Below are 144,179 nucleotides of genomic sequence, written 5' to 3' on the forward strand. Positions count from 1 at the left end.
GGTCTTATATCTCTTTGGGAATTCCTACAATGGACAAGAATCGCGTTTATAGTCACCCTTGGTCTCAGCCGAGTCTCTCCTCAGCTCTTGGCTGCCCTCTTCTGGGATCAGGTCCCTCAGCCACTGCTGTGGACCAGCAAGCCCAGCTTCTTTTTGAACTGGGACTGGGGGGGTAATCACAGATGTATATTTGGACCCTACTGCTGCCATAGAATCTTAGCAATGTTATTTTACCTATAGATACCTCTTTTTTCATCTCTCAAATGTTGTAGTTATTTTACCAACAAGGAAGATTTTGTGGAAGGAAAAAAAAGAAGAAGAAAAAAGAAGAAGAAATCTCTCAAATAATAAACCATTAAGTGAATTCAATAAAAACAGATATCCTGGTACTATCTGTTATCTCTTCTAAAAATGTCACATGTAGGTTGCACATCATCACCATTAATAAATATCTGAAAATTTTTAATAAAGTAATTTCTTACATTATTCTTGGATGGCGAATTTTTTAAGATTAAATTGAAATATGAGGAGTAAGGGAATATGTTCAATGCTCCTAAAGTTCCCAGCTGGGTGGGAACTTCAGGAACATTGGTTCCTAATTTGGCTGGCCCATGGATTATCTAAGAATATATGAAGAACATACATTCCCTACACGCACACACACGATATACACACACATAAGTTTACTTTGAGATATTACTAAGAATTAAATTGCTAAGGACCCTCAGACTTTCAATTCCTTCTCTTCTTTAGCCATGAACATAGTTTGCTCCTAAATTAAGAGCTCTCCTCTCAATTATATGGAAACGAACATGAGGTTGGGGAAGCAAGGAGGCAAAACAAAAAGAAAAAGGAGGAAGTAATAGAAAAGAGAATTCGCATAGATTGCTGGTGAGAGTGTAAAATTATATAACCACTTAGGCAAACTCTGTGGCAGTTTCTACTCAAGTAAAATATATGCCACTCTATGACCCAGTGTTTTCGCTCTTAAATACTTACCCAAGACAAATGAATACAAATGTCCACATAAAGATTTTTACACAAATGTTCAGAGCAGCTTAATTTACAGTAGCCCCAACCTAGAAACAGCCCAAATGTCCATTAACACTGGAATGGATAAACAAATTCTACCTGCAACAGCACAGATGAATCTCAAAAAACATTATGCAGAACAGACACAAAAGAATATTGGGCTCCGTTGTTGTTTTTTTTTAATTCTTCTGTTTTTTGTTTTTTAAATTATTTTTTGTTTCTTCCGTTTTTATAAAGTTTTAGAAGAGACAAATAGGCAAAACTATTCTAGGGTACTAGAAATCAGAATAGTGGCAAACTTTAGCGAGTGATTGGTGATTACTCCCTCGCAATGGGCACAAGAGGACTTTCTGGGGTGATGGAAATATTCCACATCATGCCTAGGAAGTAGTTACATAGGTGTATACATAGGTAAAATGTCAGTGAGCTATATGTTTAAAATCTGTGCCTTGTACTAAATGTCGATTATATTTCAATTTAAACTAGAGAGATAGAATAGATAAAGGAAAGGAAATTAGAAAAATCAAACCATGACAGGGCTAGAGAAGAGAGCTGCAAGTTAGAGAATGTCTAAGTTCTCAACCCATAATGTTATTAAATTCTCCATCCCATTTTCAAATAAAATAATTTTTTAAAATCTATTTTGATTCCAAATGAGGTCACCAAATATCGCAGTAGTTTCCCAGGCTCTGCCTTTTGCTAAGGACTTGGTAAACATCCTGAGAAGGCTGAATTTGTGCCCTGAAACCATAATGTGCTTCACTGACATACAACCTGTGCAGTAGCACAGGACTCTGAGCTCAGAAAGGGTTTAATGCTCTGCTGTCGGAGTCTTAAAATTCTTAAAAATTGTATCTTTGAACTTCTGTTTTGCAAGTGAAGTTTGTTAGGACAGTGAAGCCCCTGCATCAAGAGAGGAGATATGCACAATATATGTGTCTACTACTTGTTGCTGTTCTATTTGCCACATACCATTCGTGAGGCCCATGGGCACAGAATTTCTGTGGATTAACAATGTGTGGGAGCTCTATAAGACTCAAAGCAAGTGCAAGGTAGCATACTGCATCTATGACTGAGTAAAGAGTAAGGCCCTGACAGCCCCCAGAGGCTATGTTATCTGCTCGAACCAGAACTTGTTTCCTAAACAGGGGGAGGGAAAAGGCAGTGGTGTCCTAAGAAACAACAATCACCAAGGAACCTTATCATATCCTTTCTTACCTATGTTAATCCCTTGTATTAACCAAGTGAAAATGATGACATAAAGGGAAAGGGAAATATAATATAAGGCAACTCATTTTTTCTTTTTTCTTTCCTTTTTCGTGATTCCTTATTCATCAGAAAGCTGAAGGTAGAATGTGTTAGTAGAATGTATGTATATCAAGAAGTGAAATAACTGTTCAGCCATCACCTCTGTCTAGTTCCAAGATATTTCTATCACTCCAAAAGAACCCCTGTACCCAGAGTAGTAGTCATTTGAAACTCTTTTCACATTTACCTTCTAATTTCTCTTTGGAAATGAATAAAAGAATCTGGGTTTTAATTATAGCATTAAAAAAAAAAGTAAAATAAAAACAGTTGAGTTAGTTTTGTTCAGGGTTTCACTGTCTCGCTGTTCTCGCTGTCTGGTGAGAGCAAAATACAAAATGCAAATACAAATTATGAAATATGAATTGTGTAATTTCGGTGACTCTGCATGCAAGTAAATGCTCTGATATTTGCATTTAAAACTAACATTGCATTGCATACATGAATGGTAAAATTCATGCCAATAATTTTTTGTTTTAATTTTTCTTTACTTAGAACAATAAATCACCATTACAAGTCAGGAGAGACGGAAGAAGAAAAGAAAAATCTTTATATTTTGGTGTCTTTAAGGGCATTTTTGTTTTTGCTTTTTGATCAAGATGTCCCACCTTTTCATTTTGCACTGGGCCTCAAAAATTATGCAGCGTTAGCACAGGGAGATCAGCTTGGTGCTTTGTGACCAGCCAGAAGGGTGGGATAGGGAGGGTGGGAGGGAGGGAGACGCAAGAGGGAAGAGATATGGGGATATATGTATATGTATAACTGATTCACTTTGTTATAAAGCAGAAAGTAACACACCATTGTAAAGAAATTATACTCCAATAAAAACGTTAAAAAAAAAAACCAACAACAACAAAAAAAGAAAATTATGCAGCCTGTGTTGCCTGGAGCTGAAGCTCTCAAAAAAGATGTGTATTGGGTAAAGATGGGAACAGTGAGAATAATAGGGAGATGAGTGGGGCGGATACCTAGGGGCCCCTCTTAACCTCATAGACTCAGTTCCTGGGCTGCAGAAGGAATTCATCCTGAAGTAGGACAGTCAGAGAACACAGGCAGAGGCAGGGAAGACTGGTAATAGAAAGCAGTCTGATTTCGAGAGTAGTATTGTGTGCTGTTTCTTCCAGTGTCTTTTTTTTTTTTTTTTTACTTTTTATTTTATATTGGAGTACAGGTGATTAACAATGCTGTGATACTGTCAGGTGCACAGCAACGGGACTCAGCGGTACATATACGTGTATCCATTCTCCCCCAAACTCCCTTCGCATCCAGGCTGCCACATAACATTGAGCAGAGTTTCCTGTGCTCTACAGTAGGTCCTTGTCTTCCTTGTCTTCTGACCCAGGCTTACAAGATGATGGCTCCAGGTGGGATATTGTGAGAAACTAACAGAGCACTTCAGAGAAGTCCTACAACAAGAGAACTGTTGTAAGTGGCAGGAGGCTTGGTTTAAGGTTTGAGGACTAATACCACTGTCAACACTGGTGGAGCATGGGGGCTGGTGGATCTTTCTCCTTCCTAGAGTGGGGTGTTACTTATTAGGTCTTTCGGGGTGTGGATGAGAGGAGTAAATTTGGTATGGAGGCTACAACAGAGCCTGAAGTCAGTTCAGTTCATTGGAGCCAAAGGGTCAATAAAAGCTGAGGAATCCCAGCCATACAAACTTGGAGATGAACTCTAACAGGGACTGTGGAGGTTTTAAAACATGGTCCCAAATGCTTTGGCTCTCCTCCCATTGAGAGGTAGCTCTGTGTTTGTTTGACCAATGGAATATGGCAGAATTGATGCTATGATAGTTTCCAGCTCCAGGCAGACTCCACTTCCCATCTCTTTGGGATACTGGCTCTAGGAACCCATTCATTATGCCATGAGGAAGTTGAAACAGCTTGTGGAGAGGTTTACATGGGAAGGAATCATATCCCCCAGTTGTCATCACTGGCGGATTCTCAGCATCGTCAGCACCAACTAACCAGCCGTGAGGGTGAGCCATCTTGGAAGTGAATCTTCCAGCTTCCAAATGACCTGCTCCAGTTGACACTGCATGGAGCAGAGACAAGCCTTCCTTGTTAAATCCTACTCAAATTGCAGACTTGTGAGCTAAATAAGATTGTTGTTGCTTAAAACTACTGAGTTTTGGCATGGCTTTTTGTGAGGCAATGGATAACTGGTATAAAACTTGGGTTCTACTGGGAGAAAGGTGGACTTGGTTTAAGTCTGAAGTTCTAACATTTCCACCTGTGAGAAGTCTGCAGAGTATAGAGGTTAATCATATAGACCCTGGAGTTAGAACTTCTTGGTTAAAATTCCCAGTTCTGCCATTTACCCGTTGTGTGACTGTAGGCAAGTCTCATACTCTCTATACCTCAGTTTCCTCACCCATAAAATAGGACAATAATGATAACAATGATAAACCTACCCCATTGTTGTCAAGGTTAAATGAGCACTTAAACAGTATCTGGCACATAGTAAGCTTTATATCATTATTTTCAGAGCAAAGGCAGCTTCACAATCTTTTAAAATTATTCCTTACCTGTGATTTCACTCTCTAGAGTAGATGGGCTTGAGAAAATACAATTTAACTTTTTACACATTTAGTAATGACCTCTATATTCAGATTCCACTGTCAGTCTGCTTTTATTTATTTATTTATTTTTAAGTATACACATTTCTTCTATTTCTTTTTCTTTTTGGCTGCACTGGGTCTTTGTTGCTGCACGCTGGATCTTCGTTGCGGTGTGCGGCCTTCTCTCTAGTTGTGGCACGCAGGCTCTGTAGTTGTGGTGCACAGGCTCTGTAATTGTGGCGTGCGGGTACCAGAAAGCGTGGGCTCTGTAGTTTGCAGCACGTGGGCTCTCTAGTTGAGGTGCACAGGCTCAGTAGTTGCGGCTTAGTTGCCCTGTGGCATGTGGGCTCTTAGTTCCCCTACCAGGGATCGAACCTGTGTCCCCTGCATTGGAAGGTGGATTCTTTACCACTGGACCACCAGGGAAGTCCCTTTCAGTCTGCCTTTTTACGTTTTACAAGATAATGTTTTATTTATATTTAGAAAAAAAAATCAGCAGCACAAAGGTGATAGGGATGGAGTGAGTTCATGCTGAAAGCCCACCTGGTGGATTTCAGGCTTTCAGGTAAGCACATCATCTCTTGCCTCCATTCTGTAACCTCTACTAAGTTTGTATTACTTTCTTGATTATAAACGTTATAGATGAGCTCTGGATTATGGGAACACAGGTATTAGTTATGTTTTTCTCTGCACTTTTCTGTATTTTAACATTTCTCAAAGTTAAAAAAGAAAAAAACACAATACATGTTTATTATTTAAAATCTGGAAAATACAAAATAGTAAAATAATTACTCATAATTTAACCACCTGGAGGTTACTCTTAGATGTCAGTACCCATTTCTTAGTGAAGGGAAAATGGACCAACCATCTAAGAGTTTTATGAAGGTTAGGGAGGTGGCATCTGAAAGCAGAGGAAGGTACTGCACTTGAAAACAAGTGATAGCAGATCCTTAAAAATAAGTCAGGGGCCATAAAGGCGAACTTGACGCAGATGAAGAACAGTAAAATTTTAAGACAATCAGAACATTACAACGCAATGGTAATAATTTATGCAACACTTTTAATTCCATATGAACACGTTTCAGAACTTTGCCATTCTAATTCACAAAACCATTTACTCCAAAAAATATCCACTCTCTAATAACCATCAAGGACCTACTGTGTAGCACAGGGAACTATACTCAATATTTTGTAATAAGCTATAAGGGAAAAGAACCTGAAAAAGAATATATATATATATGGCTGAATCACCTTGCTATATACCTGAAGCTAACACAACATTGTAAACCAACTATACTTCAATTTAAAAAAATCCTCTCTCAGGCTTCCCTGGTGGTGCAGTGGTTGAGAGTCCGCCTGCCGATGCAGGGGACACGGGTTCGTGCACCAGTCTGGGAAGATCCCACGTGCCGCGGAGTGGCTGGGCCCGTGAGCCATGGCCGTTGAGCGTAGGCGTCCAGAGCCTGTGCTCCGCAACGGGAGAGGCCCCAACAGTGAGAGGGCCCGTGTACCGCAAAAAAAAAAAAAAAAAATCCTCTCTCTAAAACTTATATATATTAAAAAAACACTCTCATAAAACAATTTTCCTTTGGTTCTGTAAGTAGCAGAATGCTTTTTGCAAATTTATTTCTTCACCCAATTTATGAATGATAAAGTTATCTCTATAGGAATTTCTGCCAGTTGGTTTCCTCTGACCCAAGTGGACCTCTTAGGTGATTAAAATTATACTCCTGGTTCCTTCTAGATGGAGGCGATGGCATGGAGATTGCGCCAAAAGGAAGGTGGTTTCAAATCGTGATTTGGCCACCTAGCTTGAAGCAGAGGCAGCTGAAAGTTCTGCTCCTGAGACAGGAACCCCACAAATGCAGAGGATGTCCTCCAGCCCCACCCAGTGCTTGCTCACAGCAACACTGTCCTAATACAGGATAGAGGCAGTTTGTGGGTTTTGGCTTTAAAATACTACACCACTTCTCTCTCCCTAAACCTCATCCCCTAGAGACCAGACTCAACTGGATTGGGACCCTCCTGTTGGCAGTAAAAACTTTCTTCAGCTCTCCTCCATAACAGGGTGCCAGGATGCATGCTGCTGTAGAAAGTTGTTGTTTTGGCAACTTTGGAAAGTTGTTGTGAGAGAAGCAAGGAAATGGAAGAGTTATATAACTTTATCTCAGTGAGGCAGGAACTAAGGTTCAGCTGGAGTGATGGATTGGTTAGAAGGCTTGAAGAAAGGGGTAAGGGCTGGGGATCAGTGCTGAGGGCAATGGGAGAAGCTGATCACGCAGCTCCAGAAGACCTGAAATGGAGACTTGTAAATTTGTAATGGGGTCAGTCAGCATGGTTCTGGGATTTTCAGCAGGAGAGTCCCCAAATACAGACAGAGAACCCTCTGAAAACAAAATCACTGCAAAGGAAGGGTTGAGAACATGAGTGATTTGGGGAGTTTTAGAGCATCCAAAATACAATCAAGATTTAGCTTTATTAGATAATGAGATCTAGCAGATCTCAATTTTTCTAAAAGAAAAATACTACAAAGAGGTTTCTCTTTAATCCAGAAATTCTCCTTTAGCTGAGGGAGAAGTGGGAGTAGATGCCCTTCACAGACCCTCCCAGTACCACAACAGCCAAGGGCAGGATAGCCCCTGAGGGTGAGCTGGGAATTTGTGAGGGTGTTTTCTTGATTGTTACAAAGATAGCATTTAGTAAAGCTAAATCTAATCGACCACTTCTCTTGCTTGGCTTTAAGGTACGCTGAATTTTCTAGGAAGGCAACTACTGAATAAACTGAAGGAAAACTGTACCTCCTTTTATGGAGAACTTTACCAAGAAGCATTCAGATCTTTCCAAATAATCCCACTAGTAACATGTCAGCTAATGTTATTGAAATCAATATAATACACTTGTTTTAGTCTGCACTTGTAGCTTTCGCAGTCAATAATTCCACATATGGGAACTGTTAGGAGATAAACAGAGGTATATTAAAAATTTTAAGAGTTTAGGCAAAAATTGATTAGAATTGGGCAGCATCCAATCTAGCAGGTAGAAAGGAGCTCTGAGGAGCTGTACAACATGAAACACTTATCTGTAGAAGGGTGTAGGAACAAGGAAGTTACAGGAGGCAAAAAAGCCTTTTGTTATTGCAAAGTTACTTTCCTTCAGGGGGTGGCAGGAATCTATCAGGAAGAGTACCTAACTAGTGCTGATCAGATGATTCCTGATTAACTGGTTTAAGATTCCATTTCTGTGAGAACAGAAACTGTAACTAAGTCTTGGTTTGGCAACATGGGCCTTAGCATAAGTGATTCATTTGGGGCCTGTTATCTTATTTTTTAACACTACAGACATATGAGTATCCCATTATTCATTCCTTTTAGTAAAACTGTGACTAAGCATTTACACACTGAACTGTGTTTTATGATAAATGACTTCCAGTTTATTAGAGTAACGGGGGCAACACAAAACATTTATTATTAAAAAAAGGGAGGGAGGAGGGAGTAGATTCGTAGAGCTAAGACCCACTGGGCCTAGTGTAAGACCTTTTTACTTTGGGATCAATAGACCCTTTCAGAACATCATGAAAACCAGGAGACTTCTTATAAGTTCTATATAGAAGCATAAACATTTGCATAAGCACCCTATGTTTTGTATATGCAAATAGAGTCATTTTTAAGGGATATTTGGAAGATTAGGTACTGGAGGAGGGTGTGTGAATAGTTTCATAAATAAGGTAGACTTGCTAGGGTGTAAACAGAAAACAACCTTTATCTTTTGCAGCCTTGTGTTTAAACTGTCTAGAATGGTTTTTGTCTGTCTCAGCACAAAATCTTGGGCATGTTGCATAGTATTTTCACTGTCACTTTCAGATAATAAATAGGCCAATTCGGTCCAATAATCTATATTTCAAGCTCCCACCAAGTCAAGCTCCCTCCTTAGGCTCTAATCTTTTCAGATTTTAAACCTTTAGTGGGGGGAGGGGTGTGGTCAGTTTCTTCCCTGTTTTCTACTCCCCTACCCCCAATGTCAAGGTTGCATTGCCTCTTGTTTTATTGAGAGAGGAATGGGAAGAGGAAACTGGGACAAGGGGCTGAAAGGTGTTACACAGTTGTAATCTGGTGTTGGTGCCTTGTGGATTGGACAGATTCCAAATGCTGATTCTCTCCCACAGAGTGCTCTTCTAAAAACTTAGTAAACCCTTCCTACTTTGAGAATATCTAACCTTAAAAACTATATTCGTAGGCTCCTACTGGCTCCTCTGCTGGCCATGTGTGATCCTCCCTTGGCCCCTGGTTTTGACAACGATTCTCTCCTTGACTGCATTCTAGCGAGGCACCTCTGAGCCCTCTCTCTCAACCTTGGCCTATAAAGATTAGAACAAATGCAAACATAGTTTCTAACAGCTCAAGGCCGCATCCCTAGGATGAGCCTCACTCCCTTAAAGTGCCTCCCTAGAAACCTCAAGGCTGCCAAAAGAATTGACTGTTCCAGCCAACACCTGCAGATAGAGCCTTGCCTCCTAGTCTCTGCGGAAACAGGAAACATAGACGTCTAGCTTTGATAAGGGCCAGTTAACAAACACAGATGGGTTTCACAGGCACCAACTTGCTCTCCCAGCTTTTTATAATTTTTCACCTCCCTGACTGTACTGAACCCCTGCTCTCCCCTCTTCCACTATTCTCCTTTTAAACTGCCCAGCCACCTCTGAAGAAACTCAACTCAAAGTTGGGTTCAGTTCACACTGGACTCTTTTTCCTATTGCAGTAGTATAGTACTGATTAAAATTTGTCCTTACCACTTTAGAGTCCGGCTTTGCTTTACTTTGATCGTTTTCAGGGATTTCCAGTGACCCACCTCTCTGCTGAAGTCACCACACCCTTTCAGGTGGTCATCTTGGGTCAAGTCCAGCTCCCTTCCCTGAGTCCACATCTGGTTTGTGGGTCACTCATGCATGCCCTACCCCACCAAGCTTCAGGTGCAGGCCATTCCCAACACAGTTCTCTGCTTAGCTTTGTTGTGGGAAAAGCAGGTCATCACAACTTTGAGACTTTCAGGCCTCAGTCAGGTGTCCCGTCTTCCAAGCTTCCCTCTTCATTGGTTTGAGGATGGTCTAAGCACCCTCCTCCCTTTGCCCAGTACCCAGAGCATTTGGGGGCAGGGAGAATATCACCGCAACAATATAGTAGATTCTTGCTATTCATTTCTCTTTTCTTCCTACAATCAAATTTTTTTTACTCATCCTGTCTTTATTTAAATTTTTTCTTCCAGTTTTATTGATATGTAATTGATACATGGTGCTGTGTAAGTTTAAGGTGTACAGCATAATGATTTGACTTACATACATCATGAAATGATTACCACAATAAGTTTAGTGGATGTTCATCATCTCATATAGATACAAAATTAAAGAAATAGAAAAAAATACAGATATGTATAGATACATAGATATATTTTTTTCCTTGGGATGAGAACTCTCAGGATTTACTCTCTTAACAGCTTTCATATATAACATACTGTTACTGACCCCCAATGGATCAATGACCCGTCGATGGGTCCTTTGCCCGGAGTTGCAAATGCCAATCGAAGATTTGATGTAGCAGAGCAGAAACTTTATTCATTGACCAAGGAATGGGTTTTTAGAGCATGTTTTTAGAGCATGAGCTCTCCCTTCTCCCACAGGGGAGGGGACTAAGGGAATCTTAAGGGGTAGGAGGCAGACTTGTCATCAGGGCTCTAGGAAAGGGGCAGAGATTTCCTGGAGCAGCCAGAGGCAGCTGGGGCTTGCGCAGTCTTCCACGATTCTTTGCACGTGGCACAAATTGTGCCTAGCAGCGTACACATCCCCCCTTGGGCGGAGACCTTAGCATGGTAATGAAGCAAGGTAACTTTTGGGGCTTCCCTGGTGGAGCAGTGGTTGAGAGTCCGCCTGCCGATGCAGGGGACACGGGTTCGTGCCCCAGTCCAGGAAGATCCCACATGCCATGGAGCGGCTGGGCCTGTGAGCCATGGCCGCTGAGCCTGTGTATCCGGAGCCTGTGCTCTGCAATGGGAGAGGCCACAACAGTGAGAGGCCCGCATACCGAAAAAAAAAAAAAAAAGGTAACTTTTGGACACCTCCAGGTCTCATCTGCTCAGGCATGTTCCTGTGGTCAGGTCAGAGCTGGCCGGTTCAGAGCAGTTGACCACGGCATTCCTCTTAAAGCACAGCTGCAAAACATCTCTGTCAAATACCAGGTGCTTTAGAAACAAACACAGGGATAAATTAAGGCAAGGATCCTTTAGCTCTCAGGGGCTGGTATGGATGACAGTACAGCAGTGTTAATTATGTTTATCATGTTGTATGTTACATCCCTAGGATTTACTTACTTTATAACTAGAAGTTTGTTCCCTTTAACCACCTTCATCCAAGTACCCCTCCCCCTACCTCCCCCACCTCCGGCCTCTGGCAACCACAAATCTGATCTGTTTGTTTGGTTTGTTTCTGAAATTTCATTGACCTACAACACTATGTTAGTCCCTGGTACACAACATAGTGATTCTATATCTCTATACATTTCAAAATGATCACAATGACCCTTCTACAATGTGAGGACACAGTGAACCAGGAAGCAGGCTCTAACCAGACACTGAATCTGCTGGTGCCTTGATCTTGGACTTTTCAGCCTCTAGAATTTGAGAAATAAATTGCTGTTGTTCATAGACCACCCAGTTTATGGTATTTTGTTATAATGACCCAAACAAACTTAAGACCGGGATTTCAGTTTTTTTGTAATTTGTTGAAAATTTCCTTGATAATTTTTACTTGATGATACTTGATGATTTTTAGTGATGTTCATTATATGCAGGAATGTGTAATACTGCTTTTTTTGGTACAAAATTATATATAAAGATTCATACACATATAATCTATTATATATAATAGATCACATAATTATGTATCATTATACTAGATTACATTATTATACAACGCATGTTTTATGTAATATATGTTACATATATATTACATATAATATGCTAAAAAATGATCACCATGTTAAATTTAGTTAACTATCTGTTACAATACACAGATATTACATACTTATCAACTGTATTTCATACCCATGATTTATTTTGTAACTGGAAATTTGTACCTCTTAATCTCCCTCAACTATTTCTCTCTTCTCCTCAATCCTGCCTACAATCAAACTTTGACTTTTATTAATATAGATGGGGTCATGGGTATCTTATTCCTTGTTGCGTCCTCAGCATTCAGCCTGTGCCTAGGTCAGAGTAGGCTTTACGTGACTTTGTTTTTTTTAATGGATGAATGATTATGGCATCGATAAATAAATTTTTTGCATGTAAGTCAAAGCAAAGAACAACAAAGAAAATTCTAAATCAGGTTATTTTTCTGTTTCAGTTTTCTTTCTCTCTTATCCAATTTATTTTCTCATTCCAATTCTGCTTTTCTCTCACTCTTTGAGTCACCAACTTTTTCCCCTCAAAGTGATTGCCTTCCTTCACCTATTCATTTTACACTTCTGGAAGTCTGGTTGAATTCATCCTTTGCAGTAGAAAAGAATGCTAACTGTAGGGCGACTTCCCAGAGTCTTCCTCACATTCCCTTTTCATTCTGTTGAAGTGAAAAGAGCTTCTGCCCTGGATGATGGAGGACAATTGGATAGGATAAATTGCCTCTTTGTCAATTTATTTTCCACAAAAGAAATCCTCCTTTAAAGGGAAACTTATTTATAGATAGAATAAGTAAAGTTGATTTTTCTTTGGGCTAGCCGCAGTGTTGACACAAGAAGGGAGAAAAACACTAGAATTGTTACATTTATCCCATTGGTTGTTTCAGATGGCCAGTTCCTTTACCAGAAACCAAAGGTCTTTCACAATTGACTCTGGATATCATGGATGAAAGAAAACATTGCATAGTATCAGCCAGCCTAAAGGACAAAGATCCTGAATTCATAGACACTCCTAGACTGAAAGTGACAGAAACGTAACACAAACTAGTAAAGCAGTAAAGGAAATTTATTTGCTTGCATTACTATGAAGTCCAGAGATGGTCATTACTTCAGGAAGGACTAGATCCAAGGACTAAAATGATGTTAGGGCTCTGATTATGTTTGCCTCTGAGAGCTACATGGTAGGCAGGATGGAAATTCCAGAGTTTCTCCACTGGAAATCCTAGATTTACACCCCGTCAGTTTTTAGTAACCCCAGTAGAAAGAGAATGCTTTCCTGATAGAATCTGTAGAAAAGTCTCAGAGAAGGTTCTGATGGATCTAGCTTGAGTCAGGTGCTCCAAATCAACACTGTAGCCATGGAGATAGTATTCCAATTAGGCAGGAATAGGACACAGATCCACACTTGGAACTGAGGAATAGGGAGGGAAATGGCTGATGGGGTGGGATCAGTCCCACTCATACCACACAGAATGGGTTCTCTTAAGAAACTGGCATTTTCTCTTAAGAAACTGGTGTTTTCAAATGGAAGGAGTGCTGACTAGGTGCCCCACCACCATTTTTAAAATATTTATTTATTTACTTATTTTTGGCTCGGTCTTAGTTGCTGCACGCAGGCTTTCTCTAGTTGCAGCGAGCGGGGGCTACTCTTCGTTGTGGGGCGCGGGCTTCTCGTTGCTGTGGCTTCTCTTGGTGCAGAGCATGGGCTCTAGGCCCGCGGGCTTCAGTAGTTGTGGCACGTGGGCTCAGTAGTTGTGGCTCGTGGGCTTAGTTGCTCTGCAGCATGTGGGATCTTCCTGGACCAGGACTTGAACCTGTGTCCCCTGCATTGGCAGGCAGATTCTTAACCACCGCACCACCAGGGAAGTCCTCCCCCACCGTTTTTTTTTTAAAGTCTCCACTTTAAACTTCTATTAAGTCTGAAACTTAAAAGATGGCGATTCTTCAAACTACTCTGTTATCCATTCTAATAGTAAATTTCTACCAGAAATCATCTCTTTATTTCCAATCAAGATCACTCATGCTCTAATTTATAAGCACACGTACTTTTGTTGGAATCTTGACAGAGATGTCAAACAACTGTGACAACTTTGCTTTAATGATTTAATGGCTTGGAAAGAGAGAAAACTAGGAAGAAAAAGAAAAAAAAAATGAGGAAAAGACGCAAATAAAATAGATGCAAAATAACTCCAAGAGTGAAGCAGGATAGTTATGACTGAGACAATCAGTAGCCTTAGTTATCATTGGAGTCAGCGCTGGAGGTTACTGAAATTAACACTGAGATATAGGGCTTATTATGGAAACCTATTTCTTGCCCACTTGAGTTTGTGATCTGAGATTCATACTCACTACATGTCCCAATCTGAATTGTGATTTCCATCTTCCACCTAATTTGTTTCTCTGCTTTGATTTCATAGCTCAGAAAATGCCACCAGCATCAACACAGGTGACCAAATTAGAAACTAGTTTTTTCTTGCCTTACCTTCACAAACATTTAAACATAACATTTTCTGTAGCCACTCTTGAATCTGTTCATATCTTTCTCTGTCCATTCACCTATTCACTCACTCAATTCCTCATGAAATCCAGAGTCCAGTGGGTAAGGCATATATCAAACAAATAACCATAAAAGTAACTGTTGAACTTACAGTTACGATCAGTGCTATAAGGGAGAGTACAAGGGGAACTAGGGAGTCAGGGACGACTACCTAAGGAAGTGACATTTAGGCTGAAACTTGAAAGCTCGTAAGAACTGGTGGCAGAAAGTGGGAGATCACGTGTGTTCCAGCCAAAAGGAACAGTTTGTGTGATGACCCTTTACACAATCGTGGTGTGTTAGAAGAATCATGGAGGAGAATTATGGTGTGTAGGAGAAACTGAAAGATGGCCACAGCAGTCTTAAGGCATCATCATCTTTCACCTGGATTACTGCCATAGCATTTTAGCTTTTCCCTGTGTGGAGTTTCATTTTCCTAATCTCTTCTTCAGAGGATTACAAGGAGGCTCTTTGTAAAACATGAATCCAACATGTCTCTTTCTTACTTAAAATAAAGATTCTCCAAAGCCTTCAAGATAAATATGTAATCTCCCTAGCACAGGGTCAAGGCTCTTGGGATGTGTCCTCTGTGTTGTTCTCTGGTCCTCCCTCATGGCTCCTAGCGGTCTGTGGTGGCAGTCACTTCTTTCACATCTTTGGAAATGCCTTGCTCTGGTTTATTTTCATCTTTGCACCTCTGGCTCTGCAACAGATTTTAACTGGAAGGCCCTTGCCTCCCGGAATTCTGTTCAACTCCTCAGACTCAAGTTTTTAAAGGCTTCTTTGGAAGCCACCTCACAGCACTCTGCATACCTCTAACATAGCACTTGGGATAAAGTCTTGAGATCCATACACTTGACAAATGTTGAGTGGTTACTATTGCTAGCACTGTTCTAGGCACTGGAGGATACAGCAGTGAACAAAACAGATATTATGTCAGCTTCATCCCTCAGATTGTAAGAATCTGGAGGACAGATTTTGTTTTAATTATTTCTGTATCCTCAACAGCACAACAACAGTGCCTCATATAATTAAATCTGAATTGAATTGAGCTAATATTCAAGCCAAGGTCTGCCTAACTCCAAAGCCCCATGATCTTTCCATTACTATGTGGAATCCAGGTGAATCTGAGTCTATTAAAGTAAAAGTAGTAACACTATTAATGAAAAATGGCAGCATGGATCGCATCTATCTAGGACCTGGTTCATCATAAATGCTCAATAAATAATGTTATTTTGCCAAATCTTCCTTTTAAACTACCATCCTTGGCTCAATGGGTCACCCTCTGGCATATTACCATAATTTTTCCACCACTTCCCTCTCCTTCCTCTCCAAACACACTCTCTAAATTCAGAAACATTTATTACTCTACAGTTTATAGAAGAAAAAATTAGATACAATCTAAATGTTCTTCCATAAGACACTGGTTAAATAAGGTGAATTCTTCCAATGGATTATTACACAGTTCTTAAAAATAAGTTAGCAGTAAGTGTACTGACATAGAAAGATGTCCATACATTACTAAGTTGAAAAAACAAATTGCAGAATAGTATGTATAGACCAATTTGTTAAAATATATATATGTACATGTATGCATAGGAAAAAATCTACAAAGATCACAACAAACCGTTCACAAAAGCTTAACTCTGGAGGTATAGTAGGATTTTACTTCTAATTTATTATTTTTTTAATTTATTTTTTTAAACCAGATGTCCACTCATAAAGGAGTGCTTTTTTTATTAATTTATTTTTATTTATTTATTATTTTTGGCTGTGTTGGGTCTTCGTTGCTGTGCGCAGCCTTTCTCTAGTTGCGGCGAGCGGGGTCTACTCTTCATTGCGGTGCGCAGGCTTCTCTTGTTGCGGAGCACGGGCTCTAGAGCGCACGGGCTTCAGTAGTTGTGGTGCATGGGCTTAGTTGCTCCGCGGCATGTGGGATCTTCCCGGAGCAGGGCTCGAACCCATGTCCCTTGCATTGGCAGGCAGATTTTTAACCACTGTGCCACCAGGGAAGCCCACTTCTAATTTATATAGTCTTTTTTTTCAAAACAAACAACTTTTTACTAAAGTATAGCTGATTTACAATGTTGTGTTAGTTTCAGGGGTACAGCAAAGTGATTCCGTTATGCATATTTATATATCTGTTCTCTTTCAGATTCTTTTCCATTATAGGTTATTACAAGATATTGAATATAAGTTCCCTGTGCCATACAGTAGGCCCTTATTGCTTATCTTTTTTTTTTTTTTTTTTTGCTTATCTTCTATTTTATATATAGTAGTGTGTATATGTTAATTCCAAACTCCTAATTCATCCCTCCCCCCTCCTTTCCCTTTTGGTAACAAGTTTGTTTTCTATGTCTGTGAGTCGGACAGTGGTTCTTAATTTAGAGACAACCCTGACTCTCCTAGATCATTGTCAGATGGGCTACAGGGGGCTGTGCACCCTCTGACAGAGCATGTACCTTTTGTATGTATGTAGAAATGTACTTTTTCTCCCCCTGGGGATGGTGTACATTATTACCATTAGATTTTCACAATGATCCTTGACCTAAAATAAATTGAGCCATCTATGCAGAGTACTGATGCTTAGGATGTCCTCAATGAATGTTATTTATCTCCAATAGGTTTTTTTTTTAATGTTTAAATGTTTTATGGAAGTATAGTTGATTTACAATGTTGTATTAGTTTCTGGTATACAGCAAAGTTATTCAGTTGTATATTTGTATACAACTGAAAAAGATATATAGTCTTTTTCAGATTCTTTTTCATTATAGTTTATTACAAGATATCGAATATAGTTCCCTGAGCTATACAGTAGGACCCTGTTGTTTAATTTATACACTTTTGTATTATTTGATTTTATAATAAACTTGTATCACTTTCATAATTAAAAAGGAAGAAAAAGGTGAAAATTTAAAAGATGCTCTGGTAACATAAACTATTACCATATTAATTCCTATGAATTTTTTAAAAGCCAGTTAGTGTGAACACAGTTTCTGGTCTTAGTAAAGTTGAAGTGATCTATGATTGTTTAATTCTGAAACTTAAAGGCTTAATACTAGGTATCAAAATGAGAAATCTTTAGTTTTACTTCCATATCTGATATCCTTTGACTGGCTTTTGATCATGCCATTTAGCCTCCAGTTTGTATCCCTATAGGCTCTTTAGGCAATTAGACTCAGTGTTACAAGAGGCATTAATGCATTTAAGTAGTATTATTTGGAGGGGCAGGGGTTTCCACTGAATTGCACTGGGAAGCTATTGATTCAATAAAGTTTCTAAAGTACATGATGGATTTCCTTTCACAAAATGGGTATTCCGAACCAAAAGTTTTGGAGGGTGCTACCCCAAAATGAATTTGGAAAGCTAAGAGGATAAATACCAGGGAAATGCCATCACAGAGAATATTCCTAAGCAGTGTCCCCCATATTTATTGTACCTAGAATCAAGAGGTAGCAGAGTAGCCCAGCTCTTGACTGAATTTCTCTCATGTCACTCGGTCAGTAACAAGGTGCAGGGGTTGGTGGCAATTACACCTCCAGGGTTCCTCGTATTCCATTTCTAGAGATGACAGAGGAAACAACATATTGAAATAGATCACAAATCTTTTAAAAACTCTACAAAACGTTTTCTTCACTTTATGTACAACGATTTACATGCATTTATTCCTGCTGTAGCTTTAAAATTATAGATACCATGCAAGAAGAGTCTGTGTTTTGGAAGTCACATATTGGAGAGAACATTTAAAAATTTTGTTGATAATTGTGTTCATGCTAATAGTGTTCCTCCATACCTTCTAGGACAGAGGGAGGAATACAGACGTGGAAGTGCCAATTAGGAAAACTGGGCCACCCATAACTGGACCCGGGAGGAATAATTGTCAACCCACTTATCAGCTTTGATTAAGGAGTAAGTGGTCAATTCTCCAGTAATTAATTCTATGTACAATTGAAAAACTCATCAAAAGGAGAAAATGCTTGGTAAATTTAGATTTATAATCATGAATTAAATTGAGTGAAACAATAGGATCAGGAACCTTTTCTAGTGGAAGCCAGGTTAGAAAAGTGGCTCAAAAATAGTAAGCATGCTTACTGTGTTAAAATAAAGAGATCATAAAGACTAGTACAAAATTTTTAAATTTAGAAATCAAATGTTATGTTAATCCTTAAAATGGAACATAGAAAAAAGGAATAATTTTTTAAATATGGGAAATTTTGAACACATGGATCAAAAAAAATGGATATAAAGGTTTATTAAAAATTTTTTTAAATAAATGTGTTTTCTTTTTTTTAAGATTTATTTATTTATTTTATTTTATTTTTAGTTGCACTGGGTCTTAGTTGTGGCACGGGGGATCTTTGTTGTGGTGCGCGGACTTCTCTCTAGTTGTGGCGTGCGGGTTTTCTCTTCTCTAGTTGTGGCCTGCAGGCTCCGGGGCACGGGGCTCTATCATTTGCGGCACACAGGCTCTCTAGTTGAGGTGCGCGAGCTCAGTAGCTGTGGTGCACAGGGCTCAGTTCCCTGACCAGGGATCTAACCTGCATCCCTTGCATTGGGAGGCGGATTCTTTACCACTGGATCACCAGGGAAGTCCTGGATATAAAGCTTTGTATACACTATGATACAAAGATATACAAAGAACAAATACTTAAAAGGAATACATTAATATTTAAGAGCCGTTATTTCTGGGTGGTGGATTATAGGTAATTTTCATTTGTTTATACTCTTCTGTGTCTGTCAAACTTTCTACGCGTACAACTTCTGTACTTAAAAATTTTATTAATGAACCCCAAATTTATCAATCAAATTTATCTTTAAATGTCATCAAGATTAAGGACAAAACAGATCTTTTCAAAGTTAGAATTATACTCTATCATTTTTTCATTTGTTACATAACTTGAAAAAAAACTTTTTATTTCTTGTAGAGCAGGGTTGTTCCTGAAACATTTCTCTTCAAAATGTTTTTATTTTCATTAACCAATCCTTCATTCATCCAGGAAATATTTATGGCGTGCCTACTCTGTGCCCAGCATCGTGCCAGGTGCTGGGGACACAGCAATGAACAAAACGGGAATGGGCTCTCCACTTATCAAACCCACTGAGGAGAGGGACCCATTAATCAGATCAGCACAAAGTTTTGAAACTTGCCAAGAAAAAAGAGAAGCATGCAAATATTTTTGATGATAGCAAGGAGAAAACCTGTGTGAGTCTCTGATTTTCTTCAAGCGAGATATTTGAGCCTTAACTCAGATTGTCAATAGTAGGACCACAATCGGCAGTAAACAGAGAATATGAGAGGACCTCTGTACCTCGGCAGTGACCTCAGAGACTGGTCAGTGTTGTGCTGGTGCATAGGAACGGAGCTGAGTGGGTTCTGGACCCTTCATTCAACCACCCAGCCAGTCATATTCACTGAGGATGTTCTATGGGCTGAGCATTGATTTAGGGGCAGAGGATGAATCGAACACTGTCCCTGACCACAGTCTCACAGTCTAGAAAGGGGGGGACACAAAGTGATAAAAGTGAGTGTAAATCCATGTGAGAGTCCAGAGAAGGACGTTCCAACCTTTATCTGATTATTTACCTCAGTGCCATTTGAACAGGGTCTCTAGGGATAAGAAATAAGAATTTGCAAAGTAGAGAGAGGAGAGGAGAATGGTAATCTAGTAAAAGGGAATAACATCTGCACAGAATGTTCAAGAACAAGGGAAATTCTGGGAACTGCGAGTAGTGTGTGGCTAAAACAAAGACTAAAGGTAGGGAAGGCATGCATTTAGCAAATATTTATGCTGTGGCTGAAACTATACTAGTTGCTATGAATAAGTATGAATAAGACATAGTTGTTGCTTTCAGGGATCTTTGAGTTCCATGGTAGAGACAAGTAAGAAAATCAGCAACTATAATCTAGTATAATAAATGTGGGGGATGATAAGGAAGCTCCTGGACACTTTCCAGGATAAAGGTAGAGGTAAAAATGGGTAGATAATCATAGAGGTAAAGACAGGGTTGTACAATGGGAACACAGAAAAGGAACACTGGATATAGTTACATGGTTTCCTACAGAAATATTTTATTTTGCTCCCCAGTTGCTGAAGATTTTGGGGCAATAAAGTTTTAAATATTAAATTATTATAAAATAGTATATTCAAATAGTACACCAGTGAAGAAAACAAAAAAGAATCCTGATTTAATGATATTAAAGTTATTCTTTAGTTACTTCTATATAAATATACCTACTTTGAAAAAATAATAGATTCTGATGCTATATATACTGTTTTTCCACATACTTTTATCTCTTAACATATTGAACATCTTTGCATATGTTGGCCTACCTTATTCTTAACAGCTGTACAGCATTCTACTATATGGATGTACCTTAGTTTTTTAACCAGTACTCGGTTGGTAGACATTTAGGTTCTCTGGTTTTCACTATTACAAATAAGTTGGAAATGAATACCTTCATTTACACATCATATATACTTGGGCTAACATTATTTTGGAGCAAGCTACTTAATCTCTTTGTGACTAATATTTATAAAATCATTGAAAAAATTACCAAATTTATTCAATATTTCTTATATAGGGCTTGGTTAAAAAAGTGTTCTTTCAAACTACTATAATGTATGTTCTTTAATAAATTAAAATCCTCTACTATGTGATAAATCCTTTGTTTAGATTTCACTAAATGAATAAAATAATGGAGAACATGTTACTGGTTGGAGACAAGTTCTTGTATTTAATTTTTTAGTTAGCTTTTTCCTAATGATTAGAAAAGTAACATAGGCCCTTAACAGGTATGAAGAATAAAGATCCTCTATTATTCTGCTACCTGGAAATAAGCATTGGTAACATTTTGGTATCTATTCAGTCAGACTTTATCCTTTGATATATACTTTTTTTAGATGACAAAAAGTGGACAGTCCTGTAATCTACCTCTTCTTTTTCTTTTTTTTTTTTTTGCGGTACGTGGGCCTCTCACTCTTGTGGCCTCTCCCGTTGCGGAGCACAGGCTCTGGACGTGCAGGCTCAGCGGCCATGGCTCACGCGCCCAGCCACTCCGCGGCATGTGGGGTCTTCCCGGACCGGGGCACGAACCCGTGTCCCCTGCATCGGCAGGTGGACTCTCAACCACTGCGCCACCAGGGAAGCCCTATATCCTCATTTTTAACGGCTTCATATTCCATCTATGGATGTACCATTATTTACTCACTGTATTTATATGCATTTGGGTTGTTTCAATTTTTTTTTGTACTTTTAAGCAACTTATCAATGAGTATCTTTATAAATTATTGGACACCTTTCCTATTTTTTACAAATAAAAATTCTAAGATGTAGAAGAGCAGCTGATACGGGTTAATGCAAATGCCTATTCCTTATACCTTCATCTAGGTTTTACTCTTAAATCTTTGCCAATCTGCTAGGAGAAAGTAGTACATCACTATTAGTTTTATTTTCGTTTTTTCTGATTTTAGTGAGGTAGAGCATCTTTCCATATAATTACTGACACATACATGATTAGCTTGTTCATGTCCTTTGACTTTTTAAGAGTCAGTATGGTTATCTGTTCCTTAATTTCTAAGAGCTCTTGATATATTTACTATGTAAATTAAACATTGTTAGATATTAAGGATAGCAGCCAAGTGTCTATAATTAAATATTAACCTTTTTGTCATCCATGTTACAACTGTTTCTCTACTTCATTATTTGGTTTTCAACTTTACAATGTCTTTCGCCACAGGAAAGGCACAATTAGTGTTTTTAAATTATCAATACTTTTCCTTTGTTTATTGAATTGACATCATGCTTAGAAACAGAAGGAGAAGCAGGTCTTGTCCCAATACATAAGTTACTTCTACAGAAGCAATGTGGTGTGGTGGAAAGAAGGTGAATTAAGACCCAAACGGACTTGCGATAAAGTCTGGTACAGGCAAGTTGTGGCACCCAACTTCCATGTCGTGTAAACTGAACCAGTTTCCTCATCTACAAAATGGGGAAAGTAACACCCACTTCAGAGACTGGAATAAGGATTAAGTGCTTGGCACAGACAAGGAATCTAGCAAGTGTTAATTTCTTTGCACTCAGCGAGGCATTATTAATTGCCAAGTGTCCACCTCCCCTACGAAGACTAAAAGATTGGGAGGTGTAATTTTTGGTGAGTTTACATTCAAATATTCTTTCAGGGAGCTTTTAGAAGCAGTCCATTAAACTACAAACCCCATAATGCATATAAAAGAACCATAAAGTTTCCGTGTATGAAGTCTTTGTGGCTTGGAGGAGGGCGAAGAGCCAAGTACTTTATATTCTCTGGATTTTCCCTCGTTAAGACACCTTCCCCCCACATAATCCGTAAACAAACATTGTTACTTTTCTTCCTCTTGGAAGGCTAATTTCACAGGTTTCAAAGTGAGCCTTCAGTTACAACGCGAAAAGGTATCGCAACTAGAAAATGGTGACGCCCACAGAATTCTACACAAAATCGTCTGAACTGTGTGGGACCGAGACACTTGAAATAATTCTCCCCTGCTGTAGATTTAATAAAGACAGAAACGATAATTAGCACGATTATATCCAGTAGCCATTTTTATCCCTTGAGAATCTGGGCTTCGTTTCCAAAGAGCGAGTCTCGCCTCTTCAGTCACCAGCCTCCCATACGTATATTATTTATGTCCGACACCCTCTAATATTTGCACACGGTAGTGGATCCACTGCTTCAGGGCGCCCAATTAGCCCTGCGCCAACCCTGCCGGCGCTCCGCCCGCGGAGGGGCAGTGTACAGGCGAGCATGTGATCTCGCAGCCGCCCAGGCCCCAGCGCGGTACTCCGCGTATCGCGCGCGCCGCGGCACCTCCGAACATCTAGCAGTGGAAGACGCCGCGGCGCGCGCCACTCGAGCGCGCTCGGCCGCCTCCCGAAGCAGCGTTCCCCTCTGGCCCCCACCCCCGGCGGCCCCACCATCCCGGGCTCCGGGTTGGCCCCGGATTGGGGGAAGGGGGGGGCTCCTCAGGGAGCAGCGGGGAATTCCCCCTTCCACCGAACCTTCCCGATTGTTCACCGTCCTCACGTCAGCAGCAGGGGGTAATCCCCAACTCCAGCTGCTCCTGACGTCACCGCACGGAGCCACCGCCCCCTGCGCGCCCCTGCCTCCGGGACCTCCTCGAAGCCCCGCCCCTAGGCATAACCACGCCCTCCACCCCTCCCCCCAGCCGCCCGACGTAGAGGGCGGAGCTTCTTTGGCCGGGGCGTGAGCGGTTGCTTGGGCCAGAAGGTTCTTTGGTGGAGGCGCTCCTCCTGCTGCCCCGCCCAGTAGGTTCGTTCGCACCGATTCTTCCACACCCTATCTCCCTCCTCCTTCTCCTCGCCCCGCCTTTCCTCTCCCGTCTCCTCAGCTCCTCTAGTTCCTTCCCCGCCTCGCCACCTTCCACGATCTCGCGAGACTTGGCCCAGAACATTGCGGATCGGGTCGGCGCCATTTTGGGACTGAGACTGGTTGTGGGGGAGGGAAAAGCGGCAAAAGGGGATTATTCAAAGTACCGAAAACCTCCTCCCGGGATCGAGCGCAGCGGCACCCCCAGGCCAGGGGCACCTCTGGTGTCGCAGAAGGTAACAGCGTCCTCTGGGCTCGGCGCCGGGGTCTGGGGAGGGGAGGGGGGGTGCCCGTGTCGGCGTTAAGGTTTGAGGGGTCGGGAGCGGCGTTGGCTGCGCGAGGTGTGAGGCTGTCCGCGGGCGGCGGCGGGGGGGAGGTGGCGGGAGAGCAAGGAGAGAGAGGGAAGGACAGCGCGGGGAGGCCCCTCTAGGTGTTGGTCCTGGTGGAGCGGAGGTGGCAGTTGTGGGGAGGGGGTGGGTGGCTTAGCCTGGGCGGCTGGTGGGGGGGGGTTGTTTGGCGGAGGCTGGGAACGAGTCCGGCGCCGTCCGTGCTTGGTCTTCCCCGCTCCGGCCTCTCGCACGCTCCCGCCTCCTTCCGCACCGCTGCCGCTCTCGGAGGGCTGAGGGAGTCGAGGCCGAGTTGTGGCCTTCGGTGGTTTCTCAGCGCGCCCGGTCAGCCCGCCTCTCGAGGTCCGTGGCCCGAGCTATGGACTGAGGCGAGCGCTGTCTAGTCCCTCTGAGTCCCGTGGGGTCTGAGGGGACTGGTCTGTTTGGGAGAGAGAACCACTCTGAACGCGGTTTACGAGAAGGGCTAGGTTCTTCCACCCCCTCAGTGCTGTGAGAAAGAAACCTGTTTCCTTAATTCAAGGAAATTGGGAAGCCTCACATTTCCTTGCTGCCCTTAGAAGCCGGGTAAGTCTCACGTTCGGGCGAATTTAAGGAATGTTCTCGCCCCACTTCTCAGGCACTAACCTTCCTACTCTGAGCGGGGAAAACATGCCTCTTCTTTTGGACATTCTGATTTGGAGGGAGCGTCTTTCTCTTTATATCTCTCATTCTCTAAGTTGCATTTAGTAATAATGCTCGGTGGCAGCACACCTGTCTATTCGTTTTCCTTTGGTAGATTGAATAGAAAATACAGAAGGTTTTTTGTAAGATTGTTTGCTTGTTTCATAGTTTGTAATATTTACTCAACGTATAAGGAGGTTTGCTTATATAATCCTGTTAGCTTATATCCGCACCCCCTTCCCACTTGAAATCAGCGCTTGCCCTCCATAATACCATCTCCCATCGTTTTTCCCTTGTCTCTACATATCCTGAAGTCCTTTTCATACTCTTGACTTTTTTTGGGGTGCTTGCTTGGTATAGAAGTGCATTTCTGTCCAGAGGTTGACTGTTTAGGTTGGGGATTAATTTTTAGCTCAAAATTAAAGCTCACTGTGTAATTTAAATTGTTTTTTATAACTTTTACAGGTGATTGAATTACTCAGATATGAAGATCATCTTCTAGGTTTTGTGTAAAAGGCCCCGGATATTTCAAGTGGCCATTTTGGAATTACAATGTTTCTGGATAATTTTGCCCCAGAAGTTTATTAAAATTGGCAAGAATCATCTCTGAAGTGAATTGGTAGTAGTGAACAATTCTACAAGCTTTAAAGAGACCCAGGCATTTCTTCAGTATTTTGGTTCAAACGGATTATATAACTGGTTAAAGTATTTCAGCTGGTAGTATTTTTGCCCTCCCCCACCCCCCAATCCCTCCCCTCTTGTTGGTGTTCTTCAGTCAGAACTGTAAGATATGTTTGATTTGTGTACTGAGTAATTTCTCTGCAGTTTCAAATTACTGTTTAAATATTGCTGAAGTTTCATGGCAGTTTATTTTTACCTTTATTTAAAGTTTTAGGAATTTTTGACCTCAGCCCTTTTCATGTCACAATGGGACAGCTTCTCTAAATGAAGACATTGAACGAATACAGTTTTTTTGCTTTTATCTTTTATTTACATGGAAATTTAAGATGTTGCAGTTTCCCAGCAGCACGGTAGTATTGAGATAGCTGTGTGTCTCTGTTTATGCTGATGTTTAGGAATGCTCTTCAGATGTGAAATTTTCTTTTTGTTTTTGCTTTTTGGCTCGTAAATTGGATATTTCATCTGGAGTGGATAAGTACAACAGTGACAAGTACATGGAATAATAAAGAAGACTTTAAAATCTTAAATCCAAGGAACTTGGCTAATTCTGGAGATAACCATATGAAAACTTTAAAACAGAAGTATGGGTAGCTGACTGAAGTAACTCTATGTCAAGTAGCCATAGGTTAAGTATCTTCAAAGAACTTGGATTTTATTTCAGAGGATACAAAATAAAAAAACAAACTGGAAAACATAAAGATTACAGAGAAAAACCCAACACCTTCCTGTGCAGTCCTGTTGGAATTTGTAAGTACCGTATGGTGAGCAAATCAAATGTCTGTTTGTAAACTGTAATGAGAGTCAACTTTATCCCTGTGTTATTCTTGGAAGCCTTTCAGTTTCTTGCAATAAGATTGCTTGGCTTCAGTTTCCTGAGCAGTCTGAAAACAACTATTAAGTAAATTGAAATGCAGAAAGAATTAAAAGTTAAGAATATTTCAGATGGAACAGTCCAAATTTGAAGTTTTTGTGCTTCTAAAGTAAAAGACAAAATCCATATGGTCAGTATGGCTTTATGGATTGGTAGAAAGGTAGGAAAAAAACACAACAAATAGCCAGTTTACTTTTCTAAATATGAGTGTAAATTGTGTTCTAAATACAGTTTAGTGTTCCAATTTAGAGTTAGGTAGTTGTTTAAAACAAATTATAGGGCTTGACTTTTAATCTGGTATTTCATGAAGTAAATTGTTTTAAGGGGTAACAGTTCCTAACTTTTTAATCCATTATAGAAATTTCTTGAAACAATTTTTGACGTGGTTTTGTATTTCAAATTATTCCTTAAGATCTGACTTCCAAGAAGTCAGTTCATTACTAGGAACAGAAACTGAGAGGAAGTGAGCAAGGTGCACTAAGAACCTTTCAAATAACTTAAAAAAAAAAACAACCAAAAAAACCCACAAAAAACGAGTATGTTTTCTCCCTTGGAAGGTTATGCTGCCTTAAGTTTATAAACAAAGCTTGTTAAAAAAGTTGTGAATGTTAATTGCTGTAATAGAAATCTTTTGACAAATAAGAGTATCATCTTTTAATAATATTTGTATATTTGAGGATTGAGTGGTGTTACGATTTGTTACTGCATTTAGTTTTTCACTGAATCATAGGCATTGAGTAGAAGTGTTTGTTTTTAAAAAGTTAAGTTTATTTTTAAACAATTTATATTAACAGATCAATGTAGCTAAAATTAGAGTTTATTTCATTTAATTATTTTTCTGAGATTAAAAAATTGTAATTTTTGAACACTTTGCCAAGATGGCCTAATAACTGGTCAGTTGCTCATTTATTTTGAACACAGAACTTTTTTTTGTTGTTATACTGTTGTATCTTGTTAGCTCACTTAGAGCAGAAGAGGTAGGCGAGTCCGAAAGATTGTAGGTATTTAGATATACATATATGGTATTTACTTTCTGATGTAAAATTGAGATTAGAGTTCAATAAATCTCTCTGTTAGAATAGAATAAGATATTTGTGTTTTCTGGGTCAGAGCTGTGTGTAGTACTGGTAATTGAGTTTCCACCTTGATTTATGTAAAATTATGATGAGAACAACCCCTCTTTCCCCCCCCCCTTATTTTTTTATGCTTCAGAGGGCTTGTATTTTATGTTCCTTAACTCAGTGGATTTTCAAGTTACTTGTCTAAGAACATTCATTTTAAACGTGATTGAGAAGTTGAACTGGAAGTGAATAGCCTTTATAGAAAAGAACCACATAACATTTACTATTTGTGATTATTTTTCTTTAAATTTCTCCTATTGATGATGTTACTCCAAGCAGTAGTATCAGGATAATGATTATTCAGTGACCAGGGTTTTTTTTTAAATATAAATTTATCTATCTATCTATCTATCTATCTGTTTATTTATTTATGGCTATGTTGGGTCTTTGTTGCTGTGTGCAGGCGTTCTCTAGTTGCGGTGAGCAGGGGCTACTCCTCGTTGCGGTGTGTGGGCTTCTCATTGTGGCTTCTCTTGTTGCAGAGCATGGGCTCTAGGCGTGCAGGCTTCAGTAGTTGTGGCACGTAGGCTTCAGTAGTTGTGGCACGTGGGCTCAGTAGTTGTGGCTTGCAGGCTCCAGAGCTCAGGCTCAGTAGTTGCGGCGCAGGGGCTTAGCTACTCCGCGGCATGTGGGATCTTCCCGGACCAGGAATGGAATCTGTGTCCCCTGCATTGGCAGGCAGGTTCTTAACCACTGTGCGACCAGGGAAGCCCGACCAGGTTCAGTTAGCTCTAATCCTTGGATAGTCTGACATTCGTGAAATTTGCTTACAGTAGTTGTTCAAGGACAGATTCACTCAACTTGAGTTTTTGATAAATATTTAATTATTTTCTTTGCATTGAAATATACAGTACCAGTAGTAACTGGAACAATTGCTAGGTTGCTTCTTTTTCCCCCCTTAAGTACCTGTCTCCCCTACTCCCATTTTTTCCCCCTTTTTTTCCCCTCCTGTGCCTGAAAAATATATAGGTCTAAAATGACAATTATAATGACTAACGTTTATAGATGATGATAGTGTCATGTATTTTGCTGTGTACATAGTATATCTTAGAGGAAAGTACTATTGTTACAGCGGTATAGGTGAGAAATTTAAGATTTTAGGGAGACTGAGACTGGGAGAGAGTTACTTGGTTATGACCAAGGTTAGGTTGGAGTCTTGACCAAATTTCTAAGTCGGACTCCAGAGTCCCAAATGCTTAATCACTAGTCATATTTAATACTGCCTTCATGTGGATTTTACTTTATTAACTCATTCTTTTTGAGCATAATCACTGATGTTTTTGTTTTTCTTCTTATTTACTGCTTCTCTTTGGTTAATATTGATTACTAGTGGAGCTTGGAGACCAGCTGAAAGAAGATAAACTACTGTTAGTTTTGCTGTTTGTTAGTATCTATTTGAGGGATAACTCTGGTTAGCTAAAAATAAAAATGTTGTTTCAGGTTATGGAGTGAACATAAGAGAGAAGAAAATAAAATTTAAAGTTAGCAAGAGAAGGGAATAAGGATGGGAACCTCTAATCTGAAAGTAAAATTACAAGTGAGGATAGAACCTAAACCCAGGCCAGATTATCTTTGAGTCAACCACTTTTTCTGCTTAATTTTTGATGAAAATGTTTTGATAACAGTTTAGTTCCAGGTAAGGATAGTGATGTAGAAAAAGGGTAATTTCTGGGAGTTAGGAGATTTTTGGTCTTGGATTTGGAATATCTAGAAAAGGGCCTGTATGACCTTGTATATTTACTTAACCTCTCTTGGCCTTAGTTTCTTCATAAAACTGATGGCTTTGTTAATTGTGAGGTGTGATATAGAGGTAAAGTTTTATTCTAATTGTAACATTTTAAAATTTTGCTTAATGTATTTTACATGTCAAACCAGTATTTTAGTTTCTGAAGTTATTCTCTTGTTTCTGTTAATGGCATTACCTGCATGCCAGTCAGCCCTGCCTACTCATTTCCAGTTCCATTTATTGTGCTAGTTTGGTCCTTGACTAAGGAAATAACCTCCTAACTCATGTGTTAGCCTTTAGTTACATTCAGTCTCCACAAAGTCTCCTGTGGCCAGAGAAATCTAGCTAAATTATAGTTCTTGTTGTTGTTGCTTTAGCAGCCTTTAGGGTCATGTATTTGGAATATTTAGGGAAGAGTAGGTTGGAAAGAAATGTATTCCCTGCCCTCCCTGCTTTTAATGATGTATGTGTGAGGGGCTCCTAACATGAATTCTTTTTGGCTGTGTGGTTCGAGAAGTCTCCAAAATTGATAATTTTGGTGGTGCTTCCATGTATTTTCTTGGATAGCAGGTTCATTTCTTTCAACAGTAGCATTGTGAAAAACAAAATGTTAAAATTGTTGAAGACCCTTTGTGGTTGGGTCTGTCTTTTTCAGTTTTACCTGCTTGCTTTTTCCCTTTTTGTTAGCTGCCTCACCTAGCAGAGTAGTTATAGGCTTTTGCTCTGTATCTTTTCAAGTAGTTGCTGGTTTCTGCATCATTTTATATATGATATCCTACTCAGTTTCTTGTTCTTTAGTCATCTTTCTGTTCACAGCTTGAGGAGTGCAGTGTTTCTGATCTTCATTTTCTACCCTTTAATCCAGTTTTCAGGTTATATATTTTTAAAACTACATTTAAAAGTTTTTTCCATACTTAAAACAATTTTTTTAAGCAAGAATAAGAAAAAAATTCTAGTTACATAGGTTTTTTTCTTTTGAAACTCAACTTGCAGATATGTTAAAAAACATTCTTCAACTGAAAAAGTGTCATTTTTGTCTTTACATACGTATACTAGTAAAAACAAGTTAGCTTTTCAGTGAACATAAATTACGCAGTTGACTTTCGAATGACGCGGGGATTATGGGCACCTACCCTTGAAGTGGAAAATTCACACATAACTTATAGTCGACCTTCCATTTCTGAGGTTTCTCGGTATCTGCAGTTCTGCATCCACGAATTCAACCAGTTGTGGATAGTGTAGTATTTACTGTTGATAAAAATCCACATATAAGTTGGCCTGCACAGTTCTAACCTGTGTTGTTTAAGCGTCAACTGTATATTCTTTTAACGAATGAGTTTAAAGAAAAATGGTATCGCACATGGATTTTCTGTGGGTCAGAAGTTTGGTAGCAGTTTAGCTGAGTGGTTCTGGCTCCCTCCATGTCTTTTCATGAAAATCTCAAGGGTTGCACTCATTTGAAGGCTTGATTGGGGCTGGAGGATCTCCTTCCAAGAAGGTGTACTCATTGGGCTGGCAGGTTGATGCTGGTTGTTGTCTGGAGAACTCAATTTCCTTACCATATGCCTTACCATATACAGACCTGTAGCTGTTTGAGTTTCTTTACATGGCAGCTGCATCTCCCAGAGGAAGTGATCTGAGAAGAGAGGTAGATAGAAGCGTGATGCCTTTTATGACATATTCTCAGAAGTCAATTCAGCCACACTTACTTCATGAGAAGCAAGTCGTTAAGTCTAACCCACAATCAAGGGGTGAGGAGTTAGGCTCCACCTTTTGTCAAAAGAATTTGTGGACATAGTTAAAAAGCACAATAGGGGTAATTCTTTACAACCAGTAGTTGTGTCAGTATAACTAGCTAAAAGTCTTTGCCCCACAAATAGGAGGTTTGAGTTGTTATAAATTTAGAGGAGAAAGTGTATTCTAAATTTGTATCACTTTAGAAGATTTAAGTCTTTCTACCTTTTGAACCAGTGTGAGATATGTAAGTAAGGTTTTCCACTCCTTGCACTCACTAATCTCCCAATATTTGTAATGAGGGAACTTTTTTATTATGGTAAAATAAACATAAAGTTTACCATTTTAGCCATTTTTGAGTGTGCAGTTCAGTGACCTTGAGTACATTTCCATTATTGTGCAATTATCATCACCATCCATCTCCAGAACCATTTTTATCTTCTCAAATTGAAACTTTGTGTACCTATTAAACATTAACTCCCCATTTCCCTTTCTCTCCAGCCCCTGGCAATCACCATTTGACTTTCTATGAGTTTGACTATTCTAGGTACCTCATACCTATTGATATTGTACTCTTCAAAACACTTCTTAAATGTTTTGAGTGAAATCTTTGAGGAAATTAGTTATGTTTACTTCATAATAAAATAGACTTCATTGTCCTAATTAAAAATTTGTGGCAGAATATGCATGACATATTATGCATAAATACAACAATAAAATTTACCAATTCAACCATTTTTAAATGTACAGTTCTGTGGCATTAGGTACATTGACATTGTTATGCAGCCATTACCACCACTCAGCTCCAGAGCTCTTTTCATTTCGTAAAAGTGAAACTCTGTACCCATTAAACCATAACTCTTCATTCCCTGCTCCCCTCAACCCTTGGAAACCACCACTCTACTTTTTGTCTTTATGAATTTGACTAGGTACCTCATATATAAGTGGAATCATGAAGTATTTGTCTTTTTGTGACTGGCTTATTTCACTCAGCAGAATGTCTTCGAGGTTCATCCATGTTGTAGCATGGGTCAATCAGAATATCCTTTTTTTAAGACACAATAACCCATTATATGTGTGTGTACCACATTTTGCTTATCCATTCATCCATTGATGGACACATGGGTTGCCTTTACCTTTTGGTTATTTAAATAATGTTGCTGTGAACATGGGTGTACAAATATATGTTTGAAGATTTGCTTTTAATTCTTTTGGATAGATACCTAGAAGTGGAATTGTTGGATCATATGGTAATTCTATTTTTAATTGTTTGAGGAACCACCATATTGTATTCCATAGTGGCTGCACCACTTCTTATTCCTATCAGCAGTTCACAGGGGTCCCAATTTCTCCCTATTTTTTCCCAACATTTGTTGTTTTCCATGTTTTGTGTTCTAATGGGTGTGAAGTGGTATCATTATGGTTTTGATTTGAATTTCACTAATGATTAGTGATGTCTGATGTGCTTATTGGCCATTTGTATGTCTTTGGAGAAATATTTATTCAAGTCTTCTGCCCATTTTTAAACCAGATTTTTTTTTTTTTTTTCCTTGCAGTACGCGGGCCTCTCACTGCCGTGGCCTCTCCCGCTGCGGAGCACAGGCTCCGGACGCGCAGGCCCAGCGGCCGTGGCTCACGGGCCCAGCCGCTCCGTGGCATGCGGGATCCTCCCGGACCGGGGCACGAACCCGTGTCCCCTGCACCGGCAGGCGGATTCCCAGCCACTGCACCACCAGGGAAGCCCCAAACCAGATTGTTTTTGTTGTTGAGTTATAGTTCTTTATTCTTGATACCAACATTTACCATAATGAGTGGATTTTAATAACTAATATTAATGCTTACCATGTTGCAGGCAGTGTTCTAAGCTTTTTAACTGTATTAACTAATTTAATTTTCATAGACACAGTGTGTGGGAAGGTTCTATTGTCCTAATTTTATAGATGAGAAAATGAAGTCACATTTTAAATTGCTTGCTAAGGTTACACAGCCAGTAAGCGAGTGGTATTTCTGAATCCGTACATTCTGTATCCAGAACTTAGACTCCCACCCATTATGGCTCATAGTTAGAGTTGTAGGGTGACAATATAAAGAAAGTCAAATACTATTTTGTTTCAGGAACTTAGAAGATATTTTATTCTTAGCCAGCAACTAAATTTTATTTTCCTTAATGTGATACAGTTGTGAGTTGTTTATAATAAAATGTTCAAATGAGTTCTTTTTCAGGAATATTCTCCTTTAGGATCACTTCATAAATAATGTTATATAATATTTTAATTTAGAACGTGCTTTTCCCAGTTATCATATAGAAGAAATGCTATTTCCATTCAGTGGTTTAAGAAACTCAGTTTGAAATTAGTTTACCCAGGCTTCACAGTAGGTGACAGAACCATAATTTGAATTCTGTTTATCTTCATTTTTGTTACAGTTAACTTCCTTAGTGTTCTAAGTAATAGGTTGTATTGTAAGAGCAGTGCTGTCCAATAGAACTTTGTGAAAAGATGGAAGCATTTCTTTGTCTGTACTGTTCAGTATAATAGTCACTAGCTGTATGTCATTATGGAGTTTTGAAATGTGTCTAGTGCAGATGTGGATCTGAATTTTAAGATTTATTTAATGTTAGTTTAAATATAAATTGCAATATATGGCTACTAGCTGCCGTATTGGAAAGCACAGCTCTAGAGCAGTGGTACAGAATCCAGTCAGATCCCTAACGTTTTTAAAGTGCACTTTTTAAAGTGTGTATACTATCCTGAAATAAAATATCCTATGCATATAATAAGATCACAATGATATATAGCTATAAAAAAAAGACATTTATAATAATGTATTGCAATATGTAATAGCACAGGTGTGATCAGACACCCACCTCCCTGCCTTCCAATTTCCAAAACACTGTGTACAGGTTATTTGCCCTTCTTAAAAGAAGCAGATGATCTATTGTTCTTAAGTATTCTTGGAAGAAAAGTACCTCAAGTTGATTAATAATACAGTGATTAATTGGAGTACATTCCTTTATTTTTATAGTATTTACTGCCAGGGTAGTTGAGTGGGTAGTTAGCAAACATTAAAGGTATCATATGGTGTAGTGACGTGATGAGCATCTTTTTATGTGCTTTGGTGAAGTGTCTATTAAAGTCTTTGGTCCATTAAAAAAAATTGGCTTGTTTTATTAAATAGTAAGAATTCTTTATATATTTTGGCTACAAGTGTATTAGATACACGTTTTGCAAATTTCTCCCATCTATGGTTTGTCTTCATTTTCTTAACTGTGTTTCGAAGATCAGGCAGTTCAAAATTTATAGTAAAATTGGTTACTTTTTTCTTCGTGATATGTGCTTTTTAAAAAAAAATATTCATGCATGTATGCATGCTGTGCCAGGTCTTAGTTGCGGCATGTGGGATCTTTATTTGCGGCACGTGGCTTCTTAGTTGCGGCATGCATGTGGGATCTAGTTCCCCGACCAGGGATCGAATCTGGGCCCCCTGTATTGTGAGCGCAGAGTTTTACCCACTGGACCACCAGGGTAGTCCCTGATTTGTGCTTTTCTGTGTCATAAGAAATCTCTGCCTAACCCCAAGTCACAGGATTTTCTTCTGCTTTTTAGCTTTCTTCTAAAAGGTTTGTAGTTTAGCTTATATTTTTATGTCTGTGATCCATTTTGAATGATTTTTTGGCCTGTGAAAGGGTTTCGTTTCATTTCTCTATTATTATTATTTTTAATTTAGATGTTCTACTCTCCCAGTTCAATTTGTTGAAAAGACTTTGTTTCCCATTGAATCATGTTGGAATACCTCTGTTGAATATCAATTGACCTTAAGTATGTGGAACTATTTGGCCTCTTCCTTGATATGTATGTATTATGTCAGTTCCACAAAATAGTAGTCGATAAATACAAATGGTAGTTTTTGATCTTTTTTTCTGCTCTATTGTAAAGCCTGTTTGACATCTTTTCTTTCCTAAAATCTTTTATAGGAAATTCGGAATAAAAGGGGAAATTTTTTTTATGGATATGTGAAATAAGACTGGTTGCAAAATAATGCCATCCTGAATTCATAGAGCAATCTTCTTTTGAGTAGCTTGAAATATTAGATATTATCTAATTTATACTTGAGCATACTTGGAAAATAAATGACAACATTTCTGTATTGGAAATGAGAAAGTAGGATACAAACATACCACCTTATTTACTGTAAAACATTGGCTCAACAGTGGATCTGGGATTTTTATTTCTTGAGTACTAGTCTATGCTAGAGATGTTCATTGCCTGTAGATATTTGAGTGTCTACTATGTGCCTGTACTTTCACTGGTTCTTGTTTAGTAACAAACAAGGCAAAAATGTAGTTCTTGAACTCATGTAGTTTGTCTGCTCTGAAGTTCTGTGAATACAGAGTAAACAGAGTCCTTAAATATGAACACTGATTTCATCCCATCTAGTAAATAATAGCTATTTGTTGTTGGCCCGGCCAGCCTTTGTAAGACTTTTATTTCCTGCCATAGTAAAACTGGTTCTTTTCCTGTTTCACAAAGTTATCGTTAGAATCAAGTGAAATAATGAATGCTAAATGCTTTGAAATTGTAAGATGATAACCAACAGTAGTAGTAGTATTGTTATGGCTGGGTCAGATAGATAGTAGTGTGTGAGGATCATATGACCAGGAGGAAGATTGTGGATAAGGGAAAATAGATAAATGTAAGTTGAAGGGACAGAACTGAGCAGAAACCAGGTATCTTTAGGTTGCATTTATGACCAGTTTAAAAGTGTTGAAGCATAATGCATTATGAGGTAATTGTTTAACCTGCAGTATGGTACCATAGTTTTAAATGGGATCTTTATGCAAAAGATCTTCCCCGTATTCTACTGTTGTAATTTAACTAACCTTGACTTCTCCATTTAGTTTACAAATTTAACATATCCAAAACTGAACTTTTTTGAGTGTTTCACAGCCCCATACTTTCTCCATTCTTCCCTAGCTCAATAAATGGATACAGTATCCACCTACTCAAGCTAAATAACCAGGGCTCACTTTTGATTCCTTCTTTTCCTCCCATCTAATCAATTAGCAAATCTATTTGCTCTCCCAAATATGTCCATTTCTGTTCCACTGTCACTGGGCTTATACAAGCTGCCATCTGTCTCTTATTTGAACTACTTGCTGTATAGCCTTGTAACTTTGTTATTGTGCTATTCTTACACCCGTGTAGTTTATGATTCGTAGAGCAGAGTGTCTTTCCATTGGACCCTAAGAATAACATGCAGACTCTATAGCCTACCAGCGTCTTTATTGTTTGTCCCCTTCCTTTCTCTGCAGCCTTGTTTACTGTCTTCCTAGACCATTGACCTTTGGCCTTCTTTCTCTTCCTTGACTACACTAAGCATTTTCCTTCCTGTCTTTGGGCCTTTATGTTCTGCCTCTTTTTTTTTCCTTGTTAGCTCAGTTTTGACTCATGTTACATTCTGAGTGACTTTCTCTAACCATTCTATCTATGTAAAGTGGTCATCCCCCTTCCTGTATCCTTTGATTTGTCTTGTTACTCTATATTATCCTGTTTATTTCATTCAGATCAGTCTCTTAGTTATCTTATTTACTCTCACCCATGTTTATTGCATAAACTTCTGAGGGCAGGTACCTTGTCTTATTTGTTTATTGTTATATGCTCAGTGCAGTTATTTGCAGAGCAGTTACTTGCAGAGCAAAAGAATTGTTAACAGCAAAATAATTGTTAACATCTTAGATAATGTAACTTCACTTTTTCCCCCCAAATTGAGTATATATAATTGTTATTTTTATTATAGAACTGCTGTTTAACTGCGTGGGGACTAGGTAAAATTTGTTAGGAGATTATTTACAGCCGAGTTTCTTTGCTGTCTGATCATTTAGAAGCGGTTTTATCTGCCTAGACTTAAATTGTTACATGAGCTTCTAGTCTGTTTGCTAGATTCAAGGCTGGCTTTGGATTTGCTGTTGCCTTTCTGAGGGGACTGCCTGATAAAGAGTTCTTTATTATGACCCTGGCCTTTCAAAAAATGTCCCCAGTTTTGAAGTGTTGAGTCAGAGGGATTGAAATCTAGTGAAATTGCCCTCTCAGGTTTAAAAAGATAAAACACATTTTAGAGTTCAAGGAGTGACTTTAAAATATGTGGGTGGCTAATTCAGGCTCCTCATTTTTGGAAATCAGGGAGGCTATAATTGTTCATTTATATTAACTAATGTCTTTATTTGAGAAAACGTAATCCTTTTACATTGTCTCCTCAAAGATGGAAATGCAGATTTATGTCCGTAGAGCTTTAATTATTTTTGGTATTATTACAAATTTTCTCAGTTTGGTCTAGCTTTGGATCTTATAGATCCCTTGCAGGGGACCTTATTTACTAAAGCTCTAGCAGGATGCTAAACTTGAGGCTACTGCAGCAAGTATCATTAGGTGAATAATGAAATCATTGCTTCATGCACGCTAGCTAGGTTGAAAACTACCTGATAATCAAGATGTCTTAAGGACTTTTCCTGTGCAAGCTTAGTTGCCTCATGTTTTTTTAACTCAACTGATAGTTTTAGATTTGTAGTCTCTGGTCTTTCTTCATTTAAAATGAGTACCTTTTATATGCACATTGTGGAAATGGGGAAAAGTGAGTAAAAATGTTGTCACCTTAGTCCTTAAAATTAGGGCCTTCCAAGGACTGAATTCGATGAGAGGACAAGAGTCTTATTTGGAGACAAAGTTGGCTAGGTTAGTGGAAAGCAAGTTGTGACTGCTGCGGTAGTTCAAATTACTCCTCGTCTTTTTTTTTTTGTTTTTTTTTTTTGCCACGTAAGAGACTTTTTGTCTAGCAGATTGAGATCTGTATTTTGTATGGTTTGATATAAAGCTATGGCTGAAGACAGTGCCTGACAGGTAAGATTAAAACTTAAACTCAGAGTTTAGAGACTGACCTAGGTGCTTGTTAAACTTAAAGCTAATATTTTATATAACGCATGGTCTCTACCTAATGTATCCTGGGTTATTTACAGCATGTGTAGGGTGTAAGAATTTGAGCTGCCACTGACTGTACTGTGACCCTGGGAACTTTAAAATGTGCTTCACATCTATATAAAAACCAGTTTTTCTTGTTTTGTAGAAAAGACAATATCAACTTCCTGGGGATGTAGTGAGGACTAAATGAGATAGTACTTGTAAAGCCCTAAAGCAGATCGCTTAGCAGATTGTGTGTGCGTCGTCTGTGTGTGCGTGTGTGAGAGAGAATATATATATTCAGTGTATATTTTTGTCTTCATAACCATTTATGTCCTTAAGTTAAGGTACCTGAATTTCCAAGTCTTTTTCATTTTCTAAAAATTTGTTTTTAGCCACACCGCGAGGCATGTGGGATCTTAGTTCCCTGAGACCAGGGATTGAACCCATGCCCCCTGCAGTGGACGTGCAGAGTCCTAACCACTGGACGGCCAGGGAATTCCCCAAATCTTTTCATTTCATATCAAGGGTCCTGTATCTCTTAGCCCTTGGTGAACTTATTCATAGGGTTAGGCTTTATAAATTCATTTGTTGAAACTTGTTTGCTGCTCTTGGGATCCTGCTCTTCAGCCTAACTTGGCTTCAGAAAAAGGTGGATTATGTTAAAGAGTTTGAGGATTCAAGAAGTGGTAAAGCTGAATCAGACTAAAGAGGATTTAAAATTATTTTGGATACATGCACCTCGTGCAAATTACAAATAGTACAAGGGTTTTTAATGGAAAAGTCACCCTCTCTGTCCTTTTGTCCAGCAATAGTTCTTGTCTGAAGAAACTGTTTTTTATGAATTTTTCTAGGGAGACCTTATGTATATATAAGCACATTATATTTTTCTTTCTTATACAAGTAGTAGCATGATGTCCGCTTTGCTCTGTAACCTTTTTTACTAAGGAACTATCTTAGAAGTTTATTCCATATTAACACCACTAGACCACCAGGGAACTCCCGAGAATGAAAATTTTATATATAAGATCTTTTTCTGTGAACTCTTTATATTCTTTCCTCATTTTTCTATTGAGTTCTTTTTCTGTTGATTTATAGCAACATTTTATGTAGGAAGGGAAAAGCCCCTTTATATGTGCTTTATGTGACAAGTATGCCCCCCCCCGCAGTGTGATGTTTTCTTTGATCTTGGTTGTGAATTTTATCATATAGAATGCTTTTTGAGTTTATATGTAAATATATTTTTATTACTTCTGTTTTTGTGTGTCATACTTAGAAAGGCCTTCCTTCCCCTTTCTGAGATAATAAAAGTTTCCTCTACTTTTTATATAATGACTGCTTTTTTCTCCTTTAAGTCTTTGATCCATTTGATGATTATTTTGAGTAAGCTTTGAGGCAGGGTTGTCCCAGCTTTACTCACATACTAAATTCTGTATGTGTCAGGTGTATTTTGTCTACCAATGATGTTTCTTTCAATTTGCATATTAATGTTATGGTGAAATTGTGGCTTTTAAAGTGGACTCGTTAGATAAAAAGGAGTTAAAGAACTGTTTAATCTGGAATTAAGAAAACTGTATTCTTAAATTCATGGTTTCCTAATTCTAGAAAATTGATTTGAAATGCAAATTATCAAGCCCATTATTTTGTAAATAGGACAGTTGTGTTTTAAAAAATGAATTCTGTGCCATAATTTAGATGAAAAGACTGAGTAAGATTTTTGTGTTTTTAACTCCAAACAGCTAGTTTGGAACTAGCTGTGACACCATGGGTACAAGTTGTTTTTTTTTTTTTAAATTTGTAAAATGGGGATTAAAATACTTTTTCTTATTAAGAAGATTGAGATGTAAAGTGTTAACATGGTATCTGCATGTAGATGCTCAGTAAGTATTCTCTTTCCCTTTTCTGTAATGTTTACTTTTGTCAGTAATTTTCTATCTCTACCTGCTTCTCTTCTTAAAGATTTTTACTGTTCTTTGTTAATAAATCTACTTATGTGGAGTTTCAGCACAAAGTAACCAATTATGGAATTAAATTGATACCACATTCATTGTAATTTAGTGTGGTGGATTTCACATTTCGGTAGTTTGTGGATAATCATTACTAGTATCGCGCCTCTGTTTTTTTACGTGTAATTGCCATTCCTGATACCTGGGAAGAATGAGCTGATCTCCCTCCTTCCCTCCCTCCCTGCCTCCCTCCCTCCCTGCCTCCCTCCTGTTCTTCATTCATTCCATACTAGTATGTGTTCTTGTGGAGAAAGTTGTTTAATGTGATGTTTTGGAGTATCTGCTCCATAAATGTCATTTTTGTTGATGAATTGTGTTATTCAGAAAACAAATATGTCAAATATTTTTTTATGGGGAGCTTAATTGTGTTTAATGGAATAGCATATATGTATATATGCTGAATGTTTTGATAAGTAATGTGTAGTGAAATGGTTGAGGGTTTTCTTTAAAATTTTTTTATGCCTTGGATCTTTTTTCAGTTTTATTGAGATATAATTGACATATATGATTGTGTAAGTTTGTGTACAACATAATATTTTGACTTCACGTATATCCTGAAATGATTACCACAGTAAGTTTAGTTACCATCCATTATCTCATGCTGTACATTCCACCCTTAGTGGGATTCCACCCTGGGAATCTTGTAACTGGAAGTTTGTACCTTTTGGCCACGCTTATCCATTGGCCTCCTCAGTCCACTTCTGTAACCACAAATCTGATCTCTTTCTGTGAGTTTGGTGGTTTTTTTTTTGGATTCCACATATAAGTAAGATCATACAGTATTTGTCTTTCTTTGACTTATTTTACTTAGCATAATGCCTTCAAAGTCTACCCATGTTTTCGCAAATGGCAGCGTTTCCTTGTTTTTTTTGTTTTTAGCGTGTACCACAACTTCTTTATCCATTCATCCATGGATGGAAGAGTTTTAAAAGTGATAGTTGTTTTATCGCATTGAATTAAATTTTGAATACTTGATATTTAAAGTAGAATTTAAATTCTAAACCAGTCTTAATGTATATTTACCCTACAGTACTGCACAAGTTCATACTGATACTTCCAATTCAATTTTAGGACCACAGGGCTTTTATTTATTGCTTTCTGTCTTACCATGTGTATTTCCTTCCTTCAGTGCTTAGAATCTTGGTTCTCAAGGACACTTTTGGACTGTTTTTTTTTTTTTTGTAATGGAACGCTTTCATGGTAATTTGTTTAGGTTTTCTCTTTACTGGGGATATTTTTAGTAAATTGTATTTTTCTAAAAATTGTCCATTTCTATATTTTCAACCTTACATAGAGTCGTTCAGATGATTTCTTACGGTTTTTTGTCATTTTTGATTTTATATTCTAGTAGCTTCTCTATTGATCTCCACCCCCCCCAAAACAGTTTTGGGATTTATTTGTAGTTCTTCAGCTTTTCCAGTTTGTTAACTATTGGTTTTGTGAATTTGCTTCTTTTCACTTACTTTATTTTAAAATTACGTGTAGAAGAGTCTTTTTGTTGTTTTGTTATTTTTAGTTTCATTGAATTGTGGTCAAATAATGCTGTTTGTAGGTATGTTTGAAATTTATTAAAGATTTTTTGGTGGCCTAAGATGGGTGCTTGAAGAAGATACTTTCTGTATTTGGGGGTTTAGTATTTGATATATAAAATCTGTGAACACCTAAATGAGTATGGCTTAAATATTCTATACTCTTACTAATTTTTTATCCATTAGATTTTTATTGGACTGAGCAAGGTGTGTTCAAGTCTTCTATGTTTTTCTTGTATCACCTGTATTTTCTGGTTTATAAAAGTGTTTCATTGTTATTGGGTGCATAAATATTAGAATTATCTTGCTAAACGTACATTTCAGTTATAAAGTGTCTGTCTTTGTCTCCTTTAATGCTTTTTAGTTTGAACGCTACTGTAGCAGTACACTTACTGATCATTTTCTTCTGCATTGTCTAATCTGCTGTTAATCCTATTCAATGTTTTTCATTTCAGATATTACTTTTTTTTAATCTTTAGGAGTATCTTCTATATCTTCTGTTTTTCCTTTGTGTTCCTATTTTCCCTTTCCTTAAACATATAGTTGGTTTAATGTCCTTGTCTGCTAATTCCATCATATCCATCATTTCTGGATATCTTTCTATAAAGATAGATTTTTTTTCTTGTTATTGGTAGCATTTTCCTGCAGGCCCCCCCCTTTTTTGCATGACTGATAATTTTTGATTGAATGCTGAAAATTATGAATTTCATTTTGTTGAGTGCTAGATTTTGTTGTTGGACTTTGCTTTGGGAAACAGTTAAATTGGAATTAGTTGAATCCTTTCAAGAAAAACTCCATGAGAAAATTTATACAAGTAAAACATTCAATTTAGTGAAAATCCTGTAGTGTTAAAATGGAGTTGGCAGGGACTTCCCTGGTGGTCCAGTGGTTAAGACTCCGTGCTCCTAATGCAGGGGGCCTGGGTTTTGATCCCTGATCAGGGAACTAGATCCCGCATGCCACAACGAAGACCCGGCGCAGCCAAATAAATAAATATTAAAAATAAAATAAAATAGACACGTTTCTGGTAAAAAAAATTAAAAAAACATTTAATTGGCATGCAGACTTTTACTTCTGGCTGTGATGGACTAACAGGCAACCAGATAACCAGATTTACCCACTCATCTGAGAAATCTAAAATGTATGAAACAGGCTTTTAGATATTGGTTGACAGGAGGTGGTCAGTGTTATAAATGCCCCAGCTCATTGCTTGAAGAAAATTAATAGGCTACAGCACAGGGAGGGTGAATTCAAACATAGTCTCGTGGTCTTAACTAAAAGTTAAGGAGACAACTGAAAATTTGAAAAGGTCAAAGTAGGTAGAATTTGTGGGGCAAAGTATTGTAATAGGAAACTTGGCAGGAGAGATAACTCAAAAGGGTCCACTCAAGGCTTTGACTTAGGACTGACCTGTACATGCGCGTTTGGAAGTGACTGAAGCCAGGGAATAGAACCACCAGAAAGGAGTAGGTGAAACAATTCCAAAGATTTACATAGGACCAGGAAAAGTCTTTGTTTCCATCAGCCTCAGTGGAAAGACCACCTAATAGATGGAGCACAGGCAGTAAATGGAGTATAGGCAAAGTCTTAAAAAGGATGAGCTCCAATTAGTGGGACAAAAATTAACTCTAGACTACAAGCTTTTCTGGACCCACCCTAACAAAGATTTTTGCAAGTTTGGTAGGTGAGTAGTTCCAGTATTTTAATTTGTACTTCTCTTGTTATGAGAATAGCAGGGCATCTTTTCCTGTTTAATAGTTAATTTTTTTATGGACTCACAGAAAATGTTGGTCACTGGTCTTTTTCTTTCTTTCTTTTTTCTTTTGGCCACACCATGCAGCATGTGGGATCTTAGTTCCCTGACCGGGGGTTGAACCTACAATCCCTGCAGTGGAAGCGTGGAGTCTTAACAGCTGGGCTGCCAGGGAAGTCCCATTGGTCTTTCTCTTTCCTCCTGGCTGTTAGGAACTGTTTGAGAACGTATTTATCTGCCTCACACTTCATATTTTGGGTATAGCTTTCACGATTCAAAATACTTTTTCCCTCAGCACTTTGATTGCTATTTTGTTGTGTTATAGCAGGAGATCTTTAAGAATTTTGATGCATTCTGATTTTTTTCCTTCCTTTACAGGAGAGTTCTCTTTTTATCTGTCCCGAAGTTGCTCTTTATCTTTGGGGTTCTGAAAATTCCATTTTGCTAGTTATTTCTTGAATTATTTTTTTCCTTTGTGTTCGTGGTTTTTAGTGGTCCTTTCCTATTGCCACTTTCCTTAAAATGTTTGATTATTATTTCATATTCAAGAATGAGGTGATAAAAAGCTGTTTGGGACTTTTGTGTATGTGAGCATTGTTTATTGAATGACCGTTATGTTGAAAGACTCTGAAAAGCCAAATATCTTCGTGGCGTCAGCACTCATGTTAGCTCTTTATTTGGAGAATCTACCCCGACTCCTTATTTTTTATTTTTATTTTTTGAATGATAGTTAGATACTCTTGTGTGCATTCATATACCAGGCAGCAAGCAGTTCTCCAATTTTTTGTGGACACACTTAACTGGGTGTTCTACAGTTGAATTCAGTTAGGATTTTCTGACACCAATTACCTGGAGTTACTATAGACTCTTTAGTATAGACCCTGCAGATTAAGGGCTCAGTCCCATAGGACTGCCCTTCTGCCCCCAATTCAGATACCAACCTCAAGTAGTAGATTCCCAGGTTACCCACACTTCTGTCTGATCTGGCTGCAAATGGGAGATTCCCATGCCTGCAAAACCCTCCTCCATCCTTAGGTTCCATATTTTGCTGTAATGGTTTACAGAATGCAAGGAAACACCACTGTTACTGGTTTATTCTAAAGGATATGCTAGAGGGCACGACTGAACAGCCAAATGAAGAGGTACGTAGGGTGAGGTCTGGAAGGGTCCCTGTGGAGTTTGGGGTGTACCACAACCTGGAAGCTCTCTGTACCCCTTCCTTTTGGGTTTTTTACAGAGGTTCTAGTACCTAGGCATGAATGGTTAAATCACTGACCTTCAGTGATTCACTCCAAGTTACCAAATAGTTCTTGGGAACTTTGTTCCTGTTTTTCTGTTCAAAAAAAGTTTGTATTTGAATGTTTCATTAATTGTAACGCACATGCACTAATGTGCACAAATTTTAAGTATACAACTTGATAAATTCTCACAAAATGAATACACAATGTTAACACCATTTACTAGCATCCCCAAATCTTCTTTGTGTCCCCCTCATTTCCTAACTTTGAAATGTTTTTCATCTTTGGTTTCTCAGCCTCCTTAGCTCTCCACATCCAGTCATCTACTATCACCCACCTGTAGATTGTTTCTGCAGTCTTCCTCTCTCTGCCATTTTTTCCCCACTCCATATCCATTGTTACTACCCCCTTATTTATATTTTTATTTTTTTGAATTTTTTCTTTAATTGAAGTGTAGTTGTTTACATCCTTGTTGTTTATCTATTTTATATATGGTGTTGTGCATCTGTTAATCCCATACTCCCAATTTATCCCTCCCCACCTGCCTTTGGTAACCGTTTTCTATGTGAGTCTGTTATGTAATAAGTTCATTTATACTGTTTTTTTAGATTCTACATTTAAGTGATAAAAGATCATATTTGTCATTCTCTGACTTATATCACTTAGTGTGATAATCTCCAGGTCCAACCATGTTGCTGCAAATGGCATTATTTCATTCTTTCTTACGGCTGAATAATATTCCATTGTGTGTGTGTGCGCGCGCACGCATCTCCTTTATCCTTTCATCTGTTGATGGCCATTTAGGTTGCTTCCATGTCCTGACTATTGTGAATAGTGCTCCTATGAGCATTGGGGTGCATGTACCTTTTTGAATTAGAGTGTTCGTGTTTTCTGGATATATGCCCAGGAGAGGGATTGCTGGATCATATGGTAACTCTTTTTAGTTTTTAAAGGAACCTCCATACTGTTTCCACAGTGGCTGCACCAATTTACATTCCCAGCATCAGTGTTGGAGGGTTCACTTTTCTCCGTACCCTCTCCAACATTTATTATTTGTAGACACTCTCTCTGATGATGGCCATTCTGATCAGGTGAGGTGATACCTCATTGTAGTTTTCATTTGCATTTCTCCTGACACTTAATGATGTTGAACATCTTTTCATGTGCCTGTTGGCTGTCCGTATGTCTTCTTTGGAGAAAAACCTATTTAGGTCTTCTGCCCGTTTTTTGTTTGGGTTGTTTTTTTTTTTGTTATTGAGTTGTGTGAGCTATTTGTATATTTTGGAAATTAAGCTCTTGTTGGTCACATTGTTTGCAAATATTTTCTCCCAGTCCGTAGGTTGTCTTTATGGTTTCCTTTGCTGTGCAGAAGCTTATAAGTTTGATTAGGTCCCATTTTTTTATTTTTGCTTTTATTTCTATTGTCTTGGGAGACTGATCTAAGAAAATATTGGTACAATTTATGTCAATGTTTTGCCGATGTTCTCTTCTAGGAGTTGTATGGTGTTATGTCTTACATTTAAGTCTGTAAGCCATTTTGAGTTTATTTTTGTGTATGGTGTGAGGGAGTGTTACAACTTTATTGAATTGCCTGTACTACTCCCTTACTCTTGCTCTCTTTACTTCCATTTTTTATAAGAGAGCTTTGAGTTTGGCTTTTATATTGTAGTTTTTAGGAAGTTGAGGGAAGCTCTTTTCCATTGGAATTGAACTCATGAATAGTCCTTTAAAGAAATTAATGAAACTTTTGAAAACATTTGTTATGAATGGGTGGTAATGGGAACTAAAGTTCTAGATTTTAATATTTTCCTCTCCAAGTGATTTACTGAATCCTCCCCACCCCCTTTATTTTACAACAAGCTACCAGATTTATTTTCTGAAAGCACATTTCCAGACATGTAATTGCAACTTTAAAACTTCTGAGTACTCCCCTTGCCTGCTAAATGTAGTTCAGATTTCTTATTCCTGTGTGCTGTTCAAAGCACGCTGCTTACTGTCCCCAGAGTATTTTCTCTACTTGGTTTTAGATATACCTGGCGTATTAAGTGGTGTTTGGTTGACCTGTTCATTACTGGCTTGATGTGTTGAGAGTATAGTGACTAGATTCATTAGTTCAGATATATTTGTAGCAGAATGGTTTAGTACCATTTAGAAAGGAAGCCCCCAGTAGTTTTAAGAGACCTGTTTAGAGATATTCCATGCTTACTCTAAATTCTTCACCAGAGTGACTGATTGCTTCAGATTTTTTTTTTTTTTTTTTTTTTTTTTTGCGGTACGCGAGCCTCTCACCGTTGTGGCCTCTCCCATTGCGGAGCACAGGCTCTGGATGCGCAGGCCCAGCGGCCATGGCTCACGGGTGCAGCCGCTCCGCGGCATGTGGGATCTTCCTGGACCGGGGCATGAACCCGTGTCCCCTGCATCGGCAGGCGGACTCTCAACCACTGCGCCACCAGGGAAGCCCCAGATTTTTTATTTTTTAGAATTATGTTACTGGCCAAGGTGCCAGGGGCAGGTGGGGAGAAACAGTGATAAATTCCATTTCCTTCCTGCATCAGTGCTGGAGAGGGTAGTTTTGTTTTCTGCTTAATTGAAATAAAACATTAAGCATTATGGTTTTGTGTCTTGGGCTAAATAAAATAAGTTTGAACATATTAAATAAGAAGGACTATCTTTGACTCTTAAGGGATGGTAATTTAGAAGTTTCTTGATAGTAGTATATAATATCCTGGTTTTTAAAAAAATCCAATTCTGCATTATATGAGACATTGTCAGTTGTATCCAAGATATTTTTTTTTTAACCATAGTCATATGTACTTACATTCTTTTTTGTTCATGTTGATATTCCAGCTGAACTAAGTCATCGCTGGGATTTTACATTGTTATAGCAGTGTTTTCTCAAACACATAGTTTAAGAAACACATAGGGTAAACCAGTCATCTCTTGCTGCAAGGTTATTTTACTTGATAGTAACTTAAAATTTTTTATATTAGAACATACATGGATATATTATAGTATAATGCAGAAATTTCATGAGTTTGTAAAAAAATAGGACTTGAGGATGAGTTATTTTGATTACTTTCTGAAAATACATTTTGGTGGGGCAGGCGAATGGATTAATTATTAGCTTTAAGTAATTTCTGTGGGAAAGTTTGAGAACTATACTGGTAGTGAACAAAGAACATGGCTTTTGAGGCAGAAGAATCTGAATTCATATTACTGGCTGTGTAGCTTAGCGGTAAATTATTTATCTCTTCTGATTCTGCCCACTTTTCAGAGAACATATCTAAGCTGATCCCAGCATATATATATTTTTAAGTGTATATGTTTACTCTGTTTGAACCCTGATAATGTTGGCACTTTTCTGATGGTTAAATACTTCAGATAAATAATTTGCTTATACCTTTTCTGATAAAGGAGTTGAGGCAGCAACCTTGTTTTCCAGTTGTTAACTTGTTAGCTGTTAGAAGCAAAACTGCCCTTGATATTCAGTGTTTAGTACTTGTTTTTGCTTACATTGGCTGTTTAGTAAATGAGTTGATTTGAATTAAATTTTATGCCATTTAGTCCATATTGTTTGCAGTATAATTCTGAATTAAAGTTTACCTTTACCAACCTTTAAAAAAAATCTTATTCAGGGGTGACTTAAACTGTTTAGTTTTGTTAGGGAAAGAGAAGCTCAGTGAGTAAAAATTTGTTTATAGAGTAAGGCTTATTTTTTTGTAGTGGTGCATTTTATATGAAAATTAGGTCAGCTCATTATAAGTTTTGGAGTACTTCAGTTACATTTTGTGTATTATACCTAAAAACTTGAGAATTGAAAGCATGCTGTTTCCAGTAATGTGTTTTACTCCTTAAATAAAATTCTTTTTTGTAGGGGTGAAAGTAGCAGTTTTCATATGTAGCAATTTAACAAGTAATAACAATTCTCATAACATTCCTCTTCTTTTTTTTATGATTTTTTTTTTCATGTAAGTAAAGCATAGAAAGTTTCTGAACAACTTAATGAGGTAAGCTGAGGGGGATAGGGGGTCTAACAAAATTCCAGGTTAAAGCAAGCATTAATAATATGAAACTTCTTAAAGGATGGAAATTTCTAGTAGTCTAGATTTCTTGTGAAATTTGCTAATGCTGTTTTATATTTGAGTGTGTAATCTGTAATTTTGAGTTTGATAACAGAAGATATTGGACACTGTGTCATGACCAAAACTGGAAAAAAATAGTAAAGTAATAGATTATTTTGCTTCCTTTAGAGGTCATGTTCCATAGGCAAGGATTTTGTTTCTTCTTGGTATATATTTATTACAGTATTTACCATCTTTTCCTGATTATCATTACTTTAAGTGCTTGTTTAAGAACAGAATTCTAGGCCTTGCTTAAGACCTGTTGAATCAGACTCCATAGGGGAGGGGCCTCTTGCTTTTTATTAGGGAAGTCTGGAAATTACCTAGTGCTTACTAAATATTAATAAAATTTTATTAATGGTATTGCAGTAGTGAAGCAAACAAAACTGAATGGAATAAAATGTCTAAGTATACTTTTCAAAAGTTAAAAACATGACTCATAAAATTATAGAATAAACATGTTACAGCGTCATCATTTTTAAAAAATGATTTTTCTTGACTTGTATAACGTGATTCTTGAAGATTATGGGCCAGTTGTTTTAGTACATGTAATGTCTCTAAGGTTAGCTTTTCTCGTGTTGAGACAGGCTGTGCTTCTTTATCTTTGGTTAGGATATTATAAAAGTGAAGTGGTGCTCTGTTTTGCTCATTGGCACGCAATTTCAGTTTGTTTTGTTACTGATGATTCACTTTGATCTGTTGATTAAGGATTTCCCAGGCTATTTGCCAGGCCATTTCACTGCAAAACTGTAGTAACTTTTCTTTTTTGAGGTTCTTAGAAATTGTATAAATAACCTCTTCCTCCTAAAATTTTTCAGTGTATGTATTCATCTCTCTGGATTCATGGTTTATTCAAGGGGTTGTAATACAGCACTTTTATTTATTTTTATTGAGGCAAAAGTCACATTACATGAAATTGACCATTTTAAAACGTATAATTCACTGACATTTAGTACATTCACAATGATGTGAAACCACCAGCTTCACCAAGTTCCAGAACATTTTCATCACCCCAAAAGAAAAATCTGTATCCATCTAGCAACCAGTGCCCATTCGTTCCTCCCTCCCAACAGTCCCTGGTTGTCTCTGCTTCTTGTCTCTATGGATTTGTCTATCCTGGATATTTCATAAAAACAGGGGTTTTGCAACATGTGATCTGGCTTCTGGATGTGTCTGGCTTCTTTTTCTTAGCATGTTTTCATGGTTAATCCTAACAGAATGTGTCTTTTTCCATTGAATACATACACAAGTTGTGTTGAGTATGATGTTAGCTCTGGTTTTTTCATAGATGTTCTTTATCAGGTTGAGTGTTTTTATCATGAAAGGTTGTTAGATTGTGTCCAGTGCCTGTCTGCAGCAGCTGAGATGATCATATGGTATTTTTCATTCATTTTGTTAATGTGGCATATTATTATTATTTAAAAATTAAAAAAAATTGAAGTACAGTTGATATACAGTGTCATGTTAGTTTCAGGTGTACAGCATAGTTATTCAGTATACATACATATAAATATCCCTTTTCAGATTCTTTCCCTTATAGGTTATTACAAAATATTGAGTATAGTTCCCTGTGCTATATATAGTAGGTCTTTGTTCATTACAATGTGGCCTATTATTGATTGAGGATCCCCTTTTTTTTTTTTTTTTGCGGTACACGGGCCTCTCACTGTTGTGGCCTCTCCCATTGCGGAGCACAGGCTCCGGACGCACAGGCTCAGCGGCCGTGGCTCAGGGGCCCAGCCGCTCCGTGGCATGTGGGATCTTCCCGGACCGGGGCACGAACCCGTGTCCCCTGTATCGGCAGGTGGACTCTCAACCACTGCGCCACCAGGGAAGCTCGAGGATCCCTTTTATGCCACCAGTTGGCTTTGGCCTTTGGCTCCCTGCTTTGCAGATTCTCTGCTTTTGACAGTTTGGTTATGTGTCTTGGTGTGAATCTTTTTGTGTTTATCTTTCTTGGAGTTTGGTTAGCTTCTTGGATATGTATATTCTGTGTCTTTAGTTAATTTGATAAGTGTTTAGGCATTATTTCTTCAGAGACTCTTTCTACCCCCTCCTTTTCTCTGCTTCTGAAACTTTCATTATGTGTATGTTGGTATGCTTGATGGTGTCCCACAGGTCTTTTCGGCTTTGTTCAGTTTTCTTTTTTTTCTTCCAGCTCCTTAGACTGATAATTTTAATTGACCTCTTCAAGTTTTCTGATTCTTCTTTCTGCTGGCTCAGATCTGCTGTTGAAACTCTCTAGTGAAATTTTCATTTCAGTTATTGTATTTTTTGGCTCCAGAATTTGTTTGGTTCTTTGCTGTAATTCCTGTCGCTTTATTGATATTCTGTTTGTTGAGACATTGTTCTGGTTTCCTTTAGCTCTTTGTATTTAAGACAATTGATGTCTGTTCATCATCAGGGACAGTGTCTGCTAATATCACAACCTCCCCTCCACGTTCCCCCCCCCCCCACAGTGGGCCATACTTTATTCTTTGCACGCTTTGTAATTTTTGTTAGAAAATCGAACATTTTGAATATTGTAATTTGGAGACTTTAGGAATCAAATGTTTTTTCTCCCTATCCTTGGGGGTTGCTTGCTGTGGGTTTGGTTTTGTGTTCATTTAGTGACTTTTCTAAACTATTTCTGAAAGTCTGTATTCTTTGTGTTGGTTAGTTTCTGAAGTCTCTGTCCCTTAGATTGCGATCACCTAGTGTTTTGTTGTTGTTTGAGATAAATAACATTTTAATGAAATTTAAATTAATGCAAAAAATCCATGATGAACAAAATATAAAAGTTATCAGGGTCAATATAGTATCTTGTCTCAAGGTTGCAAATCCTTCACACATGGGCCAAGCCAGAAACCATCTTGGCGCTCACAACACATCTGAGACAGGTTGCAGCCTTTAGTAAGGCTTTACTAAAGGTTCAGTGGTTACAAAAAGTAGTTTCAGTGCAATACAATAACAGTTTTATTTCAGCTGTCCACGGATACTGCTGTTCTCCGAGCTCTTCAAACAAGAGCCATCTTTACCTTGTCAGCTAGTGTTTTGTTGCAGATGCATGCCTGGAGCCAAAAGGGAATAAAAATAAAGGGAAAGGAAAAAAATAAGAACTCTCCCACTTTTTTCTTATTGGATCTGTGTTAGGGCATTTCTTTACACACTGTTTATAACTGTCTTAGCCTTCATGTACTAGTTTTGCTGAACCTAATGATCAGCCAGGGGTGAAAGCTTAGGACCTTCTCAGGTGTTTTTTTTTCTGAGCATGCATCTTGCTCTGAGCGTTGGTGTGGTTTTCTCATTTCCCTTATAGGGCATGAGGGAGTTTGTTGCAATGCCATAACTCTCCCCCACCCTCCACCCAATTCCCTCTCAGCCTTTTCTCCCAGGCTTTGGGTGTGCTATTGTTCACTGAATTGTAAATCTCTGTCCTTGGCAGGGGGCTCTTCATTTGCCTTACAGTGTTTTGGAGGATTGCTCTCTGCTTGACACATTTTCCTTTCCTGTTAGGCAAAACAAAGGCAAGTGCCTCTCGGTCCTCACGTAGACCCCAGACAGGTTTACACAGACAAACGTAATTCTGTGAGAATAAGGTCTACTCTGCTCACTCTGGAACCAGAGACCAGAGCCCTACACTGGGTCTTCAAAACCTCCATTGTGCCACAGAGAAGATGTGGGTCAAGGGCAAGTGAAAATGCCATAAAGCTTTACTATCATTTTAAAGTTTCCATTTTCTTGATTCAGTGCTGCCCTAATTGTTGTAAACCTTTGACTTTTTCAGAGTTCTGATAAAGTTGGTTCTGACAGATTTTGCTGGATTTTTTGGTGTTTGTGTGGAGGGGTAGGCTCTTGGAGTTCGGTATTTCACCATTTGTGTTGATGTCCTTCCCATATATTTTCTCATTTTTAATGCTCAAATTGTCCCTGATTTGACCAGTGGGGAGCTCACTCAAGCTGGTTTCTGTGTCCTTTTGATATTTCCCAGTCATTATTTGGACACTTCCTTGGTTTTTGCTACAACAAAATATTCCAAACTTACTTTGTCATCTTTTCCTAGCCCTGGAATCAGCTGTTCATTTCTCAAAAAAGCCCTGGTTTCTTTTATTGGAAAATGGTTTTTAGAAGACAAGACCTGGATGTTAAGTATGCTTACTGCTATTGGAGTGTCACTATGCTCAGGCCTGGCCCGTTCAGTGGGCAGAGCTGGGGGAGAGGAGGGATACACACACATACACACACACACAAAACCAGAAATATTTATCTTTATGATATATATGAATATTAGTATTTTATTAATATGTGACTTGTGTTAATCATACAACAACACATCATTCACTCTAGTTTTCATCCTTTCCATTATTAGTTACTGTCTTTAACAGTATGAAACTTATTAGCTTTCATCATTCTAAATATATTTATTTGATCGTTTTCCTTGTATATAACCAAATTTTTATTGTAGCCCCAGCTGCCACTTCCATGTGGATACCCTTCTCTCCCTGCTTACTCTTATAACTCCTTATTCTAGCTGCTTCCTTTCTACTGCATGGATGCCTTCCTCACTCTTTTTGGGCTCACTGCCCCATCCCTGGTTGTCCCTTCATGGATGTCCTTTGTTGCTCTGCTTTGATGCTGACGTCCTGTGCTGGGCCAGTTCCATGTGTTGATACCCTCTCATCCCTACTCTGGCTCTAACACTTAGTTTTAGACCCTTGGCTCCTTTGCTCTGCCCTGTATAATGGCTTTAGGCCTGAATTGGGAAGAAGACTACTTTTTAAAGGAAATCTGTTAATGTATTAAACTAAGCTTACTAAAGGAGTATTCCACACGTTTACCAATAAGAGAACTAAAGATGACTATGAATAGTGGTCTTCTGGTTCTTGCCTTCCTAATGAAGGAATGTTAGCTGTTTAATGATGGAAAAACTTAACCTTACTCAAGGATTGTTATAAAACCATTATGGTGGTGAAGGGTACTAGTTTTTTTTCTTTTTTCTTTTTTAAATAACTTTAACAGGTTTCAGGATGAATTTTATAAGGTAAGTAAGCAGTAGTTATCTTAATTTTAATGAAGAGAGGAAACTGAGACTCAGCCTAGTAACTGGTTGAGCTGATTTGAATCCAGGCCTGTTGGACTCTGAAGCCCATGTTCTATTTTTCTTTTTTTAAAAAATATTTATTTATTTTTGGCTGCGTCAGGTCTTAGTTGTGGCATGTGGGATCTTTTGTTGTGGCATGTGGGCTCTCTAGTTCTGGTACAGGCTCAGTAGTTGCGGTGTGTGGGCTTAGTTGCCCCGCAGCATGTGGGATCTTAGTTCCACGACCAGGGATCAAACCCGAGTCCCCTGCATTGGAAGGCAGATTCTTAACCACTGGACCACCAGGGAAGTCCCCCCATGTTCTTTTTTTAACAGTAATCTGTATTCTGCCTCTAGTTAGAATGCTTTAGCCATTGGTTGATTTGGGGTGTTTTTGATAGGCTTCGTGACTTTTAAAGCTTATTTATCTGAAATATAAACTGTTATAAAGATGTAAGTTTGATGCTCATTCTTTGGCACAAATTTTTGTGGATTCAGAAGTAAAACATTACCAGAAATAGGAAAGTCCCATCTATTTGTGTATTTCTTGCCAAAGTATATTAGTTTTCAATTCAAAGAACTGTATTTGGGACTTCTAAGTAGTTAGTGGTCTTTTTTTTTTTTTTTTTTTTAAAGTCAGGCATGTACACGTAGAACGTATAGAGTTTCGATTTGGGTTATTTCAGAACCAGTGTTCCCCTGGTGGATTTTTATTGTCAGTGGTGAACAAGTTGTAAATTGGGTGAGATGAGAAATTAGGATTTTCATACTGGCAGCATTTTTCCCTCCCTCCCTCTTTCCTTCTTTCTTTCTACATTCTGAGGTATGTTAGGTTTCAACATGATGAAATTTTGGGCAGGGGGGCTGGGGAATGGACACAGTTCAGCCTATAACATACAGGGAGAGGAAGATGGAATGAAATCAGATGGCATAAAGCACAGTTAAAAGAAAATGGAGGGGGAAAGAGGCGGGGATGGTGGTGGTGGGATGAATTGGGAGATTGGGATTGACATATATACACTAATGTGTATAAAATAGATAACTGATAAGAACCTGCTGTATAAAAAATAAAATTCAAAGGAAAAAAAAGAAAATGGATAGGGTGGAGCTTTTAAACGTTAATTTGCTTTTATATGTGTAGGGGGTAAAATTTCTTTTCTACCTTCCTAGGTTCTCTGGCTGGGGCCCTGTAAATTAGACTGAGGAAAGACAGATTAACAAGAGAAAACAAACAGAGGTTTATTAGCGTGTCCTCACACCTGGCAGTACTTAGAGATGAGTAACTCAAAGAGATGAGTAGAATTTGGGATCTCTATACCTAACTTCACAGGGAAAAAGGATACTTAATAGAAAAAGCAAATGACTTTTGAGAAGAGATAGATAACTGGGGCCTTAGGGGTTTGTGGCAATGTCTGGGTGTGGTGGTGCTGGATTTTGTTTGTTTGTTTCCCAAAAGGAGAAGATTAGAGTTACTCCAGGGGACGGGATTAATAAATTCTTTTGGGAGGCTCTTCTTTGAGGTAGGTAAGGGATTTCAGGAACTCACATGCCTTCAGCTCAAAATTTTTCTTATGTCAAAGTGGCATATTTTGGGGATAGCATATCCTGATCCTTTCACACACTTGTATAAATGTCCTAGTATTAGCTAGTATTGCTCTTTACCTTTTTTCAGAACAGGAAAACCTATGCCATTAGCTATCCATGCTTTATTCTGTAAGAACTCGATTTAAATTAGAATTCATAAAGACATTGCAGAAATAGAGACAGTAGTAGTAGTTTGCCTCCTAGGGATAAGTTTTAGAATATAACTTCTTATTTAACCATCATTTGGGATGAGACCCTGTATAAAATGAAAAAGCTTTAAATTATTGTTTATTTTATTTAGGTCCTTTGGAGTTTTTGTGAATTTTTATTTGGAACAAGCTATAAAAATAATTTTTCATTCTCATTGAGTTATTGGACCTATAATTTTAAGAGTTTCCAACAAAAATTTTCTAAAAAGTTGTTGGACAAGTAACATCCTATCACAGACACCTCAAAACAGTATTTAGCTTCATGTCAAAATAGATAATAAAAATTTTTTATATCCTAAAACACTTGAGTTTTCATTTTTATTTCAGAAGACTTTAAAATATAATGTATGGTGGTGGTAGAATTAGAGCTCAAAATGTCCAAATTTTTGTGTAGTTCATTTTGATTTAGGTACAGTCTTAAAATATTGCATTTGTTTCATAAGTGTTTTATTGATATTGGTAAATTGTATCAGGGTTTTTTTTCCTGTTTTTTTTGTTTTTTTTTCCTTAACCTTTCTTGTAATGAACCAGTACAGTTTGGGGTAGAAGTAGAATGTTCCTGTAGTATCTTGACAATTTTTAAAGTATTTTAGGAAATTGGTATGACAAATTCTGCCATGGCACTTACTTATATTTGAAAGAATTTTGAAAAAGGAAGACTAACAATGGTATTGATCATTTTGCTTTTTAAAGTTCCACTTTTGAGATTATTATGTAGTTGTAAATATGAAATATCTATTAGTAAACTTAGACATTAATGTTCAGAAAATTTGATTTCTTCATTGACTAATATGTAAGCTCTATATTGAAATGAGTACAGTTGCCCACTCCCTCATTTTAAAAAACTGAGTTTACTGTGTTTAGATTGTGCTGGCAACTTGAAATTTTTATTGATGCAATTGAGAGAGGCTTCCAAAAAGTTAAGTTTAGAATGCAAGAGCAGTGGATACCCATTGTGATGATTGTAATTTTAAAAAACCTTTTAATTATGGAAATTTTCAAGCATATGTGTAAGTAGAGAGACTATACACCTACTTCTACTAACATTTATAAACATATGGACAACCTTGTTTCAGTGACACCCGTTTTCACGGTCCCTTTTTTTTTAAAGAAGCAAATTCCAGATGTGTTGATTTAATTGCAAAGACTTCTGTATATGTCCTTTTATTACAGATGACCCTTGAGCAGGGTGGGGGTTGGGGTGCTGTCCATCCATGCAGTTGAAAAGTCTGACTTGAAAAGTCAGAAAATCTTTACAGTTGGCCCTCCACACCCGATGCTCCACATCCTTGGATCCAGCCAACCTCAGGTCGTGAAGTGCTACAGTATGTATTTAGTGGGAAAAAAAAAAAAGAAAAATCCATGTATAAGTGGACCCTCACAGTTCTAAACCTTGTTCTTTAAGGGTCCACTGTACCAGCATTGCACTAACAGTCATCACATCTAAAGTGATTAGTAATTTCTTAAAGTCATTTAATATTCAGCTCATGTTCAAATTTTTGACTCATAATTTTCACTTTTTAAACTTGGTTGAGTAAGGATTTATATAAGGGCCACATGTTGTATTTGATTGCTCTGCCTGTGAAAGCTGTTTATTTGTTGAAGAAACCAGATCATTTGACTCATCGTGTGATCTGCATTTGGTGGATTACTTCCTTCATTTGTCCTTTAATTTGTTTCTCTATGTTGAATTTCCTGCAAATTGTTAGTTAAATCAGATTTCAGATTCTGTAAGGGTTGGCGGCAAGAATAACTTGTGCTGTGTACATAGATAGTGCTGCATACATCCTGTTGTGTCACATCAGGAGACACTTGATAACTCATCTATTTGTGATAAGACTATTGTAATTTAAAAAAATAAGCGTCATTGAGATAGTTTATAATAAAATTATCCAGTTTTAAGTATACAATTTGATGAGTTTTAACAAGTGTATAGTTTGTACAATCATCACCACAATTAGGATAAATACTCAATTACCCTTGAAAACTTCTTCCTTCCCTTTGTAGTCATTTCCGTTCTCCCCAGGCCCTTCACCTGCACTCTGCTGATCTAGTTTCTGTCACTATATTTTTGCCTTTTCTAGAATTGAATTATAATTGAAATCTTGTAGTAGTCAGATCATTGTAATTTAAAGGACGTATAAGAAGATAATTTTGGCCAGGAGCTGTATAGATCTAATACCTTCTATTTTTATACGACAGGGACTTGCCATGAGGTGTTGAAGCCTTGTTTCGCTGAGTTGGAGAGACTGGACCTAAATGGCGCAGCATGACTTTGCTCCAGCCTGGCTTAATTTTCCTACCCCACCATCATCAACAAAGGTATTTTTTCTTGCATCTCTCTTTTCTTTTTGTCTTTCTGTCTGCCTCTGTTTAGTTCATGTTCTACACAGATGTAGTTAAACTAAAGCTTAATGTTTTTGTCGTAAAATACTTTTTATATTACTTTCTAAGTTATTTTATATTTAATCTGTTGGTTTTTATTATTTAAGAAGTCAATTTTCAATATACCATCAACATACTAAACCATTTACTTCAAAAGTTGTCTTTTGAAAGCTCTGCATTTTAAAATTCAAACCAGGTAAGTACATTGCACATTACTTTTGCATCTTACCTTTTCCTATACTATTCTTCTGATAACTTGCTTTACTTACTTTCCTATAGATAATGTTTTTTTTAAAAAATCAGAAGTTTTTGAAGTCATTTCTTATAACCAGAAGACTTCTTTTTCAAATAAATGAGACTGTGAATGGCATATTACTCAAATTTTAGAAGTTTTGAGAACTTTGCAGTGTTGTTACGTATAAGGTGACTCACTAATTTAAAAATGTTCATTTTACATAACCAAAACAGAACATAGTTTGTATAAGACTTGCTTGACATTGAAATTGTCATCCACTTACAAGGCATGCTAAGAGGGACCTTGAAATTGATTAGAATCAATCTGTCTGGCTCAAAAGCTGTCTTCCACTTTGTTTTTTCCATAGTGCAAAGGAATCAAGAGGGGGTCTTGATCATCTGCTTGCCTGTTAATCAAGCTCTGCCATGCTAAGGCATTCATCTAGGACCTTTTGGGGGTACAGGCAGTTCTTATAGAAGAGTTTACTGAAACAGCTCTTATAGGAACAGTTTTACAATTTGGAAAGTTGTTCCCCAGTAAGGACCTCTCAGATCATAATATATTGAAAAAGCTGCATTGGAGAGAGAAAATTCTCCTAGACAGGGGAATTTTAAAGTTTGAAGATGGCTTTTAATGATCATGTGAACTGACTTTATTTTATACAGATGGTTCTCTGGAAGGTTAATTGGCCTGTTTTCATGTAATTAGTGTGAGCCTAGACTAGAATCTAGGATGCATTTTCTATTCTGTAATATTTCCATAGGACTCATTTTGGAATTTCATAAAATGATTGAACATTTCATTTATAGACATAAAATGGATCATAGTTGTTAGGAAATGTAGACTATTACTGAGAAGTAACTGAGATCACTTCTTAGTTACAGACTCTGCCCCCTTTCCTCTTCTGTTTAGGTCTCTGGAATTTGCTTCACTGTTGCTGCTGTTGTTTGTGTCCACCCCCCACCCCCCAGGCTGCTCTCAGTTATGCTTTTCCTGGGTTCATTTTTTTCCAGGCCTACTTCAGAGCCTGGATACATATGAGTTTCTTGCTCCTCACTTTGTTTCCTTTTTCTCTTTAGTTCATTTTCTCTGAAATGAGTATAAAACTTGTTTTCATTTTTTTTATGTCTATTTATGTACTTTGCCTGTTTTATTTATTTATTTATTTATTTATGGCTGCGTTGGGTCTTAGTTGCTGCACGCGGGCTTTCTCTAGTTGTGGCGAGCGGGAGCTACTCTTCATTGTGGTGCGTGGGCTTCTCATTGTGGTGGCTTCTCTTGTTTCAGAGCAGGGGCTCCAGGCGCATGGGCTCAGTGGTTGTGGCACATGGGCTCAGTAGTTGTGGCTCAGGGGCTCTAGAGTGCATGCTCAGTAGTTGTGGTGCATGGGCTTAGTTGCTCCGCTGCATGTGGGATCTTCCCAGACCAGGGCTTGAACCCGTGTCCCCTGCGTTGGCAGGCGGATTCTTAACCACTGTGCCACCAGAGAAGCCCTAGAACTAGACTCTTGAATCCTTATTGCTTTCTAGACCCAGACTCTTGATCTGGCTATATAGATCATGAATGAAGATGATGATTTTGAGACTTGGGATTGCCTGTTCTAAATGATCAATTATTCTAATTTATTTTAAATTGCCTGCAGAAAGTAGTATCAGTTTGAACTCTTAACTAGCAGTATTTGAAACTATCTCCTTAGACCTTACCCAAAGTGGTTTTGACGAACACAAACAAGTATACACTTTTAGTAATGACTTCTTATACTGTATGTATCGCTCAAAATCACTATTCATGGATTCTCAGTTATAATTAACCTCTTGTTTTCTGCCAGAGCCCTTTTAATCTTATCTTGAATAAATAGAATAGACTTAAATTACTGTTGGGTTCTCTATTTCAACTTAGCGGGTTTTTTTTCTGAATTTTATTTTTTTTATACAGCAGGTTCTTATTACTTATCTATTTTATACATATTAGTGTATATATGTCAATCCCAATCTCCCAATTCATCCCACCACCACCCCGCCTCAATTCAGTGTTAAGTCTTTTCTTTGTTATTTGAAGGAATGATAGGAGCACTTGAGTTAAGGGTAGCAGTGTTTTCAGCACTGCACCTGAGCAGTTTTCTGAGGTATGCAGAAGTTTAGCCCCATCATGTGGTGAAATTTTAAACTGCATGTGGTTGTTTATGTCTATGAAGTGGGGCATTGGCTTTTGAACAGTTGATTGGGACCCAGTAAGAAATTTTACATAATGTTTTTAAATGCACATTGATATAACTAAAACAAAAGTCATTTACCTGTGTTCTTCTTTCTCTTTTGGTCTTTTTTATTCCAATAAAAAATGCAAATTGCTACTAATTTCATGTCCTTTATAATGGGCCCTGACCTGCAGTTTGAAAAGTAACATTGTAATTACTTTCCTTCAATAATGTAAGCAGTGTTGGTTTGCCTTGAAAATGTGTGCTTTAGGATGAGGGTGAGAGGATGAGAAAATGTAGTCAGACTTGTAGTTGAGTTCATTGAAACTTCTTGTTTACTATGTAGTTTCTGTTAACTTTTGATTTAGGTATTCTGAGAATCAGAAAATTGTGCTATATTTTGAAAAAGAATTCAGAAAAAGATTTAAAATGTAATAACTAGTGTTTCTTGAGTCATTACTGCATACCAATCACTGTGTAAAACACTTTATAAGAAGGCTAAAAAAATCATAAGAGGTAAAGTACTGTTTTCTTCCCCCGACTTACATATGAGGAAACTGAGGTTGAGCGAGATAAGTAACCTGACCCAAAATGCTAGAATTAGGATAGGAGCCCATGTGTGCCTCACTTTAAAGATTAATCAGCTTAATAACTTTCTTTTCTTGATTATTAAGTAGACCAATTTTTAGAAGTGAAATACCAGGACGTTTTTATGCATACACCAGAATATATTTTTATCCTGGTTTGGATAAACAAATGAAATTGCTTTTTTTTTTTTTCCTTCAAGGATAGCATCTCCAGTATATTTCTATACTTAGTACATGGGTATCTAACTCTTTAGTGGCTATGTACAGTTGACCCTTGAACAATATGGTTTGACTTATTTGTGTTCATGTATGTGGATTTTTTTCCAATAAATATGTACTGTAGTACTGTGTGATCCGTGGATACAGAGGGCCGACTGTAAAGTTATACATGGATTTTTGACTGCACAGAGGGTCGGTACCCCAACCCCCTGTATTGTTCAACTGTCAACTGTAATCTTCTATTGGGTGAATTTACAGAGATTAATTGGTTACTTATTAATGGATTAAGCTGCAGGAATGCCTGGGCATCTCTTGATTATATATTTGTAGGGGAAATTCCTAGCAGCAGAATCAGCAAATTGGAAGATTTATACATTTTGGTAGATAGTGCCTAATTGCTCTCCAAAAAGGTTGTACCAACTTATAATCCTATAAAAATTTTATAAGGGGGGACCAGTTTTTTCAGTTTTGGCAACACTGGATGTTTTTCCATTTTTCTCATCTTTGTGAAATTGGATGAAAAATGGCACTTCATTGTTTTGATTTGCATTATTATGGTTGAGCATATTTTTGTTTTAGGAACTGTTTCTAAGAACTTGCTTATTCATGTAATTTATTTCTTAGTGATTTATTTGTGATAGCTCTTTTCATATTGAGGGGTTTGTTTGCTATATATTCTGCAGATATTTCCCTCCAGTGTGTTTGTCATGATAATTCTAAAAGAACCATGTGGATGGTTCTAATAAAATATTTAAACATGCAAAGAAGCATAAAGAATAATTAAACGAACACTTAACCATCCAAGAGTCACATCTTAACATTTTGTCATGTTAGTTCTGTATCTCTTCTAGAAATAAACAATTGAAGTCTGCTGTATGCTTCATCACAGTCCTTTTTCTGTCTTCATTTTTTCCCCAGAGGTATTCTCGATGCATGTTCTTATATTATTACTAAGTATGTGAATATCAATAAATAGTATTATTCTGTATGTTTAAAACATTTATATAAATGATTATCATTTATGTCTACGCCTTGTTTTTATATTCATTATATCTTTGAGATTTTTTCCCCTGTTGATATCTGCAGATATGCTGTAATTATCTTAAAACTCTGTACAGTATTCTGTTTTGTGCCTCTGTATCACATTTCATTTGTCTCATTAATTTGAGATTATTTATATTTTTAGGCTACTTTAGAGAGAACTGTATTGACTATTCATGTACTGTCTCCTTGTATACATGGATGAGAATTCTTTTGTTTGTTTGTTGCATTGGCTCTTCATTGCTGTGCACGGGCTTTCCCTAGTTGTCGAGCGAGGGCTACTCTGTTTCAGTGCACGGGCTTCTCCGGTGGCTTCTCTTGTTGCGGAGCATGGGCTCTAGGCGCGCGGGCTTCAGTAGTTGTGACTCGCAGGCTCAGTAGTTGTGGTGCACGGGCTTAGTTGCTCCACAGCATGTGGGATCTTCCTGGACCAGGGCTTGAACCCGTGTCCCCTGCATTGGCAGGTGGATTCTTAACCACTGTGCCACCAGGGAAGTCCTGGATAAGAATTCTTTTGGCCTCTGCTTCTCAAACATTAATGCCTATGAAAATAACCTGGGAATTTTGTTAAAATGCAGATTCTAATTTCAGTAGGTCTCTAGTCCTAACAGTCTTAAAATGCTGTTGATTCTGCTTGTCTGTGGACCACACTTTGAATAGCAAGGCTCTAACCTATAGTTAAAAGAAAAATTGCCGGAATTTAGTTCTATATTGCTAAATTCCTCTTCCATGTGGTATGCAGATATATACCCCTGTATGCTGTGCATAACTATTGTCTTTACTTTGTACTCTTGCCAAAACTTTGTTAGATTATCAGTTAACATTTTTGCCAATCTTTGTTGTGAAATGTATTTTCACTGTTTCTTGGATATTGGCTTATATTTCTTTGAATTGCTTGTTCACATCCTTTGTTTTCTTTTGGGTTGCCTTTTGGGGGGGGATTGGTTTTGGAAGTGTGTGTGTGTGTGTGTGTGTGTGTGTGTGTGTGTGTGTGTGAGATCTTTAATGTTTTAAGTAAAGTCACATAGTTCTTTCACTAGATATATGTTCAAGTACTTTATAGTACTTGTTGCTATTTTAAATGCTGTTTTAAAAAGCTTTCATATTGTCTTTGTTGCAGATATATTGTCTCTTGTGTTAGTATTGTTTCTAGCAAACTTCAGTAGTTTTTACTCTAATGTCTTTTGGATTTTTTAATGTGGAAAAAGTTCATTCACAAATAATATCAGTTTTCTCTCTGCATTTTCAGTCCTCTTATTTGTGTTTCTTATTCATATTTTATTGTGCTGGCTATATGTCAGAGTCTGTGAAGGGTCTGAAATTTTATCCTACTTTCAAGGTAACTATAACAAGGTAGCCTGTTACTGTTTCATGGTTGCTGGCAAAAGACATGAGACTTCCGGGTCAGAGACAAAGAGCTTTATTTTTAATTTATTTATATTAATTTATTTATTTTTGGTTGCATTGGGTCTTCGTTGCCACGCTTGGGCTTTCTGTAGTTGTGGCGAGTGGGGCCTACTCTTCGTTGTGGTGTGCGGGCTTCTTGTTGCGGTGGCTTTTCTTGTTGCGGAGTATGGGCTCTAGGTGCGTATAGTGCCACAACTTCAGTAGTTGTGGCTCGTGGGCTCTAGAGTGCAGGCTCAGTAGTTATGGCTCGCAGACTCTAGAGTGCAGGCTCAGTAGTTGTGGCACACAGGCTTAGTTACTCTGTGGCATGTGGAGTCTTCCTGGACCAGGGCTCGAACCCACGTCCCCTGCATTGGTAGGCGTATTCTTTTTTTTTTTTTGGCGGTACGTGGGCCTCTCACTGTTGTGGCCTCTCCCGTTGCGGAGCACAGGCTCCGGACGCGCAGGCTCAGCAGCCATGGCTCACGGGCCCAGCCGCTCCGCGGCATGTGGGATCTTCCCGGACCGGGGCACGAACCCGCGTCCCCTGCATTGGCAGGCGGACTCTCAACCACTGCGCCACCAGGGAAGCTCAGTAGGCGTATTCTTAACCGCTGCGCTACCAGGGAAGTCCCAGAGAGCTTTATTACTCTTAGCACAACAAGCAGTACAGCATGATTGTGGCACTGGTTCTTCATGTCCCTTAAAAACTCTGGGAGTTGACATGGAGGGGGCCCAGGTGGATGTTGTTCTTGCACTGAGAGGGAAATCTACCGCATTTATAATAAGCCTGCTCTTTGTCTCAGAGTAGGACGTTACCTGTTCCTCAATGTTCTCTGAGAACATAACCCTGAGAAATGAGCCATACAAAGAGCTGTCAAGGCGTTGCATTCTTGGCATACAATAAGAACATGCAGGGATGCTCAGGGCCTATGATGGGTTGCCTGTCCCAATAGTCCACTCATCAGCCATACATGTTTTTGGCCAAACTTGAATTTTCACATGGTTGTACTCAATCAGCTACTCTGATTAATCTGACAAACAGAGGCTAGAACCAAATCCATTTAATTTGTTTTACACAGCATTTAATGAAGGCTACTACCAGTGTCCCAAACAGCACAGTGAGTGAGACCAGGATTTAGCCAATTGTGAATAACTTGGGGGGGGGGGACCAGTAAATGATTTATTTCAGCCAACCAGTATATGGTCTAAGACCACTCTGTTATATCCATTAAAATCCATTCAAGGGAGGGAGTCCAGTGGTTAAGGTAAGACTCCACGCTTCCACTGTGGGGGGTGCAGGTTCCATCCCCAGTCAGACTAAGATCCTGCATGCTGCGTAGCATGCGCCCCCCACCCCCCAAATCCACTCAAGGGAAACTGACCTTAGGTTTGGTGTTATTACCTACAGTTATAGGGGCAATAAGATGGGCCAAAAAGCAACACTTATCCTCAATAGAAGACATTCTGTGGCTTATCCTCCCCACCCCCCCTGCCCCTTTTACAAACATACCACCCAGAGGGACACAGATCATTCCATTTTGTCCAAAGGGACACAGATCATTCCAATTTGTTGTTAAACTTGATTTGGATTACTATTTCACTGGTTTGGTTAAGAAACATGGACAGTGTCATCATTAGTTGCAACCTCAGTTGCCATACATGACATAACCTAAGACCACTTAAGTGTTAAGAGAATCATATGAATTTTTATTAGTCAGAATGAAACAGGTTGTACAGGTAGGGAATATGGAATGTCCATTGAGTACTTTGAATATTTAGCCCATGGCAAGGTTATCTTTTTTTTTTTTTTTTTGCGGTACGCGGGCCTCTCACTGTTGTGACCTCTCCTGCTGCGGAGCACAGGCTCCGGACGCCCAGGCTCAGTGGCCATGGCTCACGGGCCCAGCCGCTCCACGGCATGTGGGATCTTCCCGGACCGGGGCACGAACCCGCGTCGCCTGCATCGGCAGGCGGACTCTCAACCACTGCGCCACCAGGAAAGCCTGCACCCAGATTTTTTTATCTAGAGGAACTGGACGTGACTGGGAGAGGGGCATTTTAAAATGATTTTCAGAGACCCATTATAAAGGTGTCTCGCCCTCACCTTGGTCTACATTGGACACTGTAGTGGGGACTTGGTGAGAAGTGTACACAAGCAAATGGTCATTGTATGTGTAGGACCATGCCAGTTCAACAAGAGAATCCAGGTGGCCGAACCAGATTGTTTGAATTCCTTTTTGGTTGGCCATCAGCCTGAGGGGTGGCCTGGCCTGCAGTTGTTCTTAGGGGAAAGAAAGAAACATCATGTCAAGATAATCCGGGCAGAATCTTGAATTTTTAATATAGGTCTGTATAATCTCATAACTCACCACTTATTTCATCCTGATTATTACCCAGGAAGTGGCTAAGAGGAGATGATCCTTTTTTGGCTATGCTGCATTCATTGACCAGACTGTCTTACTAAGATGTGAGAAGAGATGAGGGATGTGTTAAAATGCTTGTTAGTACTTGTGGCTAGGGAATATAGAATGTTCATTGAGTACTTTGAATATTGGCTCATTGCAGGGATGACCTTTTCGACAGAAGATGTACTGTTAGTGGACTGTTAGTGGTCTGGAATATGCCAAAAACATTACATGAATTAATTTCAAGAGCCACAGTAGTGTGACCAGAGTTAGCCCATCAGACTGCAGCAGTAACAGTGTAGCCTGAAAAAGTTTCAGTGGTAGTGAGACTCCATTGAGAGCTCCATGAAGTATTCAAAGGTTTGATGTAGTTCTCATGTGATACGGTCTTCTTCACAGTGAGACAAACGGACCAACTTTTGGCAGGAGTCACAAGTTGGCATGCAGTGGTGGCTTCTGCATCAGAAAGATAAAGTCCTTTATTTTGTAGCCAGTCTATGATAGTGGGTGTGTTTCATGTCTGATGTGATGATGGATCTAGGTGGTATGCCAAAGACTTGATCAGCATTGTAATTTCAGTCGTTCTCAGTGCCATTCACTCTCATCAGACAGCAAGCTTTACTGTATCAACATGAGTGACTCAGATTGCTTCAGCAACAGCTGCAATTTCCCACAGTGGGTGACCCCGAAGAGATGTTTTTAATCTGCTAGTCTGTAGTTTTTCAGGTGACAGACAAGATGACTAGGCCATTGGCAACAGACCAAGAGTTAGAAAAATATAAAATGTCTTGTCCTTAAGAATATTATCTAAGGCGAGGGTCGTAGCTTTTATTTTATTCTGTGTAGCTGATTAGCACTTAACCCATTTGGTTTTCCAGAGTTGTTGGGGCTGGATGGCTGCTGTGTGCACCATCATCTTTTAACTTGGTTGAAGCATCAGTGAGCCAGGCTCAGGCGTTTAAGGGAACTTTTCTGATTTGAGAGCCTTATTGAAATAGTGGCTTGTTACAGGTGACAGGCGGAGGAATAAAGTTTACTCCAAAGTGTAGTTGCCACTTCTAGGGCTAGGCCAGCTGTGCTGTTGAACTCACGATTTCCATTTTGTCAGGAGCCCTCTTGGGCTCTTTATTGGTGTACCACTTTATTGGTGAGTCTTTAGTTTGAGTTGTTTGCTTTCAATAAGAGCTCAGCATTCGGGCAAGAGCCACTTTTTCTTTTTTTTCTTTTGGCTGTGCAGCTTCTGGGATCTTAGTTCTCCGACCAGGGGTTGAACATTGAACCTGGGCCACAGGCAGTGAAAGCCTGGAATCCTAACCACTAGGCCACCAGGAAAGTCCCTGCATTCCATTTTAAAAAGGAGAGTACTTTGTGCGTGTGTCAGGCAGATGGCACTGTGGTACTGGGAAATAGCCTCTCTGAATACTCCAGAGCCGTCAGGTCTTCAGCCACATAATCTGATTTTCTTTTCTTTCCTTCTGGGAGCTGTGCTTTTTATTAGACCACTTGGAAGGGGATGGGAATCACCTGTCAACCTGCGACGTTTCCTGAATGGGAGAATCTTGAGCATTTTCAGTACAAGCATGTAACATTAGCACTAACTGTAAAACACAACAGTACATTGAGTTGGCCTAATAGCCCCACCTGCAAGATTGCCTTTTTTTTTTTTTTTCCCCGTACGCAGGCCTCTCACTGTTGCGGCCTCTCCCGTTGCAGAGCCCAGGCTCTGGACGCACAGGCTCAGCAACCATGGCTCACGGGCCCAGCCGCTCCGTGGCATGTGGGATCTTCCCGGACCAGGGCATGAACCCGTGTCCCCTGCATCGGCAGGTGGACCCTCAACAACTGCGCCACCAGGGAAGCCCTGCAAGATTGCTTTTAATTTTTCTCTCCTGCTGAGTTTTTTTCCAAACTATTGGCCACATTGGGGCACTGGGGTGCCTTTTCCCACTATGGGGACACAGACTAAGGAGTTTAGTACATGCATATCAGAGTTACAGTCTAAGCTTTCAGGAGATTACATGATTTCTTTAGCTTGGAATGTGGGAAAGTACAGGGTGGAGAGAAAGACTACCCCTTTGGGAATTGCATGGGTGGCTTGGAGGCTTTTGCTATTCTGGCTTCTGAAGCCAGGATTGGTGTTGCCTTCTCTCTTGTGTACCTCCTGGCCCCAGCAACACTCATGCTGGGACCTTTCATGCCCCCATGTGCCATACTGCCATGGCTTGCCCCATACTGAAAACTTTCAGCCACTCTTATGCTTAGTACTGTCTCCCCTCCATGGGTTAGGATGGTGTCTTGGGTACCTGTGTGCAACAGAACTAAAAGAGTTTGTCTCTTTCTTTCCTTAACTTCTTGCACAGTTGACTTTCTTGTTAAAGCAGCCGAGTTTGGTGTGGGGAAGGAAGGGATCAGGGAGTACGAAGAGCACAGAATACTTCCACTCTGCCTTTTCTTTGTTTCCAGTAGTAGCAGCAGTTCAGCCTTAAAAAACTTACTTCTAATGTTTTCAGTCTTGCCAAAACTCTCTATATTCATTGCTGTTCCGCTTTGGAGACCTCTTGATTTCGGCTGCCACAGCCATATTGCCTTTCAGGTGGGACTCCATCTCATGACAATACATCCCTTCCTTCTACTCAGAGGAGATTTGCAACAATCAGAGCACTGTACGGACACCTTGTTTCGGTCCTGCCCCTTGCCACTTGGTTGCTAAACAGTGAGGGACCCTTACTTCCACCCATCACTTGGGTGAGAGCAATTGCTGCCAGATCCTGGAGAGTCTTCTCCTATGCCCCAGTCTGGGCCAATAGACCATACCCTTGTTTTTCTTTTTCCAGAAGGTTTTAAGTCTGAGAGCGTGACATTCTCATCACCAAAACTGTTAGGGTCTGTGAAGGGCTTGGGTTTTTACCCTACTTAAAAGCTTAGCAAGCTAGCCTGTTACTGTTGTTTCATGGATGCTGGCAGAAGACAGATAATCAAAGGCTTTACCTTCCATGCACAGAAGCAGCATGAGGATGAAGCCAGGGGCAGTAGGGGAACTTGCACCACCAGTTAAGTCCCACAGCAGCCATGTTGGATGAAATGGGTATGTGCAGTGGGTTTGTATTGTAACTGAGGAACCCTACTCTTTGTTCTGGAGAGAATTGTAATATTAGTACAATCCAGAGGAATGGTCAGGGCATTAAAACAAAGTTCTGGAGTTCTGATTGTGATTTTATCAGATTAGTGGATTAATATTGGGGAAAAACAGCAACCTTTATGAATTGTTGTGAGTTTTTATACATTTCTAATTCTTTAAAATCATTTTTACGCATTCTTCCTTTGATAACTTTTTCTTAAAACATTTGCTATGGAGAAGAGGAGTTTGGAAATAAATCTACAGAACTTAAAATAGAACTAGCTTCATTTGCCATAATTTTCTGATGTTGAAGAAAACCTTGAGCTATTTAAATCAAATAGTGTGTGATACACAATATTACATTTTGTTACAAAAGAAGGGTACTTTATTTGCTTTGATTTCCTTACAGTGGTCTTTTACCTTTAAAGTTTTTGGATAAATATAGTTGTTGAGCTCAGAATGGTGCTCTTGTTTCTGTTAGGTAGAAAAAAATAGATCAACAATGGAACTCATCTTATAAGTTACCAGTTACCAAACACATTGAAAATAACTATAAAATGTTCTTCTTAACCATTTAAAATTCTTGGAAATAAATTAAACCAGAGTATTACTAGTTTTTCAAGTTATAGTTAAGTTGTATATGTATGTTTACCTGTATGCTTATAATCTGTTTCAGTCGTCACTGAATTTTGAAAAGCATTCTGAAAACTTTTCATGGACAGAAAATCGTTATGATGTGAATCGTCGACGACACAACTCTTCAGATGGCTTTGATTCTGGAATTGGACGTCCTAATGGAGGTAAAATTTGCTAAGGAACAGTAGACTTTAAGAATAATTTTCTTCACATTCTTATAAGAATGTTTTGATTGTGATTAAATCTTTAAGCATAACCATCTTCTTTGAATTTATAATACTTTACCATTATTAAATAAAGGTAACTTTGGAAGGAAAGAAAAAAATGGATGGCGTACACATGGAAGAAATGGTACTGAAAACATAAATCATCGAGGGGGATACCATGGTGGAAGTTCCCGTTCTCGTAGCAGTATTTTTCATTCTGGAAAAAGCCAGGGCCTACATGAAAACAGCATACCTGACGGTGAAACGGGGAGGAAAGAAGACAAGAGAGAACGCAAACAGTTTGAGGCTGAGGATTTTGTAAGTTTCTTATAATTTTAATACAAATGAGGTTTCTGTAAGTGCTATGTAAGCATCAAGTCTCTCTCAGATTTTATCAGCACAGCTCATTTTCTAAGGAGATCACACTTGACAGGTTCAATTATTTACTTATTTATTTATAAAATATTTATTTATTTATTTGGCTGCACCGGGTCTAAGTTGCAGCACGTGAGATCTTTAGTTGCGGCATGCAGGCTCTAGTTCCCTGACCAGGGATCAAACCCAGGCCCCCTGCATTGGGAGCTCGGAGTCCTAATCACTGGACTGCTAGGGAAGTCCCTCAATTATTTTTAATCCTTACATTTTGTGAGGCTTTTTGTACATAACTCTCCCCTTCCCCAGTCTTCTTCCTTCTTCCCTCCTACTTATATTCCTGTGTCTCACCGTGTGGTTTTTTAAAACTTTGGATAAATTTATGTCATTTTATTCTTCATAGCAGTTTAAACAATTTCCCTTTTCTAGAGAGTAAACATCTAATAAGATTAGCTTTAGAGTACACATTCAGTGCTCACCTCAGTTTTCTTTTTTTTTTTTTAACATCTTTATTGGGGTATAATTGCTTTACAATGGTGTGTTAATTTCTGCTTTATAACAAAGTGAATCAGTTATACATATGTTCCCATATCTCTTCCCTCTTGCGTCTCCCTCCCTCCCTCCCACCCTCCCTATCCCACCCCTCTAGGCGGTCACAAAGCACCCAGCTGATCTCCCTGTGCTATGCGGCTGCTTCCCACTAGCTATCTACCTTACGTTTGGTAGTGTATATATGTCCATGCCTCTCTCTCGCTTTGTCACAGCTTACCCTTCCCACTCCCCATATCCTCAAGTCCGTTCTCCAGTAGCTCTGTGTCTTTATTCCTGTCTTACCCCTAGGTTCTTCATGACATTTTTTTTCTCTTAAATTCCATATATATGGTTAGCGTATGGTATTTGTCCTTCTCTTTCTGACTTAATTTCACTCTGTATGACAGACTCTAGGTCTATCCACCACATTACAAATAGCTCAATTGTGTTTCACCTCAGTTTTCTTTTTAATACCCTGAGCATCACTTTTTGAAATATAAATTTGTACTTTGCTTTGAAAATTGCATGTTTAACTAAACATTCAGTGATGCAAACCTAACAGAAGAGTTGAGGAATTAATTGTCTGATTTTCCTCTTCCCTGCTCTTGACCTTATGCTAAGAAAGGATGATTTCTCATATTGATGCAAAGACTACATTGTCTTAGCATTTGCTTTTTTTAAAAAAAAATCATACTTTTTCTTCACGTAGTTGAGGATGAGGAGAATATTTAAAGACCCTTCCTTTGTTTTCTTCGACTTGGAGTGAGTGTAGATAGTAACCATTTTAATTGTTAGCAGAATAAGCAGAAAGTAAGATTTATGAATAATTAGTGTTTAGTAGTTAAGAGTTCATTATATTATGTCAGATTTTTCTGTATAGTTTTGAGATTACTTTTATTTATTTTTTTAGTTTGAAACTCCTTATTTATTTCTCTGCGCCGTGTCTTAGTGGCGGCACACGGGATCTTTAGTTGCAGCATGTGGGATCTAGTTCCCTGACCAGGGATCGAACCCTGGGCCCCTGCATTGGGAGCATGGAGTCTTAGCCACTGGACTACCAGGGAAGTCCCTGAGATTACTTTTAAAAGGATTTTTTTCTTATACGTGAGCGTTTAAACATTTATTGTATTCTTTTTATTCCAACTTTTTTTCAGCCATCTTTAAATCCTGAGTATGAGAGAGAACCAAATCAGAATAAATCTTTAGCTGCAGGTGTATGGGGTAAGTAATTCTTGATATATCTTTGAGGGATATAAAATGTTATTTTTAGGTTTCACTTTTGTGTTGTTTAAAATAAATAGGCTAGAATTAAACTTTCTCTTTTAAATACCTGTTTTTGATGTGCTAAGCTACAAAAAAGGTAGCACTTACCTTTTAAAAACCAAGATATTGCAGATAGGAGAAGATCTTGATTTGGATAGTTGATTTACACGTTAGTACCATTAAGTACACTCAAATATGCATTTTGAAAAAAATGGTCGTAAGTTAATGTAATGAATTAAAGTCATTTTGAGAGCAGCCTGATAATCTAACGAAACAAAAAAATTTAGTTTAACTTAATTTGTAGTTTTTCAAAGTTGAAAACTTAACTGGAAAGATAAGTACTTTTAATCAATCATAGTATGATATAAAAAATTAATTTTTTTACTTATGAAAATGGTTATACATAGACAGTATTAAAAAATAATTGTATAAATTTTGCCTACCGAACTAGTCTGTTTGAAATTATTTGCCTTTTTGATTGTCAGATCTTAATGAGTTTTTCTGGTAATAACTCCCTTTTCTTTAAAACTGCTGAGAGTTTAATTTGATAGCATCTTACAGAAGATTAAACTGCACATATAGTACAACTTAGTTAGTTTTTAGAGATTCAAGTGAAGTTTAAAATAATGGAAAAAACTTAAAATATGAAGATTTGATATCTGAAAAATAAATTTAATTATTTGATACCAAATTCAGAGGTGATGTGTCCACTTTGGAACTTGTACACATGTTCATTTGTGTTTTCTATTGAAAATCAACAACTTAACAAAACAAAAGGATTGTGGCTTATGACAGCATACTAGTCCTAACAGTAAAGGCATTATTTTAAACTTTGCCACTTCCTGTGCTGTTCTTTATTGTATTTATGGGGTGATACGCTGGGGGAATTATTTTGTTTCTTTTGATCTCCCAATTTAAGGGCTTCTTGCGGGTGGGGGTGGGGGTGGTCAGACACTTTTGTTAGAACCATGTGAATGGCATTGTTTTTTCTGTATTGCAAATTAGTATTTCTGCCACTCTCCCCAGGCCTACACGCCCAGACACACACATACCCAACCAAAAAAATCTCCCAAGCTCCTCTCTTAGGTATGTTTCCTTATTATTCAGTTTTTCTGGGAACAGCTGATTGCATAAGAATATAGAACCACCTGGAAGGTGTTAAATAAAATCTCTAAGAAATTAGGAATAATTTGGATTTGATTAAAATGAAAGTAAATAAAAAATCAAGAATGTTAGTGAGCATTTGTCATATAAAACTACCTATCGATACTATTGGTACTGATCCTTGGTTAATATAATAATTTTAGAAATGATTTAAAGGCAAGTACATCTTTGAAAATATTGAGAATAAAATGTATTAATATAAAGATTTTGGTTCTCCTGTTTCAGGGTTGGTCAAAGGATTTTGGGCACTAGTTGAAAAGATGTTTAAAAGGAGGATGTACTCTTTACTGTGTCTTAGGTAAACTAAAAAGTGTGTCTGCATTAGAAAAAAGAAAATGGTTAATTGTGGCTTGATTAATTGTTAAATTCCCAGTACTTCCCATAGGAATACAATGAAACTTTCATTGTATCACACTTCACTATTCCTTTCTTACTTTACCCCCTGGGTTCCCAAATATTGTTTTCCCCATTGCAACATTTAAAATAGCTATGTTCCTGAGGAAGACATGAGAGAATTTTAGGAAGGACTTCAGTAGAACTTTTCTAGTGCTACTTCCTTCCAGGTAAGTCAAAATTTAATAACGGAAATGTAATATGTATTAAAAAGCAACCACCACCAGTTTGTCCCTGAAACTGTCCTTTTGTAGATCAAAAATTGCAAGAGTCTAAACATAATATCCCAAATAAAAAATACTTTGAGTGAAAGTAGTCAGGCTATTTAAACTATAGTTAAATATAAGTTTAATTCTATTTAGATCTTAATTAGCTTTATTGGAAACACCCTACAGTTTATATCTGTAACTTCTGTAGTGTTTTGATCTTAACCAGGATCACTATTGCTTGATGCGTAAGATTAATATTTACTAATTAATTTATCTCATATACCTAATAATTTAAAACTAAACAAAAATTTAAGGCACTTCAGTGTGCCTGTGAGAATTTTAAAATAATTTACCTGGGTGACTGATTTGGGTAGTGAGAAAGAGAGAGAGAAAATGATGTGTTTGTGTGTCTGTATGCAATTTGAGACATTAGTGACTATCAAATTGATTTGTGTGTTTTTAGAAGTCCTGCTGGCTATTTGTGTTGGTGTAATATGTCAGGAACATATCACTAGCAGAGCCTAGCATTTTGTGCTTAAGATACTAAATAATGAAAAACTTCAGTCACTAGTAATTAACTTAAGCATAGTCTTGTTTCAGCTCAGCGTATATATTTGTGTTTATTCCTTGAGAATTTGATGAATTTATTCCTGAGTTTTTCTCATATTTGATACAGTACTTAAGAGCATCAAGGCTCATCTTTAAGAACTGTATTCATTTTTTTAGCCTTCTAAATCAAAGTTCTAAATCAAAGCAAATTAGTGACCAGCTCTTTTTTTTTGGGGGCTGTGTTGGGTCTTTGTTGCTGCATACTAGTTTTCTCTAGTTGCGTCAAGCGGGAGCTATTCTTCGTTGTGGTGAGCGGGCTTCTCATTGCGGTGGCTTCTCTTGTACGGGCTCTAGGCGCACTGGCTCCAGTAGTTGTGGTGCACAGGCTCAGTAGTTGTGGCTCGTGGGGTCTAAAGCGCAGGCTCAGTAGTTGTGGTGCACGGGCTTAGTTGCTCCGTGGCATGTGGGATCTTCCCTGACCAGGGATCGAACTCGTGTCCCCTGCATTGGCAGGCGGATTCTTAACCACTGTGCTACCAGGGAAGTCCCTGGTGACCAGTTCTTAAAGGTGGGCTGTTTTTTAGAGAATTCTAATGGTATTAACCACTAGCATACAGGTTGAGAGTGACATGATTGCACTAAATGCGTTTAGGTCATGAAAACAAGTGACGTTTTTAAAGTGACCTTGTAAAAGGATTAAGAGAAGGGAGTAATCTTTATCAAATTTCTTTGTATGAAAGCATTCTGTTGGTAGATTGTTTATATATTGATATGACTACACTTTCCTTCAGTGTCTTATATGAAAACAATTGTTAACATTATAACAAGAAGAAAAAGGTAATGCAACACATGTTCAAGGTTGAGAAGGAAAAATTAATAGTTTGATTAGACAACTTGACACAAGTAAATTTTATTTGGTCAGAGTTACACATAGCGTTCATCATTTAAGTTTTTGTTTTAGAAATATATTTACTTAAGCCCACTCTTTTTTCATACGAGTAACATGGGGACCTTGTTAAAGGAAAGAATAGCATACTCCTGCTTTGACATAAATTATGTTAGTGAAACTCACTTGATTAAAACTCTCATATTACTATAAAACAAAAGATTTGTACATTAAATTAAAAATTCAAAACCAGCAAAATTCAAACAACATCAATCTGTATAAAAATCTTAAAATATTTTTGTTTTAAAATTAGTGTTCAACTGGATTTAATTGCTGTGGTACTGATTGTTTGCTTTTGATATTTGTATGTTATTGTATCTTCTGTGGTTAAGTGTCTTCTTCAAATTAGTGTGAAAACTTAATTAAAATACTGTTTATCCTTCCCTTGGCTGTATGCTTTTATTCACACATTAAAGTTGCCTCTTATGTCAAGATGAGCAAATTAAATTATTAACTGGCATCACTGTGATGGTGAGGGAAAGGGCGGACCCCTGACTTAGTAGTGAACACTTACAAGCCTCTTAATTTTGACCATTCAGTACAGACTTGTTATTAGTGTTTTAGTTGGAGATAGTATACATTTTGAAGTATCTGACCTAGCAATACTTTAATTTCCATTTTCTCCAGTAGTATAATATAGTGGTTAAGTGCATTGGTTTTGGCATCAGATAGGTCTGGACCCTAATGTTAGGTCTTTTACTTATTAGTTATTTAGACTTTGGGAAGACTACTTAATCTCTGAGTGATTTTCTTGTCTGTGAAATGAGAAGGATCACTGAACTGACACTAATGGAAAAAGCACTGTTAATATTAAATTGTCTACTGTGTCATATCCTTGGTCATGTCACAGGTGTTTAATACATGCTAGTTAATTATGTTGAAATCCAGTAAGTGAGGGAGATTCTGGTACATTTAATAAAAGGCAAAAAGTGTCCTAAGTGATAGATTGAAAAATAAAAGTAAGAACTGATTGAATCAGAATGTATATATGTATGTATAAGGCAACTATATGGAGAGTATAGTTAAAGACAGAAAAGAAGATGAGGAATTGAGATGTCAGCTCTGACTTATGTCTGCCCAGCTTACTTTGTATCAATATTATACATGGCAGTATTTTAATTCTAATCTTTCTTCAAAGGCTTGAGCCTTTCCCCTCCACCATTGGCTTTGGATTTAAGGGAACAAAACTAATTATAACATTCAAAGATACTGGGAGAGCATGAAATAACAAGATAATAAAAGGATATTTAAAGTCAGTTATTATCAGATCACAGTTGTCTGTGAGGATAGAGGGAAATAATGATATGAAAATCCAAAACATTTGCCTTTAGATATTTTGAAGGCAATTTGAATAAGAGTAACTGTTTATATGAGCTTGATAATAAGCACATATGACTTATAGAAGGAAGTCACCAAAGTCACTTACTTTCTAATTCTTGTTTATAAGTGTTAAAGTCTTTCATCAATACATAAATTTTCTCTTTAAAAAAATGAACAATTTGGGTCTTTTTCATGTAGTTTACCAGTTGATAAAGTAAATGGAGAAAGTGTAGGAGTCGTCGTTGGATACTGTTTGAATCCAACAGATTCAACACTTTAACTCAGAAGGTTTATGTGAGGAGAATTTGTAGAGATAATCTATGAATAGATGAGCCAGTTTATAAGTAATATAAATGAGGCAAATTTAAGTTACTAGTGCTGCCATCACCTTTTCCATTACTTATATGTGATAATTACTATCAAGAACTAGCTTTCCCTCCCTCCCCTCCTTCCTCCCCTCCTCCCTCTGCCCCCATTCATTCTTCTTGGCTTGTTTGTTCTTGTATTGATATTTAACACATTCTTATTAATTCAGGCTCTCAGGGTGTCTCCCGATCAAAAGCAGGGTCTCAGGAGTCCAAGTCCTCGATTTTGGTCAGTCAGTCTCATGATACCAGCACTTCAATAACCAGCAGCTGCTGGTCTTGGAGAGTCTCTCTGGAGAGGCTGCAGCTTACCCTGGGGACATAGACACACTGGTGGCACACACACTTGGGAACACTCTACGGCGTGAACACCACTGCTGGTGGCCGCCATCTGGCCCATTAGACTAAGAACACTTTGCTTGTTCTTAAACATGCAGGTTTATGTAGTATGTTCAGCATAGTTATATAGGATATAGGTTAGTCTTTATTAAAGGTGTTTATTTCTTTTATAATTTTTCTCATCTTCCATACTCTCGTGGATTTTAGGTTTCAATTTTAGGTTTAAAATTCTTGAAAAAGGACACCTTTAATTTGAAATACAATTGGAAACCTATTACAGTAGAGATTGTATATGACTTCTGGACATTTTTTCTAGTATTTGGTTTAAAGAAAACATTTTACTGCAACTCTGAGACAGGAACTCTTTTTCATTTTACAGATGAGAGATTAACTAGTGAGGTTAGAGCAAGTATTAAAATTCTGTAAATCTGGCACAAAAACACATGGTCTTAACCTCTGTACTATTTGACTGTGAATACTTTGTAAGTACATCAGCACTATGTCTGCTTCTCTTTCCTCCCAATCCCTATCATCATCTTTCAGGTACATTTATCATCTTTTACTTTACTACCTCTCTTCTATGACTGATTTCTTCAGCTTCACCCTTCTTCTTTATAGGATTTTCTCTCATTCTTTGCCCTGAAGACCTCTTTGAGGAAACTGTAAGAATATTTCTTGCTCTTAGGTGTCTAGAAAACCTGTTTTAGGAAAGGTGAACTTTGTAGTCAGGAATTATATTGAGGCTTAAACAATGCCTGCTTGCTTATCTGTTCTCCTCTTCTGGTTTTGATCAATGATGATTTACATATAAAAATATTTTTTTTCTTCTTGTACCTTCTGCCTTCAGTGTGGGATCATTTTACTTCTGCCTAAAGTATCAATACGTTGTTTAGGATTTACTTTAGTAAAGATCTTTTCTTGGTGATTGAGATTGATTTTTGTCTGAAAAGATTTCATTTCTGTCTTCTGCCTTATATGGCACTTCCAAGTCCCAGTTCTACAATCTAGGATTCTACAGGGCAGATTAGTCCCCTCCTCAGCTGTTGGGTTCCTTTGTGCACACACTCTAAGCTGAAGTTTTTTCCTTTACTTCACTCTCTGGAAATATGTGTTGAGGTCATCCATTGCTGATGAACCTTCTCCTGTTCTTTCTTCTTTTTTAAATAAGTTTATTTATTTATTTTTGGTTGCGTTGGGTCTTCGTTGCTGTGCATGGGCTTTCTCTAGTTGCGGCGAGCGGGGGCTACTCTTCGTTGCGGTGCACGGGCTTCTCATTGTGGTGGCTTCTCTTGTTGCAGAGCATGGGCTCTAGGCGTGTGGGCTTCAGTAGTTGCAGCACATGGGCTTAGTTGCTCCGAGGCATGTGGGATCTTCCCGGAACAGGGATCGAACCTGTGTCCCCTGCATTGGCAGGTGGCTTCTTAACCACTGCGCCACCAGGGAAGTCCCCTTCTCCTCTTCTTTACTGTTGTATTTGTTTTCCTCCCTTATAGTAATTCTAACATAAGGATCTAGAAGAGAAAGAAGATAAACTTGTGTGCTTAGTTTGTAATACTGGAATAGAAGTCTTCATCAGTCATGTTTGAACTTACTTAATTGTGCTGTACTGAAAGAAACATCCCCTGCTTTAATACTTGAATTCCTCTGAGATCAGACCTTGCAGGCTCTTACTACCTTTTGCATTTCCCAGCATCAGTCAGTCATTCTTCAGATTCCTGAGCTTCATTTAATTTAGATTTTGAGTACCAGACTGTTAAGATTTTATCTTATATTTTAATTTAAATAATTGCTAATTTCAAGAATTTTAGTTATGCTGTAACCATCTGTTTACCAGAAGTAACTGTAACTTAAACTGTTTAGCACTATTTCTAGCGTTCTTCATTGGCCTCTGTTTGAGATCATTATTCTTCATTTTCATTTTGACTTCATTTTGTTTTTCAGAAAAACTATATATTGGTGATGTAATTTGTGTCCTTATGTGCCTGAAAATATCTTTCTTAGCCTTAATATCTTGGGCCTTTGTAGGCAGCTGAGCAGTTGGAATGTTTGCCCTAGTAGATGAACATTCAGTGTTTAACTTTCAGAAAGATGAATCTTTTCTCACTTTGCTTTAGGTTCTTGTTGTGTTGGTTTGTTTGGTTTTTTTGGCCGTACCACACGGCTTGCGGTATCTTAGTTCCCTAACCAGGGATTGAACTTGGGCCCTGGCAGTGAAAGCGCTGAGTCCTAACCACTGGACGGCCAAGGAATTGCCAGGTCCTTGTTCTTTAATCCTTTAGCATTACAGTAAATGACATACCATATAAGGTCGATAGTTTGAAGAGTTCGAAGTTCCAGATGGACTTCGAGAGTCCCTCCATGTCCCTAGGAGTCCTTGTTTAGTTTAGTTTTTGAGATAATGCAGTAGGAAGTTTGGTTTGTTTGACACAGGGCATCATCATATATATCTGTGCTACTCACCATCTCACAGAGTCGTATCTTAAGCTAATTTTAATTTAGTTTTTCTGCGATTTCTTTCTTTAATTCTTTTCTTCTAAACTCTCCAACTGTGAAACTGATGCTTTCAGAGTTTTTCTAAGGGAAGAAAGACATAGGTCTCTGCCATAATTGTGAATATGCTCACTGTAACATCTGTTTGATTACACATTGACTGATTAAACTCTAGGAGTAATTTTTCATATTTTAGCAACTGTGGGTGTACTGAGAAAAGCTTTCAGTTAGCAAATATTATTTCTAGTACTATCTTCAGAAGCCAGGACTGAGTTGGATCCCCTGTGACTTACACATTGCCTTCTGTGTAGTTTGGATGGCCAGTAAATATTTGAATGAATTGGTATTATGAAAACAATTCCCCTTTTCATTAGTCATAACTTAAGTAGGAATTTAGAAATAGAGGGACTGTAGTTTCTTTCTAATTAGTAATAACTTCATGAGTGAGATAAAAAGAATGAAGGAATTAGGAAAATTCTCTTTTCAAAATGGAGAAGAGGAAAATATATTTTATATTTCAAGTCTTAAGAGCCATTAGGATGAAATTTGTAATTTAAAAAAAATAATGAAAAGTATGCTAGAATGTAGTTAATTTTGGCTGGGTCATAGTTACCCATTCTAGGAAACTAGCTGAATTCATCTTTGTTACTTGACATTGCTCAATTCTTGCTATGATTTGTTTGATTGTTTTAGCTTTATTTCTCAAGCAGGAATATAGTTCATAATTATTTGTCAGGAAGCAGCTGTAACTTTTAAATATAATCAAGTTTGGAATATACGATTCTTTTGGTAGTTTAATTTTATGCTAAAATTTAAACTGTGTAACTATTGCTCGTGCTTTATTTATGCAGAATATCCCCCGAATCCTAAATCTAGAACTCAAAGGATGCTGGTCATTAAGAAAGGTAATACAAAAGACTTACAGCTATCTGGATTCCCAGTAGTAGGAAATCTTCAGTCACAGCCAGTTAAGAATGGGACTGGTACAAGTGTTTATAAAGGCTTAGTCCCTAAACCTGCTGCTCCACCTACAAAAGTAAGTTCTAAGTTGTTAAACGTGCAAGTTTTAAGTTGATTATCAATTGAATTACTTTGACAAAAAAAATTTCACGTTGAAGTGGGGGGGTATTGGTGGGCTGCTGATTTCTAAGTGGAAAGCGTCGTTGGCCCACTGTGTGTCATTGATTTTAATTGTCTTGTAAGTGGCTTGTGTGTTTGTCCATGTATGTTTTATTATTTTAGTAGTCAGTAGTAAATGAAATCTATAAATACTTGTTTTGCAAGATGTATCTGTGATATATTTACTTAATAATAATGTATAAAATGCTCTGTCCTTCGTGTTCAGTTTTAGGTTTTTTGAAACCAAGAAAACTCACTTGTGTTTTCTTGGTATTAGGCAAAAGAAACCTAACTTAAGGTTTATAAAACTTTGAAAAAACAGCAATGTAGTTAGATGTTTTATCTGAATACCAGGTTTTGATTTTATTTGTAAAAAAAGATGGAAGAGAACCATGTAGAAATGATTAAGGTATAATACAAAAATAATTGTTTTTATGAGCCACATTTAGTCATCTTTATGTGTTCAGTTTGTTTTCTCTCTCTTCTATATACTCTGTTTTAGATACACATTAACGTTTGTGTGTTTTTCTTTAGCCTACACAGTGGAAAAGCCAAACTAAAGAAAATAAAGTTGGGACTTCTTTCCCTCATGAGTCTACATATGGTGTTGGAAACTTTAATACTTTTAAATCAACTGCCAAGAATTTTAGTCCATCAACAACTTCAGTGAAAGAGGTATGGCATTTAAAATTACTCCTGAGTCGGGCTTCCCGGGTGGCGCAGTGGTTGAGAGTCCACCTGCCGATGCAGGGGACACGGGTTCGTGCCCCGGTCCGGGAAGATCCCACATGCTGCGGAGCGCCTGGGCCCGTGAGCCATGGCCGCTGGGCCTGCGCATCCAGAGCCTGTGCTCCGCAACGGGAGAGGCCACAACAGTGAGAGGCCCGAGTACCGCAAAAAAAAAAAAAAAAAAATTACTCCCGAGGAGCGAAATGTGTCTTAATCATGGTAATTTAATTAACAGTGAACAAAAGGCATAGATGCATTAAATGAATGCATTAAAATGAGATATTTTAGTTCTTTCAGAAAACTTGATTCAGATACTTCCCTCCGTTTGCTAACTTTTTTTGCAGTTTAAGTAGGGATAATTTTTAAAATTTCTAACAAAATTTCCAAATGTCCTAAAATGTAGAGAAAATCATACAGTGAAACACCCATATACTTATCAACCAGAAAGAGTAATTTTTAAGAGAAGAATTATGAAAACGGGTATTTTGATTTTTGACACAGAGTTATGCTATGCTGTCTGATTGAACCTTGACTAAAAATAAGGATTTTTATTATATAATCTTCTTTTGGGGATGATGGATACTAAGAGAGGGCAGAGAGGAGGAAGAAGAGGGAAAGGTGCATATTATTATTTTACTGACCTTGAAGTAGCTTACGTGTTTCTTTCTCATTTGGCCAGCTTTCTGAAACTTCTAGATCAGGGACTTCCCTGCCCAGTTCAGGGTCAAAAGACACTTGTGACTGTATTGTTATAACTGAGATTGGTCTGGGTACTATAGTGGAACATTATAACCCCTCATATACTAGTTCTCAATCATAGAATTTTAGAACTCTGATGGAAGGACAAGCATTCTCAGCTGGTCGGTTGTGGCTTAAATTCTGTAGACGTTATTGCCAACAGTTAAGCATTTTGGTTTATTCCCATGGCTTAAAATACCTGTGACACAGAATTCTAACATTCTCTTTTCTTTTGTACTCCACTGTCAAAATGGACTCCAGTACATGTTCTGTTACTGTCCCCTCCTGCTCTTCCACAAAAGTTTTCCCTCGTAAAACACTATCTGATAAACTCAATGTGTACCTGTGTGTAAAGAATTATAATACGTATGGGAAGCTGTTACGAACCTTAGAACCTTAGAACTCTGTGGAACACAATTTTAAAAACTGCTTTTTTTTTTGAATTATAGAAATGTTTAAGCAGTTTCAGGATTCATTTTATAAAATAGTATTTAAAGTCCTAATTTAGAATCATAGTTCTTGGTATTATCAGACCTTAATTGTTTTGTAAAATTTTTATGTTTACTCATTTAGTAGGATAGATAAAAATGGCAGTCATAGTGGAAAACAGAGTTTAAAATAGAATTTAAAATCAATTTTGTATTGGGAAGAAGGTGAAATAGAAAGTTATGGTAGTTGTAAACTTTATATTGATATTAGTTCTCTGTCTACATTTATCAACATTTTTGATTTTTTTTCTTAGTGTAATCGCTCAAATTCCTCTTCACCTGTTGACAAACTTAATCAGCAGCCTCGTCTAACCAAACTGACACGTATGCGCACTGATAAGAAGAGTGAATTTTTGAAAGCATTGAAAAGGGACAGAGTAGAAGAGGAACATGAAGATGAAAGCCATGCGGGCTCAGAAAAGGTAATTGAACTTGCAGTGTAATTCTTGGTTTGACATTAGCATGTCATTGGAATAGGTGGGCCAATATTATTTATTTAGGACCTTTGAATATTTTCATATTTCTGAAAGCAAGGCTAGCTAGCTATTTGCATAAATAATGAATTCATTTCTAAAATAGATTTTTCTTACTCTGTAGTTCCTGAGCAAAAATGAAATTAAAAAAATTCCTGTTCATGTTCGTGTTTTCCCCATCTTGCCTACCTTTATTTATCCTGTTAGTTTTTTCTTTATTGAATAGATGTGAATACATAGAGTCAGAAAGCTGTTGGTGCCCTTCACAACTTAGTTTTACATCTTATGAAACTGTCTCCTAAATGATTATATAATCATTACAGTTGTTTTATCAATGGAAATCTAACCAGGATCTATTAAAGTTTTTTTTTTAACAATTCTGTTCTCTAACTCATTTTTTTTAACCCTTCAAAAATCAGGATGACGACTCATTTAATTTGCATAACAGCAATAGTACTCACCAAGAAAGGGATATAAACCGAAACTTTGATGAAAATGAAATTCCACAAGAGAATGGCAATGCCTCGGTAATTTCCCAACAGATCATTCGGTCTTCAACCTTCCCACAAACTGATGTTCTTTCTAGTTCACTTGAAGCAGAACACAGGTTAGTGTTTTTGCGTTTGTCTCTACCCAGAATTTTGATTTTATTATAGAAAGTTGATTTATTTTTTAACAGCTTCATTGAGATATAATTTATATACTATAAATTTTTTACTCAATTCACTAATTTTTGGTGTATTTGTGTAACTGTCACCACAGTCTAATTTTAGAACATTTCTTTCACTCCAAAAAGAAACCCTGTGCTCATTTACAGTTACTCCTCATTGTTACTCTCTGTCCTTAGGTAACCACCAGTCTGCCTTCAGTAATACTTTATCAAGGTTCATCCATGGTGTATAGCATGTGTTTCTCTGAAAATTGAGTGATATTTCTTTTACATGGCTTCAAATTTTCTGTAATTTTTTTTTTTTTTTTTTTTTTTGATTGCGGAATCTCAGTTCCCAAACCAGGGATCGAACCTGGGCCACAGTAGTGAAAGCCTGAATCCTAACCATTAGGCTACCAGTGAACTCCCTGTAAACTTTGATTCTTAAGTTACATACACATTTAAGTACTCATATTGCTTGATTTAACAACTTAGCCATCAGTGATACAGTTCTCAAGGATGACAGTTTTTTTGTTAAAAAATATATGAAATAGGCACATATATTACTGTTATTATCAAGTTTCAGTATGTCGTCAAGGTATTGAGGATAGCTTCAACATCAGAGGGGTAGTTGTTACCTTGTCTAAGCACCAAATGAATTAATAGAAATGAGTGCCAGAGAAATTCAAGGGAGTTTTGGGGTAGATAGCATTATGGTTTGAGTACCAGTCAGAGTTTTAATTGGGACCTAAATTAAATCTTAAAGGGTGAGACAGTACGGGCAAGGGTACTGGCTAGTCATTTTGGAATAAAAAGGGGCATGAAAGGATATTTAGAGTTGAACACATACCTAGTTTGTTTTAGGGTTAGTGAATAGAATATCTTGACAGGAGTGTGGAGTCCTTAATGGAATTAGAGATAAATTGAAAAGGCAGGGCCTTAGAGATCTATTCAAGCTCTTTCAATGCTTCAGATGAAGAAATAGCTCAGGGAAGTGAACAAATTAGCCTGTGTCTTATACCTGGTTTGTGGAGAGTAGGATTTGTGACCCAGTCTTCCACTTCTAGTCCTGTCCTTTTTCTAATGTAAGGAATTTGAATTTGTGGTCATGGTGTTAAGGTTAAGGAGTTTGTTCTTTAGGAAGTGGGAAGCCATTGAAAATATTTAGTGGAGGGTGGTAATTGTGAAAATGGTATCAGGGTGATTTGGTAATAATTTGAAAGAGAATGGGAAGAAATGCTAATGAAAAGGCAAAGTGCAGATCACTGTTGTGGTGTATTCCTAATTGTGGGGAATAGGGAAATACAGAGTTTTTGTTTTGAAAGCTATTCTAGAAACAGTTAACAGTTACAGCCCTTGGAGGGAAGTGGAAAGAGGAGAGAATGGACAGTTAGGAATACTTGTTTTTCATAAAATTTGAAATAATTTGTTCCATCTGCATTATTATTTAGTTATGATTCAGTTTTTAAAAGTGAAACAAGTAAAAGTAAGGATCTAGTGAAAGGTGTGAGATTGTTTTTACCAGCCTAGATCTGTAGACTCTGGACTGGGTGGCATTGAGAATGGAAGTGCCATTCCACAGGGAGGCCATAGGTTACAGTGAAGACAAAGCATTAAATGATTAAAAGAAATGTGAGAAATAGTAATTAACAGTGATGGTGACTACGACATTTTAGTTCAGAGGCAGCAGAGTTTGGTGCAATGTATACTAACTTAGGAGGCAAAAAACCAGAATTCTGCTTCTTTGTTTGCTGTCAAGTAGGCAAATTGTTTTTACTTAAGAGATCCTGGTTCTTCATCTGTAAAATATGGGTATAGTGTTACATTTTCTTTCCAGTCTCTGAGCACTTTTATGAGATTGTTTGAAAATGTGTAAAGGCTACAAAGTAGCCAATATGTGACAGGTTCAATTTAAAAGATGAGTTAGGTGTAAAAAGGAGTATGTTTAAGGGATGTAATTATGGAATCTTAAAAAAATATGGTTCTGAAGAACATAGGGGCAGGACAGGAATAAAGACAAAGACGTAGAGGATTGATTTGAGGACATAGGGAGGGAGAAGGATAAGCTGGGACGAAGTGAGAGAGTGGCACTGACATATATACACTACCAAATGTGAAATAGATAGCTAGTGGGAAGCAACCGCATAGCACAGGGAGACCAGCTCCGTGCTTTGTGACCACCTAGAGGGGTGGGATAGGAAGGGTGGGAGGGAGACGCAAGAGGGAGGGGATTTGGAGATATATGTATATGTACAGCTGATTCACTTTGTTATACAGCAGAAGCTAACACAACAATGTAAAGCAATTATACTCCAATAAAGATGTTTTTAAAAAAACAACAGTATAATCAGACTAGTACAAGATATGTGGCCATATAAGAAACAGAAGCTTTAAAGGCTCTAAGTCAAGTCAAATGCAGCATGGCTACAGTATTCTTGTTTGCCCAACTAGAGAAAGTGGTTGATTCCCTGTTAATCTTGTTTTTTTTAACTGAAGTATAGTTGATTTACAATGTGTTAGTTTTTGGTGTACAGCAAACTGATGCAGATTCTTTTTCATTACAGTTTATTACAGGATACTGAATATAGTTCCCTGTGCTATACAGTAGGACCTTGTTGTTTATCTATTCTTTTTTAAAATTAATTAATTTTTGCCTGCATTGGGTCTTTGTTGCTGCATGCGGGCTTTTCTCTAGTTGCGGCGAGTGGGGGCTACTCTTCATTGCGGTGCGTGGGCTTCTCATTGCGGTGGCTTCTCTTGTTGCGGAGCACGGGCTCTAGGTGCACGGGCTTCAGTAGTTGCGGCACGTGGGCTCAGTAGTTGTGGTGCACCGGCTTAGTTGCTCCGCGGCATGTGGGATCTCCCCGGACCAGGGCTCGAACCCGTGTCCCCTGCATTGGCAGGCGGATTCTTAACCACTGCACCACCAGGGGAGTCCGTCTTCGCAAAACTTTTAATCTTTTGAGCGAAGAACTGTTACAGGTACTTTTTATAGTCTTCCAGGGAGTTGAAGTTTTTTCCGTTAAGAGAATTTTGTAAAGACCAAAATAAATGGAAATCTGAAGCTGCAATGTCTGGTGAATATGGCTGATGAATCAGAACTTCCCAGCCAAGCTGTAACAGTTTTTGCCTGGTCAGCAAAGAAACACGTGGTCTTACGTTATCCTGATGGAAGATTATGCATTTTCTGTTGACTAATTCTGGATGCTTTTTGTCGAGTGCCGTTTTCAGTTGGTCTAATTGGGAGCAGTACTTGTTGGAATTAATCGTTTGGTTTTTCGGAAGGAGCTCATAATAGAGGACGCCCTTCCGATCCCACCAACTACACAACATCACCTTCTTCGGATGAAGACTGGCGTTTGGTGTGGTTGGTGGTGGTTCATTTTGCTTGTCCGATCTCTTCCATTACACATTGCTGTACGGTATCTACTTTTCATCGCCCGTCACAATTTGTTTTAAAGACGGAATGTTTTCGTTGTTAATTATTAAGTAGAGAATCGCATGTGGAAATATGGTCAAGAGGGTTTTTTTTCTTCCGCTTAACTTACGTGGAACCCAAACATCAAAGCGAGTAACATAACCACGCTGGTGCAAATGATTTCCAGCGCTTGATTTAGATATTTTGAGTATGTTGGCTATCTCCCGCATGGTATAACGTTGATTGTTCTCAGTGTCTCGATTTGATCGCTATTGACTTCAACTGGTCTACTTCACCATGGAGCATCGTCCAGCGAGAAATCTCCAGTACGACACTTCTCAAACCTCTTTTGACACGTTTGATCAGTCACAGCACCTTCTCCATACACTGCACAAATCTTTTTGTGCTTTTCAGTTGCGTTTTTATCTTTCGTGAAATAATACAGCATAATATGCCAAACATGTTCTTTGTTCCATCTTCACTGTGAAAATGGCTACACAAAAATTCACCAATTTTGATAAGCTTTTTTTAAAATGCATGTTGAATATGACAGCTGTTACAATACAGTCTAACAAAATTGTTTCAAAAGAAGTTAAAGACAACTAAGCGCTACTAGAGCCATCTTACAGAAGAAAAACCGAACGAACCTTTTGGCTAACCCAATAAAATGGATCATGTTTTCTTGCTCACAGTGTAAAAGGAATTATCTTACTTGGGTTAAGTTCTAAATTAAATTTATTCTTTCCCCCCTTTCCAGATTGTTAAAGGAGATGGGCTGGCAAGAAGACAGTGAAAATGATGAAACATGTGCTCCCTTAACTGAGGATGAAATGAGAGAGTTCCAGGTTATTAGTGAACAGGTAAGAAGAGCTGAATCATATAAGTTTACTTTAAAAATTGCCCTTCCTTAATCAGAACAACATATAACTAAGCATTTTGGGGGGGTGGGGAGAAAGAAAGTTTTACAGTTTTATTTAGGAATTTGTTAAACATCACACTGTAGGTCAGATTTGCCTTTCTTTTAAATAGGTCTGCAATGCTGACTTCTTTAAATCCATGGATCTGCAGTGCTTAGGAATTAGTGTAAAGAATATGTCTGATTTGTCACTTTTCAGGTATTTAAAAAATGACTTGGGGATAAGAAGTAGCAGCAGTAGCTTTGCCAAATGTAGCTTCATTTTTTTATCCTTTGCACAGGAATATTTTATATTCTAGAACATCTTTTTTTTAATGTCTTAATAGTTGCCGTTTTGAAAGAGTATTCCTTAGAAAATGTACAGTAGAGTGTCAGGGAGTTGAGATTTTTCTTTTTCAAATCCATTATAGTTTTTTAAAATAGTTCCGGTCATGCAGAAGTGATTTTCTATACGGAGATATTATAATTTATATTATAATCTTCAAAACACTTCTTAAATGTTTTGAATGAAATCTTTGAGGAAATTAGTTACATTTACTTCATAATAAAATAGACTTCATCGTCCTAATTAAAAATTTGTGGCAAAATACGCATAACGTAAAATTTACGATTTCAACTATTTTTAAGTGTACAGTTTTTTGGCATTAAGGTATCCTTTTTTTAAGACACAATAATCCATTATATGTGTATGTACCACATTTTGTTTATTCATTCATTGATGGACACTTGGATTGCTTCCACCTTTGGCTATTATAAATAATGCTGCTGTGAACATGGGTGTATAGGTATCTGTATCTATCTATATCTATCTATAGATAGATACCTATACACCCATGTTCACAGCAGCTTTTATATCTATAGATAGATAGGTAGTCTATAGATAGCTGTAGACTCTATCGATATCTGTAGAGTCCCTGTTTTTAATTCTTTCAGGTATTTACCCAGAAGTAGAATTGCTGCATCACATGGTTATCTATTATTAACTTTTTGAAAAGCTGTCCTACTGTTTTTCTGTAGTAGCCACACCATTTTACATTCCCACCAGTGGTGCTCTCTTCCCTCTCATTTCTCATATTTTTTTCCCAACACCATTTGTTGAAAAAGACTGTGCTTTCTGTATTGAATGGTCTTGGCACCCTTGTTAAAAATCATTTGTACATGCAGGGGTTTGTTTCTGGGCTTGCTATTCATTGGTCTTCAGTTCTGTTTTTGTGGTGGGTTTTTTTTCCCTATAAATTTATTTATTTATTTTTAATTTTGGCTGTGTTGGGTCTTCGTTGCTTCACATAGGCTTTCTCTAGTTTCAGTGAGCTGGGTTACTCTTCGTTGTGGTGCACGGGCTTCTCATTGCGGTGGCTTCTCTTGTGGAGCACGCGTTCTAGGCGTGCGGACTTCATTAGTTGCAGCACATGGGCTCAGTAGTTGTGGCTCACTGGCTCTAGAGTGCAGGCTCAGTAGTTGCGGTGCACAAGTTTAGTTGCTCCATGGCATGTGGGATCTTTCCTGACCAGGGCTTGAACCCGTGTCCCCTGCATTGGCAGGCAGATTCTCAACCACTGTGCTACCAGGGAAGTCCCTTCAGTTCTGTTTTTATGCCAGTGCCACATTGTTTGGATTGCTGCAGCTCTGTAATATGGTTTTTTTGGGTTTGTTTTTTGTTTTAAAGGATGGAGGAGACTATGTTTAGTGTTGAGTTCAGCTAAATTCAGGACCCTGGGAAAGCCAGGACCTTTTTCTTTTTTTTTTTAAAAATAAATTTATTTATTTTTGCCTGCATTGGGTCTTGTTGCTGCACGTGGGCTTTCTCTAGTTGTGGCTAGAGGGGGCTACTCTTTGGTGGGGTACGCTGGCTTCTCACTGCGGTGGCTTCTTTTGTTGTGGAGCATGGGCTCTAGGTGTGCTGGCTTCAGTAGTTGTGGTGCGTGGGTTCAGCAGTTGTGGCTTGCAGGCTCTAAAGCGCAGGCTCAGTTGTGGCGCACGGGCTTAGTTGCTCTGCGGCATGTGGGATCTTCCCAGACCAGGGCTCAAACCCGTGTCCCCTGCATTGGCAGGCGGATTCTTAACCACTGTGCCACCAGGGAAGTTCTGTAATATGTTTTGAAATCAGCAAGTATGAAACTTCCAACTTTGCTCTTCTTTTCAAAAGAGTGTTTTGGCTATTCTGTAATCCCTTGAGCTTTTAGAAGAGTTTTAGGATGGGTTTCTCTGTTTCCGCAAAAAAATACCTGTGAGATTTGATAGGGATTACATTGAATCTGTAGATTGTTTGTGGTAATATTTGCATCTTAACAATGCTAAGTCTTCTAATCCGTGAGTATGGGATGTTTGTTAATGTATTTTAAATGTCTTTCAGCAGTGTTTTGTAGTTGTCAGTGTAGAAGTCTTTTACCTCCTTGGTTAAGTTTATTCCTTATAATTAAGAATAAGTATTTTTTCTTTTTAATGCTATTATAAATAAAATTGTTTTCTTTTTTTAAGAATTGTTTTCTTAATTTACTTTTTGGATTGTTCATTGTTACAGAAATGCAGCTGATTTTATGTATTGGTTTTATGTCCTGCAACTTCGCTACGTGTGTTAGTTCTCACAGGTTTTTAAATAGAATTTTTAGGTTTTTTACATATAAGATCATGTTGTCTGTAGACAGATAATTTTACTTCTTTTCCACTTTCATATTTCTTCCTTCCCAGTTAATGTAAATTTTTTATTCAGAAGTTAGTGAACCATGTTATTTTTCACAAGCTAATGATGGGTAATACTTCTGAAGGATTTTTTTTGTTATGTTTATTATATTGTCCAATTTACAAACAAGAAATTCACATTAGGTGTGCAGTTGGGTGAGTTTTGACAAATGTGTATAGCTGTATGACTATGATCCCCAAAAGTTCCACATTGTCCCTCTTTGCGTTTAGTTCTTTCACTCCCAGCTCCAGCCCCTGGCAGACACTGATTATTTGCTTTCTGTCCCTATAGTTTTGCCTTTCCACAATTTTTTTTCCTGGATACCTTTTTTTTTACATTAATTTTTATTTGAGTATAGTTGATTTACAGTGTTGTGTTAGTTTCTGCTGTACAGCAAAGTGAATCAGCTATACATACACATATATCCACTCTTTTTTAGATTCTTTTCCCATATAGGTCATTACAGAATATTGAGAAGAGTTCCCTGTGCTATACAGTAGGTCATTATTAGTTATCTATTTTATATATAGTAGTGTGTGTATGTCAATCCCAATCTCCCAAGTTACACAGTGTTTTACTAATTGAACCATATATTGTTATAGTCCTGGATCTGGTTGCTTTCATGCTTTTGAAACTCACCCATGTTTCGTGAGTAGTAGCCCATTGTGTGGGTTTGCCATTTTGTGTATCTCTTTGAAGGATTTGTTTTGAATCTGAAGAAAGGCATCAAGAAAAACCACTTAATATCATTACCATAAGGTAGTAGTCAAGGAAAACATAATATTGCCTGACCAAGATAATTGGCTTTAAAACCCTGTTATGACTGGGGCAGGTAGATAAAACCCTATTGATAATAAAATAATTAACTGATATAAAAAATTTGTGCATACTGTGGGTTGGAGAGCAATGGCCTGTAAATATAATGTCCATTTTTTAAAAAACTAAAGATAAAGACATGGGTATATTTATGTTAATGATGACATGTCATTTGACATTTAGATGCCTAAAAAACCATTGGGGCCTGCTGCTGTTTATAAAAGTATTCATATTGTATCTGGTAACAGTTGAGAATCTGAGTTTAATCTGAGTTTTATTCTCCTCAAATTCTGCAAACATTTAAGTGTTCACTATGCCCAAGATTTTAGAGTTTATAGAGATGAGCTCCCTCATAGTGCTGCAGTTTAATGAAGATAGGTAGATTCCCACATAAAGCAGAATGTGGTATAGCAGTTTTCAAAATATTTAAGGTGAGGACAGGAGAGAGAGAGAGAGTGTCATGCAAATTCATCAAATGTTTCTTGAGGTCCTATTCTAGAGTGCTGGGAAAACAAAAATTTTTGCCCACGTAGAATTTACATTAATTAATTAATCTAGAGGTAAGCGCCAGTTGCAGTGATCTGGAAAAGCATAACTGAGTTGGGTTTGAATTGGCCTTTGTTAGGTAAGATGAGGGAATGACATTCCTGGTGTAGGGAGTGAACAAAGGCAAAAGTAAGAGTTCAGGGTATGCTGGGGTTCAGAGTGGCTGGAGCATGGGGTAGAAAGATTTTAATGAAAGATCTTGATAACAGTAATAAGTAGGGTGAGCCTAAGTCCTAGTTTGCCTTGGAGAGTCCCAGTTTATGCATGTTAATCCCACTGTATTTATTAATGGCACATGTTTACTCATTCTCAAAAGTGCCCTAGTTTGAATGATAAATTAACGTGGCCTCCCTAATTGTGAGTAACGTCATGTGAGCTCTTAATGCCCTCTAGGTAATTGTGCTAAGTGCATTTTTGTAGTATTTGTATGAAGTCAGTAATATCATTAGTCCTGCTGTGTAGGCGACACAACTTAATTGGCTCATAGTGGTTGGATAACTTTCTCTAGGTCTGTACAGTGTATATCATTAGTGGAGTTGGAAGTTGAGCCCAAGTCTGGCTGACTTCATAGCCTGTGCCTATAACTGTGATATAAGGTTGAAAAAACACATTGTGGTCATATTAAGGTTTTTGTATGCCATGTCAGGAGTATAGATTGTGTTTTATTATAGGAAACCTTTTGAGGTATTTTTAGGTATGTGAAACCATTTGTACATGTGGAAGTACAGGTATAGTGTAAGGTATATTGGAAGTGTAATTGTGAAGACTAGGATCAGGATGGTTAGTTGGGAATATATTGTAATAATTAGGGAAGGGGTAAATGAGGGCCTGAAGTAGAGAAATGACAGTAAAATGTGGTCTTGATGAGACTGAGATCTGAAATAGAATCAGCAGGATTTTGAAATTTCAACTTATGAACTGATAATTATATCATTATTATAGACAGGAATGGAGGAGGAGGAGCTGGTTTTAGGAGACTGTATATATATATACACACACATATGTATGTATATGTGTAATTCTATGCATTTTACATAAATGTATATGTAAAATAGACGTGTGTGTGTGTGTGCGTGTGTATTCCCCCCCCACGCACCCCCACCCCCTGGGTGGGGGGAGGGTTCAGGCATTTAGAGAAATCAGAGATAAAGATCAGATTTGGTTTTTATCATAATTGTCCACAGTTGATTTTAAGCTGTGGAAAGATTAGGTGGCACTGGGTGATAAATCATGTGAAGCAAGGATAGAACTTTGAGGGATTAGAAAGGTGTACCTTTAAGAGAGAGATGAGGCGTATTTGTAACCATCACAGTGTCTGAGAACGGCAGAGACTGAGAACACTGAGAACATGGCTTTTGTATTTCTTAGTAAAGTTGGTGGTGAGGTCATTTGTTCAAAGTAAAGGGAGGTAGCTAAATAGGGAGGGAAAAAGGAAAATTGAGAGCTAATAAGACTCTAGACTTGTTATTTCTAGTTATCAAGGTCTGTAGCAAAATTAGCTGTGATGTAAGTTGCCCTTTGGGTTTGGATCTTACCCTATCCTTATGACTTAAAAAAGCCCTCTAGACTATGATACCTATAGATAGTTCCAAATATTAACTTATTATATAACTGGATTTGGTCTTACAGAAATTTGTATTTCTCATTTTGATAAAACTTACCAGAGTCTCAGACATTTTTCTTACGTATACCATACTTACCATACTAACCCTTCAGTTCTGATTTTCAGAAATAACTTATTATTTTTTTCAATATCTTAATCTCTGTGGTTAAGCAAAGGCCTCTGTTTGATTTTGTTACCTTGTACTTACCTTATTTGAATACTCATTACTTACTGGAGTACTTTGTATTCTGGTTATTCTGCAGAGTATGAGTAAAGCGGATTGTGGGGTATGTTAATAGCCTAGTTAGGTCAGAATAATAAAAATAACAGCTGTAGCTTAATGGTTGCTGATTATATTGTAGGCAGTGCCTGAAGATACTTATTACAGTTCTCATTAAGGAAATGAAAATTTGGGAAGGTTAATTCCTTAACAAGTGACAGACTTAGAATTCACACATACCCTGTCTGGATCCAAAATCTTTTCACTAGACTAGTACTATACACCATATACATATATACATATACATATACATATACATATATATATATATATATTTTTTTTTAATAGTGGTTTGGTAAGTTATAAATGCAGTTCTCCCAAAGGTAGTGATTTATTCATAGGAAATACTTTGTTATATTGGTTGGATCAATTACCTATATCTAACTAGTTTTTCAAAAATGATATCATAATCTATGGAGTTTTATTACCTTTATTGCATTCATGGGTACATTTGATTATTAGAGCATTCTTAATTTGTAGTAACTCTTGGAGGATAGTTTATTTATTCCATTTATTTTTGTTGACATTTTAGTTACAGAAGAACGGTCTGAGGAAAAATGGTATTTTGAAAAATGGCCTGATCTGTGACTTCAAGTTTGGACCCTGGAAAAACAGCACTTTCAAACCCACTATTGAGAATGATGACACAGAGACAAGTAGCAGTGACACATCAGATGACGACGATGTGTGAAGGATTTCCTAACAGCTTTAGAAATTTTAGTGTGATACATCTCTCATACAGTTTGGGGTGAATTGTAAAAATGAAGAACTATAATTTATGTAGTAAAATACCCCATTAGAAGATGATTTTTTTGGGGAACTTCAATATGAAGAAAACCAAGAATGTTGTGTTGGGCTGTGTTGAACATTATTTCTTTGTTAAATGAATGTTGTAGAAATGAGGACTTTGGTTGATCCAACATTGACTTTCTTCATCACTGCAGCATTTCTCTGACTAGCAATGTGACGATGTAACAAATGAGATTTTCTCATTTAATAATAAAAAAATTGTGTAATGTTTTGCAAAGCTTCTGTCTTAAAATGTCCAGGTCTTAAGAAAAAAGGCAGCTTACACTGTTTTGCTTGCAGAGTCATATCTTTTTCGTACAGTGGAAATCCTCAAGTCCACTTTGTGCGGCTCCCCCCACTCTCACCCCTCCCCCCTGCAAAAAAAGGACAATGTAGCATGTTGGCTAAAACTGGAGCAAAGTGCACTAAAACATTAATTTCCTGAACTCAACTATTGTACTAGTCACCTTTTAAAACATAAATTGCTCTTTAGCCATTTGTAGTTCAGTAAATGTTACAGCAAAGACTTGCCACATTTTCTTCCAAATTTTAAGAGGTGATTTTCAAGAGCTTTATTTGGGTATGTTGTCAGACCAGGATTTTCAGAGTTGATGGAAAAGAGTCTTGTGGGAAAACTTATTTTGATAAATTATTACACATGCAGAAGAACTGATCACACTGACTGGATCTGTCCACAACATGAAAAATAAACTGGATTTTCAGAATATTGTCGTTCTCTGTAGTGTTAAAGGTATTGGTCTGTAAACATAATGTGGTTTATTCACTTATTAAAACAAAGTTAAACTTTATTAAAGATGGTGATTACCTTTTGAGTTTAGAGAAAGCAAGCTATGGAAAATAGCTTTTTTATTATCAATTGCTTAACAAGTTTATTAAATGAATGTTAACCACTTTATTTTTCATTTGCACATTAATTTTAGAATCATTTCTGTTTACTGCTCACTGGAAGAGTAATTTTGCTCTTTTTTTTTGTATTTTTGATTTTTCTGATTTTGTTTATCCACATTTACTTTAGCTTCCTCCATCCCACTCCCATGTTTAAATATATTCTGATTGTAAAGAGCATAATCTTAGAGCAAAAATGTTTTCGGTTTTATGTCTGATTGAGGTAATCCTCAAGATTTTTAAATTGTGTTTTCTCAGAAGGCTTCAGTGTTTTTGCTGTTTCCCTTTCAGTAATCCTACCCAAGTTTCCCAGCTTCCACCAGAAGCCAGATTTTTTTGGTTTACACTGAGACTGGTGGTGTTGGGGAAATTTAAATAAAACACAATTTCAACCCCACAGAACTTATGGAGGGTGGCTTAGAGTGGTAACAAAGTATTAAATATATCTTAAAGTTATCATTTAAAATCAGCTTTTATTATACAATATGCCGCAGTCAGTCCAGTCACTTAAAGTAAAATGTAGCATTAGCCACAAGAGAACCTGAAAGTATGCTTTCACAAAGCGCTGTCAGTATCATATATTGAATGTTTTGGGGACTCTTAGATTTCACTATTTCGTTTATGGGTTAATAAAATCTATCAGATGCAAATTGTATTTGCTAACACAAGCTAGAAGGGATCTGAGAAAAGTGGTTTACATTTGATCTAATTTAATGTGTTTTCTAAATAGCTTTCAGAAAATATTCTGGAATTTTTAATTTTTTGGCATTTTCTGCTTTCTATTCAGATAATTGTTTTTCTTTTTTGCCTTAACTCTTTATCAGCAGTTATTACTTGTTTACTGTGCATTCACACATTGTCATTGAATGTGTTTAGTGTGGCAAGACACAACAGTGTGATTATGTGTTACATTATAGCCTTAACTAGTTTGGCTACTGAGTGGGTGGAGGCATACAAATGTATTTTGATAGAATGGTTAAAGCTTAGCATAATTTTAAGTTGCTGTTGAAATACGGGCAGCTGGTAGAGTTTGAACTGTATTGTTTGAAAGGGAGCCCACAAGTAGTATAGAAACTAGTTACATTGTACATCTAGTGTGAAATTGCCAAACCCAGGACATAGAGGCCTGAAAAAAAAATTTACTACTTTTAATTGCTTCAAACTCAGTTTCTCTGCAGCAAATTCTTTTTTACAACCACTTTATTGTGGTATAAATTGGCATAAACTACATATTTAAAGCATATAATTTGATAACCTTTGACTTGTGAAACTATTGCTGCAGCTAAGGGTAGTGAATATATGTCAGGCTGAAAAGCTTTTTAGTGTTTCCTCCTTTGTGATCCTTCCTTTTTACTACTCTCCTGTCTTCCCAGCCTTTTTTTTTTCTTTTTTTTAATGAGCAAAATTCTTATGGTAATGGGTTTAAAATAGCATTTCCAAAATTGTATCTTGTTTTATATTAAGGGTTAGAATAACTTATTTCCATAAATAATTTTTATTAAAGTTAAAATGTAGAAGTGTTAATCTAAAAATAATCAGATCGACTTGATAATATTAGGTTTACCTTAATTACAGTTCAGTATGTTGAAGGGCTTGGTATCTAAACATTTTTAGTTCCTTTTGCTAGTGTTTATATGTAATGATGTTAGAACATGATTATATAAACATTTTAAACTTATTTAGGAAGAAGTTTAAATAATAATGTCTTAAATAACTTATTGACCCTCCCCAAAATACAATTGACCTTAACCTGACATCAGATTCTACTGGGATGATCCATAATCTTTTACTCCAAAAGTTTGTGAAAGATGTTTTATTAAAATGTGCTTTTATTAGAATTCAGATACTTGGATTAGAAAAGGCACTTGTGAAATTTTTCTTCGAAGTGAGATTTTTATTTTGGCTTATAAACTTAGGAGTATATTGCTAGGCTTTTAAATAATAGAGTATCACCAATTGTGAGAGGTGGATATTGTGACTTTTCTTTTGCACAGTCGTGTTTCTGGAGGTTATAATCCTTACTTCGCTGTTGAGGAATGAGTGAGCAGAGCATTTCAAGTAATAGTAAAATCCCTAAAACCTCTAAGTGCTGCAGAGAAGTTTTGATCCTACTTTGTTATTTAATGTTAATTTCCTGCCTTAGGGCTGAATGCTAGAATTTAGAAAAATGATGGCGCTCCCAAGAGAGCTTTGATTATTTTAATATATAATTCTGGGTGCTATCTAACACATGGACCTGAAAAGTTAGTAGTTAAGGGCTTGAGAATATGTGTAATTGAGTCATCACCTACTTTAAAAGGTTTTATAATTGAAGTTCTCTTGTATACTTGTGAGGCATAACTTGTGCAGTTAATCATTTGCTGACATTTAACTTATCCTGTACGTTTCACTCTACCTTATCCATTTGTAATATTTGTTTTGTAGAAACCTAATCTGAAACAGTGATTGAAATTTGTGTCAGATCATTAGGTGTGTTAGGACATTACTGTAGCATGTTTAATGCAGCAATGTCGTAACTCTTGGTATACATAAGACTTCATGTTGTAGTAGTTTCCAAATTTGCACATTGATGTCATTAGCTTAAAAAAATGGTGATTCTAATGTATTTTTTTTTATAAATTTATTTTTGGCTGTGTTGGGTCTTCGTTGCTGCGCATGGGCTTTCGCTAGTTGTGGAGAGAAACGGCTACTCTTCGTTGTGGTGCATGGACTTCTCATTGCTGTGATTTATTGTTGCGGAGCATGGGCTCTTGGCGCGTGGGCTGCAGTAGTTGCAGCACGCAGGCTCAGTAGTTGTGGCTCATGGGCTCTAGAGTACAGGCTCAGTAGTTGTGGCGCACGGGCTTAGTTGCTCTGCGGCATGTGGGATCTTCCCGGACCAGGGCTCGAACCTGTGTCCCCTGCATTGGCAGGCGGATTCTCAGCCACTGTGCCAGCAGGGAAGCCCGATTCTAATGTATTGACATGCAGTGTGGTAGAAGTAGTTACACCTGGATTTGAATTCTGGTTTTGCCTTTTATGTGAGCTGTGATCTTAATCCAGGGAGTCAGCTTCTTGGGATGTTTATTCTGTACAGTTACTGTAAGGATGAAGAGAATCACTAACACTTGGTGTATATCCTGAGTACATAGTAGGTGTTTCATAAATTTTAGCTGTTTAATCACTACTGTTTAACACCATGTTATTCAACAGGAACTCCCAGTAGCATGTAGTACATATTTTAAAAAATTATGTTAGATTAAACAGGCAGAAACTGTTCTAAATGGTTGTGTATGGTGTGAAACATCTGGTTGAGTTCTCACAGTGAACTATAACTGAACTGTTTCATCTCCGCTTCATTTATTTGACATTATGCTCAGTTATGAACTAAGCTTGATAATTTGGTAAACCTCACCTTAAAGATAAAGTAAAATCAGTTTTCTGAAATGTAATCATCAAACTTTAGTGGTAAATCATATTCTTGTGAACTAATGACAAAGATGGGCTTCAGTGCTTTCAAACTTTTAAAAATAGATTTGCCTCCAACAATGACATCATTTCATGTGATTTGTGGAAATAATTCAAAGCTGGGGTTTGACTTGCTAACTCCATTTCTCTTAAGGTTCCTTCCTTTTTCTGGGATGCTAAAGATGAACAGATAATGGGCTGGAGATCGTGATGAGAGGAATATGACTTTTTAAAAGCTGTTTACCCTTCTTAAATGGACACTAGATCATGGAATAAGCTCATTAGGTCTGGGTGACATTGATGACTTGAGAAAATTAGATTTAGGTATCAACTTTTGTGTTAAGACGTTTGTGATTCTGTAATGACATTTTGTTTTTTAAATTAATTTTTATTGGAGTATTGTTGATTAACAATGTTGTGTTTCTGCTGTATAGCAAAGTGAATCAGTTATACGTATATCTACTGTTCTTTAGATTCTATTCCAATATAGGTTATTACAGAGTAGTGAGTAGAGTTCCCTGTGCTATACATATACAGTAGGTTTTTATTATCTATTTTATATATAGTATGTATATGTCAATCCCAATCTCCCAGTTTATTCCTCCCAACAGCCCCCCCCCCCGGTAACCATAAGTTTGTTTTCTACATCTGTGACTCTATTTCTGTTTTGCAGATAGGTTCATTTGCACCATTTTTTTAGATTCCACATATAAGCAGTATCATATTTTTTACTTAACTCAGTATGACAATCTCTAGGTCCATCCATGTCGCTGCAGACGGCATTATTTCATCCTTTTATATGGCTGAGTAATAATTCCATTGTATATATATACACAACATCTTTTTTTCTTTAAGATTTAATTTTTTATTTATTTTTGGCTGTGTTGGGTCTTAGTTGCTGCACGCGGGCTTTCTCTAGTTGCGGCAAGCGGGGGCTACTTTTAATTGCGGTGCTCGAACTTCTCCATGCAGTGGCTTCTCGTTGTGGAGTACAGGCTCTAGGCTTGCGGGCTTCAGTAGTTGTGGCGCTCGGGCTTAGTTGCTCTGCGGCATGTGGGATCTTCCCGCACCAGGTATCGAACCCATGTTCCCTGCATTGGCAGGCGGATTCTTACCCACTGCACCACCAGGGAAGTCCCTACCACATCTTTATCCATTCCTTTGCCGATATTTAGGTTGCTTCTGTGTCCTGGCTATTGTAAGTAGTGCTGCAATGAACATTGGGGTACATGTATCTTTTTGAATTACGGTTTTCTTTGGATATATGCCCAGGAGTGGGATTCCTGGATCATGTGGTAACTCTAGTTTTTTAAGGAACCTCCATACTGTCCTCCATAGTGGTTGTACCGATTGACATTCCCACCAGCAGTGTAGGACGGTTCCCTTGTAATGACATTTTAGATATGAGAGTGCCTTTTCAGTAAGGAATTTGTTGTCAAATTCAGCCTTAATGCATCTTTAATGTGGTTTTCTTTAAAGACTGGAGAAATGGGCAAACTAGCAATTAACTGATACTTTTCTTCGGTTAGTCTGGATACTGTAATAGTAGTAGTTGCTTTATAAGAAGTTAATTTGGTGAGGTGAAAAAGTATTTTATTTGGAGTTAGTATTTCCTCTCAAATTTGAACTTAATGTCCTGACAATGTTTAGCATTTATTATTTTGGTGAAGTGAGTTGTAGAGTGAGTCATTTGGCAGAATGGATAAAACTTGGGTACTGAGAAGTAAGGCATATAGGGACCAATCTTTATGCCCAAAGAGAGGCATAGAGGCTTCATGCCACCTATTAAGATGTCTGTAATTTCCTTCTGGGAGATTTTTTTAAAATTGGGTGTTGGCAGACTTTCTATAAAGGGCATATGGTAAATATTTAGGCTATATAATCTGTTGCAGCTAGTCAAATCTGCCATTATAGCATGAAAGCAACCATAGACAATATGTAAATGATTGGATGTGTTCTGTTTCAATAAAACTAGCTATCTAGGGACAGTAGTTTGCTGATCCCTCTTCTAAGTCTTAAGGACCAGACCTTTGGAAACAAGTAAAAGTTGGGTTGTGGTATTTGATCTTTGCACCATTACCTGGATGATTTTTCAGTCTTGCAAAATACTTTTAAGAAAATATTTTTCCTGTTTTTGTAAAGATGATTGTAGTATTTATCCAGGGTAAAATACATTGAATCCTGAATCACACTGAAAGAAATGCAGATTTATCAATGCAATACAAATAGAGACTTCTATTGAGAAAATGGGCAAACTTTAGTAAAACATGGAGAGTTTTAGAAGGACAAATTTTTTTATCCCCTAAAAGTGCAGTAATTTCTTTCTTGACTTCGTTACTCTGCCAGCATTCTGTACTTCATGTGTTTATAAACATAAAAAAATGTCTTTTCCATTCTTGATTTTGTCAACAGTAATATGATTCAGTTATTTTAAAGGAAGAGCCTTTAGGCAAAGCCTTTGGTAGAAATTAGAACTTTTCTCTGAAGCGATGGGGGAGTTTGTGGTGAAGAGTATGTTATCCTTTTTGTTAAACACGAGTCAAGAATCAGAAGCGACTCTGTACCAGCAACAGGAAATAAATTGGGACAAGAGCTTTGAAACAAGTCAGGGTCCAAGGTTTGGTATTGGAAGTTACTATTACAAGACATCAGGTTCCCATCAGATTTTTGGTGCCTGCCTTTGAAGTCTGGTGGATGGATGCTTGTAAGACTGCCCAGATAATAGCTCAGATAATCTCTCAGTAGTGCATATTCAGGCCAACAATTTGGCACAGAGGACAGAACCAAAATTATTCCTGAGGTTGGAGTGAGGGAAAGGTCTCATGATGGGGGAAAAAAGTAAAATCAGTGTATTGAATCTGAACCCAGAAACTAGAGATAGGAAACTTCCTCAACTAGTGAAGCTGCAAAATGATGTAGTTAAGCCATTCCACAGGTACCACATGGGCTCTAAATCCATAGAAAAGAATAAGGAATAAGTTGCTGCAGCAAGGACTGAGAACCCTACCATACTTCACTAGAGGCAGGGCTAAACAGTCTAACTGGCTCCAGGTTCAGTTAATCTGATCTGTCATCCAGCCTAGATGAGAAGGGATCTGATCCAGAATGGAGAGTGAAAAAGTGTGGAGGTACAAACTCTGTTAGTTTGCATTTATATTTGATCAGTGACTTCTTTAGTAGTAAATATTTATTACATCTGCAACCTCCCAAGTTAAAACAAGTAGTAAAGTCAGTAAAATGAGGGCCTGCTAGGCCAGGCCCTGTGCTGAAAGTAAAAAGAATAAAGATAACCCCTGTGCTGAAATTGATCACAGCTCTGTAGGATAAACATATTGCAAATGAGTTTTCAAGTATGTGCAGTGTGTAGGGTTACTTAAGGGCAGGCTAAGAGGGTTCAGGGGAGGTTTTCCAGAGGATGTCGTAGCTCAGTTTTAACGAATAATAACTTAAGGCACACAGAAGGCAGAAGGGAATTATAGGCAAATTTTAGGCCTGTGTAGGCTAAGAGTTCAGGAAACCTTATGGGGTTCAGTATAAGCTGGAGCTTTAAAAATCCTTTAACATCAAGGTTCGTAAGTATGATTTCTTACAGGTAGGAGGGAAGACTTGCAAATGCCTCATGCAGGTGTGAGTAGGTAAAGAGTCATCTAGGTTGAGGGGTACATGTTAGCAATAGAAGAGGAAACTATAACTGGCATGTTGGGGGTTAGGTTGAACAAGGTTCTGGCCTGCACAAGAGAAGTTCCCCAAGGCAGTCCATCAATAATACCTTGTTAGGTAATGACCCCGCAAAAATGAGGTTCTAATAAGTAATTTTTCTCTTAATAAATAAACCTTTTTTCTCTTCTCCAAAGTAACTTGTACTAAAAAGCAAGTAATTGAATAATTATTTGGCAATTGCCATAAACAAAATGTAGTGTTAATGAATGAGGAGGCTCAGCATATAAAGATGTGACCCTTCCTCAAGAGACATGACCTTTTTACCTAAATATCTGTATATATAACTAAGTCCAGGGTACGTAAGTCTTAGATTCTTTGTATAGATACCTAGGTCCATTCTTAGTACCTGAAAATTTGTTTAAAAAAAATCTCTTTGAATAGGTGCTTTAGGTATTTCCAAAAATACATTGAATTTACATTTAAAGCATGTTCAAATTGTTCATATGTTGTATGTACTTTTCCGTGGTTTGTTTCACATTTGAGAGGAAGGAAGCATTTCACAACTTGCTATGCAGTGTCCTCTAAGGCCAAGAAGTGCTACTATCAAAGATTATTTAAAATAAACACGTCTTATAAATTTTTAATTTATTTATTTTTGGCTGTGTTGGGTCTTTGTTGCTGCCTGTGGGTTTTCTCTAGTTGCAGCAAGCGGGGGCTACTCTTCATTGCAGCGCGCGGGCTTCTCATTGTGGTGGCTTCTCTTGTTGCGGAGCACGGGCTCTAGGCTAGCGGGCTTCAGTAGGTGTGGCACATGGGCTCTAGAGCACAGGCTCAGTAGTTGTGGTGCACGGGTTTAGTTGCTCCACGGCATGTGGGATCTCCCCAGACCAGGGCTTGAACCTGTGTCCCCTGCATTGGCAGGCAGATTCTTAACCACTGCACCACCAGGGAAGCCCCAAAATAAATACATGTCTTGACTTTGGAGGACATAACCAAAAGAATTCCAAAAATGCCCCCTAAGTAATGGCAGCATCACCAAAATTATTCACACACTTAACAGCTTCTATGTGCCCAGCGCTCTGATGAGTCTTATGAAGTACAGAGCCTACGAATGTGACTACTCTAGGACAATAGTCATTTGGATGCTCCAGTTCCAGTGTGTTAAAAAATAAAAATCACATTTCTTTGTTTTATAAGATGTAATGAAAAATTTCTAGAGTAATACTGGTTGTTTGCCTTGAGTTTTAGCTATTGATTTGGTAGACAGGAATTTTGCTGAAATTGCAGTTGCTCACTTTGGCAAAGTTTCAAGCTGTTCTTTTTGACTTGGAGATAATTATGAAGAGAGGTTAGATTTTCCTAGCATATCTCTCAATGCAGGCTGGGTGGCTCTTCATGGGTATTCGTCTTGTTGAATCTAATTAGCACAGGCATTCTTGGGTCTCAGAAGGTCCATCTGTCAATTGCTTTGACTCCAGGCTATTCTGAGCAAAAGATAAATGTATGTGTGAGGGTCCCCCAAAGATAAGGCAACTAGAGAGCAGGTAGGAAAGCTGAAGCTGGCTTTAAGTATTTGCAGGACTATTACAAAAAGGGATTAATTAGGTGGTTTTTGTGTGATGTTGGCTAAGTTACCTAACTTGTGTGTGCCTCAATTTCCTTAGGTATAAAATGGGATACTATTTGGAGCTGTCTCATAAAATTTTGGGGAAGACCAATAAAAACCCCAAAACATGTAAAGCCCATTTTGAGAGCTTGGCATGTAGTCAACAATCAGAAATATTAGCTTTTGTTATTATTTTTCTTCTGTGCAGCATAGTGGAGAGAAATCTAACAAGGAATTTTTCTAAATAAATGTGTCACATGAATAAACATTTTTATGTTTACCAAGTAGTTTTAAATATATTCTTCACTCCTTGCACCAGTGTGACTGGAGTGTAGTTGAAAGGATTAGTACTTTTTATTTTTACAAGCTGAAATCCTAGGAGGTTAGTAATTTGCCCAAAGTCACCCTGCTAGCATGTGGGTACAGTGGAAATTATGAATGGGGTCTTCTAATTTCCTAATTTAGTGTGCTTTCCACTATGTCAGGCTACCTTAAGGGCCAAGCAAAGAATGTTGGAGGAACGATGGAGATTTCAGCTCACTGAATGAAAAATCGTGCGATTAGAGTTCTTAAAAAGTGGTTTGCTTGAGAGGGTGTGAGCAGTGGCAGTAGTCAAGCAGGAGCTGGGTGACCAATTTTGATAGATATTATGAAGGACTTTTTGTATTTGGGAAAATCTTGACCTAGATAACTGAAATGGCTCTTTTGACTTAGATTGTATGCTCTTACATAGATGAAATCTGTTAACTCATGCTTTTTAGTGTTATCTTTTATTGTGACTTACTACAAGGTCATAAATAACTTAAACTGCTTCTCCCTTAGATGTTCTGTATAATTTATTTGCCTCATACTTTCTTATTTATTTATTTTTGGCTGTGTTGGGTCTTCGTTGCTGCACATGGGCTTTCTCTAGTTGCAGCGAACGGGGGCTACTTTTCGTTGTGGTGCATGGGCTTCTCATTGCGGTGGCTTCTCGTTGCAGAGCACAGGCTCTAGGGTGCACGGGCTTCAGTAGTTGTGGCACACGGGCTCAGTAGTTGTGGCTCGCGAGCTCTAGAGAGCAGGCTCAGTAGTTCTGGCACATGGGCTTAGTTGCTCTGCAGCATGTGGGACCTTCCCTGCCTAGGGCTTGAACCCGTGTCCCCTGCATTGGGAGGCGGATTCCTAACCACTGTGCCACCAGGGAAATCCTTGCCCGGTTTCTTTGGAGTAGATTCCTCCCTTCAATGAGATAGAAAACACTTGGGTGTCGGTTTCAGCTCTTTCAACATCTTTTCTTTTTTTTTTTTTTGAATAGATCTTTATTGGAGTATAATTGCTTCACAATACTGTGTTAGTTTCTGTTGTACAACAAAGTGAATCAGCCTTATGCATGCATGTATCCGCATATCCCCTCCCTCTTGAGCCTCCCTGGCACAACTGTGCACTGAAAAAAACCAGTCTTTCAATCTCCCTATTTTAAGCCATCTATTCTTAAACATAAGAAACATAACATATAGTTAGTTAATTTTCATATAAAATATTGTTATGAAATATTTTAGGTAAAAAAAAATCTAAAAGTTTCAAGAACTTAAAAATATTGAATTTTATATTCAATATTAAAGAATATAAAAATATCAAGGTATACTTAGTAGTGTTGTTTCCATAGAGGTACAAGAAAAACTTGTGGGCTTCAAAACCATGATTTATTGGATAATGAGTTTGCAGAGATCATAGCAAGTATAACTGAAGATAGTTAGCAAGAGCCCAGTAGGAGAATAGAGAACAAACTTAATCTCAGAAAATGCATGAATTCATACCCTAAACCAACTACACCTTAGAGATTTCTAAAAAAAAAAAATTACAATATACGAACACACATTCCATTAGTTAGCAGAGCAATAACATTATCACATGTCACTTAGCTTCTGGAAAACTCCACCGTACATGCACCAGAAAATGAAAATTACAAAAGAAAAAACATCTTAGTATTATAATGAAAGTATTTCTGACCTCCCTAAACCCCGAAAGGGACTCAGATGAGTCTCAGGAGTCTGGACCCTACTTAGAGAACCACTGTCAAGGATAGATTAGATATGCTTATACCTAATGCCAATAATTAATTCAAAAAATTACATTCTCCATTGTAGTGCTAAGGCCACTCCCACCAGACCTTGAGCTCGCTCACCAAAGCCAGTGATCATGTTTTGTTTATCTTTGTATCGTTATTACGGCTCCTTGTCCATAAAATATATTAACAGTAAATTCAATAAATGTTCATTGAAAACATTTGAGAACTTTTTATTTCATCAGAAAACGAAAATATTTAAAAATCTTTGGTGCCCTCAAGTGGCATAATACTACAAAGCAGCTTAGGAAAAATACTGCATGCATTATTCTTTAATCTTGAGCCCTATTTGTGTTTGGGTTGCTACTTCTCTGTATTAATAAGACTTTACTTCCACTCCAAATTATCTTGCTAATGTCAAACAAATTCTTTGCATGCATTCCATTCCTACGTGCCATTTCATGTCGATACAGGTTGAAATGATAATAATATTCATTACTGCATAGTTTCTCACTAGCATACTTCTAACCAAAAGAGCGAGGGTGACTACATTCACAGGGAACTCTTACGTAAATGGAAAATGTGGGTGCTCTTCCCAGTTATTATTAAGAAATTTGGCAATTCTGATGACATGCCTTAGGTGCATTGAGTTCCTTTTGCTACCCAAATTATTAAAAAAACTTTTAGGTCACTCAATCACACTGATGGTCAGTGTAGTGGAAAGAACCAAGAGTAATACACTTGCTTTAGGGATGTTCACTTCAGGTTGAATGCAGTATGATGAAGCTGGAGATTTTTTTTTTTTTTTTTTGGTGGAGGTTCACCAAAGTGTTAAAAGGAAAGATTGGAAGAACTAAAATTCTTTATCTAGATAGGGAAAAGTCTAGGGTAGAAGCATCCACAAAGTATATTTACAATATGACTACCTTCTATTATTTAAACATTTTGTTTCATTTTTTGTTCAACAAATATTTATGGAGAATCGAATACATATCAGCCATTGTCCTAGGCTCTGGGAACACAGATATCGAAAAGGGAGTCTCATCCTTCATGAAGCTCTTCATAAAGGCGTGTCAGAAAATTCTCTGCAGAGGTAAAATTCTGATCCTTTTTTGAGGAATAATTAGGTGTTAGCTGGATGGTGGAGGAAAGGGTGTTTCAACAGAGGGGTTAGTGTGTGGACAGTATCGGAGGACTGTGTGTGGAGGAGTATCTAAAGGCTAAAGTGGCAGGCAGAGATCTTGACAATCCAACTAAATGTCTGGCATGTTTTCCTGGAGGCAATGAACTGCTAAAGTGTTTTAAGCAGAGGAGTCATATGAGCAGATACATATATTTCAGAAAGATCACTTTGGCCACAGTGTAAAGAAAGGACAGGAAGGGGGTAAACTGAAGAATAGGGAGTGAGTTTGGGATGTTACAGTAATACTGGCAAAGAATGGAAAAGAAGTGAGCCCAGGCAATTCAATTCAATGGGAATGAAATTGAAGTGTTAAGGAGTGAGAGTCAATAGGATTTGGTAGGTAAGGGAGTGAAGAAGTCAAAGATACCTGCCTTGTGTTTGGCTTAGAAGGTTGTGTCAGCCATTAAGATAAGAAATACAGAAGGAACATTGTACCTTGGGAATAAGAGTTCAGCCTTGGATGCTGGATTTGAGGTGTTCAGACGGCAATGTCTAGTCATACAGATTTGGAAGGCAGAAGAGGGCCACTGGAGAGAGACCAGCCAGCAAAATCTGGAGGGAGTTTGACTCTGGAGAAATAAATGGCACTGTCTGAGTTTCCTGTTTTCATGGCTTCTGTCTTGAGTCAGGCCCTAGTTAGGAACAGCTAAAACCCCAATAGAAAACCTGTAGTTTTTCTGGCTGAATAACCACAGGACAGTTAGGGGGTAATTCCAGAAGGAAAAGACCCACAGAAGAGGAGCTCCAAATTCTATCTATAAAGTCTGTTTAAATCTTTGGACAGACTGAGGTTTGAGCCTTGGTGTGTGACCTGGGGCAAGGAACTTCAGCTCATAGAGCCTTAGCTTATTCATATTTAAAATGCAAAAAAACTAATATTTTGCAGGGTGGTTGTGAGGATTAAAAAAGCCCAAGTACATGTGAAGTGTTTTGCAGTGCTTGCCATATAGTATACTCTCAATAAATGACCGACAGAATCAGGATTCTGCTGGTGGCAAGTGACAGAAACTGAACTCTAGCTTGCTCAAGCAGAAGGGCAAGGAAGAACAGGGGGTGGAGTCAGGAACTCGGTGTTACCAGGGCTTGTGAGTGTTCCCTCTGTCTCTTTCCCTATCTCCTCTCCTTCCTCTCTTCAGTACACACCTTGCCTATCTCCTGAGGTTTACCCTTATTCTCCCTTCTGTTGATAGCTTCAGCCTTTGGGTGTGGGTATGGGTGTGGAGAAGCCCGGTTCACAGTGGTCCAGGCTTACACCCTCTGTGGAAAGCAGAAGAATAACTCCCAAAGATGCCCATGTCCTGAGACCAGTAACCTGTGAATTTGTTACCTTACATACCAACAGGGAATTAAGACTGTGGATGAAGTTACAATTGTTAATCAACTGACCTTAAAATAGCAAGACTGTCTTGGATTATCCAGGTTGGCCCAGTAGAGTCACAGAGGTCCTTAAAAATGGAAGAGGGAGGCAGGAGAGTAAGTCAGGGCACTGTGAATACTGAAGGTCAGAGTGATGGGATGTGAGAAGGACTTGACCGTCATTGCTGGCTTTGAAGATGGAGGAAGGGCTCACAAGCCAAGCACGGCAGACAGCCTTCAGAAGCTGGAAAAGGCAAGGAAACAGATTCTCCCCTAGAGCCTCCAGAAAGAATACAGCCCTGCTACTGATTTTAGCCCAGTGAGACCCATGTCGGACTTCTGATCTACACAATTGTAAGGTAATAAATTTGTGTTGTTTAAGCCTCTAAGTGTGTGGTAATTTGGCTGTATAAAACTAATATAACATTGCAGCTTAGTTGGGATGATTCAGGTTTTGTGGAATCTAAAACTTATGCAGTTTGGGGGACTTCCTTTAAGAAAAATTAAAAACTACAGAAGAGACTATTTAGAATGAGAACAAATCACAACAAATTATAAATTTTAAAAAGATGACAAGTGCTACAAACTCACAAAATCCAGAAAAATAGCATTTTAAAATTAGTTCACAAGATGACTATACTACCCAAAGCAATCTACAGATTCAATGCAATCCCTATCAAACTACCACTGCCATTTTTCATAGAACTAGAACAAAAAATTTCACAATTTGTATGGAAACACAAAAGACTCCGAGTAGCCAAAGCAATCTTGAGAAAGAAAAACAGAGCTGGAGGAATCAGGTTCCCGGACTTCAGACTATACTACAAAGCTACAGTAATCAAGGTAGTATGGTATTGGCACAGAAACAGAAATATAGATCAATGGAACAGGATAGAAAGCCCAGAGATAAACCCACGCACATATGGTCACCTCATCTTTGACAAAGGAGGCAAGAATATACAATGGAGAAGAGACAACCTCGTCAATAAGCAGTGCTGGGAAAACTGGACAGCTACATGTAAAAGAATGAAATTAGAACACTCCCTAACACCATACACAAAAATAAACTCAAAATGGATTAAAGAGCTAAATGTAAGGCCACACACTATAAAACTCTTAGAGGAAAACATAGGCAGAGCACTCTATGACATAGATCACAGCAAGATCCTTTTTGACCCACCTCCTTGAGAAATGGAAATAAAAACAAAAATAAACAAATGGGACCTAATGAAACTTAAAAACTTTTGCACAGCAAAGGAAACCATAAACAAGACGAAAAGACAACGCTCAGAATGGGAGAAAATATTTGCAGATGAAGCAACTGACAAAGGATTAATCTCCAAAATTTACAAGCAGTTCATGCAGCTCAATATCAAAGAAAACAAATAACCCAATACAAAAATGGGCAGAAGACCCAAAAAGACATTTCTCCAAAGAAGATATAAAGATTACCAACAAACAAAAGGATGCTCAACATCACTAATCACTAGAGAAATGCAAACCAAAATTACAATGAGGTATCACCTGATACCAGTCAGAATGGCCATCATCAAAAAATCTACAAACAGTAAATGCTAGAGAGGGTGTGGGAAAAAGGGAACCCTCTTGCACTGTTGGTGGGAATGTAAATTGATACAGTCCCTATGGAGAACAGTATGGAGGTTCCTTAAAAAAGTAAAAAGAGAACTACCATACAGCCCAGCAATCCCACTACTGGGCATATACCCTGAGAAAACCATAATTCAAAAAGAGTTGTGTACCACAATGTTCATTGCAGCTCTATTTACAATAGCCAGGACATGGAAGCAATCTTAGTGTCCATTGACAGATGAATGGATAAAAAAGATGTGGCACATATATACAATGGAATATTACTCAGCCATAAAAAGGAACGAAATTAAGTTATTTGTAGTGAGGTGGATGGACTTAGGGTCTGTCATACAGAGTGAAGTAAGTTAGAAAGAGAAAAACAAATACTGTATGCTAACACATATATATGGAATCTAAAAAAAAAAAGAAAAACAAAAAAATGATCATGAAGAACCTAGGGGCAAGATGGGAATGAAGACACAGACCTAGTAGAAAATGGACTTGAGGACACGGGGAGGGGGAAGGCTAAGCTGGAACAAAGTGAGAGAGTGGTAGTGAATATATATGGACATATATACACTACCAAATGTAAAATAGATAGCTAGTGGGAAGCAGTTGCATACCACAGGGACATCAGCTCGGTGCTTTGTGACCAGCTAGAAGGGTGGGATAGGGAGGGTGGGAGGGAGGGAGACGCAAGAGGGAAGAGATATGGGGATATATGTATAACTGATTCATTTCGTTATAAAGCAGAAACCAACACACCATTGTAAAGCAATTATACTCCAATAAAAACGTTAAAAAATAAAATAAAATTAGTTCACAGACGTACTTCTATAATATTTTTTTCCAGTACAGTTTTTGGATGCATTTTCTCTGATCTCTTTTTCATATGACACAATTTTCTTATTTTTTTTTTTTTGTGGTACGCAGGCCTCTCACTGCTGTGGTCTCTCCCTCTGCGGAGCACAGGCTCCGGACGCACAGGCCCAGCGGCCATGGCTCATGGGCCCAGCTGCTCCGCGGCATGTGGGATCCTCCTGGACTGGGGCACGAACCTGTGTCCCCTGCATCTGTAGGCGGACCCCCAACCGCTGCGCCACGAGGGAAGCCCCAATTTTCTTATTTTTTAAAGTGGAATAGAAAGAGAATCCACTCTTCCCCCTAATGTCATTAACTGAAATTTATCTTTTATTATTGATAGTTTAGAAAAGTTTCTTTTAGATTCATAACTTACACATTTTTAGAATTGTTAATTGGAGAAAACCTCTATCAAATGTGTTTCACACATTTCACACAGAGAACTGTTAGGTTTTAGGCATTTCGATTTTTCTTGTTCAGTGGCTAATCTTTTTTTTTTTTTTGGTGCACTGCTTGGCATGCAGAATCTTAGTTCTCTGACCAGGGATCGAACCTGTGCCCTCTGCAGTGGAAGTGTGGAGTCTTAACCACTGGACCGCCAGGGAAGTCCCAGTGGCTAATCTTAATCTTTAAAATGGTGACACTTATAAACCAGGTTGTTGTCATTTTTCTTGTCCTAATGACATGTAAATTATATATTTTCTTTAAGTCAGTATTTCGTTTAAAATCAGCAAGAAATTAACAAGGATCTGTGTCGACAGGACTGAGCTGGGAGAGGAGCATGTGCAGAGGTGCAGCCCAGCAGAGGAAGGCCAGGTGCAGGGGACATGAAGTGCGTGAACAGGCAGGGCAGGAAGGCAAGAAGACTAGAAGGGTATACTGGAGCTGGGGAGGGAGGTGGATGACGACGTCAAATGCTGCCAAGTGGCCGAAGAGAGAAGACCACGTTTTGGGTTAAAGTGTCAAAGGCCGAAGATGATTGCTAACCACTTGAAGAACATTATGGGAAATGGTAAGGTAATTAACACTAGAGTTGGGAAAGCTTTGCTTTGAACCCTAACCCAGCCCGCCCCCAGCATATCTCACGTCAGACACTGCCTCTTCCTTCGGCCAGCACGTATGATCCACACAACCAGATCAGATCCCTAATGCCGCCAGCCTCCCTCTCCTTAAGGCCAGGTGGTCTGTTTTCCACTGGTTCCATCATTTGGCTGCTCCATTGGCCTGGAGGACGTGAAAGCACACACAGAAGCTCTTACTAAACTCTCGCAGCAAGTCTTAAATTATAGCTATCAAAGCCTGTTTTTACTGAACGTTGAAATATCTCTAATGAGAAAAGCTGTCCTTCAAAATAGAATGGCCTCGGACACTATGACAGCCTCACAAGGAGACACCTGTGCCATTATCCACATGAAGTGTTATGTGTTCATACCTGATGAGTCTGCTAATGTATCATCTTTATTCAATCACATGAGGACACAAGTGAGTGCCCTGGTTGATCTGACCCCCAGCCCTGTGGACTAAGTGATCAGTAGTTCAGATCATGGAGCTCTCGGTGGAAAAAATTACTTATTTGAAAATCGTTATCTTGATCTGTGTTTTCTCTTGCATGTGCCTCTATTGCTGCTGTGGGATCTGCCTCCAGTGTAGCCTGAGAGCTGCCTCCATGCTGATGGACCCCCTGCTGAAGGATCGATTGTTATGGAAGAGGGCGGGTATAAGGTTGTAAGAGCCTGTCTGAGGGGTGGAGTTTTGGAGGAGGTCATGGAGAGGATGTGACTGCAGGTTGACCCTTGCGCTGGACCAGGGCAGCTGGAGGCCCCTCCGTTCTCCCTGTCCTTGGAATATGCATCCGCTTGCCTTCCCCACACTAGGAGCTGCCCCAAGGGCACAGCCTTGAGAGTATGACGGGTGGCTGAGACCATCTGGATGGTCCATATATGTGACTGAACCCCATTAAAGTCTTTATATACATTTTAAGGTTCTGGTGGCCTGTGTGGAGGTCTGCTCCATCTTGTGGCACCCAAGACAAGCCTAGTATGTAAGTTCCCTGCTTATTAAACCTGCCTGCCACCTGCCCATCTGGAATGAGGGGCCTGCCTCTTCCTTCCCTCTCTCCTTACCCTCAGTGTACGGGGCTAGTTTTCCAAGCAACACCCTTCTTCTTTGCTTTCTCCAAGGAACACACCTACTTCCCAAGGCCTGGGATTTTGGTCTCCTTTTCCCTCCCTTCTTTTCCCTCCGCTGTGCCTACAAGCCTTTTAGTGCTTCTTTATCCTAAAACAAACTCTTCCTTGAACCTGTCTTTCTCTTCTTCTTTTTGCTCTTTATATGTTAGTAACATGAGGAATCTTTCATGATTGAGTCTCAGATGCTTTAAGAGATTCTTCCCTTCTGCAATTGCTAAGCCCAAGACTTCGAAATTACTCACTGCACTCTGACAAAATAAATATTTTTCACACTCACAGCCTAATCCCGCATGCCTGGAGTCATGCTGTTCCTTCTTTCTCCATTGCTTCAGTGCCTAATCTGGTGAAATACCTCTGACCTCCGCTAGGGTTAGGTGGCTCTCAAAGCACTTGGGGAATTATAATAAAAATTGTTAAGAGTTAAGAGCTACATCTATTAATTGCTTACTATGTATTAGGCACTGTGCCAAGCATTCTCTGCTTATTGTTTTGTTTAAATGCACCTTTGTTTAAATGCACAAATCCCATATGTGCTGTGCTCTGTTTATGTATCTGTTTCCCCAGAGACAGAAAGCTCCTAGAGGTCAGGGCCTGGATACTCTTCATCTTTATACTCCCAGCACCTAGCCCAGTGCCTGCACATAACAGGCACTACTGCATTAGGGAGTGTTTGGTTTGATGTGAAATCTAACCCTCCTGGTAGACTGGTTTAATCCTTCTTCTTTTTTTATTTTGTTATATTCATTAATTTGTTTTATAATTTAGGTTCCATATATAAGTGATAACATACACTATTTGTCTTTCTCTGACTTATTTTACTTAGCATAATACCCTCCATGTCCATCCGTGCTGTTGCAAAGAGCAAAATTCCATTCTTTTTTCTGGCTGAGTAGTATTCCATTGTATATACATACCACAGCTTCTTTATTCATTCATCTTTTGATGGACACTTAGGTTGCTTTCATACCTTTAACCATGCTTCTCGTGGAGCCATTATTCCCCAGCCTGACCCAGAATAAGGCAACTCTCTGGTTCAAAGGTTGGCAAATGTTTTCTCTGCAGGCCCAGAGAAATGTAAATGTTTTTGGCTTTGTGGGCAGCTACTCAACTCTACTTTTGTAGTGGGAAAGCAGCCATAGACAATATGTAAACAAGTGAGTGTGGATATTTTCCAGTAAAACTTTATTTACAAAACCAAGTGGCTTCCCCTGCTCTAGACAACTAGACTTATATCTGCAACCAACAGAACATGCACTTTCTTTCCAAGGGTCAGAGCAAAGGGCTAGAGGTACTTACTGTTCCTCCTGGTATTTGTCCCCAAGTGGCTTGCATATTCCCAAAGATTTCTGGAAAACACTGTAATTTTAGAATATATATATTTTAATATTAGTAATATACTCTTTTTTAAAAAAATTATTTATTTTGTTTATTTTTTATTTTTGGCTGCATTAGGTCTTCATTGCTGTGCACGGGCTTTCTATAGTTGCGGCGAGTGGGGGCTGCTCTTCATTGTGGTGCACGGGCTTCTCATTGCAGTGGCTTCTCTTGTTGTGGAGCATGGGCTCTAGGCATGTGGGCTTCAGTAGTTGTGGCTTGCGGGCTGTAGAGCACAGGGTCAGTAGTTGTGGCTCGCGGGCTGTACAGCACAGGCTCAGTAGTTGTGGCGCATGGGCTTAGTTGCTCCGTGGCATGTGGGATCTTCCCGGACCAGGGATCAAACCTGTGTCCCCTGCATTGGCAGGCGGGACTCTCAACCACTGCACCACCAGGGAAGTCCCTTAGAATATGTTTATATCTTACAACCTATGAAGGCCATAAGGTCTTTTATTTCCATGTCAAACTTAAATTCATTCTGCTTTTAACTGAAACGTGTTGCTCCTTATTGTACTTAAGGAAAGGAGCCCACTAACCTGGGATCTTGGCTAATGCTTTATCAGGTAATTATTAATCTTGTGCTTTTAGTTAGCTCTATGGTTTTGTATAGTTTTCTAGCATATCAGTTGTGTTAAAAAATAACTTAAAATTATCTTCAGAAAGAACCATAATGACAAAAGCATATGACTGGGAATTTGGTGAATTAGGTAGAATTTGTTTTAGGCTACGAATGATGAAAAACAGACTGAAATTGCCTTCAGACTCAGATTGATCGAGTGTGTAAACAGCATTGAGGAGGGAGCTGTTTATATCCATCTCTTAGCTCTGTCCATCTCTGTGTTACTCTGTTCTCAGGCTAGCTTTCCCCTCATGGTAGCCCTGGGAAATGCCAAACTTCTATGCTTTCAGGTAAAGTCCAGTGAAAAATAGAAATTCTGTTTAGCAAACAGTTCCAATACAAATTTTGGGTCTGACTTTCATAGGCCAATATTGTTGACCTGCCGATCCATGGGTCACATAGGCCTGGGGCATGGCATACGCTGACTACCCAAGCCTGGGTCATATGCCCTTGGCTGATTTTTCTGTATTCTCCATCCAAACTACAGAGTAGGAAGCCGGTGCTTTCCCCATACTAGTTTCTTTTGCTGCTGTAACAAATGAGCGTAAATGAAGTGGCTTAAAACAACACCAATTTATTATCTTACAGTTCTGGAGGTCAGAATTATGAAATGGGTTTCACTGAGCTAAAATCAGGGTATCAGCAGGGCTGCATTCCTTCCAGAGGTTCTAGGGGAGAATCCATTTCTTGCCTTTTCCAGCTTCTAGAGGCCACATGCATTCCTTGGCTCATGGCCCTTTTCTATCTTTAAAGGAAGCATTCATATCACTCCAGCCCAGATAAATCCAGGATCACCTCCCCATCTCAAAATCCTTAACTTAATCACACCAGAAAAGTCCCTTTGCCATGTGAGGTAACACATTCATGGTTTTGGGTATTAGAACATGAATATCTTTGGGGGCGGCGGGGTGGGTAATATTCTGCCCACCACCCTCTGCCAGATCAGGGAGCTGTTACTAGGTGAAGGGGGAGTGGATGCCAGGCAAGTGACTTGGGATCTAGTTTCCAGTTCATTTATTTAGGTGCTGTGTGATTTGGGTAAATAATTTAATGGCTTTATATCGTAGCTTCTGCACTTGTAAAGCAAGGAGGTTGTAGTAGATGATCTTGCTTAGATGCTCTTCCAAATCTTGTATTTGGTAGTAGATTGATAACATCTAAACTGGTGAGCATATGTGGGGGAAATGGGAACCCTCGTGTATTGCTGGTGGGTGTGTGAGTGCCAGGGTGCAGAGATAAATAGTTCTGGTTCTTTCTTTTTCTATTTCATATGAGTTTATATTTCTATATACACATCTGTATTTTTGCTGCCATATTATATTTATTTATTTCTTCTTATTATTTTTTAACATCTTTATTGGAGTATAATTGCTTTACAATGGTGTGTTAGTTTCTGCTTTAAAACAAAATGAATCAGTTATATATATATATAATATGTTTCCATATCTCTTCCCTCTTGCGTCTCCCTCCCTCCCACCCTCCCTATCCCACCCCTCTAGGCGGTCACAAAGCACCCAGCTGATCTCCCTGTGCTATGCGGCTGCTTCCCACTAGCTATCTACCTTACGTTTGGTAGTGTATATATGTCCATGCCTCTCTCTCGCTTTGTCACAGCTTACCCTTCCCCCTCCCCATATCCTCAAGTCCATTCTCTAGTAGGTCTGTGTCTTCATTCCTGTCTTACCCCTAGGTTCTTCATGACATTTTTTCCCCCTTAAATTCCATATGTATGTGTTAGCATACGGTATTTGTCTCTATCTTTCTGACTTACTTCACTCTGTATGACAGACTCTAGGTCTATCCACCTCATTACAAATAGCTCAATTTCGTTTCTTTTTATGGCTGAGTAATATTCCATTGTATATATGTGCCACATCTTCTTTATCCATTCATCCGATGATGGACACTTAGGTTGTTTCCATCTCGGAGCTATTGTAAATAGAGCTGCAATGAATATTTTGGAACATGACTCTTTTTGAATTATGGTTTTCTCAGGGTATATGCCCAGTAGTGGGATTGCTGGGTCACATGGTAGTTCTATTTGTAGTTTTTTAAGAAACCTCCATACTGTTCTCCACAGTGGCTGTATCAATTTACATTCCCACCAACAGTGCAAGACTGTTCCCTTTTCTGCACACCCTCCCCAGCATTTATTGTTCCTAGATTTTTTGATGATGGCCATTCTGACTGGTGTGAGATGGTATCTCATTGTAGTTTTGATTTGCATTTCTCTAATGATTAGTGATGTTGAGCATTCTTTCATGTGTTTGTTGGCAGTCTGTATATCTTCTTTGGAGAAATGTCTATTTAGGTCTTCTGCCCATTTTTGGATTGGGTTGTTTTTCTGTTATTAAGCTGCATGAGCTGCTTATAAATTTTGGAGAATAATCCTTTGTCAGTTGCTTCATCTGCAAATATTTTCTCCCATTCTGAGGGTTGTCTTTTCGTCTTGCTTATGGTTTCCTTTGCTGTGCAAAAGCCTCTAAGTTTCATTAGGTCCCATTTGTTTATTTTTGTTTTTATTTCCATTTCTCTAGGAGGTGGGTCAAAAAGGATCTTGCTGTGATTTACGTCATGGACTGTTCTGCCTCTATTCTTTTCCTCTAAGAGTTTGATAGTTTCTGGCCTTACATTTAGGTCTTTAATCCATTTTGAGCTTATTTTTGTGTATGATGTTAGGGAGTGATCTAATCTCATACTTTTATATGTACCTGTCCAGTTTTCCCAGCACCACTTATTGAAGAGGCTGTCCTTTCTCCACTGTACATTGTGCTTCCCTTATCAAAGATAAGGTGACCATATGTGCGTGGGTTTATCTCTGGGGTTTCTATCCTGTTCCATTGATCTATCTTTCTGTTTTTGTGCCAGTACCATACTGTCTTGATTACTGTAGCTTTGTAGTATAGTCTGAAGTCAGAAAGCCTGATTCCTCCAGCTCCGTTTTTCGTTCTCAAGATAGCTTTGGATATTCGGGGTCTTTTGTGTTTCCGTACAAATTGTGAAATTTTTTGTTCTAGTTATGTGAAAAATGCCAGTGGTAGTTTGATAGGGATTGCATTGAATCTGTAGATTGCTTTGGGTAGTAGAGTCATTTTCACAATATTGATTCTTCCAATCCAAGAACATGGTATATCTCTCCATCTATTTGTATCATCTTTAATTTCTTTCATCAGTGTCTTATAATTTTCTGCATACAGGTCTTTTGTCTCCTTAGGTAGGTTTATTCCTAGATATTTTATTCTTTTTGTTGCAATGGTAAATGGCAGTGTTTTCTTGATTTCATTTTCAGATTTTTCATCATTAGTGTATAGGAGTGTCAGAGATTTCTGTGCATTAATTTTGTATCCTGCTACTTTACCAGATTCATTGATTAGCTCTAGTAGTTTTCTGGTAGCATCATTAGGATTCTCTATGTATAGTATCATGTCATCTGCAAACAGTGACAGCTTTACTTCTTCTTTTCCAATTTGGATTCCTTTTATTTCCTTTTCTTCTCTGACTGCTGTGGCTAAAATTTCGAAAACTGTGTTGAATAAGAGTGGTGAGAGTGGGCAACCTTCTCTTCTTCCTGATCTTAGTGGAAATGCTTTCAGTTTTTCACCATTGAGGATGATGTTTGCTGTGGGTTTGTCATATATGGCCTTTATTATGTTGAGGAAAGTTCCCTCTATGCCTACTTTCTGCAGGGTTTTTATCATAAATCGGTGTTGAATTTTGTCAAAAGCTTTCTCTGCATCTATTGAGATGATCATGTGGTTTTTCTCCTTCAATTTGTTAATATGGTTTATCACATTGATAGATTTGCGTATATTGAAGAATCCTTGCATTCCTGGAATAAACCCACTTGATCATGGTGTATGATCCGTTTAATGTGCTGTTGGATTCTATTTCCTAGTATTTTGTTGAGGATTTTTGCATCTATGTTCATCAGTGATATTGGCCTGTAGTTTTCTTTCTTTGTGACATCCTTGTCTGGTTTTGGTATCAGGGTGATGGTGGCCTCGTAGAATGAGTTTGGGAGTGTTCCTGCCTCTGCTATATTTTGGAAGAGTTTGAGAAGGATAGGTGTTAGCTCTTCTCTAAATGTTTGATAGAATTCGCCTGTGAAGCCATCTGGTCCTGGGCTTTTGTTTGTTGGAAGATTTTTAATCACTGTTTCAATTTCAGTGCTTGTGATTGGTCGTTCATATTTTCTATTTCTTCCTGATTCAGTCTTGGCAGGTTGTGCATTTCTAAGAATTTGTCCATTTCTTCCAGGTTGTCCATTTTATTGGCATAGAGTTGCTTGTAGTAATCTCTCATGATCTTTTGTATTTCTGCAGTGTCAGTTGTTACTTCTCCTTTTTCATTTCTAATTCTATTGATTTGCATCTTCTCCCTTTTTTTCTTGATGAGTCTGGCTAATGGTTTATCAATTTTGTTTATCTTCTCAAAGAACCAGCTTTTAGTTTTATTGATCTTTGCTATCGTTTCCTTCATTTCTTTTTCATTTATTTCTGATCTGATTTTTATGATTTCTTTCCTTCTGCTAACTTTGGGATTTTTTTGTTGTTATTTCTCTACTTGCTTTAGGTGCAAGGTTAGGTTGTTTATTCGAGATGTTTCCTGTTTCTTAAGGTAGGGTTTCATTGCTATAAACTTCCCTCTTAGAACTGCTTTTGCTGTATCCCATAGATTTTGGGTCATCATGTCTCCATTGTCATTTGTTTCTAGGTATTTTTTGATTTCCTCTTTGATTTCTTCAGTGATCACTTCGTTATTAAGTAGTGTATTGTTTAGCCTCCATGTGTTTGTATTTTTTAAAGATCTTTTCCTGTAATTGATATCTAGTCTCATAGTGTGGTGGTCAGAAAAGATACTTGATACAATTTCAATTTTCTTAAATTTCCCAAGGCTTGATTTGTGACCCAAGATATGATCTATCCTGGAGAATGTTCCATGAACACTTAAGAAAAATGTGTATTCTGTTGTTTTTGGGTGGAGTGTCCTATAAATATCAATTAAGTCCATCTTGTTTAATGTATCATTTAAAGCTTGTGTTTCCTTATTTATTTTCATTTTGGATGATCTGTCCATTGGTGAAAGTGGGGTGTTAAAGTCCCCTACTATGAATGTGTTACTGTCGATTTCCCCTTTTATGGCTGTTAGTATTTGCCTTATGTATTGAGGTGCTCCTATGTTGGGTGCATAAATATTTACAATTGTTATATCTTCTTCTTGGATCGATCCCTTGATCATTATGTAGTGTCCTTGTTTGTCTCTTCTATTAGTCTTTATTTTAAAGTCTATTTTGTCTGATATGAGAATTGCTACTCCAGGTTTGTTTTGGTTTCCATTTGCATGGAATATCTTTTTCCATCCCCTTACTTTCAGTCTGTATGTATCTCTAGGTCTGAAGTGGGTCTCTTGTAGAGAGCAAATATATGGGTCTTGTTTTTGTATCCATTCAGCCAATCTGTATCTTTTGGTGGGAGCATTTAGTCCATTTACATTTAAGGTAATTATCAATATGTATGTTCCTATTCCCTTTATCTTAATTGTTTTGGGTTCGTTATTGTAGGTGTTTTCCTTCTCCTGTGTTTCTTGCCTAGAGAAGCTCCTTTAGCAGTTGTTGTAAAGCTGGTTTGGTGGTGCTGAACTCTCTCAGCTTTTGCTTGTCTGTAAAGGTTTTAATTTCTCCATCAAATCTGAATGAGATCCTTGCTGGGTAGAGTAATCTTGGTTGCAGGTTTTTCTCCTTCATCACTTTAAATATGTCCTGCCAGTCCCTTCTGGCTTGCAGAGTTTCTGCTGAAACATCAGCTGTTAACCTTACGGGGATTACCTTGTGTGTTATTTGTTGTTTTCCCCTGCTGCTTTTAATATGTTTTCTTTGTATTTAATTTTTGACAGTTTGATTAATATGTGTCTTGGCATATTTCTCCTTGGATTTATCCTGTATGGGACTCTCTGTGCTTCCTGCACTTGATTAACTATTTCCTTTCCCATATTAGGGAAGTTTCCAACTATAATCTCTTCAAATATTTTGTCAGTCCCTTTCTTTTTCTCTTCTTCTTCTGGAACCCCTATAATTCGAATGTTGGTGTGTTTAATGTTTTCCCAGAGGTCTCTGAGATTGTCCTCAGTTCTTTTCATTCTTTTTTCTTTATTCTGCTCTTCAGTAGTTATTTCCACTATTTTATCTTCCAGGTCACTTATCTGTTCTTCTGCCTCAGTTATTCTGCTTTTGATCCCATCTAGAGTATTTTTAATTTCATTTATTGTGTTGTTCATCGTTGTTTGTTTCATCTTTAGTTCTTCTAGGTCCTTGTTAACTGTTTCTTGCATTGTGTCTATTCTATTTCCAAGGTTTTGGATCAGCTTTTTTATCATTATTCTGAAATCTTTTTCAGGTAGACTGCCTATTTCCTCTTCATTTGTTAGGTCTGGTGGGTTTTTATCTTGCTCCTTCATCTGCTGTGTGTTTTTTCTGTCTTCTCATTTTGCTTATCTTACTGTGTTTGGGGTCTCCTTTTTGCAGGCTGCAGGTTCGTAGTCCCGTTGTTTTTGGTGTCTGTCCCCAGTGGCTAAGGTTGGTTCAGTGGGTTGTGTAGGCTTCCTGGTGGAGGGGACTAGTGCCTGTGTTCTGCTGGATGAGGCTGGATCTTGTCTTTCTGGTGGGCAGGTCCACGTCTGGTGGTGTGTTTTGGGTTGTCTATGGACTTATTATGATTTTAGGCAGCCTCTCTGTTAATGGGTAGGGTTGTGTTCCTGTCTTGGTAATTGTTTGGCATAGGATGTCCAGCACTGTAGCTTGCTGGTCGTTGAGTGAAGCTGGGTGCTGGTGTTGAGATGGAGATCTCTGGGAGATTTTTGCCGTTTGATATTATGTGGAGCTGGGAGGTCTCTTGTGGACCAGTGTCCTGAAGTTGGCTCTCCCACCTCAGAGGTACAGCACTGACTAGTGGCTGCAGCACCAAGAGCCTTTCATCCACGCGGCTCAGAATAAAAGGGAGACAAAGTAGAAAGAAAGAAACGAAGAAAGGAGGGAGAGAGGGAGGGAGGGAGGAAGGAAGGAAGGAAGGAGGGAAGGGAGGTAAAAAAGAATGAAAGAAGATAAAGTAAAATAAAATAAAGCAAGATAAAATGTAATAAAGTTATTAAAATAAAAAAATAATTATTAAGAGAAAAAAAAGAAAACGGACGGATAGAACCCTAGGACAAATGGTGGAAGCAAAGCTATACAGACAGAATCTCACAGAGAATCATACACATACACACTCACAAATAGAGGAAAAGGGGAAAAAATCATAAATCTTGCTCTCAAAGTCCAGCTCCTCAATTTGGGATGATTTGTTGTGTAAAGGAGGGAAGGAAGGAAAGAAAGAACGAAGATAAAGTAAAATAAAATAATTCAAATAAAAAGTAATTATTAAGAAAAAAAATTAAAAAACAAAAAACGGATAGAACCCTCGGACAAATGGTGGAAGCAAAGCTATACAGACAGAATCTCACACAGAATCATACACATACACACTCACAAGGAGAGGAAAAGGGGAAATAATCATAAATCTTGCTCTCAAAGTCCACCTCCTCAATTTGGGATGATTCGTTGTCTATTCATGTATTCCACAGATGCAGGGTACATCAAGTTGATTGTGGAGCTTTAATCCACTGCTTCTGAGGCTGCTGGGAGAGATTTCCACTTCTCTTCTTTGTTCTCACAGCTCCCAGGGGCTCAGCTTTGTATTTGGCCCCGCCCCTGCGTGTAGGTCGCTGGAGGGCGTCCGTTCTTTGTTCAGACAGGACGGGGTTAAAGGAGCCACTCATTCGGGGGCTCTGGCTCACTCAGGCCTGGGGTGTGGGGGAGGGCGGGGCACGGAGTGAGGGGCGGGCCTGCGGCGGCAGAGGTCAGCGTGACGCAGCAGCCTGAGGCGCGCCGTGAGTTCTCCCTGGGAAGTTGTTCCTGGATCCTGGGACCCTGGCAGTGGCGGGCTGGACAGGCTCCCCGGAAGCAGGGTGTGGAGAGTGACCTGTGCTCGCACACAGGCTTCTTGGTGGCGGCAGCAGCAGCCTTAGCGTCTCATGCCCGTCTCCGGGGTCCGCGCTGTTAGCCGCGGCTCGCGCCCGTCTCTGGAGCTCCTTTAAGCAGCGCTCTTAATCCCCTCTCCTCGCGCACCAGGAAACAAAGAGGGAAGAAAAAGTCTCTTGCCTCTTCGGCAGGTCCAGACTTTTCCCCGGACTCCCTCCCGGCCAGCCGTGGCGCACTAACCCGCTGCTGGCTGTGTTCACGCCGCCAACCCCAGTCCTCTCCCTGCGCTCCGACCGAAGCCCGAGCCTCAGCTCCCAGCCCCGCCCGCCTCGGCGGGTGAGCAGACAAGCCTCTCGGACTGGTGAGTGCCGGTCGGCGCCGACCCTCTGTGCGGGAATCTCCCCGCTTTGCCCTCCGCACCCCTGTTGCTGGGCTCTCCTCCACGGCTCCGAGGCATTCCCCCTCCGCCACCCGCAGTCTCCGCCCGCGAAGGGGCTTCCTAGTGTGTGAAAACCTTTCCTCCTTCACGGCTCCCTCTCACTGGTGCAGGTCCCGTCCCTATCCTTTTGTCTCTGTTTATTCTTTTTCCTTTTGCCCTACCCAGGTATGTGGGGAGTTTCTTGCCTTTTGGGAGGTCTGAGGTCTTCTGCCGGTGTTCAGTAGGTGTTCTGTAGGAGTTGTTCCACGTGTAGATGTATTTCTGGTGTATCTGTGGGGAGGAAGGTGATCTCTGCGTCGTACTCTTGCGCCATCTTCCCGGAAGCCCTGCCATGTTATATTTAAATGATACATGTGTATATGTCATATACTCAGGCGATACAGTAGCAAGAAATCACTAGAAAAAACTGAAATGTTCATAAATAAGGGAATTTTGAATAAATTATGGTGCATTCATACTATGGATTATAGTGAAACTATTAAGAAAGAATGAAATATATCTATATATTACCCGAAAAGGTGTCTTTGAAATATTACTAAGTGAAAAAGGAAAACTGTATAATATTATGTATAGTCTGATCCTATTTTAGATAATTAAAAAAAGAAAACATTGCATGTGCATGTATATTTGTATATCTTTGCATGAAAGTAGAGAAAGTTATGGAAGGACTCTTAAGGTTGATTACTTCTGGGGAGGTGGGATTGGATGAGGATGGAGAGATGATTATCTTTACATTACTTTTTAATTACTCAAGTAATTAATGAATCAATATTTTGTAAGTTGCTCCTTTTGAATCCTGGCCCTCCTCCCTTCCCATTCTCTTGTTATGTGTTTCGTATGTGGCCTTCCTGATATTTTCTGTGTATTTACATATGTACATAGAGAGAATTTATAGTATTAAAAATACATGATACCGGGCTTCCCTGGTGGCGCAGTGGTTGAGGGTCCGCCTGCCAATGCAGGGGACGCGGGTTTGTGCCCCGGTCCGGGAAGATCCCACGTGCCGCGGAGCAGCTGGGCCCGTGAGCCATGGCCGCTGGGCCTGCGCGTCTGGAGCCTGTGCTCCGCGGCGGGAGAGGCCACAGTGGTGAGAGGCCCGAGTACCGCAAAAAAAAAAAAAACAAAACATGATACCATGCTGTGTGGATCTTTCTACAATACACTTTTTAATTCCACAGTGTTTAAAAAAAATATATCCATGTTAGTTCATGTAAACTATCTTATTCTTCTAAATTGCTGAATAAGACACCATAGCATAAGTAATCAACCATCTGTTTAGCTATTTCCCTGTTGATGGGCAGTTAGATTGTTCCCATTTTTTAGCTATTACAGTGTCACAGTGGCCACTCTTGTGGCCTTGTACATGTGTTCCTGTTTCTATAGGAGAGTCACCAAATAGTGAAATTGATGGATCCATAGGGTATAAAACTAAAAAAAAGTTTTAAAATAGATCTGGCATTTCCTTTAAAAGAATCTTGCCAATTGAAAAAAATATTGTCTAACTTTTAAAGCAAGCATGTATTACTTAGGTACTCAGAAATAAAGAGGTAAAGGTATTCTGTAAAGGTATTCTTTAACTCTCTATGTCCTACAGATATGTGGGTGAGACTAGGTAGATTTTCACCTGTCTGAGCTCTCTCCAGGGAGCCATACCACCTGAGGCAGGAGATGGAGAAAGTTGCCTCAAAAAGCAAAGAGTAACAAGTCTTCAGACAGCTTGTTTCTGTCCACTTGGCATCTGGAACTTACCTGACAAGGTTGAAAAATTCATAAGTTTACAATTTGCTGTTCTCTTTACTGTTCTAGCACAAGAGGAAAGCATCTCTGAGTATCAGAAAACAAGATTTTATTCGAGTATGTGAAAATATTGGCTGAGGGGAAATAAGATTTTTGGAATTCACAGAAAAGTATGAAACTTTTCCTTTTATGACATCACCAGTGAATGTGGAACATACTCAGAAAGCTTAATGGGATTTTTAATGGAAATTAAACCACTCAGTTAATGAATTTGTTAGCTTACCTGTTCTTGGCTAAGACTTTAATACTCTTTTACAAGTGTATCTTTTACCAGCAGAGGGGCCCAAAGAGCTTTCCATGATTTAGAAACACCCTGGCTACAGGAAGAGAGGCTCAGAATCACCTTTGCCTGCCTAATGTTGCAGAATATACAGTGTTTAAACTTGGTGTTCAAGAAACAATGCCATAGTTTTCATTTTAAAAACTTAATTTTAATTTACATGTAGAACAACATGTACACTGTTTAAAATATAATACCAAAAATTAACATAAAAACCTTTTTGTATATAGAAACACAAAATGATATAAAATATCCCTACCCTTTCCACCCCTTCATTCTCTCCAGTCCTACTCCCCAGAGGCCATCATTTTCAACTCTTACTTCTTTTGCCTTGGGGAAAAATATGTATCTTTTTAATAATACAGTAACAAAGTACAGATTTAAAAAGTACAGATCCCCTCCAAAAAAAAAAAAAAGTACAAATTCCTTCACTAGTGGCAACCACTGTAATTAGTTCATTGAATATCCTGCCAGAGAGAGTCCATGTGATGAGTCTTTTAACAAATATAACAGTTCCAGAAAGGCAATACATTCACATAGTTCAAAATTCAAAAGCTTCCAGTAGGAATTCAAAGAAAAGTGTCCTTCCTATCTGTGTCTCTCAGAGTCCACATACTAAGTCCTATGTCTCCACTTACCAGCCTGAGAATTTAGCTACTGGCTTGATAACATGGCAGATGAAAGTTTGCTCTTGTACTCCCCATCCTACTGCCTTCCCCCACCTCCTGATATAAACATAATAATCACATTGTTTTGATAGACAGTATTCTTACTGCTGAGCTAAATACTGGAGTAATTTTTTTCCTTTTTTATAAAATACTTGGTTTTCCTGGAGTTCATTGCTTCACTTTTTCATTGGCTTAGCTTTTCTTTAATGCCCTTGTCACTGATTTTTCCATGCATATCATCAGATTTGTCAAATGCCAATGTACCAAATGTACTGCATGTCTTTTTCCACTCTCTGTCTTCTTGCTCTAAGCGAACTGCCTGTGCTCTGAGCCTGTACAGAGCTCTCACCCTCCAACTTGCCTTCTCCCTCTACTCGGTGGAATCTCCTCGTGTCTGGGTCCCATGTGTTAACTTAAGTGTCAGGGAGTCCACCAGATGGAGGGGCTCTAATGCCTTGGAGCCTATGTGAACAAACCAAAACCTAAGCCTGTAAATGCCTCAAGGTTAAGAAATTGAAACCTAAGGACAACTCATCACAAACAGCTGACCAGGCTTTCAGCTATAGCCAATGAATAATCTTGCTTTGCTTCTGCACCTTCTCTGTGTAAGTCTTCTCCTGGCTCCTGTTGGCAGTGTGCTCCTAACCACTTCTGGTTTGGCGCTGCCCAATGTGAATAGGTTTTTGCTCAAATCAACACTTAAAATTATTAATAGGCCTCAGTTTCTCTTCTACCACACGTTTTCCCTTTCTTGGTTTATTCCCTCATTTGCTTTAGCACATCTTCCAGGAACTTCTCAAGACAGCGTGCGTGGTTACTATTTTGAGTTCCTTACAAGTCTGAACATGTTTTAATTCTTGATATGTACTTTGGTGGGATATGTATTTCCAGGTTGGTAATCTTTTTCCTGCAGAATTTCTCCGTTGCCTTCCAGTCTCTCTCGTTGTAACTGAGCAGTTTGATGGCATTCTGATTTGTGATCCTCAGTATGCGACCTGCTTTAATTCTTTCCAGAAGCTTTATTTATCTTTAGGCCCGTGGAATTTTCTGAGATATTACTTTGTGTGGATCTCTTTCACTTAATTCTGCTGGTCAGTGAGGTGATCTTTTCAGTTCTTGGAAATTTTCTTGTGTTTCTTTACTTTCTTCCCTCCAGGAGGACATCTGCTGTCATGTTCTCCCCTGTAACTCTGTCCCTGATGGTTTATACCTCTCATATGCCTTTCCTATTACTTTAGCAAAGTTGCAGAAGGGTTGAGGAGGTAATATGGGTGCTCGGTTGGCCATAGTAAACGAGGTGTCTTTATGTCATCACTTTGTGAAGGTTTATTGAAAGAGGAGTCCAGTGTAAGTCTGTGGAAAGTATCTTTTGAAATACTCAGAACCAGCAGAATATCTTTAAGTAAATGGCTTTGTAAGGAAAAAGCTTTAGAATAAGCTCCTCTTTTGACCTTAGCTCCTGCCTTGATACCAGAATTAAAGTGGCAACTGTAGACACAGAAGAGTCACATTTCAGAGAGATCGATGAGAAAGAACTAACAGGACTGGGTGATGCCAAGCTGTGGAGGAGAAGACAGAACAGCAAACTGTGAGGGGTGTGCGCCTTGGGGCCTGGACCAGCTTGGGGCAGACAAGCAGCATGAGTCATCTTTCTTCAGAGCCCTCCACCCCTCCCATAAGGGCGTTCCTTTCACCTGGGTGCCATCTCCCAAATCCAAGTGTTACCCTGTGTGGCCCCTTCTTGGCCCCAGACAAAGTCCCAAACTGCAGTAGGCTTCCTTACCCTTCTCTGCCATCAAAACTTGACTTAGATTTTTATATCCTCTCTCTTAGGCCTGTTCTGTACACTCTCTTAGGCCTGTTCTTGCTCATGTAGTGGTTCAGTGTTTCTCAAACCAGAAAGTGTAGTGGAGTTATTGATAGTTGGGGAGTCTAAAAAAATACAGCTGTCCCAGCCCTACTTATTCAGAAGATCTGTGGCCAAGCCCCAGGACTCAGTATTTTATTTTATTTTCCTTTTTAAAAATTTTATTGCAGTATATTCATATACAATGTTGTGTTACTTTAAAGTGTACGGCAAAGTGATTCAGTTATACATATACATATATTCATTCTTTTTCAGAGTCTTTTCTCATATAGGTTATTACAGAATATTGAGTAGAGTTCCCTGTGCTATACAGTAGGTTCTTGTTGGTTTTCTATCTTATATACAGTAGTGTGTGTATGTTAATCCCAAGCTCCTGATTTATCCTTCCCCCCCAACATTTCCCCTTTGGTAACCATAAGTTTGTTTTCGTTATCTGTAAAGTCTGTTTCTGTTTTGTAAATAAGTTCATTTGTATCATTTTAAAAAATTAGATTCCACATATGAGTGATATCATATGATAATTTGTCTTTCTCTGTCTGACTTACTTCACTTAGTATGATAATCTCTGGGTCCATCCATGATGCTGCAAATGGCATTATTTCATTCTTTTTTATGGCTGAGCAATATTCCATTGTATGTGTGTACCACATCTTCTTTATCCATTCATCTGTCGATGGACATTTAGACTTCTTCCATGTCTTGGCTATTGTCAGTAGTGCTTCAGTGAACATTGGGGTGCATGTATCTTTTCGAATTGTGTTTTTCTCCGGACATATGCCCAGGAGTGGTATTGCTGGATCATATGGTAACTCTATTTTTAGTTTTTTAAGGAACCTCCATACTGTTCTCCGTAGTGGCTATACCAATTTACATTTTCACCAACAGTGTAGGAGAGTTCCCTTTTCTCCACACTCTCTTTAACATTTATTGTTTATTGACTTTTTGATGATGGCCATTCTGACCCGTGTGAGGTGACACCTCATTGCAGTTTTGATTTGCATTTATCTGATAATTAGTGGTGTTGAGCATCTTTTCATGTGCTTTATGGCCATCTGTATGTCTTCTTTGGAGAAATGTCTATTTAGATCTGTCCACTGTTAGATTGGGTTGATTTTTTTTGACATAGAGCTGCATGAGCTGTTTGTATATTTTGGAGATTAATTCCTTGCAGGACTCGGTATTTTAAACACTGTTCCTGAGATGCCCAGCTTGGTTTGGGAACCATTGGGGTGGCTGATACCTTCCCTCAGGGAGAGAATTACACTCTCCTTAAAGAGACCCAGTCAGAGTGACATGCTGGTGACTTTGTAGCTCTGGCTTTGTCGTGTGGGTCCTTGGATTCCTTCCCATCTGTGATGGCTCAGGTTGGTGAGTGGCGACAGGAGGAGAGGCAGACAGAGCGTGTTTCTGTGCTGAGCAACTGTCATGTGTGTGATAAGAAGGCTCTTGTCTTTAAGTTAACTTTGTCATCATTTAATTTGGCTATTGCACTGACAGTCAAGGGATAATTTTCTTTGGAGAGACTGGGAGGGAAAGGAAAAAAGACGAATGATTTGTGAAACTTTTAATAAAAGAAAATGAACACTAGGGGGCAGCAAATCACCGTTCAGAGGACGGGCTGCACAAATTCAGGAGGGCAAAAAATACCCCACAAAAATTGTTTTCTTGAAAAATGTGATGTGTTTGTTAACTGTCTTCTATAAAGGGCAGCCCTGATGTCAGAGCTTCTCTCATCTGACAGTTTCAATCTTTTCAACATTTCCCACCACATCATCCCAATATCCGCATATCTTCCCATGAAGCACATTCACACACTACACTCAATTGTTTCCTTTCAGGAAACTCCTGGTTCCTTTCCCAAAAACTCCTAGAGTTGATCCTCAAGGGCACATCACCTCTTCTGGAAAGAATCAGCTTGACTAGTACATTTCCTGCATCTTGAGGGCTGAGGAGCTGGTCTCCACCCGTGGGTGTCTCAGTTAATGCAGTGTCTGCTAAGACCTCCTCACAGGTGACAGGACTCCAGGAGACCAAGTCCACTGTGTGTTCACAGGCGCGAGCAGGAGGTGCTGCACTGTCCTGTGGGACATTCTGTTTAGTCAAAGGCTAAATTGCGTGTGGCTAGATATTTTGTTCTGAATCACCTAAGTCTGTTTCCTCTGCTAAGTCTGGGAATTATTACCCAAGATATCTTCTTAACTAGAACTTTCCATATTTCATCCAAACTGGAGGAGAAAAAGGGGTGTGCTGCATTCTGATTGTTCAAGTGGCCAGATGTAGTTGTTTTTGGCAAGAGAGTGGAGGTCTTCATCTGGGACGCGTAGAGGCCTTGGTACCATGTGATGTTTTCTCGTAAGTGCTTCTAACGGCGGTTCCAGCATAAACTGGAGGGTGGGCTATGGTGTTGCACCCCCATGAGCTGCGTGATGTTGACAGGTCATGTAACCTCTATTTCCTCATTTGTAAAATGATGGCGTTGGCCTAGATAGTGGCTCTTAATCAGAAGCATACCTCTGAACCTGACCTGAAGCATGTAGATCCCCAGGCCCTTGTCCTCTCCCACAGAATGATAGTCTCTGGGGCTGAGTCCCTGGCACGTGTATTTGGGTGGTGGGGGTGAGGGAGAAGGGGAACTCAACCCACTACAGGTGATTCTGGTCAGCTCCCCGGGGTGTGGACATCCAGGCTAGAACATAGCAAGTATTCCTTCTAACTGACATTCATTCACTCATTCGTTTATTCATCAAAAACTTAGTAAAAATATGTTGATGTAAAGGTCTTTATGAGTCCATTTGCAATTCAGATCCAGTTAAAAAATGGCTAGGAAGATTGTACTGACTATGCCAAACACACACACACACAAACCACTGTTCCAATTAGTATAGTAATAGACACTTGGTTAGGTACATTAATATCATTATTTTACTTTCTAAGTCTCACTGACCTGGTAGGTAAGTAGCTGACAAAATGAACCCCCCTAGGACACATGAACCGAGAAATGAGTGACATTGAATCCAGTAGCTGATGCATGAAGGGCTCTGGAGAGAGAATCTGAAGTTCTAGTGCCAGAAGCTACTCTGCCGCTGACTCTTCAGTGTGATCTTGGAAAGGTGTCTTGAGTTTCTTCATCTTTGCTCATTATTACTTTCCAAAGGGGATTATAAAAACTCTACTGGTTATTGCTCGGGATGAAGATTAGGATCAGATGAGATAATGTGACTTTGTAAATTATGAAAACCCATAAAACCTTGATGTTAACATTGCCATTATTGCTATCACAAATTCTATTGAGCAGAAGGGTTGGGATTTTTCCTTTCAGGCTGCATCTCTTAAAGGTAGCAACAGACTAGTTTGGATTTTAGTTTGTCCATGGTGAATGACCTTTCTGGGTTTTCTCTTTCACTTTCCATGAACAATAACAACCCATGTCTTTATACGGTTGGCCTCAGCTGCTTCCTCTCCAAAGCTCCCTTCACACGCATGTGTCTCATCTTCCAAAATATGTACCCTGTGGTCCAAAGTACCTCAGCTGAAGCCTTCCCCATTTCAGTTGTTTACTTTTTCTGTAAATGTTAGGTCTCATGGCTTTGGAGATACAAAAGCTCCATCTTGGTTTATTTGGGATAGGCTTTGCAAGAAAACAAACCCGTGAATCGGAGGAACTCTGACCCCAGTGTGTCCTGCACTGCCCTCTTCATCTCTCCCCCGTGGGGCAGGGGGGCTTTCATCTACCCATCTCGGGCTTCCAGTTAATCCTTTCTTGCTTTAGACGTTGAGGGTCCTTTTTCACTCTCCTTTCTTTCTTTCTAGACTGAGGAGAGGGGTTGGTGCATTTGTGTCCTGTTTTACAAGGAGGAGGGAACACAAACATATTTATTGGGAGAGGCATTTTGGGATCAGAGGAACCAAGGAAATGGGCTTGCAGGTGCCACAGCGACTGCTGTTGTTCCTGAGGAACGTGGTGCCTTGTCCCCTCATAGTTTCATTCCCCAAGGGAGAGGAGAGGCGTTAGATGACCTTATTTAGGGTCACTTATAGCGCTAACATTTTTATGGATCTCTGCAGGACACTGAAACACTATTTCTTCCTAAAATTACATACCTACTGTAGCAGGAGAGTTCTGGGATCACCAAAGAGAACTTAGGAGATGGCTAGCCTTGAACCCATGCACCCCCAACATCCCTGGCTCCCATGTCTTCTCTGTGGTCATTCTCAGTGGGCAGGTGGCCCCTTCACAGGACACGAGCTCTGCCACTAACAGCGATCCCTGCTGGAGACAGATGGGAAGCCAGGGTCCTGCTCATCAGCACTGAACTTGAAGAGTCTCTGAGCTTTGGGACCAGTCTTCCTCACACTCTATGTGGTGAAGAACCTGCTTTTTTTTTTTTTTTTTTAAAGCAAATAGATCTTTATCTTTATTTTTTAAAAGTTTTTATCAGGGTATAATTGATTTACAATGTTGTGTTAGTTTTGGGTGTACAGCAAAGTGAATCTGTTATACATATACATACATCCACTCTTTTTTAGATCCTTTTCCCACATAGGCCATTACAGAATATTGAGTGGAGTTCCCTGTGCTATATAGTAGGTTCTTATTAGTTATGTATTTTATATATAGTGTGTATGTGTCAATCCCAATCTTCCAATTTATCCCTGCCCCCCTTACCCCCCAGTAACCATAAGTTCATTTTCTACATCTGTAACTCCATTTCTGTTTTGTAGATAAGTTCATCTGTAGCCTTTTTTCAGGTTCCACATATAAATGATATCATATGATATTTATCTTTCCCAATCCATCACAGACTGATACTTGTGTAACAAGGAATTTTTACCTTTGCGAAAAGTGATATTAAAAACCCTGTACTGGGCTTCCCTTGTGGCGCAGTGGTTAAGAATCCGCCTGCCAATGCAGGAGACACGGGTTCGAGCCCTGGTTCGGGAAGATCCCACATGCCGCGGAGCAACTAAGCCCGTGCGCCACAACTACTGAGCCCACGCGCCTAGAGCCTGTGCTCTGCAACAAGAGAAGCCACCGCAATGAGAAGCCAGCGTACCGCAACGAAGAGTAGCCCCTACTCGCTGCAACTAGAGAAGGCCTGCATGCAGCAACAAAGACCCAACGCAGCCATGAACAAACAAACAAACAAATAAATAAATTTATTTAAAAAAAAACCCAGTACAAGCCCCATTTAAAAAATGATTCGATTTTAACAATAATAATATTACTCTGTGGCACATTTCTATAAAATTTTCAGAAGACTTACATTCAGTTGCTATCTGAAATGGAACCATAAAAAACAGTCCTCTACCTGGGACAGGTGTGTGGACCACGCTTTGGGAAGCACTGTTGGACGACTTGGCTGGCAGCCTGCCGTCCTGGGCTGACCACCGAGTGACCGTAACAGGGAACCCACTCTGTGCCTTGGTGTCCTCACCTGTAGATAGAATTCGGGTAAGACGGTGGTGCCTCATGGAGTTGCTGTGAAGATGAAGTGGGTTCTCAGACTGGAACATCGCTCTTTCTATTAAAGTATGAGCCCAGTGTGATCAGTCCCAACTGGCAACCATCTCCTTATGTTGGAGGCTGTTAGTGTCCCTGGGAAAGGAGCCGAGCTGGGAATAAGGGCAGAGCCACATGCCTCGTGTTGTCCTCACTAGACAGCAAGACGTTCCTTTTCTCACACATACTCATTTAGGTGCACTGGAACTGCAACATTTCAGGCCTTTGCTTTTTCTGCCTTGTTTTACAGTTTGCCTGGAGTTTTGCTTGGAAACTGAGAATCTGTTGAGCCAATGTGTTTATCTTCTTTATTTCTGGTTAGTTTCTCTTTCCAGTTAAAATATACATCAATTTTTAGGCTCACAGTACAGCAGGGGGATGTTTAGATCTAAAATAAACTGTTTTGTCAAAACTAAAAAACAGCAAGCACTCATTTAATCCATGTACCTTTTCCCTAGCGATCCCAAATTTTCCCTTAGGCTAAGAACACTATTTCTTTTAATTAGCATAGATCATCTTATTTCTGGTGACATTTGAGGTTTTGACATGTTCCGAAGGTGGAACATATTAGTGAGATGTTTTAAACGACTGAGTCATTCTTATCAAGTCATCAGCCTGAAGCTGAAATCTATAACAGAAACACTCTAACATGGCCATCTACTGTATTCCATCAGAACTTGGCCTCATGTTTGCATTAGATTTTCCCTAAAATACAACCAAAAATCTGGGTGAGAAATTTCTGTTTACATTGTGAATCCTCTTTCTCCACTGGCTTCTGTTTTGTTTACCAGTTGCCTTTTCACAGGACGTGTTTTGACGTGAGCACAAAATAAAGGCTGTACAGTATTTCTGTATTGAAATGTTCCATTCAGTCCTGGGAAGGAAAGTTGGTCAGATGAACAATGGATCTTTGGGTCTCTGTACACCTAACAGAGTAAATACACCAGAGCAGATAGACCACAGCAAGCTAATTCTCGGGGATCTCCTTTTTCCGTGGTGATTCCTAAGGACCTCACCTGTGCATTGCTCGCCTCACCTGCTCTCGACTTATAAAGGAGCCACGTGAATGGTACTAATTCACAATTCCCAGGGTTGTGTGTCCCCTGCAAATGCAGGAGGGCACTTGCTTCGCCATGGCCTCTGCCCCTGCTGCAGAGGGCTGTACCCTGAGCTCTTTGTTTGCTGTTTCCGACTTGCTGACTGACTGCTCCATTCTCTGAAGTCCTGCCTGAGGAAATGCCAAGTTGTGTTCCTTGATGAGAAGCTGGGGCCTGCTGCATCGCCACCTCTGAGCTATCCGCCATCCACGTGTACAGAGCAGTCTGCTGTGACTTCCTGAAAGCAGTTCCTTCAGCTTCTGCCCAGAGACCCTGACTGGGGTCCAGCCCTGAGTCCTGGGTGTCAGACTGCGCTGATGGCCCCTCTTCTGTCTTTTCCCTTAGGCACAGCCTTAGATGTACTCATTCAGCTGCTAACCCACGTTCACATCAACCCCTTCAGAACCTTTCTTCCAAACTAGAGTGTTTCCTTTTTGTATAATGTGATAACCAACCACTGGTGTTCAATTTGTTATTTAAAGTAAGCATGAGGGAATTATTTAAATAATTGAAATATTTAAATTGTATTGGTTGAAAAAGTATTTTTTTGAAATGGATAAATGCGATTGGTTCCTCTCTATCCCACCCCATCCCCTTCCTGGGCACAGTGTCTGTCACTTAGTGGTTGATCATAGGGTCAGTTCCAAGAGCCCATGAGAGAGGTTCACTCCACCTGACAGAATAGGACATCCTATTGCTTCTGGCCCTTTCTCTCTCCCCTTTTTCTGGGTCTCCAACTAGACATAGGCTTGATCTTCTCATTGTGATTTTTTGTCTCTTCTCCACTCCTTTCTGTATCCCATTCCTTTTACTATTTTTGTTTAATTCTGTTTTCTTCTGACATATCTTCCAGTCCACTCATTCTTTATTCAGCTTCCTCTAATCTGCTGGTAAACCAGTATATTGTTTTTAATTTTGGTTATTGTATTTTTAAGTTCCTGAATTTCAACTTGTTTCCTTTTTAAATCTGCAATGTCACTTTTCCTCTTTTCCAGTTCCTTGCTGAAACTGTTTAGTTATGTGTTTCTCTGAGCACGTTAATCATAGTAGTTTTAGAGTCTGTGTCTGGCGATTTCATCATCTGGACTACCTGTGTGTTCATTTCTGTTGTCACTTTGTGCTGGTTGTTCATATTGTCCTGCATTTTAAAAAATGAATTGTTATTGGAGTATAGTTGCTTTACAGTGCTGCATTAGTTTCTAGTGTACAGCAAAATGAATCAGCTATACATATACATATATCCCCACTGTTTTTGGATTTCCTTCCCACTGAGGTCACTGCAGAGCATTGAGTAGAGTTCCCTGAGCTGTACAGTATGTTCTCATTAGTTGTCTCTTTGTCCTGCATTCTTGAGGCCTGGTTATATTTGATTGTATGCTGGACACTGTATTTGAAAACATTATTCGTAAAAACGGTTTGAGGCCTAGAATGATATCTTTCTCCAGTTTTCTTATGCTTCTGCTAGGTGCCTGGAGGTGCAACCCAGGATCCTGTTGATTTAATCGCTGGACTTGAGACTCTGTGGGCACCCAAATGACTTGTAGTTCCACTGCAAATGTGAGCAGGTTTATTTGCAGTTTGCACTTATTTCTAGATTGCAGCTTGCAAGATAGATACCAACACCAAGGACTGGACAGTTCAGTGGAGCCACCTTTTGGCAGGGTCTAGAGTCTACCTTTTGCCCAGCTATCCTCTGAGCCATCAGAGGTACTAACAAGGAGAGCTTGTTATGACACACCCCAGCCCTCCTCCCCCAAAGTTTTTTATTTAGTGGGTCTGGGCTGGAGCCTGAGAATTTGCATATCTCAGAGGTTCCATAAGATGTTGCTGGTTTGGGGACCACCCGTTGAGAATCCCTAGTTTACTTCTTTCTTTAACTAGATTATATCAATACATCTCTTGAAGGTGGAGACTATAACTTATCCTCCTTAGTCTCTCTCCCCAACTAGCTCAGTGCTATGACCCACATGGAGCCTGTGTATATAATACTCACAGACTGAATAAATTCAGAGTTGTTGTAGTTGTTTCTGTGTTTTGGCATTTCTTAAAGTGCCACGCATCTCTAGCCACTGGCAGTAAAGAGAGAAATGCAACACACTCTGTCTTTTCATTCTAATGGGAGATGCCAGGGCACTGTGGCAGGGCAGGCAGGGAACAAGAATGAGTAAGTTGACTGTGTATTTCTTCATCCAAATTGTGACAGTGAAAGGGGACAGTAAAAAGTCACCGTGGAAAAAAAAAGTCACAGTGGAAAAGTGTAAAGAGGATGTGTGTCACCCTCTCTTACCAGGGGTTATGGGAACAAGAAGGGGCTGTTTAGCCCAACTTAGCCAATGGGTTGAGGGGTGGGGGCTTGGAGTAGAATTCCAAATAGTTACTTCAGGGAGATTGTGCTTGAGTTGTGTCTTGAAGCCTGAACTTTTGCATTTTTTTAAATACATTTATTTATTTATTTAATTTTGGCTGCATTGGGTCTTCATTGCTGCACGTGGGCTTTCTCTAGTTGTGGTGAGCAGGGGCTACTCTTCGTTGCGGTACGTGGGCTTCTCATTGGCGGTGGCTTCTCTTTGTTGTGGAGCACGGGCTCTAGGCGCACAGGCTTCACTAGTTGTTGCACGAGGGCTCAGTAGTTGTGGCTCGTGGGCTCTAGAGCACAGGCTCAGTAGTTGTGGCGCCTGGGCTTAGTTGCTCCGCGGCATGTGAGATCTTCCCAGACCAGGGCTTGAACCCGTGTCCCCTGCATTGGCAGGCATATTCTTAACCACTGCACCACCAGGGAAGTCCTGAACTTTTGCATTTTAAAGCAGGACCCCAGGAAAAGGTGCAGCTCTTTCCCCCAAATGCTAACTGGTGGAATTTAGGGTGCTATGACCCCTGTGAGTGCACAGGGTAAGAGCTTCCAAAATTATACTACTTTGGGTGACTAGACCTTCTTTGCTTAATAAGCATTTATCATTTGTCAGGGCAGCAAAAGTCACTTGATAGTTCACTGTTCCTCATTTCAGAAAAATAAAAGGTCAGTTGATTCACTCAGAGCTCTTACAAACAAGGAGAAGCACCTTGCCCTCCTCCGCTTTCCTCACCCTTCCCATGCTTCTTTCTCTCTCTTAGTAAGAAGTAAGTAAAGCTGACCTTTCAGCCAAGGTTGTAACAAGGGCAGTCCCAGGCTAGGAGACAGCTGATCTCATCATGTAGCTCAGTATTTAGACAAAACTAAATTCTTTGCATTAGAGCTAAGTGATGTCTACTCAGAGGCTGCAGTCCCTCATCTGGTCTCTCCCAAGTGCTAACTTCATTTCTAGGTTTCTTTCCTAATCCTTGCCTGGGTTCACTTTCTCACCTGCTGAGAGCACATTCTCACAGTAACATAATTGCAGAGCTGTGGCTTATATTTTGCTACTACTTTGGGTGCAGTTTGCTGCAAATAAGGACATTTACAGTACCTGGGAGAGGTTGAAACAGTCCCAAAATAGCAGACATGCAAACACAATGGCTGATTAGCTGCTACTTATTAAAACATATGGTTTAAGGACTGAGTTTCCAATTTTATATTTTGATAAATTACTGTATGGTCTTGTATAATGAGGAAAATTGCAGAATACTGATTTTATGGGGCAGTCAAATCTGTGGACTTTGCAGGCGCAGACCATGAATTATAACTTGGAGTTTCATGTTAATATAAGCTTTTTGCATTATGTATTTTTAACATTTTTCACTCTTGTAAGGACTGAACTCTGTTTCCCTGGTTAGATTATACCTCAGTCTACTGTCTTTGACCTTATGGCAAGAGATGTTTTTGGGTGCACCCAAAATAGGAAAGGCTTAAGGTTTTCCTTTCAGAGTTTTTGCCCTAAAGTCCAGTGTCTGGTTAGGTAGATGGTGGTTATGGTTTAAATTGTGTCCCCCCGCAAAAGATATGTTGAAGTCTTGACCCCCAATAACTCAGAATGTGACCTTATCTGATTATAGGGTCTTTGCAGGTGGAATTAGTTCAGATGAGGTCATACTGGAGTAGGCTGGGCTCCTAATCCAATATGACTGGTGTCCTTACAAGAAGACGGCCATGTGAAGACACAGACATACAGGGAGGAAGCCCTGTGAAGACGGAGGGTTGGAGTGATGCATCTGCAAGCCAAGGAGTGCCAAAGATTGCTGGCAAACCGCCAGAAGCTAGGATTCCCCCGGAGCTTTCAGAGGGAGCGTGGCCCTTCTAACACCTTGGACTTCTAGCCTCCAGAACTGTGAGACCACAAATTTCTGTTGTTTAAAACCACCCAGGGTTTCCCTGGTGGCGCAGTGATTAAGAATCCACCTGCCAATGCAGGGGACATGGGTTCAAGCCCCGGTCCGGGAAGATCCCACATGCCATGGAGCGACTAAGCCCGTGTGCCACAACTACTGAGCCTGCTCTCTACAGCCCGCGAGCCACAACTACTGAGCCCACATGCCTAGAGCCCGTGCTCCACAGCAAGAGAAGCCACTGCAATGAGAAGCCCATGCACCACAACAAAGAGTAGCCCCTGCTCACCACGACTAGAGAAAGTCCGCACACAGCAACAAAGGCCCAACCCAGCCAAAAAATAAATAAATAAAATTTAAAAAATAAATAAATAAAAAATAAAAATAAAAACTTTAAAAAAATAATAAAGCCACCCAGTTTGTGGTACTTTGTTATGGTAGCCTTAGAAAACTAATGGCTAATGATGTCTGGGCCTGCGGTTCCCTCTTTTGGAAGCATCACTCACAGAAATGGCTCTAGGTGACCTGGATGGTATAATAGGTGTGACAGAAAGAGGGCTGGTAGGAGGGTGGGACAGCCATCCTTTACACAGGTGGATTCCTTTGCCTGGATTGTTTTAAGCCTCCTGCAGTGCTGACTGTTCTGCTCAGAGGCTTTCCCAGCTCCCTTTGTCTTGGTTTTAACCCCTTTGATGATGGGTGGGGGGATGGGCAAGGTACTCATGACCCTGACATGGCCAGTCATTGTACTGCATCCCCCGGCACAGCGGCACATAACTTAGAGGCAAGAAGGATCCTTCCTTGTAATTGATAGAGAAGCACTAAGCAGAGGAGGGTGGTGCTTTCTCCCCTCTGGCCGCTAAGCTGGGACTGCAGGCACCCATATACAGTAGACCCTCTGTATCTGAGGTTCTGCATTCGCAGAGACAGAGGGAGGGCTGACTGTCAGGGACTTGAGCATCTGAGCATTTTGATACCCGCGGGAGTCCTGGAACCAGTCCCCGGCAGGTAACAGAGGGATGACTGTATATTTTTTCTGTAGTACAGAGGGCCTGCTTTTCAGTGAGTGAACCCTGGAAGCCATGTTTCTGAGTCCCTGGGTCTCATCCCCAGGCCCCGCTTCCTGCAGTTCTGATCTCCATCCGGTGAGCTACTCTCGAACTCTTCCTAGCTCCAAGATGCACTACATCCCATTTCTGCTTGAGCTAGCTAGAATTCCTTCTTGTTGCTTATAACAACCTAGCCCCACCTGAAGACCTTTCCTGAATCTCCTCCTCGCAGGGAAAGACTTCCTTCCTTTTGCTTCCTTCAACTTATAAGTCCTTTTACTAGAGTACTGGACAGAAGGTTTTTTTGGTTTATATGTTGTTGGATCCCATTGGACCATAAATTTCTTGAGAACAGAGGCTGTGTCTTATTGGTTTTTATTTCTTAGTGCTGTGCCTGGATTATATCTGGGACCCCAATTTAGGGGGGATTAGCCAGCTAAATCATCAAATGAATAATGAACCAGCTCTAATGGGATCTCAGGATGTTTAAGCGGGAAAGGAACCTAGAGTTAATCTAGTGGTTTTCAAATTCTAGAAGCTGAAACCTTTCCTCAAAGTGTAATTTTAGGTGGAGGCCTGTATGTAAAGCATGGGGTGGCTTCCTCCTAGGAATGCTGCCCCCTCATCCTTTCCTCTGATCCCCCTCACCCCATCCAGGTGGCCTCTGGACCTTCTGGGATTTGGTGATCACCGTTCGGTAACCATGTTTCTTAGACTCATGGAGTTTCAGTTTCCCCATCTGGCTCCTCTTCCTTATAAAGTGGATGTCAGAAATCATAAGTTGATGCTACTGTACTACAACTACTTCCCTCATATGTGAGCATGATGTACACACATGCCCATGTATACCCCTCTCTAAAAATACTGAAGAGGGTGATTTGTACAGCTCCAAATCTCCTAGGATGATCTATGGGGTTCACAAGAGCTACTGGCCTTCTGGGAATAGGACCAGCTCAAAAGATTCAAATTTGACTAAAGTTTATACGGGAGAATCTCCTTTCCAAATTATAACACTTTTCCAAACCCTTCTCAAGTGTACTCTCCAGCCTACCACCTAACATCATCAGAACCCTTCATATCCTATTGTAAACCACTGACCTGTCATGAAATATTGAAAAGCAACATGGTAATATGATCTTCCTCCTCCATTAAAAAAAGTTTTTGTTAGGGTTTCAACTTACCTTCCATTTTTTAGGATTCTTGGTATCTGGTGTGACGTAGCTACTAGTTGCTTTCAACAGAAAAGTCCTCAGATAGACGTGGGTACTCCCAACATCTTGCCACCAGGATGACCCTTTACAATGCCTGATGTTAACAAATAACTGTAAATACTGAGACTGCCTGTTCTATCAACAAGAGACTGTACAGTTCATATTGAGATGGGGTTTCTGAACTCATTTGACTAAAGGATACTTTTCAAATTATAGTGAACTGTAAAAGCACTGGAAGAACTTATTAAATAAAATTTGAATGTGAATTATAGTAGACAGGAAATATGGAATCAATATGAATAAATTCCTGCAAGAAATAATCAAATTTTAGTTAACATTTTTTATAATGGGACAAAATTAGATAAATGAAAATTTTAAGAATAAAAAATAAACTTAAGATTAAGCAAAATTTTATTTTGTGTTTTTTACTGAGAGAAGTATTTTTTTGAAGTATAGTTGACATTGTATATATTTTAATTTAAATATTTTATTTATTTATTTAATTTATTTGCTTAGCTGCGTTGGGTCTTAGTTGCGGCACACGGGCTCTTTCGTTGCAGTGCTCAGGCTTCTCTCTAGTTGAGGCACACGAGCTCAGTAGTTGTGGCGTGTGGGCTTAGTTGCCCTGCAGCACGTGGGATCTTAGTTCCCCAACCAGGGATAAAACCCTGCATTGGAAGGCAGATTCTTTACCACTGGACCATCAGGGAAGTCCCAACATAACATTATATTAATTTCAGGTGTACAATGTAATGATTCAATATTTGTATATTTGCAAAATGATCACCACAAAAGTCCAGTTAACATCCATTGCCATGCATAGTTACAGTTTTTTTTCTTGTGATGTGAATTTTCAAGATCCACTCTCCTAGCTACTTTCAAATGTGTAATACAGTATTATTAACTATAGTCACCATGCTGTATATTACATCCTCATGACTTATTCATTTTATAACTGGCAACTTGTACCTTTTGACATCCTTCACCCATTTTGTTCACCCCCAACCTCTCACCTCAGGCAACCACCAATCTGTTCTCTATTTCCATAAGCTCCATTTTTTTTAAGGTTCCACGTATTAGAGATCATATGATATTTGTCTTTTTCTACCTGACTTATTTAACTTAGCATAATGCCTTCAAGTTCCGTCCATGTTGTCATAAATGTCAGGATTTCATTCTTTTTTATAATGGAATTATATACACACACACACACACACACACACACACACACACACACACACACACACACACACATATATAAAATATCTTCTTTATCTGTTTATCCATCAGTGGACATCTAGGTTATTTCCATGTCTTGATTATTGTGAATCACGCTGCTATAAACATGGGGATGCATAGATCTTTTTGAATTAGTGTTTTCAGATAAATACCCAGAGGTGGAATTGCTGGATGATATGGTAGTTGTATTTTTAATTTTTTGAGAAACCTCCATACTGTTTTCCATGGTAGCTGCACCAATTTACATTCCCACCAACAGTGCACAAGGGTTCCATTTTCTTGCCAACACTTGTTATTTCTTGTCTTTTTAATGATAGCCATTCTAATAGGTATGAGGTGATATCTCATTGTGGTTTTGATTTGCATTTCCCTGATAATTAGTGATACTGAGCATGTTTTCATGTACTTGTTGTCTATCTGTATGTCGTCTTTGGAAAAGTATCTATTCATATCTTTTGTCCATTTTTTAATTGGATTGCTTGAATTTTTGCTATTGAGTTTATAGGTTCTTTGTATATTTATCAAATATATTATTTGCAAGTATTTTCTCCCATTCAGTAGGTTGCCTGTTCATTTTTTTGATGGTTTCCTTTGCTGTGCAGAAGCTTTTTAGTTTTATATAGTACCACTTGTTTATTTTTGCTTTTGTCAAATCCAAAGACCATTGCCAACATTCATGTCAAGGAGCTTATGTCTATGTTCTTTTCTAGGAGTGTTTGGTTTTAGGTCTTACATGCAAGTCTTTAATCCATTTTGAGTTAATTTTTGTATATGGTGTAAGGCAGTGGTCCAGTTTTATCCATCTGTATGTGGCTGTCCAGTTTTCTCAACACCATTTGTTGAAGAGACTCTCCTTTCCTCATTGTGTATTTTTGGATTCTTTATTGTAAATTTATTGACCATATGTGCATGGGTTTATTTCTGTTCTCTCTATCCTATTCCATTGATCTGTGTCTTTTTATGCCAATACCATACTCTTTTGATTACTATAGCTTTGTAATATAGTTTGAAATCAGA

At 38.7% G+C, this 144,179-nt stretch overlaps 1 protein-coding gene across 4 annotated transcripts; it reads left to right on the forward strand.

The window, feature by feature from the left end:
* The first annotated feature begins 23,818 nt into the window (after nt 1-23,818).
* GPBP1 (GC-rich promoter binding protein 1) lies at nt 23,819-95,165 on the forward strand. Of its 4 annotated transcripts, XM_060142970.1 has the most exons (13): nt 23,819-23,974; nt 25,211-26,173; nt 57,530-57,649; nt 69,577-69,700; nt 69,837-70,060; nt 71,800-71,866; nt 72,935-72,994; nt 80,535-80,719; nt 81,337-81,477; nt 83,012-83,179; nt 83,650-83,837; nt 88,055-88,157; nt 94,671-95,165. In XM_060142970.1, the coding sequence occupies exons 3-13, from the start codon at nt 57,587-57,589 to the stop codon at nt 94,827-94,829; spliced, it is 1,482 nt and encodes a 493-aa protein (XP_059998953.1). In that variant the 5' UTR covers nt 23,819-23,974; nt 25,211-26,173; nt 57,530-57,586; the 3' UTR covers nt 94,830-95,165. The 4 variants fall into 4 exon arrangements, with proteins under 4 accessions (XP_059998953.1, XP_059998955.1, XP_059998954.1 ...); XM_060142972.1 differs by lacking the exon at nt 72,935-72,994 and having other exon boundaries at nt 23,820-23,974; XM_060142971.1 differs by lacking the exons at nt 23,819-23,974; nt 25,211-26,173 and adding an exon at nt 56,633-56,652.
* The last annotated feature ends 49,014 nt before the right edge of the window (nt 95,166-144,179 follow it).

This window comes from Lagenorhynchus albirostris, chromosome 3 (genome assembly GCF_949774975.1).
Source record: "Lagenorhynchus albirostris chromosome 3, mLagAlb1.1, whole genome shotgun sequence".
In the NCBI taxonomy this organism is placed as follows: domain Eukaryota; kingdom Metazoa; phylum Chordata; class Mammalia; order Artiodactyla; family Delphinidae; genus Lagenorhynchus; species Lagenorhynchus albirostris.

Bases quoted from the DNA above. Each gene is read 5' to 3' on its own strand.
- GPBP1 (XM_060142970.1), top strand. From the start codon at position 57,587: ATGGCGCAGCATGACTTTGCTCCAGCCTGGCTTAATTTTCCTACCCCA. The intron at 57,650-69,576 runs GTATTTTTTCTT...AATCTGTTTCAG, and splicing joins CCCCACCATCATCAACAAAG to TCGTCACTGAATTTTGAAAA. The intron at 81,478-83,011 runs GTATGGCATTTA...TTTTTTTCTTAG, and splicing joins CAACAACTTCAGTGAAAGAG to TGTAATCGCTCAAATTCCTC.